Source organism: Grampus griseus (assembly GCF_964374135.1).
Source record: "Grampus griseus genome assembly, chromosome: 9".
In the NCBI taxonomy this organism is placed as follows: Eukaryota; Metazoa; Chordata; class Mammalia; order Artiodactyla; family Delphinidae; genus Grampus; species Grampus griseus.
Window position 1 is genome coordinate 68,993,465 of NC_139003.1, and position 144,179 is coordinate 69,137,643.

Sequence of the window (144,179 nt, forward strand, 5' to 3'; positions counted from 1 at the left end):
AGCTTCCTTATTTTAGAAAAAGGACGAAGGATTTCAGACCTGCTTAGCACATGCCTGGCGCATAGTAGGTAGTCTTAGAAATATGTGCTGAATGAAATTTCACCCACTTTATTGTCCACATGTGTGCAGCATGTAAGGACAAGTATAACTCAAAATTAAGAGGTTTGATTCTCCCTATTGACAATAAGGGAAGAGTTTTCCTCGCTCTCTTTTTCTTGGAGCATTTATTTTAGAAAACTTATAATTGGAAGTACTTTCTTCTGTTTTTGAAATGTACATAAATCCTTTTGAGGATGACATTGGCATTTGGTCAGCTTTGTGACCCAAGAATATGTTTCTCAAGAACCTGGGAGCCATCTCTCTGAATACGAACATCAAGGGAGATAGCACCCCTCTCTCCCAGTTTCTGGGGGATGGTAGAACACTAACTTAGGTGGGTGCTTTGTTCTAAGTTGCAAAACTACCTCCTGTCATAAAGATCTGAGAATTTTGGTTTTTTTTCTTGGTAAAGCCAGCTAGCTAATATAGATGGTTACCTAATTACCAGGTAAAGTAAAGGTGAACTACGTGTGTGTGACAAATGGTGCTGTCAAGTCCTCTTACTTGAGAACTAGTTATTAGTTATCTTTTGAACATGTATAAGGTGAGTTGTATCTGCTTGGCTATATAAAAGCATAAGATTCCTCTCTGTTCTTGCAGCCTCTTAGAGGGATTTAATGCTTATGCAATTGAAAAAAAAAAAAAAAGGTGTTTCTTTCTCTACTGTCTTTGTGGAGAGGATTTCTGGGTTGGGAGATGATTTTGTTTTTAATTCTATTTCCCCAACGATTTACACCATGATGTAGTAGCCACATTTTAACGATAACGTTCAGCTAATTGTAACTCCTTCTTACTGAAATTTTTGTTTGCTAGTGATAAATTTCAGTTAATCTTAAATTAGCCTTTTGTGTAAAGCATGGGCAGTTGGCAGGTGTCACTTGTAAAAGTATTATGTGTACTTCTTAAATATTGTGGCCTGAGACGGAGATTGCTGAGGTAGGGGATGGTCTATTGATATCTGAGGAATTTGAAAGAAGAAAAGTTAAGAAGGAAATCTTCTAAAGTCAATGGCAAAAGCTAAAAAGAGAAAAGAAGTGTGTCTGAGCTGAGCAAGTTTGAGAGATTATTTTACTCAGTGGGTGTGATGGTTAATTTTATGTGTCAAATTGACTACTCTAAGGGATGCCCAGCTAGCTGGTAAAACACCATTTCTGGGCATGTCTGTGAGGATGTAAAGAAGGTCACCCTCACCAATGTGGGTGGGCGCCATCCAATTGCTTGAGGGACTGTGTAGAGCAGAAAGGCAGAGGAAGGTCGCGTTTGCTCTCTTTGCCTGAGCGCAGACATCCTTCTGCCCTTGGACATCAGTGCCCCTGGTTCTCTGGCTTTCAGATTGAGACCTGGACTTAAATCACCGGCCCCCCTCTGATTTTCGGGTCTTTGGACTCAGACTTGCACTACTGGTTCCCCTGGTTCTCAGGCCGTCAGACTTGAATTAAATTACACAACTGTTTTCCCTGGTTCTCCAGCTTTCAGACATCAAATGATGAGGCTTCTCAGCCTCCATTGTTTTGTAAGCCAATTCCTATAAATAAATTCCCAGTGCCTCTCTCTTTTTGTCCTGTTGCTTCTGTTTCTCTGGAGAACTGTAACGCAATGGGACTCACTACAGTGTTCCTGTAGAGTTTTTCATTTTAACTCATTTAGGATCACAGACACGGGTGCTCTCATGTAAACTTAGTTTTATCCAGACTTTTGAGTGATGTTTCTTTGGTCACCTCTGCATATTTTTGAAATAATTGTGTACGTTGTAGATCTGCAGGTATTTTTGGAATTTAGATATTTAATCTGTTAAAATATCTTTGGCTGCACATAATAAATACCTGACTCAGTGGCCTTATGAAGACATATGTTAGCTCCTGTGCAAGTTTAGAGGAAGGACAGGGCTTCATGATTGGCTAAGCCCAGTGGCTCTGATTTCATTTCTCTTTTATTCTGTTGGTTGTGCCTTCTTTGTGTTATCATAATCCTTAGACTGGTTTCTCTTATCATGGCATGTGCCATGCTTTAAAACTGCCTACTATGAGAAGCAACTTTTGCCCTGGTATTTCAAGTAAGACTCCTGAGATTCTCCTTTATCAGACCACTTTGTTCGCATATATACACCTGAAGCGAAGCCTGTGGTCAAGGAAGGCCACTAAACTAGCTAAGAACCAGCCTTGTAGATAGAATGAGATTCCCCTTCCTCTGCATTACATGTGTTACTGGGAAACAGTGTATACTTTCAGCACGGGAAAAGGTAGCTGGAGTAAATGGGTACTGGGTAGGTACCAAGGCACTGTGTGTTGAATAGGCCAAGACGTGTCTGTTACATAAAATTTTACAAGGTATAACCTGCCAAGGCACCCGTGAGTTAGTGTTACTAGGTGCTAGAGAAGACTTAGGGTTCGCATGCTTTGCATAGTTTCTCACACTGTTATTATCTTATAGGAATGATTCATCACCCTGTGACACATCTCTACTGTGGTAGAGACGAATGGTGCTGACTGCAGTTCATTCTCTGGAAGACTTCACAGTCTCTTGCACCAATTACTTCAGAAAATGAGCTATATGGAGCGACTGGGACATTTAAGAACAGGTGCAAGTTTGCTTTTCTCCCTTCCTCTTCCCAGGATATGACAAGCCTAGAAGCCTTGTATTGAGAATAGTCACATCACTAGATAGGGGAGCTTCTGTCATCCTGAATCCAGTGGCAACACAAAGCAGAAGCCTCTGCTATCTCTGATGAAACAGCATAAGCAAGGAATAAACTTCAGCTGTGTTAATGCATGAGGTTTCAGGGTTAACGTGACAACATCATAACCTAGCTTATCCTGATTGACTTATTATGTCACATTATTGGATCACACCTGGCATTATTCAAGCCCTATTATAAGTTTAAGTGCTTTTTTCTCATATTTATAAAGTAATATTTATATTTGTGGGGGTTGGCCATTGCTTTATTACAACATTTTCTCTTTATGGTCCAACGTTATTATCTTTTGGAGCTATAGATTAATATATAAAACATGCCTTTCCTTACCTAGCCCTGCCACTTGGCCTATAGGCTAACAACGTAAGTATACATTACTTTTATGGGTAAAATGGTTAAAGTTTTAAGTATGAGTCTTATGGTTAAGAATTCAAGTAATTACTATAAAAGAGTCCACTTAAAAGCAGTTTCTTAAGAGCACAAATGAGCTACCTTGAAAATATTGCTTTGTTGCCGCTAAGTTGAGAACATAAAATAATGTTTTTCATTCACATACTAATTTAATGATTCCAGATTTGTTTCATATGTTTTATCTCTTTTCCTCCTCACTCTGATTAAATGAGATATTGGAAAAGTGGTATCACTTCAGGCTATAGACGAGTAAACTGTACAGTCAGACTTAGCCAAGGCCTAATCCATGGCTAAACAAGATTTATAGACTCCCAGATAAGTGGTATTTATATCATGCCACATGTCAAAACCACTTCTATGAATATAATAGTTATATTTCCTATGATTTTCTAAAAAGATGAGGCAATAATCAGTCTTACTTTTTACAGCATAAAGTAATTTACTGCATTTTTGTCTTAATACTTGATGCTTGCCAAGAAACACAAGAAATGATTTAAAACTCCCTTGTGTGCTATCTGCTATCTGGTGAGTTCTTATAACAAACTTCAAATCTCAAACTATGTATCTCTGGAAAATAGCATGGGAATATTTTATTATAAAGAAGTTAATTATAAAAAGCATTTATTTTCCAACTGAAAATCTAGGTTTACAATGAACATACTTTAGAACCTGGCAAGGCAGGTAGCATGGTGTATTAGATATTGTGCCGGGGTCCCCAAATCCACCCTGTCTCAGTGAGTCACTAGAAGGACTCTGAAAAGCTGTTAAATGCATGGTTACAAGTTATTACAGTGAAAGCACACAGATTAAGATCAGCAGAGGGAAAAGGTGCATGGGGAGAGGTCCAGGAGTAATCAGGTATAAGCTTCCAGGTGTTCCCTCCCAGTAGGGTCACATGGGGACATGCTTAATTCTCCCAGCAGTGATGTGTGACAACACATGCAAAATGTTGCAAACCGTGGAAGCTCCCATTAGCCTTGATGGTTTTTCTTGGGGATCAGTCAGGTAGGCATGCAGCCCTATGTGAGTGACCACAACTCAGACTCCAGTCCCCCCAACCGCTGCCAGAGCAAAACAGGCATTCACCACAAGAACGGCATGGCCTAAGGCCACAGGCATACAAAGCACTTATCAGGTAGAATATGCCAGGGCTCAGCTCGTCTCCCAGGAACTGGCCAAGGGCAGTTCTAAAGACTGACCTCTCTTTGCAATGTGCAGGGTTTGAGTAACTCAGGCCTGCTCAAAAAAGTGAATACTTTTGTGCCGAGATATAGAATGGGACCTGGAATTAGGAAGAAGCAATTCTGCTGTGTGACCAATAGCAAATCCCTTGTGATCCCTAAGCCTCAACTTTGTGATCTTTAAAATGATGTTAATAACATAGGAAACCATAATGATCTCATTGGAGTATAATAAAAAAAAATGAAGGAATGTATATAACGGAGTCTTACAGTTTATAATTTATTTAAGTGATTATGGAAAGTTGGGGATAGGAGCCTCATAATAAACATATGATAGTGTAAATGCATTTATTCATTCGATAAACATTCATTGAATGCCTAGAATTTGCTAGGTACTAGGAGAGAACAAAATGTTAAAGCTTACTAACATGCTTCTTGCTCTCACCGAAGTTATTATATATTAAGAATGGGTAGAGAGCACTCCCTCTTGAGAGAGCACCAGAATCACAACTTACTGCTGAACAATCATCGACAGGAAGACACTGGAACTCACCAAAAATGATACCCCACATCCAAAGACAAAGGAGAAGCCGCAATGAGACGGTAGGAGGAGCATAATCACAATAAAATCAAATCCCATAACCACTGGGTGGGTGACTTACAAACTGGAGAACACTTATTACCACAGAAGTCCATGCACTAGAGTGAAGGTTCTGAGCCCCACGTCAGGCTTCCCAACCTGGGGGTCCAGCAACGGGAGGAGGAATTCCTAGAGAATCAGGCTTTGAAGGCTAGTGGTATTTGATTGCAGGAGTTCAACAGACTCCACGCTTGGAGGGCACACACAAAGTAGTGTGTGCATTGGTACCCAGGGGAAGGAGCAATGACCCCATAGGAGACTGAACCAGACCTATCTGCTAGTGTTGGAGGGTCTCCTGTAGAGGTGGGTGGTGGCTGTGGCTCACTGTGGGGACAAGGACGCTGGCAGCAAAAGTTCTGGGAAATATTCCTTGGTGTGAGCCCTCCCAGAGTCTGCCATTAGCCCCACCAAAGAGCCCAGGTAGGCTCCAGTGCTGGGTTGCCTCAGGCCAAACAACCAACAGGGAGGGAACCCAACCCCACCCATCAGCAGACAAGTGGATTAAAGTTTTACTGAGCTCTGCCCACCAGAGCAACATGCAGCTCTACCCACTACCAGTCCCTCCCATCAGGAAGCTTGCACAAGCCTCTTAGATAGCCTCATCCACCAGGGGGCAGACAGCAGAAGCAAGAAGAGCTACAATTCTGCAGCCTGTGGAAGGAAAACCACATTCACAGAAAGATAGACACAATGAAAAGGCAGAGGACTTTGTACCAGATGAAGAAACAAGATAAAACCTAGGAAAAACAACTAAATGAGGTGGAGATAGGCAACCTTCCAGAAAAAGAATTCAGAATAATGATAGTGAAGAGGATCCAGGACCTCGGAAAAAGAATGGAGGCAAAGATCGAGAAGATGCAAGAAATGTTTAACAAAGACCTAGAAGAATTAAAGAACAAACAAGCAGAGATGAGCAATACAATAACTGAAATGAAAAATACATTAGAAGGAATCAATACCAGAATACCTGAGGCAGAAGAATGGATAAGTGACCTGGAAGACAGAATCGTGGAATTCACTGCCCCGGAAAAGAATAAAGAAAAAAGAATGAAAAGAAATGAAGACAGCCTAAGAGACCTCTGGGACAACATTAAATGCAACAAGATTCACATTATAGGGGTCCCAGAAGGAGAAGAGAGAGAGAAAGGACCCAAGAAAATATTTGAAGAGGTTATAGTCAAAAACTTCCCTAACATGGGAAAGGAAATAGTCACCCAAGTCCAGGAAGTGCAGAGAGTCCCAGGCAGGATAAACCCAAGGAGAAACACATTGAGACACATGGTAATAAAACTGACAAATATTAAAGACAAAGAAAAATTATTGAAAGCAACAAGGGAAAAACGACAAATAACATACAAGGGAACTCCCATAAGGTTAAGAGCTGATTTCTCAGCAGAAACTCTACAAGCCAGAAGGGAGTGGCATGATACATTTAAAGTGATGAAAGGGAAGAACCTACAACCAAGAGTACTCTACCCGGCAAGGATCTCATTCAGATTTGATGGAGAAATCAAAAGCTTTACAGACAAGCAAAAGCTAAGAGAATTCAGCACCACCAAACCAGCTCTACAGCAAATGCTAAAGGAACTTCTCTAAGTGGGAAACACAAGAGAAGAAAAAGACCTACAAAAACAAACCGAAAACAATTAAGAAAATGGTCATAGGAACATACATATCAATAGTTACCTTAAACGTGAATGGATTGAATGCTACAACCAAAAGACACAGGCTCACTGAATAGATAAAAAAAAACAAGACCCATATATATGCTGTCTACAAGAGACCCACTTCAGACCTAGGGACACATACAGACAGAAAGTGAGGGGATGGAAAAAGATATTCCATGCAAATGGAAATCAAAAGAAAGCTGGAGTAGCAAAACTCATATCAGATAAAACAGACTTTAAAATAAAGAATGTTACAAGAGACAAGGAAGGACACTACATAATGATCAAGGGATCAATCCAAGAAGAAGACGTAACAATTATAAATATATATGCACCCAACATAGGAGCACCTCAATACATAAGGCAACTGCTAACAGCTATAAAAGAGGAAATCAACAGTAACACAATACTAATGGGGGACTTTAACACCCCACTTATACCAATGGACAGATCAACCAAAATGAAAATAAGAAAACACAAGCTTTAAATGACATTAAACAAGATGGGCTTAATTGATATTTATAGGACATTCCATCCAAAAACAGCAGATTACACTTTCTTCTCAAGTGCACATGGAACGTTCTCCAGGATAGATCACATCTTGGGTCACAAATCAAGCCTTGGTAAATTTAAGAAAATTGAAATCATATCAAACATCTTTTCCGACCACAATGCTATGAGATTAGAAATCGATTACAAGGAAAAAACCGTAAAAAATACTAACATACAGAGGCTAAACAATACATTACTAAATAACCAAGAGATCACTGAATAAATCAAATAGGAAATCAAAAAATACCTAGAGACAAATGACAGTGAAAACATGATGACCCAAAACCTATGGGATGGGGGCTTCCCTGGTGGTGCAGTGGTTGAGAGTCCACCTGCTGATGCAGGGGACACGGGTTCGTGCCCCAGTCCAGGAAGATCCCACATGCTGCGGAGTGGCTGGGCCTGTGAGCCATGGCTGCTGAGCCTGTGCGTCCGGAGCCTGTGCTCCACAACGGTAGAGGCCACAACAGTGAAAGGCCCATGTACCGCAAAGAAAACAAAACAAAAACCTGTGGGATGCAGCAAAAGCAGTTCTAAGGGAGAATTTTATAGCAACACAAGGCTACCTCAAGAAACAAGAAAAATCTCAAACAATTTAACTTGACACCTAAAAGAACTAGAGAAAGAAGAACAAACAAAACGCAAAGTTAGTAGAAGGAAAGAAATCATAAAGATCAAATCAGAGCAGAAATAAATGAAATAGAAACAAAACAGTAGCAAAGATCAATAAAACTAAAAGCTGGTTCATTGAGAAGATAAACAAAATTGATAAACCTTTAGCTAGACTCATCAAGAGGGAGAGAACTCAAATCAATAAAATTAGAAGTGAAAAAGAAGTTACAATGGACACTGCAGAAATACAAAACATCATAAGAGACTACTACAAGCAACTCTATGCCAATAAAATGGACAACCTGGAAGAAATGGACAAATTCTTAGAAAGGTATATGCTCCCAAGACTGAACCAGGAGGAAATAGAAAATATGAACAGACCAATCACAAGTAATGAAATTGAAACTGTGATAAAAAATCTTCCAACAAACAAAAGTCCAGGACCAGATGGCTTCACAGGTGAATTCTATCAAACATTTAGAAAGAGCTAACACCCATCCTTCTCAAACTCTTCCACAAAGTTGCAGAGGAAGAAACACTCCCAAACTCATTCTACGAGGCCACCATCACCCTGTTACCAAACCCAGACAAAGATACTACAAAAAAAGAAAATTACAGACCAATATCACTGATGAATATAGATGCAAAAATCCTCAACAAAATACTAGCAAACAGAATCCAACAACACAGAAAAAGGATCGCACACCATGATCCAGTGGGATTCATCCCAGGGATGCAAGGATTCTTCAATATAGACAAATCAATCAGTGTGATCCACCATGTGAACAAATGAAGAATAAAAACCATATGATCATCTCAATAGATGCAGAGAAAGCTTTTGACAAAATTCAACACCCATTTATGATAAAAACTCTCCAGAAAGTGGGCATAGAGGGAACTTATCTCAACATAATAAAGGCCATATATGACAAACCCACAGCAAACATCATTCTCAATGGTGAAAAATTGAAAGCATTTCCTCTAAGATCAGGAACAAGACAAGGATGTCCACTCTCACCACTGTTATTCAACATAGTTTTGGAAGTCCTAGCCATGGCGATCAGAGAAGAAAAGGAAGTAAAAGGAATCCAAATTGGAGAAGAAGTAAAGCTGACACTGTTTTCAGATGACATGATACTATACATAGAGAATCCTAAAGATGCCACCAGAAAACTATTAGAGCCAATCAATGAATTTCGTAAAGTTGCAGGATACAAAATTAATTCACAGAAATCTCTTGCATTCCTATACACTAACAACAAAAGATCAGAAAGAGAAATTATGGAAACAATCCCATTCACCACTGCAACAAAAAGAATAAATTACCTAGGAATAAACTTATCTAAGGAGGTTAAAGACCTGTACTCAGAAAACTGTAAGACACTGATGAAAGAAATCAAAGACAACACAAACAGATGGAGAGACACACCATGTTCCTGGATTGGAAGAATCAATATTGTGAAAATGACTATACTACCCAAAGCAATTTACAGATTCAATGCAATCCCTATCAAATTACCAGTGGCATTTTTTACAGAACTAGAACAAAAAATCTTAAATTTGTATGGAGACATAAAAGACCCCGAATAGCAAAAGCAGTCTTGAGGGAATAAAATGGAGAGGGAGAAATCAGACTTACTTACTTCAGAGTACACTATAAAGCTACAGTAATCAAGACAATATGGTACTGGCACAGAAACAGAAATATAGGTCAATGGAACAGGATAGAAAGCCCAGAGATAAACCCACACACATATGGTCACCTTATTTTTGATAAAGAAGACAAGAATATACAAGAAAAGACAGCCTCTTCAATAAATGGTGCTGCGAAAACTGTTCAGCTATATGCAAAAAAATGAATGAAATTAGAACACTTCCTAACACCATACACAAAATAAACTCAAAATGATTTAAGACCTAAATGTAAGGCCAGACACTATCAAACTCTTAGAGGAAAACACAGGCAGAACACTCTATGACATACATCACAGCAAGATCCTTTTTGACCCCCCTCCTAGAGAAATGGAAATAAAAAGAAAAATAAATGGGACCTAATGAAACTTAAAAGCTTTTGCACAGAAAAGGAAACCATAAAAAAGATGAAAAGACAACCCTCACAATGGGAGAAAATATTTGCAAATGAAACAACTGACAAAGGATTAATCTCCAGAATTTATAAGCAGCTCATGCAGCTCAATATCAAAAACACAATCCAATCCAAAAATGGGCAAAGACCTAAATAGACATTTCTCCGAAGAAGACATACAGATGGCCAAGAAGCACATGAAAAGCTGCTCAACCTCACTAATTATTAGAGAAATGCAAATCAAAACTATAATGAGGTATCACCTCACACCAGTTAGAATGGGCATCATCAGTAAATCTACGAACAACAAATGCTGGAGAGGGTGTGGAGAAAAGGGAACCCTTTTGCACTGTTGGCGGGAATGTAAACTGATACAGCCACTATGGAGAACAGTATGGAGGTTCCTTAAAAAACTAAAAATAGAATTATCATATGACCCAGCAATCCCACTTCTGGACTTATGCCCAGAGAAAACCATAATTGAAAAAGACACATGCACCCCACTGTTCATTGTAGCATTGTTTACAATAGCCAGGTCATGGAAGCAAGCTAAATGCCCATCGACAGACGAATGGATAAAGAAGATGTGGTACATATATACAATGTAATTTTACTCAGCCATAAAAAGGAACGAAACTGGGTCATTTGTAGAGATGTGGATGGATGTAGAGACTGTCATACAGAGTTGAAGTAAGTCAGAAAGAGGAAAACAAATACTGTATATTAATGTATATATGTGGAACCTAGAAAAATGGTACAGATGAACCCGTTTGCAGGGCAGAAATAGAGACACAGATGTAGAGAACAAACGTATGGACACAAAGTGGGGGAAGTCATGGGGGTGGTGGTGGTGGTGGGATGAATTGGGAGATTAGGATTGCCATATATACACTAATATGTATAAAATAGATAACTAATGAGAACCTGCTGTACAAAAATATATATAAAATTCAAAAATTCAAAAAAAAAAAAAAAAAGAATGGGTGGAGAGATAAGTGAAAAGACCTGGGCAAAATGAGTGATAAAAATGATGATGGGGTTGGTAGAAGGTGTGATGGGAGTAGCTTAGATGGGTAATGTCACCTGGTTAGTGTTGTTCACCAATTATTCCAGCAATTCAATTTATTCTGGCCCAGGGACTGTGACCAGAAGGTGTTTGGACCCCTTATGACCGAAAGCTTTATAAGCAAGTGTGCACTCTGCAGGCCCTCACCCTGACGTGATAAGATAGAAGCTGCTTGGGTTGCTGGGTCAACGCATAAAGACAGCTGTCTTGACTTTCAGTTTTGCATGTGTGAGGAATAAACCTTTGTTAGAATTATGAAAGTTCAGGGTCCCATTTTCACTGCAGCATAATCTACCATATCTAATAGAGTACCTAACCCAGACTCAGGAATTAGGAAGGCCCAGAGTGAAAAGAATACCAGGGAATTAAAATAGTTCAGTGTGCTTGGATTAAAGAATGCTTGAAAGGCCAATGAGAATTAGCATGAAAGGTCCAGGCTTTGAAAAGCCTTGTAAACCATGTTAAGGAATTTGACAAATGTCAAAGAGCCATTGAGAATTTTAATTTAGAATGACAAACAGGTCAAATTTATGTTTTAGAGTGATTATTCTTGTTGCAGGATAGGGAGTAGATTGAAGCAGGACAAAATCTGGGGAAAGGAGGCATGTTAATAGAGCCTGTAGCAGCAAGCCAGAGGAAAGCTATCCTCAAGTGTTGGGGAGACTGGAGGTGAAGGAAAAGAGTGTAAATAAGCCTTTACAAAGGCTTTGGGAAGGCGTTCTAGCAATGTGTTCAAATAGTCCAATGTTTCTGTAAAACATGCAAACTTAAGATATTTTAACCCTAATCAGCTGACATTCTCTGCTCCAACTTCTCCTCTGTCACACTTCTCCCTCCTGTCAGGTGGCTTTGTAGAGGCTGTCCACATATTTGAATTAAGCTAGGGATATATTTAGTTTGGGTTTAGTGTGATATAGTTATGTAGCCTGAAGTCACTTCCATATAGAGATATTCCATATATATATTCCATATATAGCTTAGCTATTTTCATGTAGGAATGTCTTCCAGGAAAACTCATATTGCTACCATGTTAATCTACTCCATGAAACACAAAGGTGCAGTGCCAGAATCAGAACCTCTTATGAATTTATCCTATGGAACCCAGCACAAAAAGCACATGGAGGAGAAAGATTGTGATTTGCAGAGCCAAAAGGAAGTCTGTGGAAAATTCTTTCAATCATTAGATATGTAAAATTGTAAATGGAAGATTCTGTCTCAACTGTATGTATCTCATCGAAATGGAAGTTTTCTCATATCAGGTACAATTGCATAAAACCTATAATATGTCACTACTTATGGACATCAGTGCAAACTTACTGAGTTGTCGATTCAAGAGTATTTAAGATTATGAAATGCCTTGAAAGGAAGAGAATATATATGAAAGAAATTTGTTAGGGTGAGACCACTAACATCAAAGATACCCCCAATGCCTTCTGGTATTCATTCCCTTGTACAATCTCCTCCCTTAAGTCTGGGTTGGCCATATTGCTTGGTTTTGACCAATGTGGTAGAAGTGATGGATTCTTAGTAGGTGAATTCACCTACCAAGTAGTAGATTCACCTTAGTAGGTGAATTCTGAGGCTAAGTCCTAAGAAGTCTTGCAGCTTCTGCCTGGATCTCTTGAAACATGTACTGTAGGGGAAGCAATACATTGTATAAAAAGTCCAATTACCCTAAGATTGCCATTCTGTGAGGAAGCTCAAGCTAGTCATGTGAGAGGGCCTGCATCCCCCACCTATTTCAGCCATGACAGCTGAGGCCCCAGGCATTTGGTGAGAAGCCGTCTTTTATGTCCTGCCAATTCAAGCCTCCATGTGACTGCAATAGATTGAGAAACCTCAAGTGAGAAATGCCAGACTGAGTCCAGAAAACCCACAGAACCATGGGCGATAATACCAGATTATTGTTTTAAGCCTCTCTTTTTTGGGGGGGGGGTTGTTAGGTAGCAATAGGTAACTAAAATAGAATCACTGTGGTATAGTAAAGACACCCCCAAAAAATCTTTTCCACACTCCTATCAAGAGATTGGGTCTAATTTCCTCTCCCTTGGAATCTGGCCTGACCAGTTAATTCTCTGCCCAGAGTACAAGAAGTGATACTGTGCCAGTTCTGAGGCCTGTCTTTGAGAGGATTGTAAGCTTCCACTCTGTTCCTTAGAGCACAAAGACGTTATGTGGTAAATTCACACAGAGACCATGTGGATAGTCCCTAAGACTAAGTGGAGAGAGAGAACATCTCAGCTGAACCCCAGCAGGTGAGGATGTGAAAACAGACTCTGCAGACCAACCTGGTTGCCACCTCAATATCACCTAAGAGTCCTATCAACGTTATAGGGAGCAGAAGAATTGGCCAGCTCAGCCCTGCTCAAATTCTTGACCTATGAAATTATGAGATAGAATAAAGAGATTATTATTATTATTTTCTTTTTCGGTACACGGGCCTCTCACTGTTGTGGCCTCTCCCGTTGCGGAGCACAGGCTCCGGATGCGCAGGCCCAGTGGCCATGGCTCACGGGCCCAGCTGCTCCGTGGCATGTGGGATCCTCCTGGACCGGGGCACGAACCCGTGTCCCCTGCATCGGCAGGCAGACTCTCAACCACTGCACCACCAGGGAAGCCCCAAGAGATTATTTTTTAAGCTATTAAATTTAGGGGTAATGTAATACATTATGCAGAAATAGATAATGGAGATCAGGGGTTTCTCCAAATTTATGTAACATTACCAATAATGCATTGTGACTAAGTTGTAGAGCAAAAAAAAAGTTAAATTATTGATAATAAATAAATTTCAATTAATCATACTAGAGAGAAGATGATGACTTTTCTGTTTTCTCTGTGGAAAATATTATAAAACGTTTACCACATAAAAAAGAGATCAAAAGTAAGTAGCCAAAAAGAAAAAATGTATTATACAGTTATATAAGGCAGTAAATTAATAAAAGCTATGTTTTTTTTTTCAGGATTTTGTGAGATTTTAGGACTGATCATTTAAAAAATTTATAATTTGTTGTGTTTACCTATTCTAGACAATTACTTAATTTTGTACCAAATTTTATTTTTTGCACTGTTATTCTTTTTCTTAAAGTGTTCCTCCAAATTTTCAGAACACTGAGGTCAAAGAGAAGATTCTATAAAGAGAATAGAATCTTCAAAGAGAATAGAATAGAATAGAATCTTCAAAGAGAAGATCAAAAAAATACAAAATGTCATGAGTGAAGTATCAGGAATCATAACGGCTTTGGACTTTTCAACAACACTGCAAAAGAGAATTTAATAAAGACCTTCAAACTTCTAAGGAGAAATAATTTCCAACCTAGATCAATACACTGGGCAATTTCAATAAAATGAGAGAGACGAATAGAAATATTTTCTGACCAGTTGTATAAAGTCTCAAAAAATTTACCATGCTCCTTTATTTTAGGAAAGTGCTAAACAATGTGTTCCAGTATATTTGAACTTGTAAACAGGATATGACTTAACTCAGACACACTTTTATTTCCCAAAATTATGTCTTTGCCCTAAATAGTACCTGGTAGATTGCCAAAAATATCATGAAGACACAGTTGGCATTTTATGGCAGTAACAGCTACTATACAAAACCCCCTGAGTTGAAATGACAAAAGTCACCTTACGAACTGTACTCCTTAATAAACAGTTATTGTTTTAAAGAAAAATTTGTGCAAGAAACTAAGTTTGAAAAATACACAGGTGGTTTTACTTTTTTTTTTTTTTTTTTTTTTTTTTTTTTTTTTTTTTGCGGTACGCGGGCCTCTCACTGTTGTGGCCTCTCCCTTTGCGGAGCACAGGCTCCGGACACGCAGGCTCAGCGGCCATGGCTCACGGACCCAGCCGCTCCGCGGCATGTGGGATCCTCCTAGACCGGGGCACGAACCCGTGTCCCCTGCATCGGCAGGCAGACTCTCAACCACTGCGCCACCAGGGAAGCCCGGTTTTACTATTTTTTTTGTAGAATACCATTGTTTATATAATATAAAATATCAGATTACTGCTACTTTAGGCTGTAAGTATTTCTCTCCCCGCTCTCAACTCTTTCACAGTCTAATCCCAAAGTGATCATCCAGGAACACTGTCAGCGCCGGGGGAGTCCCCGCTCACCCTTTCCCAATCACTGTTTCCACACACACTCCCTCAAATGCACGACTACCTGATATTTATGGTTATCGATCCCTCGATTTTATTTATAGTTTTTAAGTCGTCTCTAAATACTGTCGTTAAATTTATGTTTTTGAGTTTTATATAAATGGAATTATAAAATCTACATTCTTGCATTTGGGTTTCTTTCACTCAACTCCACGTTGGTAAGACACATCCATATTGTTGAGTTAGCTGGATTTTGTTCATTTTTGGTTTGGGATAGGTTTCCACTATGTGAGTGTACCATGATTTAGTTATCCATTTCTAGTATTGATGGATATCTGAGTTGTTTCCAGCTTGGACGATTTCCAGTGCAACAGAAGCTGCATTAGACTATATCAATCTCACTTTTAGAACTCATAAACTGTTTATAGGTGAGGCAGAAAGATACATTTTTATACAAATTAAGAATATTTAGTCACCCTTATAAATGCTAGGTTTCCTTCCATTTTTCTCAAACATAATGATAGCTTATTTAAATAAGCTATAAAGCTGTTGACCGCTTTAATTGCACCTTTTCCTGTTCATTCTAATATATTTGTATTAATTAAGGCAGTATTATTCGCTTTCAAATAAAAATAATGTATTTACTGAAGTAGCCATTGGACTAAATAAATACAACACATATTGATCTACAGCACTTAAAATGAAACACATTCAGGCCTCAGAATTGAAATAGGGTAGATTTCCAGAAAGATTTTTTTAGGTGTGATGGAATATTAATAAATTGCATCAATTCCCTCTAAATTGTAATCTCACTGGTATGTTGTTAATATAGTGAATAAAGAAAAATTGGAAGGGAGAATGTGGAGACAAAAGAGGCAAAGGGCCAAGAGGATTATCCCATCACTAAAGCTGATTGTCCCATCTCTTTAAAGTCAGCTGATCAGGTTGGATTTGTCTGGCCATCAAGCTGAATTTGCCCATTAGGCCCTGGAACTGTATGTAATTTTGTAATAGCTGAATATGCCACCAAAAATAGTCACTTACAGACATTTAGAATTGAGATTTTAGTGTCATATATGAGAAGATAGTCATATATATCTATATGTTTTAGTCTTCTTGGCATCATATGGAGGGGAAAATAAAGCAAGTAAAAGCAATAAAAACTTCAAGTTTAATTTGTGGTTAGAAGAAAAACATTTTCTGAAAATGAATTATGATTTGAGGTCTTTTAGCATGAATTGTGAAACATCCTACATAGCAAAAGGGAGTCTGAATATTATTGTAGGAGGGATGAATGTGTTGCATTTAATTGCTAAAGTTTGGCAAAACATCAAAAAGGATAACAGAGAAAATAGAGCAAGAGATAGACTCCGAAGGAGACAGACAGTTATTGATCAGCTCCTTCGTCTCCTTCTTGGCCAAGAAACTCCCTTCTCAAGCTTCATTCAATGCAAAAAGCTGCAAATCATTACAAAGGAAAGTTTCTACAGTTCTTTCCTTTATTTCCCTGGAGACACAAGAGTATCAGAGGAATAGATGACAAAGAAATTTGTAATAAAAAGAAAATCGTTATAAATAATTTAACTGGATCAATTCTAGTAAAATCACTGAGAGACATTTAAAAAATTGGCGTTTAATTTATTTAAGGATATTTTATTGACTAAGGAAAATACAGTGGGGTTTAGATATAGCAAAGTGTACTATAGTTGAAGCAATTTAAAATTTGCAGTATTACTGATATTTTATTTGACTATAAATTGTGCATGAGCAATTTTATTTTATATTTTATATATTTTATATTATATTTCTGAGAAGTCTAGAAAGTCTTTTGGTAACATAGTTAAAAGTTCTGTACAATAGCTTAGAAGTAATTTTACTTAGGATTTGTTGAACACAATCAAGTCTTGGTGTTGAATTATTAAAAAAGAAATGTTGACCTTAAACTGAACTGATAGAAAAAGAAAAACAGAATTAAAAAAAATTAAGATCATGTTAAGCTAAACCTAAGCCACAAATAAAGAGTTTTTAAATGAGGATTGTTAAAACATGCAATAGATTACCCAGATGAAGTGAGAGAATTTCCTTCCATGGTAAAATGACGAAGACTGAAAAATTGAAAGATCGTTTGAAATGTGACTAGAGAAATATTTTTAGGACAGAAGGGGAATATGTAGTCACAATTATTTTTCAGGAAAACACACCTCTCAGATCTCTCGTGGGAGCATAACTGAAGCCAGCCCCAACGCTATACTCTGAAATTCATCACAGCATTTGTGCTGATGTTTCTAGCCAATTACTGTGGCAGAGATACCAAGGCAGGCTCATTACAGGAGGGTGTGCTGGATGTCTCTGACATTTGGCTTTGGCTTGAAGACTCCCTGCTTTCCTTGCCAAAGCTTTTAAAAAGTGCACTGCAGTCTAAGACTTTCCTTCCTTCCTCCCTCCCTTTTCTCCTTCCTTCCTTTCCTCCTCCTTTCCTCCTTCCCTCTATCCCTCCCTCTCTTTTATCCTTCCTTCCCTCTGTCCTTCATAGAGGTCAGACCTGAATTGTGTTCTTTTAGCTCTCCTAGCCTCCTATGGCTCCTTTCCTATTTTCCCTCACAGATGTTTCTCCTAATAAATCTCTTGTGCATCTAGTCCAGTCTTGGTGTTTGCTTCTCAGAGAATCTGGATTAATGCACGAGAATTCTGTTTGAATTAGATCAAAAACAAAACAAAACAAAACACATTTAAAACAAAGGAGAAAGAGAAAGGAGTACAGTAATCTCCTAAATTGTTAGAAACTCATCTCATATTACAGATTTATTTAAGGATTAAGAAATTATATGTAAAACTGATTAGATTTAGTTTGTCATTGTTATTCCTATTTAAAAACAGTTAAAAAAGCCGTTTTCTAGGAGACTCAATTTTTTTTTTCTTTTTTTTTTTTGCGATACGCGGGCCTCTCACTGCTGTGGCCTCTCCCGTTGCGGAGCACAGGCCCTGGACGCGCAGGCTCAGCGGCCATGGCTCACGGGCCCAGCCACTCCGCGGCACGTGGGATCTTCCCAGACCAGGGCACGAACCCGTGTCCCCTGCATCGGCAGGCGGACTCTCAACCACTGCGCCACCAGGGAAGCCCGACAAATTTCTTTTATAAAAATAAAACTTCCTCTTCCACTTAACAAAATAAACAGTCTCTTACCTTAGTCTCCAATATAATTCTCTGAGAAGAACTACAGTCCAATGTCCTATTTTTCTTCTCACTCAAAAACAGCAATTTGTCAACAAAGGTGCAACATCAAAGCATAATTTGGAAAAAGGACATTACCTATGGCAGATTTTATTTTCCAAAGATACACTACAGTACCTAGCATCCTCTGTGCTCTTCTGCAGTGTGACTTGTAACCCTCCCATCAAGAGGTGGGTCTGCTTTCCCCTCATTTTGAAACTTGTCAGGCTTGGGTTCTCCTGACTAGTAGAGAATGGTGGAGGTGATCTTCCTTGGATCTGTGCGTTGATATCTCTTACTAACTTTGGAAAATTCCTGACCATTATTTTCTCTTTACATATTTCTTCTGCCCCGTGTTCTTTCTCTTTTCCTTCTGGAACTATAGTCACACACACATTACTGGATTTTTGTCTCACAGGTATCAAATGCTCTGATCCATTTTTCCACTTTTCATCTTTGTGTTTTAGTTTTGAATTATCTTCAAGTTTACTTTTTTCTTCTGTTGTGTCCAGTCTGCTGAAATCACATTTTCAAAAATCTCTGATTATATTTTTCATTTTATTTTCATTTTCCCCTTAGTAATCTTTATCTTTCTGCTGAAATTCTCCGTGTGCTCCTGTATGTTTTCCACTAAATCCTTGAACACATTTATCATTTTGAGTTTTCAGACCTGTCTGATAATTCTAATATCTGGATCATCTCTGGTTCTGCTTCTACTGACCATTTCTTCTTTTGACCATAGATCCAATTTTTTGGATCATCCAAGTCTTTCATAATTTTTGATTGTGTGTCAGGTAGTGTGTATAAAAGAACACTGAGAGCAAAGTAAATAATATTTACCAGCAGAAATGGGTACATCCTTTATTCTGCCAGGCTGCTACTATGGGTACCTAAGTCAGTCTGCACTATAGTTGAGCTGGGTCAGGATTTGTTACAGGTTTAGTTAGGTTCAATTCAGCATTGGCTTCAAATGTTTTTAAGGACACAATCAAGATTTTCCTTTTATAGGAAGGAGACCTCATACAGATCTCTTTGTACTTTACAGTTCAGTCACCAGCATTCTCAGCCTCAGATGTGCTTTACAACTTGGCTGTTCCTTTTTTTTTTTTTTGCTGGGGAGTGTTCTTCGCTCTTCTGTCATGTCCTTGGCTTTCACTCATGTCCTTATGAGTCCTCTCCCTTTCTTGCTGTTTTAACAGCTTTGGAGGGCTTTTGCAGTGTACTGTAAAGAGATTCTTCTCTTCTGCTAATTCCTTAGCCTTTGGCAGCCACTGCTTTGGATTAGGTAAAGACCCAGATTGCTTTGTCTTTCCTGTCCTAATCTGTTTTTAGCCACTGTCATACTTGAGGATGTTTGTGCCCATTGAGATAGCTGGGGAGGGAGCTCTCTTGCCTGACCACAGCCTATAGAGCTTCAAATCCTTGTACTATGTGAAGGCCCATGGGTTAGAGTTGGCAAGTAGTTGTACACTCACTCTGTGGCTTTTGATCCTTGGATTATAAACTGCCACACTAGACCATACACCCACATTAAAAGATGGTTAAATGATCAGCTAGTTTCTCTTTATCCCTCTCTATGGCAGTCTTCTTTCTATAGCTAATCCATAAGAGATAAAAACACTGTGGGCTTTTTCTTCCTAAGAATGTCTTATTACTTCTTGGATTTTAGTTCCTTTAGATGTCTTTGGTTCCTCAGTTCCATGAGAGGTTTTTTTTTTTAGTTGAGGTGAAATTGATATATAACATTTCATACATTTCTGGTGTACAACATTATAATTCTACATCCACATACACCACAAAGTGATCATCACCAGAAGTCTCATTATCATCCATCATCATACAATTGATCCTCTTCACTCACTTTGCCTACCTCCCCACCCCTTTCCTCCCTGGTAACCACCAATCTGTTCTCTGTGTCTGTGAATTTGTTTTTTGTTTGTTCATTTGTTTTGTTTTCTGATAGGTTTTTTTTTTTTAAAAAACGATAGTTTTGTAGCTTTTCTAGCTCATTCTTGTTAGGGTGGGAGCAAATGGTCTTTTGCAAATTTCTACATCCAAATTCTAAGGTGGAATCCCACTATGTTCACTTGTTTTGTTTTCCAATTTGCAGTACTTTCTTGGTTTTCTCTCTTAAAGGCCACAACTCCTAATGCAACCCTCCTACAACTTTAGCTCTTGCCTGGTTTCCGTAACTGCTCCCTTAAATTGCCCCCCAGACTTAAGGGGAATTATAATAACTACCTGCTCTTGCTAGCTCTGAGCTGCTTCACTATCCTTTGTTGGCTTCCTTTAACCTTGTCCATATTTTTCAAAACAGTCCCTTTATTAAACTCTTCTCGGTCATTGAAATGAGCCACCTCCTTCCTGCTGGGCCCCTGACTGATAGGGCACATTCCTATGAGAAAAAGTAAGAGATTCAACCCACAGGCAGATAGTAGAGTGTATTATGAAGAAAGCAAATAGAGAATTGTCACAGTTGGTTGAGTTATGTTGAAGTGGTAGTAACGTTGGTGACATCCACGAATGAGAAGAGAAAGAATAGATTTCCCCCGTAATTCTTCTTTAATAAGCCTCTGGCTTCTCAAATGGAAAGCTGAGCCACAAAGTTTTATTTGGGTTTGAGGGTCATTTTCCAGATTAAAATTAAAAAGAAAAAAGGAACTCATTTGGGTGTATACAAAAGGTTAATGTGGAATACCAAGGCTAAAGAATTAATGTGGCTTTCTTGGTATGGGAAGGTAAAGAGAGATTAGAAGAGGAAGCAGACAATTCCAAGAAGACAAATTATTTTTATCAGCTGCAATATTTTATTTAACATATACAGTATCATTTGCTATCACATAACTTACTCAGCATGAACCCTTAGGTTTCATATAAGTACCTGAATATTTCTCTCTAAGAACCTTTTTTGGTAGAAGGCACCATGAAATAACCAAACCTTTATTGGCTTAGCTTAGTGCTTGGAACACAGCAGGTTTTCAAAAACTGTTAGATATATTAATACTAGCTGACATATATTAAGGACTAGCTGAGTCCTTACACTGTGCCAGGCGCTCTGCAAAGAGTGCTTGACATACTGTTAATATCCCAATTTATAGGTGAGGAATCTGAGGATACATGAAGCATTTCTATAATAGACACTCAAAATGATAATGAATTGACAGAGGTGGAGACTGTGTCATTAAAAAATTTTCACAGTTGTTTGTGGGAAAAAACCCCTCAGCTTATTGAAATGCAAGATTGGAAGACAAAAAACCTCTTGATTTTCTTTTGCATGTATGATAAAGTTTATCAGCATTTTTGCAAATCCCTGAAGGATACATCTGACCTGACAAGAGTCACAATTATGGGCCATATACCTTACCTATTTTCTGAGAAAAGCAGAGATTTCATCTCTCCGTTTATTCTTTCACTTGTTTCCTTCCTTTCATTTTCCCCCACTTCATTCTCTCCTTTAAATCGTTCACGTTCATTCATTTATTGCTTCATTCCTTCCTTTTTTCCTTCATTCAAACAAGGCCAGGTGCTTAATTTTAAAATCTCATTCAAAATGGTGCCACGTCACCCGCTGGGGCCAAGAACCGAGAGGTGCTGTCATCTTTCTCCCTGCCAGCGTGGATCTCCGTGGAGTCCCGCCCTCTTCTCCTCACCTGCTCCCCAGGAACCCGCGGCGAGGTCGCTGCCACGCACTCTGGCCTCAGGCACTCTCCCTCAAGGCCTTCGCCCCTTCCCCCTCTCCCAGGGGCCGCCCCGCCCCGCCCCTCCCCTTCCCTGCCCTCCCCTCCTCTCCCGGATCCCGGCTAGCTGAGCGCATTTATTTGCATATTTCTACCTTTGTTCCCCGCCGGCGGCCAATCAGCGCGCGGGGCGAGGCGGGGGTCTGGGCGGGGCTCGGGCTCCGACTCCGTCTTCAGCTGCTGCGGCCGCAGGTTCCAGAGCGGGTAGGAACCGCCGCGGGCGCGCCGCGCGCTGCAGCCCCTTCCCAAGCCCCGGGCTCCCCACCGCGTCCCAGCTGCTGCGTCGCCTCGGCCAGGCCCCGAAGGCAAGGACAAAGAGGCTGCCTGGAGGCTCCGCCGGAGCCAGACTTTACCTGCAGTTGCCGGGAACCTCAGGCTCCAAGATGGTTTGCGGGGGCTTCGCGTGTTCCAAGAACTGCCTGTGCGCGCTCAACCTACTCTACACCGTGAGTATCCCGAGCCTGTTCCTCCCCGCCTGGGGGCTTTGCACCTGCTCGGGTGCTCCGTGACTTCCCTGTCTGGCCAATGACTCTCACTTCATCCCGCACCCCCTTTCTGTCTTCCCACGCTCTGGCCTCCCCCGCCCGGCCTCGCCATCCGTCCCCGCCGGGGACCAGGAGCCGGCGACTGTCGCAGTCTCTTCCTTTCATTGTGAAGCCGCCGTCTTTCTGGCTCACTGGCCGCGTCTCTTCCCCATTGCTCTACCCCGCCCCCTCACCCACCGCCTTGTTTTTCAGTTATTTGTCCAGACCTCTCCACTTTCCCATCCTTATACCTTCTGCAACTCGCTCTTGGCTCCCAAATCCATCTGGGGCGGATTTGGAGGCGGGAGCCGCCTCGGGTTTGAGGACAGTTTTGCAAAAATAGCGTGATCTGAAACTGACAAGGCGGCATATGGATGATGTGCGTCGTGTTTAGCTGTACGTGCGCCTGTGATTTTAATTGAGGCCACCGTGTAGGTTCACAGGATATCCGCAGCTTCCGAAGTTTGTTTCGTGCTTACATAAAGGAATGTCTTTTTGCGGGGAGCGGGAGTTGGGGGGGGGAGTTTTGCTTATACCTGATGCTTTTTCCATGTATCTCCCCTCTTATCATTATCCTAAATCCATTTTAAGCTAAATTCTCCAGTAAATAAGCGAGCCTCCCCCCAGGTTGTTTCTTTTCCTGCGAACCAGCTTGGGCTTTTTAGTTTTAACCCTGCAGTGTATGTTTGTAATTTTTGAGGGGCAATTCAGGGTGAACAGGAGGATGGGAGAGTAGATTGCCGTTAACCAGTGGCCTACCACGTCCCAGATTTTACACACACTTTCCTTTTTCTGACAATCATCCGAGGCAAGGGACATTGTCTAAATTTTATACGTAAGATAATAGACCGAAAAGGGCTTTAATAACTTTACATAGTTGATAGTTGGCGAGTCAAGAAGTGGAACCCAGGCTGTGGGATCCAGATCTTTCCACAGGCTTCTTTACCATGCAGAAGAAACTTCATCTTCTGTCATCATCCCTCCATCATAGTCTTGCTCCTGTCTATAAATACACCTGGGTTTGTTTTGCAGCATCCACCCTGAAAACAAACCCAGCTCCTGTGCATTAGCAGAGAGCTAGGCCATCTGTGCAAGCTTAGGTTACATCCTTGGAGTGCGGAGTCTGCCTGTGGTCCCCAGCAGGAGGGAGAGGCTGGGTCCTTTTAGCATTACTGTTCCCTTGTATGTGAACAGGGTTGCAAAGCTTTGAAAGCAAGACATAAACCTGTAAGAAGTATGTCTTTCTGACTAGTTAGTAGGAATCTAATCAACATGTCACTAATCCTAGATTTGGGAAAAATTCTAGACCACCTGGTGATTCAGGTACTTGTAATCGGAGATCCATGTCAAGTTTCAGATGAGAATCCACCTTTGTCTCACCTGAACATGCCTATCACATTGATTATTTATTAAGTGAAAGCTGACCAATTCTCCAGGTTTTCTTTTGTTAGCATGAATGGCCTGTTTAGAACTTCACATTCCCCATTTTATGCTGACTTCTGCCCCTCCCCCTCATGATTTAGCTACCTGTTTGCCAGACATTTAACCTTATAGTATCTGCTTACACACAGTAGAATGTCTGCGTTGCATACTTATGTCACTGAGGAGGTCTATATAGATTAATATGCCGTATATATTTTTTTTCTAAAGGCAAGTTATTTTTAAGTCTGGTTCTGTTGCTTTTGAGATGTGTCATTTCTGCTTGAATCTCTTGTGTAGTAGGAAAGCAAAGAGAAAGGTAACTCTGAAGGAACATATTATATAAGACTTTTATATCTGTTCTAAATTATTGACCTTCAGAGTGTATTCTATTGATTTTAATAGCACTGTAGTAAAAATTAATTGGAAATTCACAGGACTGTAAAGATGGTTGGCCCTTTTAAATCTAAACCTTTTTATTTTTTTTTTAAATTTATTTATTTATTTATTTTTGGCTGCACGCGGGCTTTCTCTAGTTGCGGCGAGCAGGGGCTACTCTTTGTGTGGTGCGCGGGCTTCTCATTGCGGTGGCTTCTCTTGTTGCGGAGCACGGGCTCTATGCGTGCGGGCTTCAGTAGTTGTGGCTCGCGGGCTCCAGAGTGCAGGCTCAGTCGTGGCGCACGGGCTTAGTTGCTCGGGACCAGGGCTCGAACACGTGTCCCCTGCATTGGCAGACGGATTCTTAACCACTGCACCACCAGGGAAGCCCTAAGGCTTTTTAGAAAGAGGATATTTCTTAAAATGAATTACTGTCTACTGCTTATACATTGTGAACAAGTTTAGATGAGTTCAGCAGTTTAAACTGGAAATGAATGAAAGGTAAACATTGAACCAGGTCTTAAATAGATGATGAAAATGTGCCATTGCTATTATTTAGATTCTGTATCTTCCCTGGTTTCACCTCAACATTTTAAGATGGGAAATGTCAGGTGGTTGGGGGAAGGGTTAAGGCTGAAGACTTGGGAGACATTTCTTTTTAAGGCATGAATAGGAGGACCCTTTATAGGTTCCAATCCCACCTGGGTCGCTGCCTCCGAAATAAGCTCAAAGTTGTGGGATTGGATCTGAGATTATTTCTAAAAGTGTTAGTAAATCCAGGATTGCATATGGGTGTGGTAGGTGTAAAGGCCATGGTCTGCTTTGAGTCATCACTCTTGCCTTGAAGCATTTTCTTGAGGAACTTAGGGCAGCCTGACTGTCCACGTGCTCAGGTGGCCTGCTTATGACCTTGAGATTAGGGCAGAATTCGTGACCAGTCCAGAAAGCATGTCATTAAAATAGGTTGGATGGAACATCCCCCAAACTTGTCATGGATTTTTGATCACTAGCCAGAGGCGGGGCTGATTTTTGTTGTTGGTTATGGTTTGGTTGTTTTAATTAATAGAATCCCTAGTAATGAACAACTTTACGTTAGTGTAGTGAATATCAACAGTTTATAGATACGGGAGGAAAGGGAGAAGCTATGGTTTCTTTATGCACTTTCATGATGTTATACAAAAGAGAGTGACTTGCTCTAGAACTTCCTACATTTATAGAAACTGAATGTTTCTTCACTCAACAAATATTTATTGAGTGTCTACTGTGTGCAAGGCACTGTTCTGTCTGGGAATACAGCAGTGAACCAAACTGGGCTTTGAAATCAACATGCCTTATGAAGCCTCTTTTTCATTCACTATCTTCTCTACATATGATCTCAAGAGCTTTCTTCAGTCAATAAACATTTGCTTACTGTGTGCATTCTGCTGAGAACTGTGGGAAATAATAAACACATACAAAGGCAAGTACCTCCTCTGTGAAGACAGGATCTAGTGGGGATTTATGGAGTGGAAAAATTAATGTTATATAAGGGAAGGACTGACTTTAGGTGCCACAAAATTTAGGACTAGGGTAGGTCTTTGTGGGTTGGAGAAGAAGGTATGATTGAATTGAGGAAGTGTGGAAATAGCTTGGTCTTTTTGATACTGTTCAGGATATAAACACAAGTGAAAACTGCTTTGGGAAAACGGTCTATTTTATTTTTAATCGTTTATTTTAAAATAATTTTGATTGAAAGTATTTTGAAAAAAAGTGAAAAATAACTTTAATTATTCCTAGTGATTTGTGGGGAATTTTAGAAGGCATGAAATAAGTGTTGTATTAAAATATGTAACGTTTTGAATATGTCTCCTTGTGCTTCTTAAGCAGAGAAGAAAAGACTTCTAGGAATCGACTGCTGTTTATATGTATGTGTGTGTGTGTGTGTGTGTGAATAGTTTTAATTAAGAACGTAAGGAACAGAATATAACTCATGGTCTTTAAATAAGGGTCATTTCAGAAGTTTCAGTTTTGTTTCTTATTCTGTATTTATTCTTCTAAAATCTAAGTTTGCTTCTGTTGGTTTTTTGCAATATTTTTTCTATATCTTTGGTTGCTTTGGGGAAAAAAATCTCCATGCAGTCAAAAATTATACCAATTTACATTCATTTTAAGGCATATGTTTATTTGCGTTTTAGGTATCTCTGAAATTGAGGTTGTCTTAAAATAGGTAAAACATAGCAGATAAATATATATATATATATATATATATATATATATATATCTGTACAGTCTATGGAGAGAAAAACAGCTGGGTTTCGGAAGAAAACCTAAATTTGAATACCAACTGTACAGCTTGCTTGGAATTTAACCTTGGGCAAACGTCTCCATCTGAGTTTCACTTTTTTCATTTATAAACTGGTGATGATATTTTTCATTCTTCCCTTGTGGAGTTGTTAGGATAAAAGGAGAGAATGTGGATAAATGCTTTGGATGTGCTATAGAAAAAAGAGCAAGTTGTTACAGCTTCGTGGAAAAAAGTTGAATTATTTTAAATTTCTGAATTACAAACCTGTAAGTTACAATGGAAAGGTTTTTAAGCTACTGGGATTTCTAACACTTACAGGCTGGTGTTAACTCAAGCAGGCCCTACGGGGGCAAGAGTTCATACCCTCAAAGCAGTAATATTAATCTTTCAGTTGTAAGAAAAAAATGACTGAGGTATGGTGAGTATAAATTTGGAACGATTTTCCTGTACATTTTTAAAAGTCCTATTCTGGTCATTAGAGGGCTGGAAAAGTATAATTTTGTTCAGTTTCTACTCCAAAATAAATGAAAAACGCTAATACTTCAGCCAAAGAAAAAAATCTACTTTTGTAATTGCCTTCAAATTATTGTATTTGACATTTTTCAAAATTCTGATCATTATTTTTCAAATTATTCTTATTTAATATGTGGTTAGGCTTATGTTATTTCTCAGCCCTTGTTCAAACTACTGAATGAATTTAAAATATTTAAGTGGTTGCTGAATATTTACTTGGATTTTGAATTTAAAAATGATTCACTGTTTACAGAACCTGGAATTTTCACGTGATGCTGTTGAGCTGGTGTTCATAGTCGGCCTTTGTGCCAAATGTGTTTGTGAAATTTCCCAACTTTTGATTTTAAAACAGTTACCGAAATGTGCTATTTATGTCATTTCTTACTTGAAATGAGGTTATTTTCTTTCACAAAGTTTAACGACATAATGAAGAGGCTTTTAGAAAGAAAGAAAATTTATTAGGGAAATAATTGTATTTCAGCCTACGTTTGAAAAGTGAGATTTGAACATCTCAGTGGTTTAATTTGCATACAGTTTTAGGTAGTTTAAAAGTGGGCCATCATCACCTCAAACACATATGAATTACTGGTGAAGACAGGCTAGGTTTAGTTCGTCTTCCTTATCACATTTCACCTGAATTGTTCCTCCATATTATCTTATCACTGTAAAATGAATAACGCACTTGTAATAGTGGATGAAAACTCTCAGAGAATAAACCCGAATTCCTTAGCATGCCATTCAAGATCTTTCACCATCCGCTCTCTCCGTGTGCATGTCTTCATATATTTCAGCCACAGAGGGTTCTCCAGACATTTTGCCCTTTGTTGCCTGTCTTTGCTGATCCTCTGCTCTTGACCTATAATACCTTGTTCTGTCTTTGTAAAACTACTCAAATAAAGCCTCCCGTTTCTTAAGTCAGAAAGAATTGTTTCCTTAAATTTTCACTTGGGAATCAATCTTACTACCTGAGTGCCACCCCAGACTAATTCAATCAGTATTCAGAGACAGGGAGAGGCATGTGAGTTTTTGGTTAAAAAAAACCGTTTTTAAAATCTTCCTAGCTAATTCTAAATTACAGTGAGGGCTGAGAGTCTGTGTTGTAAGATTTTATTTTACTCTGTCTTTGCCATTAACCATACCAATGCTCCACACTATAGATTGCTTTGTGTTTGCTTTTTCCCCAGCTAGACTATCCACCGTTTATTGGCGGAGATCATAGCTTTCTCTTTGTTGCATCCTTTGGTTTGTAGCATTTTTTTTTTTTTTTTTTAGCACAGAGCTTATACTTTCTAAATACTTCCTGGATGGAATTTGCAGAATTGGCTGTTCCCTTTTCAACAGAGGTAAAACATACCTAATGAAAGCTTGCATAAACAGGATAATTTGATCAAAATTAAATCTAGAAGGCAGCCAAATATTTTAAGACATGAAAATTAGCGTTGGGTTAAAAATAATAAATAGGAATTGCTTTTATATGTCTACTGTAGAATCTAATGTTTCTTGAAATACTCTTTTCTCTTTTCTCTCCCATTGTTGGCCAAGCTCTCCTATGCATCTGAGGTTTTCCTGTAACCTTTCCCGTGAACAAATCAGCTTTCCGTAAAATTGTACTAGAGTCATTGTTGGATAGGATTCTTTATATTATTAGTCTAATTTATTATTATTAGTCTAACATAAATGTTAAGACGAACCCAAATAATTTTTCTTTTATTCATTCCAATAATATTAATTAAGCAACAGCAGCAGTGAGCGAAACAAACCAAAAGGTCCTGCGTTCATGGATCTTACGTTTGGGGAGGAAGGTAGATGATAAGCAAATAAGCAAATAAGTTATACATCATGTTAGAAGGTAAAATGCTATGGAGAAAAATGGAGTAAGAAGGCTGAAGCACAGTGGGGCAGTGGAGGGGGGGGTAGGGGAGGATAAGGGCATATTTTTATGTGTGGTGGTCAGGATTAGCCTTCTCGGTAAGATAGCAGTGGAACAAAAACTTGAAAGAGTTGAAGGACAGACATCTGGAAAAAGTCAGTGGAGGGAACGGCCTTTGAGAAGATCCTGAAGGAGTATTTCTGATTTATGCAAGGGACAGAGAGGACGCCTGTGGCTGGGACAGAGTGAGCAAGCGGTGGGTGGAGTGGTTGGAAATGAGTCAGAGAGTTTCTGGGACCCAGATTGAAGGAATTGAACTTTTACACCAAGGGAAATGGGGAGCCATTGGTGGCTTTGGGCCTGATTTTCATTTAAACGTTTGTCTGGCTCCTGAATTGAAAGTAGATTATAGATGGCAAAAGTAGAAACAGTGAGATCACCTGTAAGGCTACTGCAGTAATTTAAGCAAAGATGATGGAGGTTTGGACCAATATTATAGCAATGGAAGTAAGAGAAATGGTCAGCTTTTGGGTATATTTTGAGGGTGGTGCCAACATAGTTTCCTGATGGATGAGAATATGGGGTGCGACCAGTCACAGATTACTTGTGGTTTATGGCCTAAACAACTGGCTTGCTGAATCTGCTGTTAACGGGAATGGGGAGACTGGGTGGAACAGGCTTTGGAAGGAACATAAGAGGTTCAGTATTAGATGTGATGCCAATCAGATACCCAAGTGGAGATGTCAGATGGCAGGTAGTCTAATAAAGGACACTCCTTTTTTTTTTTTTTTTTTTTTTTTTTGCGGTACGCGGGCCTCTCACTGTTGTGGCCTCTCCCGTTGCGGAGCACAGGCTCCGGACGCGCAGGCTCAGTGGCCATGGCTCACGGGCCCAGCCGCTCTGCGGCATGTGGCATCTTCCCGGACAGGGGCACGAACCCGTGTCCCCTGCATCGGCAGGCGGACTCTCAACCACTGCGCCACCAGGGAAGCCCAGGACACTCTTATAATAACAGTTTTCGGAGACAAGGAGGAACCAGCCAAGGAGCCTGAGAAGCAATGGCCCGTCAGGTAGGAGGAAAACCTGGTAGAGGCGGGTGTCTTAGAAGCCAAATGCACGTCATTTTAAGGAGGCAGAGTTGAACATCTGTGTCAAATGCTGCCAAGTAAGATGAGGACTAAGTTATGATTATTAAGTTGATCAATGAAGAAGTCACTGAAAAAAGCAATTACCCTTTTATTTTGTCATATGATAGACTACATATGTCCCTCAACAGTAAGGACCGTGTCCCAATCACTCCGGCTTTCCTGAATGCCCAGCACAGCCTTGCCATATGGTTGACATTTAGTTGATTGAAAGAAGGAGGCAGTGCAGGGCTGTTTCACCCATAATTCCACTTCTTCTCTCCCAAAACTGCTCCGAAGAAGGAAGACGTAGGGTGGGGTTGAAACTTTGTTGGCAGTTGTGAGTGCTACCTCAAACCAGTTATCCTTGGAAAATGGCAAGTCAGGATGCCTTACTTTTGATTCTCTTTATATAATTTCTTCCCAGCAGATATTATATATTATGTATTCTCTGCCTTGTAAGTATAAAGTAATCTGCTGGGCACCAAGGAGAACACAGAGAAGAAAAATATGTGACAACAGCACATGAGCCTTCCTTGTATCATCTGAGGAATGAAAATGAGACGAAGAACTGCGGTCTTGGCTTCAACACTAAATGTCTGGATATTTAGCAGTATCCAGATTATTTACAGAATTTTCAAATTTCCATCCAGATGTTTGGTATCAGAGAAACACATGCTTCATAATCACTGAATTGTTCTTCAATTGTTCACATTAGGCAGAAGTTCAGAGGGAGAGTTCAGTGTCACGTGTAATTACTCTTATGACTGTTGAAGCATGGAGAGGTCTGGGGCCTTAGTTTTTAATGTCTCGGTGGATGCTGCGTTACATTTTGGTGGTATAGTCCTTTTAAATCTTATTACTGTTTTAAGTTTCTTACCCTCCACTATCATCACGTCTTCTCTCTTGCTTTAGTGCTGACAAAACATTTTTGAATGATTTAACTGCAGAATCACATCCAGTTTTTTCAAAGTTCTACGTTCCTCTTTCGTCCTCAAAGCAATTCACTTACCCTGGTAGAATTTGGATGCTCAAAAAGTGTAGCTGCTCTAGAAATGATTCAGGTCTCTCTTTGCATGTTGTTTCTGCAGCGTGGTGGATATTTGGTGAAAGAATGAAACTCTCTTTTATAGGTTATATAGAGAAAGAATAATCTGGAACACATGAGGCTGGATTTCTTCACCCCAAATATTGATTACGTTAGGGAATAAGCATTTCCCTATCCCTAAAGCATAATGAACAAGATCATGAGCTCTTTCCATCTGCAGTGTGTTTTGAGTACCTCTTCTGTAGCAGGCACTTAGCCACATTCTAGGAATATCAGGTCAACACGTGCTTTGACTGTATGGCTCTCAAAGTGTAGAGGGCTCATTAGAAGAATTCGAAGTATGACTGGAGGTGGGGAATAGTGGCTAATGAGTTACCTTGAGAGGTAAGCCAGGCCCTTCGCATTCTTGGATTTGTCAGCCTGGTATTTGGACTTTATTCTGAGATTAGAAACAAAAGATAGCCGGCATGGGAATCACCTGATCTATTGGCTTTAAGTTAAAGACCATCAAAGACTACCATATTAGGAATAGAGTCCAGCTGCTGGTAAGAGAAACGCAGCTACTGCTGCTTCGAATAGTAAGCTGTATTATTTTCATGTAGCAAGATGTCTAGAAGTAGGTAATCTAGAGAAGGTGCACAATGCAAGCATGTTATCAAGGTCCCAATTATCCTGCCCTACCATCCTTGGTATGTGACTTTCTTCTTTGTCACCCAATTACATCTGCAACTCTAGGCATTAGGATTTGTTCCCTGCTGGAAGAAGGATAACGCTGTAAAATGCTTTTCCTCATAAAGCTCTGTGTGTGTGTGTGTGTGTGTGTGTGTGTGTGTGTGTGTGTTAGAATAGTTCTATTGAGGTATTAATGACATACAATAAGCTGCACATATTTAAAGTATAAATTTGATAAAGTTGTGACACATATATACACCTGTGAAGCCATCATTGCTTTCACGACCTTGAACATATCAACCCCCAAAGTTTCCTTATCCTCCTTTGTAATCCCTCTCTCCTGGCACATAACCTTTGCTCCCAATTTGCAGGCAACCACTGACCTGCTCAGCAGTAAAATTGAGGCTGGAGTTCAATTTGGTAAGCCTGGGGAGGGTGTTTGCAGGAGGGAGGTGGCCTAGGACATTTCTCTGGCCCACTGAGTCACTTCTCGTGTGGTCCTTAGAGTAAAAAGTTTCAGGGAGGTCTTTTAGGCTAAAAGGGAGTGCTCCTGTTTTGTAAAAGCCCATTGACAAAGTGAAGGATTTAGAGTTAGTCTAGGCGGGGAAGGTGGTCACAGTGGGGAAGGTAGACCCGGTCACTGCAAGTTTGCAAGTATTAAAAATGTTATGATAAACACTTGCAAGATGAAGCTTGCCTTGACCAGAATTCTTTATAAGTTATAAATGAACTTAAAAGAATGTGTTGGCGAGATAGCACAAACTCTTAGAAGGATATAATTGGGAGATTCAATAGTTGGATCATCAAGTATGGCTGGATCAAGGGGCTCAGAAAAGGTCAGAACTCTCTTGTTCTTCTATCCACTTCTCAGCCCAGCTTGCCTCTGCGTAGATTCTTTTTGAGGCCAGAACTTTCCATGTGCAAGATGGCCACTGGCAGAATCAATTTTAATTGTCCTTATGGCTTGCTATACCAGAGGAACCCTTTTTTTCTCTTTCAATATTCCTGTATGATCATATGGGACATACTAATTAACCCTGTTGGTTTATGGACCCAACCCATGAACCAATCACTGTGTGTAGGAGGATGAGCAACCATGATTGCTGCTGGTAATGGTTAGAGGGGGCCAGTGAGACACTGTGATTATGAGTTTTATAAGAAATGTGTGTGCTGGGTTGTAAAAACACTGTATGTCCCCTACAGAGATCACTTGTCCTCTGAGTAGGAATTTGAATCTTCTATTCCTAATTCTAGAATGTTCTAGCAACTCCATCATGTGAAAGGCCTACTGTAGTGGTTTAATGCTTCAACACCTACTTAAGCTAGATTGTAAAGAACATTATGCACAACACTTTTTTTCTTTCTTCTGGAGTGGCATTGTGTGTAATTGATCCAAAAAGTGCGTAAATACATGTTTATTAGTTTTAAATAATTTTATTTGCTAGAGTGATCTCAAAAATAAAGACTGTGCATCCCGACTAGGATTTCTTGCTCCCCTCCTCCAGGCAAGGCACTGTGTGCTTGTGTATGAATGTTGGCATATGTGACAAATTTTCTAGGTCGGGTAAAAGAAAAATAAGCACAAAATGAATAAGCAAGGATTTGGTAGTTAACTAATAGCAAAGTTGTATGAGTGAGGACCTTATTGTTCGTTTATACATGACTGTGCAACCAGATCTCATAGGAAGTAAGTCAAGGAGACGCTAGTCAAACCTATATCAATGTGGCTACAAAGCAAGAACTACAGTTTCTTATGCATTATAATATTGTCTTTACTATTATATCTCGATGTTAAAAATTACTTAACTATGTTGCTAGGCACTATGATATGGTCCTACAGGAAGAAAAAAATGCACCAAACAGAAAGGTTGCCACAGTTCTGCCTCTGTCTTTGGGTATGTCATTTTGCTACTCTGATTTATCACCTATAAAATGAGGGGACTCGGTTAGGGTCACTGGCCAGATAGCTTTGTGCCGCTAGTGCCCTCCTTTATCAGAATCTATGGGATTTCCCTGGCAGTCCAGTGGTTAAGAATTCTCCTTCCTATGCAGGGGATGCGGGTTCGATCCCTGGTCAGGGAACTAAGATCCCTCATGTCACGGTGCAACTAAGCCCACGCATCGCAACTACTGAGCCCACGAGCCTCAACTAGAGAGAAGCCAGGGCACCACAATGAAAGATCCCACGCAACTAAGACCCGATGCAGCCAAAAATAAAAATAAATAAATTTTTTTTAAAAAAGAATCTATCCATGTGCGCACTAATAGTTTTGCCACCACCTCCTTTTTTAAGGATTTGCTTGGGGAAGCAATACCAGTTATAGACACTTTTATAATCTTGCCTTGGCATGGCTTTTCAGAAATTTTAGCTTTTGTACTGTCTCCTTTAAAAGCTCATTTTTTGTATGATTCACTTTTCTTTGTTTTAAAGAGAGAACAGGAAAGGTTGGCGCTTCCTGTTCATAAATAACATTGCTATCAACAAGTTAACAGATCCATAATTTGTTTTTATCAGCCTTCTGTCTCCCAAAGGAAGGAAACTATTTGTCATAGGTCTAAATTTACTTTCTATTACCATTGGTCTCATAAGGAAACTGTTGTTATTATTAAACAAAAAATTCATGCAGTTTCTTTGTCTACCAGGTTCTAGTTACAAGCAGGCTTTTTAATTATACAGTTAGAATCTTATTGGAATCCATAATTTTTATATCACTCATTTGGAAGACTTCACATAATCCCATTCTCTTCAAAATTACAAACCAGCCATAACATACAATTACCACTATTCAGAAATAAATTGCTTCATTATTACCTTTAAAAGCCTCCTTCTTAGTAAAAGTTAAAGAAACACTGATAATCAGATCTAATTAGAGGCATATCATAAAACTTTAGGTGTTGTTTCTAATTTAAAAAGTTAATTATGAGTACTTGGGGATTTTTGTTACAGTGTGTTAGAGACAGCAGTCACACCCAAAAACATTTATGTTTTCAATTTTGCTTTATTAAAAATCCAAACAGGGCTTCCCTGGTGGTGCAGTGGTTAAGAATCTGCCTGCCAATGCAGGGGACACAGGTTCGAGCCCTGGTCCGGGAAGATCCCACATGCCGCGGAGCAACTAAGCCAGTGCGCCATGACTACCGAGCCTGCATTCTAGAGCCCGCGAACCACAACTACTGAGCCCCTGTGCCACAACTACTGAAGCCCGCGCGCCTAGAGCCCGTGCTCCGCAACAAGAGAAGCCACTGCAATGAGCAGCCTGCGCACCGCAAGGAAGAGTAGCCCCCACTCACCGCAACTAGAGAAAGCCCGCAAGAAGCAATGAAGACCCAATGCAGCCATAAATAAATAAATGTTTAGAAAAACCCCAAAAAACCCAAACATATTTTGGGGGTTTATCATAAAATTGAGTCACTTAAGTAAGTTTATGTTTGGACAGTTTCTCTGTTGTGGTAATAAATGAAAAATTTGTCTTTGATTGGACAGTTAAATCATGTTCTCTTCCACGTTACAAATGAGAATGTGTATTTAGGACTCGGGTACCAGAAGGAGGTGATAGGGTGGTGTCAAGATGCACACGTGAGTCTTCCCAAGTATGACAGACCTAGAGCTTCACTTTCTGTTATAAACAAGTGGAGAGTCAATGAATTACTACCTACTGTCTTCAGGTCTCTACCACCTTCATTTGAAAGCCTTCCTTTTTCTTAAGTGGGTGCAAATTGTAGGGGAGAATGTGAGCAGTACCTGGAGATGCACAGTTGGGAATTAATGTGAAATATTTGAGAGACAAATGAGAATATCTTGATGCGAGTAGCCATGTTTGGGGAATTGTGAGGAAAAAGGTTGGATGAGGCAAGTTGGACAGATTTACAGAGGAAAGCAAAGCAGAAGAATTTAGTATTGGTGTTCCAGTAAGAAAAGGGTTGTTACATTTTCAGGCTACTTGTAACTTGGAAATGCTTTATGTGCACAGAAAGTAATATGGTGGACTCATGTGATCCCAACAGCCTGATTTCACAAATGTCAGTGTTTTGCTATGTCTCTTCCTAAGAGGTTCAAAGTTATAAAGGGCCCCTCTCTGTTCCCTTTCCATCCCCACCAAAAGTATCATACTCACTATCCTAAAATCAACATACGTCATTTCTATGCATGTTTATATATGACAATTTGATCTGGTAATCAACCACAGAGAAAATATAGTGGGTTTTTTTAAAAATAATTTATTTTTGGCTGCGTTGGGTGTTCGTTGCTGCGCATGGGCTTTCTCTGGTTGCCGAGAGCGGGGGCTACTCTTCCTTGCTGTGCTCGGGCTTCTCATTGCGGTCGCTTCTCTTGTTGCGGAGCACGGGCTCTAGGCGCGTGGGCTTCAGTAGTTGCAGCGTGTGGGCTCAGTAGTTGTGGTTCGCGGGCTTAGTTGCTCCGTGGCATGTGGGATCTTCCCGGACCAGGGCTCGAGCCCATGTCCCCTTCATTGGCAGGTGGATTCTTTTTTTTTTTTTTTCTGCGGTACGCGGGCCTCTCACTGTTGTGGCCTCTCCCGTTGCGGAGCACAGGCTCCGGACGCGCAGGCTCAGCGGGCATGGCTCACGGGCCCAGCCGCTCCGCGGCATGTGGGATCTTCCCGGACTGGGGCACGAACCCGTGTCTCCTGCATCGGCAGGCGGACTTGCAACCATTGCGCCACCAGGGAAGTCCTAAAGTGTTGTTTTTGTGTTTGCAAACTTATGTAAATGGTCTGTTTTATCAATATTTATACAACTTGTTTTATTTTTATGTTTGGAATTTATAGATTTAATAGAAATAGATTAACACTTGTATACTACTGTGTGATCACACCAGAGTTTGTGAATTCCCTAGTCATGGTGTTTGAGGTTGTTTTACATTTTTTACTATTACAACCAAGGCTGCAGTAAAATCCTAATACATGTATGTCTGGCTGGGGACATGGGCATTTTTCTTGGATATTAACCTAGAAGCAGAATTGCTGGGTTAGTAAGAGACACGTATCTGTAAGTTTTTGAGGTGCTGCCAAATTGTTCTGTAAAGTGCCTGCAACAGTTGACACTTCTACTGGAATGTGAGTTCTAGGTTCTCTGCATCCTCGTGTCATCAGGCTTAATGTTTGCCAATCTAGTGAATGTGAGATCCACTCTGAGGTTCACTAGTGAGTACCTCATTGTTCTAATTTTTGCTTTCCTGATATATAATGAGATCTAACATCTTTCATTTGTTTATTGGCCTTTTGGATTCTTCTTCAGTGAACTGCCTCTCATTACCTTTGACCACTTTTCAGTGTGCTTTTTGTCCTTTTAAATTGATTTGTAAGTGTTCTTTAATATATACTTCTGTGCTGGAAATATCTTCTAGTCCTAGGCATATCTGACATTTTTCTGTTTTTTTTATCATATAGAATTTAAAATTTTAACGTGAGGTATAGTTTGGTGGGTTAGAACATGGATTCATATCGCAGTTCTATCCCTTCCTTGCTGTGTAACCTTGAGCTAATTTCTTAACATCTCTGTGCACAACTTCCCCCATCTGGAAAATGGAGGCAATAGTACTACCTACGTCTTAGGGTTGTTGAGAAGACTGAATTAGTTAATAAATGTAAAATATTTTGAATACTTCTTGTATGTAGTAAATGACATATTTGTATTATACGTGCTTTTGGGGGGTCTTGTTTAAGAGTGTTTCTTTAACCACAAAGGCAAAATATCTTTCTGTATTTTTTTCCCCAAAAGTTAAAATTTTGCTTTTTATATTTAGGCTTTAAATCTATGGCATGAGGTAGAGATTACTACTATTATTTTTCAAAATGGGAAGGTAGTTGTGGAAGAGCTATTAATTAAAGACTGCTCTTTCCCTACTGATGTAGAATTCCATATCTCATCAAGCCCACACTGTTGGTTTGTTTAGTTACTTGATTTTAATTACCAAACCATTATAATAAATTCTGATGTTTGTTTGGATTATTTTTAACTTCTTTAGTTCTTTTAGTTTTATTTATATATTTAATTTTACTAAATAAAAAAAATAAAACACATTCAAAAGCTATAGAGTCAGGCTCAGGTTTTGAAGAGCATGGTGAAAGCAATAACAAAGACAGAATTTGGGACAGTTAAATGTGACCACTGACAAAGGTTGATTTGCCACTAGGAGCATTTCTTATGCAGGGTGCTAGTGACAGTGTAGCTGGGCTGAGAAAAAGTGCAGCAGACACAGGCCTTTCTCTTTAATCTTCTTAAAAATCTTCCTAGCTCTTTGATGACATTTATTCTTCCATGTAACTTAACGGATCATTGTATAAATTTTTACCCAAAACCATGAGACTTTGACTAGAAATACGTGAAGTTTGTAGGCTAAATTGGAGGTGAATTGATGCTCTATTATAACGAGTGTTCCCACCATGAACATGATAAATCTCTTCATTTAATTTAGGTCTTTTCCATGTTCTTCAATTCATTTCATAATTTTCTCCATGGATGTGTCGTAATACTTCTTTTAGATTTATTTATATGTACGTCATATTTTGGGGACCTATTACAAATTGCTTTTAAGGAAGTGCATGAAGAGATTTGGAGGTGCATCAGCATGCTGTTGATTTTGTATAGTGACCTTTCTGTGACCTTTTACACTGGAAATACAGCTTTCTGGAGGTCTAGACATGCAAGGGTCTTAGTTCAGCTTCCCGCTTCTGCCTGGTTTAAAACCCAAGTCCTTCCCCTTTAGGGACAGTTCTGATCTGGGAATTCCTTTGCACCCTCTCATGGCCACACAGTGCCAGTTGTATGCTTGCCGTCCGACTTTCAGTTCTCCTTTCCTTTCTGGCCTGTGGGAATTTCCCATAGTTTCTCTGCACTCAGCTATATATATATATAAATATACATATAAATAAATATATATTATTTTAAAAGTTATTTGTTTATCTTTTTTGTTAATTAATTTATTTTTGGCTGCATTGGGTCTTTGTTGCTGTGCGCGGGCTTTCTCTAGTTGCGGCAAGCAGGGGCTACTCTTCGTTGCGGTGCACGGGCTTCTCATTACGGTGGCTTCTCTTGTAGCGGAGCGTGGGCTGTAGGCGCACGGGCTTCAGTAGTCGTGGCTCGAGGGCTCTAGAGCACAACCTCAGTAGTTGTGGTGCATGGGCTTAGTTGTTGCACGGCATGTGGGATTTTCCTGGACCAGGGTTGGAACCCATGTCCCCTGCATTGGCAGGTGGATTTTTAACCACTGCACCACCAGGGAAGTCCCTCAGCTAAATATTTAAATAAAATGTTGTCTTTTTCAATATTTTAAAGTATAAGTAGCAGGAAGGACTCAGTTACGTGGGTAACTCAGTTGCCCAAGTTCTATGGTAGGATGAGTAATACTCTTCTCCCACCAAAGTTTCACATCCTCATCCTTAGAACCTGTGAATATGTGACCTTATATAGCAAAACGGGCTTTGAAGATGTGATTAAATTAAGCAGCTTGAGATAGGCGATTATTCTGGGTTACTGGGGGCCCTATATAATCACAAAGTTCTGTATAAGAGGGATGTAAGTGGCTTATACTCAGAGAAAGTGATGTGCTTAGAGAAGCAGGTTGCAGTCTGAGAAATTTGAAGATACAACACAGCTGGCTTTAAAGATGGAGAAAGGGGATATACCGGCCAAGGAGTGCAAGTGACTCCTACAAGCTAGAAAAGGCAAAGAAATGGATTCTCCCCTAGAGCTTCCAGAAGGAATGAAGTCTTACTGACACCGTTACTTTAGCTTAGTAAGACCCATGTTGGACGTCTGACCTCCAGAATTACAAGAGAATACGTTTGTGGTGTTTTAAGCCACTAAGCTTGTGCTAATTTGTTAAAATGGCAATAAGAAAGTGATACATCCTCTCAAATGTTTTTGAAGGAGAGGTGCCTAGTATCATTGACGGGGATGACTAAAACTATATTAGAGACACAGCAGAGCGAACTTGGTGAGGAATACTCTCGAGTGAGAGGTACATAGAAGGGTGTAACCTTTTTCTTCTCCTACCTAGAAAAAAAAAATCAGAGCAAAGATACTTGTGAATGTTCTAGATAATGTTTTCAATAACAGCATAAAGCCTAGTCTGGAAGCTAGAACTTCTTATAGAAGTGATAAAGTGCACTACCCCCCTTTTAGTTATAGACATTATTTTTCAAAGGGGAAAAGATTCTCATTATTAATACGCCTGTAACTTGGGTAGCTGAGAGAGCAGAGAGCAGTTTTCTCCTTTTGTTGAAATGCTGCTGTTGTCAATAAAGGATTTGGTTTGCTGGGAGGGTACTGACAAGGGATACCTGAATAATTCACTCCAGCTACATGGTAGGGATTACGTTGATGGTAAAATATCACGCAGCTTTCTGTAACATGCATTCCTGACTTGTTCATCTCCAAATGCGAGAATTGTTTTGTGTGGGCTGCTGTGACAGATTACCACAAACATGGTGGCTTCAAAACAGCAGAAAGCTATTCTAACAGTTCACGAGGCCAGAAGTTCACCATCAAGTAAGTGGTTGCACTCCCTCTGAAGGCCCTAGGGGAGAATCTGTTCCTTGCCTCCTTGCCACTTTGTCTCTTCTGTCTTCTGGTGGCTGCCAGCATCCCTTGCCTTGCGGTCACATCACCCTCTGCCTCTGTCTTGATATTGCTGTCTCCTCTCTCTGTCTCTATTCTCCCTCTGCCTCTCTCGTAAGGATACTTTTGATGACACTTAGAGGCTGCCTGATAATCCAGGATAAGCTTGTCCCTTTTAGACCCTTAATTGAGTCACATCTTTTGCCATGTGATATAGCATTCATTCTTTTGCTGTATACGGTAATATTCAGTTGGGGTCACTTTTCAGCCTACTATGTGTTCTGTTATGGTTCCTTTGCAGTCTTTGATGTGTTCTGTTTATCTGGATATTTTTGATTATTGTTCTCTACTCTGACCCACTTTGTAAAAATCTCTGACATAGCAATGATTTGTCCCATTGTAGTTTTTCATTATCTCCTACATTGAATTCTAGAATGAGAGTCAGCGAGCTGCAGCCCATGGACCACATCCATTCCATTGCCTATTATTGTATAGCCTGCCGACTAAGAGTGGTTTTACATTTTTAAATGGTTGAAAAAAAAATCAAAGGAACATATTTTGTTTCATATGAAAATTATAAGAATTTAAATTTCAGTATTTAGGGGTAGCTTGTCTCTGGCTTCCATGTGTAGTGGGCACCAGCCATTTGTTGATGAATATTTAACTCGTGATAAGAATTTCGTTAATGTTGTTAAGGATTTGGTACAATTCCCAAAGGATTCTTTAAAACGGTGGGTTAGAAGAATTTTATGTGTCATATTATGCACGCTTCTGATCTTTTTGGCCCTAAGACTCAAAGAAATATAGGGTAAATGTCCTGCCCCTGAATTTAATTAAGTTAGTAAATAGTCATCACACCCAGGACTTGAAGCTGCCAAGTGTTGGTTAATTTTATATGTCACCTTGGCTGGGCTGTGATGCCAAGATGCTTTTTCAAGCATCAGTCTAGATGTTGCTCTGAAGGTATTTTTTAGTTGTGATTAACATGTACCCTCAGTTGAGTTTAAGTAGTTATGGGCCTCATGTACGATATGAAACATGAAAGCATTAAGCACAAAGACTACGTTTCCTAAAGGAGAAGGAATTCTGTCTCAATACTGTATCACTGAAATCGTGTCAGAATTTCCAACCTGTCATCCCGTCCTACACATTCTGGACTTAGTGGACCCCACAGTTCCATCAGCCAGTTCCTTCAAATAAATCTCTCTCTCTCACTCTCTCTCAATATATATCCTATTGGTTCTGTTTCTCTGGAGAACCCTGACCGATACAGCAAGCTGCTCTGATGTGTTGAGACTGTGGACCATCTTCAGTGTTTGTTGACTATGCTAAGCATCGCTCTCTCCCCTCACTGAGGTGAGGCCCCTCTGGCATTATCTTCCTCTCCTTCCTTGACACCTCCTTCAGGCTTCTGCCTTTTACACCTCGTGAAAGGAAATGTGTTATATTCGGGTATAACAAAGTCAGAAATAAGCTCATTTGTGATGCGCACAAGGACTTTTTCTCAATCCAAGATTGTTTGAAGTTGTGAGAAGACTGTGAGTTGATAAAAATGAGACAGAAGCAAATGGATCTGCTGAGAAGAAGCATTTGAGAAAATGAGGAGGACTAATTTCTGGGTAGCAGTATTTGTGAGAAGTTTTTCCTCTTCTCTCTCTAAAAAGAAAAACTTCCTCTGTGTACTAATTCAGTGGAGAACATCAAGTCCATATAACTCCATAACTTGTTCCTATCATGCTATAGATAGTTGCTTTCATTCTCCAATTTTGCTGCTTTATAATAAATGGATAAAAATACAAATAGCTGGGCTTCCCTGGTGGTGCAGTGGTTGAGAGTCCGCCTGCCGATGCAGGGGACATGGGGTCGTGCCCCGGTCCGGGAAGACCCCACATGCCGCGGAGCGGCTGGGCCCGTGAGCCATGGCCGCTGAGCCTGCGTGTCCGGAGGCTGTGCTCCGCAACGGGAGAGGCCACAACAGTGAGAGGCCCGCGTACCGCAAAAACAAAAAACAAAAACACGGCCAAGGATTAATATAACTTGTTAAGACAATACTATCTGTGAGATCATGTGTGTATTCTAGTATTGAGTGTTAGCAATCATTTGTAAGATACTAAGTAGGTGCCTGAAAAATGTTCTTGATATTAATACATAAATTGACGCTTTTCCTCTCTTTCTTCTCTCCCCCCCCCCCCCCCATCACTGCCCTTTGTGGTTGTTTTTGCAGTTGGTTAGTCTGCTGCTCATTGGAATTGCAGCGTGGGGCATCGGCTTCGGGCTGATTTCCAGTCTCCGGGTGGTCGGTGTGGTCATCGCAGTGGGCATCTTCTTGTTCCTGATTGCTTTAGTGGGGCTGATTGGAGCCGTGAAACACCATCAGGTGTTGCTTTTTTTTGTATCCTCTTTTACAGGTGGGATTTATACCCCACTTGGGTTTGCTCTTATCTTACTGATTACTCCTGTGATAACTACAACTAACTTAAAATAACCATTAGGAAATTAATTGCCAGAGAGCAACTCCTGGCAAGCATTATGCGTATTTGTCCAACCAACATTAGGAACATTTCTTAGGGTTAAGTTATTGTATGTTTACATATTCTCTCTCCATTTCACATCATGACGAATGTATTCTGCAAGTTCAGTATCATCCTATTTATGTGTTGCAAATTCAGTTACATTGAACTGATTCAGAGACTTCTATGTCCTTTCCAAGTCATTAATATTTGGTTGAGAATTTCACAATGATTTTTTTAAGAGTTGATATTAAGAAAGCTTACATACATTTATCTCTACTTATTTCCTTTTTTATCTATGTAAGAATTTTTATTTTAATCTAAATGAAATTATAATAGATCAGCTTTTTATTTTTATTTATTTATTTTTAATAATTTATTGAAGTAATAATTTATTGAAGTAATAATTTATTGAAGTATAGTTGATTTACAATGTTGTGTTCAATTTCTGCTGTATAGCAAAGGGACTCAGTTATACATATATATTGTTTTCATATTCTTTTCCATTATGGTTTATCACAGGATATTGAATATAGTTCCCTGTGCTATACAGTAGGACCATGTTGTTTATCCATCCTATGTATAACGGTTTGCATCTGCTAATCCCAAACTCCCAATCCATCCCTCTCCACTCCCCTCCCCCTTGGCAACCACAAGTCTTTTCTCTATAATAGATCAGCATTTAAATAATTATTGTTAGTATTTTTCTATATAATTATACCTACAGTGTATTATCAAAATAAAAATTACGTGTATTCTTCTTGCACTTTCTCTAAGTGCCATTTGGTCTGTTTTCTGGGTGACTTCCTTCTAGGGAGTTGTGAAGTTGCCAGTAACTCTGTTTTATGTTATTTTAAGCATTTCCAGAGCTTTCCTTAACTTTGATTCTCAGTACATGATTATTCTCTTACTTGTATTTATTGTCCAGTTTTCCGTATCATGTGCTTGTTTAGCCCTGAACCAGGAGCAACAGGTAAGCAAAGATTTTTTTTCTTTCTACTTTATTATACCACATAGTACATGTAGGAAGAAAGGGGGAGGAATGATTGGAATATAAAATAATTTCTTCTTGTTCAGGATGCCATTTCACTCCACATAGCTGAAGTCTTTTGTTCCTCATTGCTTTAGTGGGGCTGCTTACAGCCCTAAAACACCACGTGTTGCTATTTTCTGCATCCTTGAAGTAGGATTTTGCCCTCACTGGGTAAAAAGTGCTCCTGCTAATGGATATTCACCCAGTCTTTCCCTACTTCTATGCAATGAAACATTTGCTCCAGAATGTTTGTGGTTTCATTCTGGCAATTATTCTCTTCAAACTCTAATTTGTTTGAAGAATATGGGTCTCTTTTTTGGGGCAATGGAAAATTTGTCTTGCTACACTCTGAAAACTAGTCCTTTGACCTAAGTGCTTCTTTTAAATCACGTGTGAACGTGAAGACGTTTTATTCTTGGGATAGAAATCACGCCTTCTTTTTGTTGCAGATTGAAGTGTAACCCTTTGAAAAGTTTTGATGCTCTTATAAAGAGTATTATATTAGGTGCACTCAGTTTTAAGAGTTGCAGGCTCCAGCTTTATACATTTTATGCAGGGATGACACTTTTTTTTAAGATTTTTTTTTATGTGGACCATTTTTAAAGTCTTTATTGAATTTGTTAAAATATTGCTTCTGTTTTATGTTTTGTTTTTTTGGCCACGAGGCATGTGGGATCTTAGCTCCCCGACCAAGGATTGAACCTGCACCCCCTGCCTTGGAAGGTGAAGTCTTAACCACTGGACCTTCAGAGAAGTCCCAGGATGACACATTTTAATGTATGTTTAAATGCGTTTTCTAGGGTCAGCTTTTGGAAGTTGGTTGGAACAATACAGCAAGTGCTCGAAATGACATCCAGAGAAATTTAAACTGCTGTGGGTTCCGAAGTTTTAACCCAAATGACACCTGTCTGGCTGTAAGTACAAAGTATAAAATGTTTTTTGGAGATGTATTGCATACAGATGAATAATGGTTAACATGGAAGAAGTGGACTTTCTGATGCTGAATTGTACTTTTAAAGTGTTTTTTATATACCAGCATTACATTCCGTGTACACTATTGTATCAATTATCTGTTCTCAAATATCCATCCTGAGGATACTGAATATTCCAGGGCCCAGCCAGACACGGATGCTTTTGGTTCTTTGCCCCTAATTCCTTCCCAGTCAAATCCTCCTAGAACAAGTTGTGAAAGAGAAATAACAGCAGATCAGCAAGTAAATATCTTGGTTTGGAAGCCTATCAGGGTGGTGGGAGGGGAGTGGTCTGTACTAAATTGGGCTTCTCAACCAGCTAAACATCCCCAGGGTGGAGGACACAAGGAACCACCCTCTTTCCTCTCTCCCTTCTTCCCCATCACAACTTCATGCCCTTTCTCTCTGGGAGCTGAGCTAGCGATAGATCAATTAGAGCCTTCCTGTTGCCCCAGGCCAGACCACTGACCTCCCAAGTCCAGCCCAATCCCGTATGGGGATGGACTTGGAGCTTGGAGCTTGGCTGTCCTGGGAAGTTTACATGGGTTCATATTTTGGGGAAACTCCTATTACCCCCTCGCTGAGCCCTGAGCTGGACATCCCCTCGTTGTGTCCTCTTTTGTGGGTTATTAGTTTTCTATTGCTATATAATACATTATCACAATTTTAGTGGTTAAAACAACACCCGTTTATTGTCTTAGTTTCCCTAAGTCAGGAGCCTGCATATAGCTTAGCTAGGTCCTCTGTTCATCAGGATCTCACCAGAATGAAGTCAAGGTATTGGCCAGGGCTACAATCTCGTCTCAGGTTTGGGGTCTTCTACCAAGCTATTGTTGGTTGAATTCAGCTTCTGGTAGTTGTAGGACTGAAGTCCCATTTTCTTTCTGGTGTCTCTAAGTTCCTAGATGCTGCTCAGGTCTTAACTATACAGCCATCTCACAACATGGCATCAAAGGCAGTGTGAAAATCTCTTCACTTTATTAAGACAGTGTCTTATGTAATGCCACATAAACAGGAGAGTGACAGTGCATCATTATTCACGAATCCCATCCACTCTCAAGGGGTGGTTCTTCAGGGCATGTACCCTGGGGGTGGGAGTCTTAGGAGCCACCTTACGATTTTGGATGCTACTAAAGAGCCATGGCTCCAGGTTGGATGTGATATTCCAGACAGTCATTTTTATGTGGGTGTTTTTTTTTTTAATCTGCTCATTATAAATGTACTTTGAAATAAAAGTTCTTTTTTGAAAATCGATACAGAGCTGTGTGAAGAGCAGCCACCAGTGCTCACCCTGTGCTCCAATAATAGGAAAATACGCAGGAGAAGTTTTGAGATTTGTTGGCGGCATTGGCCTCTTCTTCAGTTTTACAGAGGTATGTACAAAGAACTCGATATCTTCCATGCTTTGTCGTGAGATTCCTGTTTTATAGGGCAAGGGGGCATGGCACTTAACTTTTGGAATGTACCAATGGATGTTTTCACTGGGAGCTAGTACTGCAATAGGAGGAGCTGTGGCTTGAAATCAGGCATCACAGATTTAGCACTGTTTATACAGGGTGAAGTGCTTGATCATTAAATTATGTAAAATTAAATGAAGATATTAGACTGGGTTATCTCTTGGGTCTCTTCTATTTCTAGAGTTGCATGATAAATTATAATTTTAGATATAATTTTGGAATAGGTAGGACATTCACATTGTTTAATACATCTATTAATGTGTAATATGCATACATTTATATATAGGTATGCTTTGAAAAGTTGCCTTCCAACCCTATCCGCACTCCCCTTTGTTCCTAGCCTTCTAAAACCTGTAGGTAATCGTTGTTATTAATTTCTTACCTATATAACATATATTTGTTATATTAATATATTTACTGTATTAATACATTTATATAAATGTCTAAGCAAAACCACACACATATTATTTTGATAATTTTTGAGGAATGCTAAGTCCTCGTTGTCTTTATTAAACACTCAATAACTCTGGACATTTTTGATGCATCTGAATTGGCAATATGTATTTAAATTAAAACTTTTTTCTTTAACTCATCAATTCTACTTGCAGTGCTTTATTTCATGGAGATAATTATATAACTATGTAAAATGAATACACAAGAATGTTTATTGTTTATAACAGCAAACGTTTGGGCCAGCTCATGTTTGTCAATAATGAGCGGGTGAAACTAGAGTTTATTAGACAAGAGCAAATAGTTAAAAAATGCACTGTCTGGGTTGGAAACCTAGTTCTCCTGCTTTATTAACTGTGTGACCTTGGGCAAGTTCCTTAATCTTTCTTTGCTGCTGTTTCGGCTTTGCAAACAGGCATAATAATGGAAAGCCCCTATTTCATAGAGTTGTTTTGATGCTTAAAGGAGTTAGTATATGTAAAAACTTGTAATAGTTAGAAAAATGCCTGACATAATGGCAAGCGCTGTGTGTGTTAGCTGTCATTTTGTAGACATGAGTAAATTATTGATGTACAAATCCCCATATTAAACCCCCTTAAAAAAAGATGATGAGACCCCTGTGATGGCTGTGTTAATTGCCCATGTCACACCTGTTTTAAACAAAGAATAGCATGTGTAGAATAATGCTATTAAGTAAGATTGTGCCTATAACTGTGGAAGTATGTGGTAGGCTATTGTAAGAATGAGCATTTATCTTTAAAAGGAAATCAGAAAAATCTGAAGTATTTTGTATATTTGAAGTTTACTGTGTCATTTAATTTCTTGCACATTTGATTTCCCCATCAGTATGTCCCTATAATAAGTAATTTCATGGTCAACTTCCTTGTATATATATATTTTTAATCTATATTCCCTAGTTTTTCTTTAGAGTATACCTCCAGAAGTAAAAGATGACATTCAGTATATGGGCATTTTAAAAGAGTTTGATAAATATTGCCAAATTGCCTTTTGGGGGAGATTCTACCAACTTTTGGTTCAAGCACTAATTCTCGATATTTTTATCTTACAAAATACTTGCCAATTTGATAGGTAAAAATAGTATTACAGTTCTGTTTGCTCTTTTGGAAATGTGACTAGTGAATTTGAAAATATTCATGTATTCATGTGTTTTTGGACCACTGGTATTACTTCTTTTGTGAATTGCCCACCTACTGTCTGTCCTGATCAAGGACCTTTGGATCGCCTGTAACTCAGTCTATGCAAAAAAGGGGAATTTTTTAAAAGAATAGGAGAGTGGGCCTCAGGGGTAGAAGGTTGTTTAGAAAAGAGACCTCAAGGCTGGGGCTCACCGGGTGCTTTTAAAAACCCAGGCGCCCCAGAAAGTTGCCCACTCACCTTTTATTTCCTCCGTTCCCTTCCTGGCTCCCTCCTCCTCTCATCACTCACTCTACTTGGCTTCTTTGTCCTGCTTTCAATTTCTTTTGCATTTACTTAACTTTTTCATGGTTTTTAAATAAAATGTATAGGTTTTACTTTTTATGTGGTTCAGTTTATTGCTTTTTGCCTATATGGTTTATCCAGTTGATTTTTATGTTTAGAAGGCCTTTTCTCATTTTGATTATATATGTTAAAAATGATTAAAGAAAGCAGTTTAGGTGATACAAACAAAATTTAACACTTCATGGACAGTCTCCTTTCAGAGAACTGCAAAATAAGGCCGAAGGCGAGGAGCTTTTATAGGTTAAAGAATAAGGAAGGGAATAATAGAAAATATCTGATTGGCTGGGGCCACATAGTCAGTCTTGTTTGGGGTGAGAAGGCCCAGAGCTGGCTTGGCCTTTGGGGATTGGCTGACTGAATATATTGCACTTCCGGTCAAGAGGAGCATTTACAGGGACACAAAGGTTACCCAAGTTTCGGTTTGCTGATGTGGCACCCTGGAGAAGAGCAGCTTCATCTTGGGCCTAGAAATTTATTTCTCTCTGTATAATTAAATATAAAAATACAAAAAAATGTATTTTTTGTTTTATCAAGGTATAATTGACAAATAAAATTGTAAGATATTTAAAGTGTATATCATGATGATTTGATATACATATACATTGTGAAAGGGTTCCCCCTATCAAGTTAATTAACACATCCATCACCTCACATATATACCTTTTTTATTTTTTTTGGTGAAAACATTTAAGTTCTACTCTCTTAGCAAGAGAGTAGATTGTACAGTACAATACAGTATTTTGTACAGTATTGGATTGTACAATACACTTGTACAATACAGTGTTATCAACTGTAGTCACCACGTTACACATTAGATCTTCTCATTTTGATTGTGTGTGTGTGACATGTATTGAATTTGTGTATATAATGTATACATTACATATATATGTATAAAATGTATGATTAAGATAGCATATTATATATACGTAGATGTTTGTGTATATTGTATATTCTAATTCAGTTTCTTTTTCTCCCTTTGAGAATGAAAAAGCCGTACATGGCTGTTATTATCAAACTGGAGATAAAGACCAAGCTTAGTATTCATTTTTTTTTTTTTTTTTGGCCTCACCACATTTGCGGGATCTTAGTTCCCCGACCAGGGATTGAACCTGGGCCCCCTGCAATTCCTCCCAGGAGTTCTCATTAGTATTCACTTTTCAAAAGAAGTTTTCACTGACATCCCTTCCTACTCTAAGCATATTTTCACTTCACTTTTTCTCAGGAAGGAGCCATCTTACTTCTGGGTTGGTCATGGCATTGATTCAAGAAAATGCATATACCGTTTGAAAACAATCCTGTGCATTTTCCCTTTCTTTCTTTTAAAATAAAACATGGATTTAAAAGTTAAAAGAATTTGTCATAAAAATTTAAAAATATAGGTGGGAAAAAACCAGAATGAGCAATCTGCATACACTCCATTAGCCAGAGTCAGTAATGATCAGAATTTCGCCACATGGTTTCTTTTTTATAACTGGGATTTATTTTGAGAATTTAGTTCTTTTGAGCAGCTCCATCTTCTTCTCATCAGATCACACTGCCTTCAGCTATGCATATATTATTTTAAAAGGAGGTTATTTATTTATTTTTAGAGCAGTTTTAAGTTCACAGCCAAATTGAGAGGAAGGTCCAGAGATTTCCAGTATCTCCCTGCACCCACACAAGCATAGCCTCCGCACTGTCACCATGACTCACCGGATGGTGCATTTGTCACAGCTGATGAAACTACATTGGCACATAATAACACACAAAGTCCATAACCTACATTAGGGTTCACTTTTGGTGTTGTACAGTCTATGAGTTTGGACAAATATCTCCATCATTATGGTATCATACAGAGTATGTTCACTACCCTAAAAATGCTCTCTGTGTTCTGCCTATTCATCCCTCCCAGCCCCCGCTGTCTTCTAAAATATTAATCATTCAAGAATATAAACTCATGGGTCTTAGATTTGTAAGGTGTTCTTTCATGGAGTCCTGCTCTGAATTTATACACCATGTCCTTTTGAAACCTAGCTAGAGATTTTTTTTTTTTTTTTTTTCCGATACGCGGACCTCTCACTGTTGTGGTGGCCTCTCCCGTTGCGGAGCACAGGCTCCGGACGCGCAGGCTCAGCAGCCATGGCTCACGGGCCCAGCCGCTCCGCGGCATGTGGGATCTTCCCAGACCGGGGCACGAACCCGCATCCCCTGCATCGGCAGGCAGACTCTCAACCCCTGCGCCACCAGGGAAGCCCCCTAGCTAGCGATTTTAACAGTAATTTATCCAACCTGATATTTTTTGGATAGTGACTATTTTATAGGCTCTCTCACTTTTTAAATTTTTATTTTATTCAATATTTCACAGAATCAGTGATTCTCAGAGTTTGAAGGGATGAGACTAACTAGCTGATGATTTCCTGACGTAGATGAAATAGAAAGATTTCCTTTGAACTAATTGTAATACATGCAAATAAATTTAAACCATCAAAGAAACATTGATTTAGAATCCCCCAAAAAAGTTATAACAATTAGTACATGTGCTTTGTAGAAAATTTAGAAAATACAGACAATTATGAAGCTGAAAGAGTAAATGTATCTACTAACTAAAATTACCTCCTCAGAAATCATTAATATTTTGTCATATTACCTTCTGCCTTTCTATATTTAATAAATATAAAATAAATAACAAAGGACATGCCTTTTGCACACTGTGTAGACATTTCATAGAACTGTACTCTGGTGACCTCTTGCATCCTGGGTGTAGGTTCTAGAGTCAGCAGAGTTTATGATTGGGTCAAAGTTACCCTTGAAAATCTTTAAATCATGAGCACCTTTGTAAGCTAAAAATCCAGTAATTATCTAACTTTGATCTTTTTGCATTTTGGGCATGACCTTTTCATGCTCTCTCTGGGTGTGAGGAGATAGTGGTCCAGCAATGGAACACAAGAAGAGGTGGTTTCGTTTTATCACAGCTTAATTGGAGGAATTCTGGTAAAACGTGACTCCAGATTATGAGTATTTTATTTACCCGACAGCTTTGTTTCCCCTAAGAACTGTAACTTACACCATCGGCACGTATTCTGGGGTGATTATAAAAATATTTGACAAACTCAAAAATTCTAACCAGAAGTTCCCTGTGTGCCGGTATTTCTGAGGCAGGGTCAGGGAAAGGATGCTCGGGCAGGCTGAGAGGTGTCAGAGAAGTAGCTGCTTGATAACAGGTGTGTAAGTACTTCAGTACTATAATAACAAGCATGGCTGAAACGGTAGGTGGAATGTTGTTAGCTTGAGAATGGCCTGTAACACATCTGATTCTCATATGAAACAACATACGTAATGAAGAGCTTGGATCCAAGATTTGAATCCTGGTTCTGGCACTCGTGACCTGTGTAGCTATTATCTAGTTATTTAACCTCTGGATGCCTCAATTCCCTCACAGTTCGTATCATATAGGGTTTTTGGTCAAATTATATGAATTTGTGAAATGTAAAGAATAGAGCCAGTCACAAAGTACTCTTCATAGGTTTAAGTAAATTCCTTCCCCCTAACCCCCGTCATACAGACACCAAACCAGACTTCCCACTTCCTTAAATTAGACTTATGTTTCCTTGATTCAACACAAAGCATAGTTCCATCAGCCCTTACATGTTATAATAAACATCGCCAGTCATGAGTTTTATAGTAACTCAGAAATTATTATTGTGGTAAATGGAGAAAGTTTTAGATTTACCACAATTCTCTATACGTAGTTTCAAGAGCTAATGAGTAGTTATGAAGTCAAGTGAACAAAATTTAGATTAAAAGTTGGCACAGGTCTGAAACGGGAAATATAATTTGAAATTCATTTTGTTCCATTAAAATTTTGCATCTTATTCAGTCTAAGAATTTTTGGTTATTTTAAATAAATCAACTTTGAGGTAGCAGAACCAGAATGAACACATTTCTCAATTAAAAAAAAGGCAGGTTATATTGGTTAACTCGTTAGTGAACGTGGTGTGAGAAATGGCACGATAACTACTTATTACTTTTCTAAAAGTATACGTCCCCCTCCCTTGGAGAGGTAGGAATTATGACATTTTTTATGATCTGTGTTGGAAAATGTATTTATGGTAGGATTTTTGTTATTGCTTAAGTTTTGCCAAACTCTGTTTCTGATTTAGCAAAATCTATGATTTTTTAGCTATTAAGACATTTCAGTCTTATTAGCTAACTTGTATCACTTTACTATTGCCACTCTAACAAGTAATCACAAATGTAGTAGCTTAAAGCAACACAAATTTATCGTCTTATACTTCTGGAGGTCAGAAGCTTAAAATGGAGACTCATTCTGGAGGCTCTGGAGGAAACCTCTTTTCTTGCCTTTTCTAGCTTCTAGAGGCTGCCTGCACCCCTTGGCTCGACTTTGGCTTGACTTTTCTTCATCTTCAAAGCCAGCAGTGTTGCATCTTCTCTCTCTGAATCTGCTTCCCAGTGCTTCTGTCATGACATCACCTTTTGACTGTATCTCTGATTTTTGTCCTTTCTGCTTCCCTCTTTTAAGGACCCCTGTGATTACGTCACAGAGCCCACCCAGATAATCTCCCTGTCTCACGAGTTTTAACTCAGTCATGTCTGCAATGTCCCTGTTACCACGTGAGGTTGAATATTTGCAGATTCTGGGGATAATGGTGTGGACAACCTTGGAGGGCCATTATTCAGCCTACCACAATGTTCCTATTACTTTTTCTTAGGATCTCTAATTTGGGTTACATACTACTTTTTTTTTTTTTTTTTTTTGCGGTACGCGGGCCTCTCACTGTTGTGGCCTCTTCCGTTGCGGAGCACAGGCTCCGGACGCGCAGGCTCAGCGGCCGTGGCTCACGGGTCCAGCCGCTCCGCGGCATGTGGGATCTTCCCGGACCGGTGCTCGAACCTGTGTCCCCTGCATTAGCAGGCAGACTCTCAACCACTGCACCACCAGGGAAGCCCCATACTACATTTTAAAAAGAAATCTCTTCCTCTTTGAACAAATAATACAAAGTGCTTCAGAGGTTCCAGATTATTTTGCTGATAAACTGAATAAATACACACAACTGTTACCTTCTCTTTCTTCTTTTCTTTTTCCCGTTCCAGATCCTGGGTGTTTGGCTGACCTACAGATACAGGAACCAGAAAGATCCTCGTGCTAATCCTAGTGCATTCCTTTGATGAGAAAACAAGAAAAATCTTTCATATTCTGATCTTGTACATTTCCTCTAAGTTAAGCTAATTTGCCTGTTTAAGGAAACAGTATATGAAAAATTACATAATTGACAGTGAATGATATATTTTTATGTTTCTCTAAATGTTTTTCTTTTTCCATTGCTGAAAAAGTCTGAAACTTGTGGTCTCCTCTGAACCTCAGTGGTACCTTGTAATCTACTGTTTTTCACAGTGTCTGGCACTGTCCACTGTGGCCTTTCTTAGCGTTTTTACCTGCAGAAAAACTTTGTATGGCACTATTGTGTTGATCATATTGTGAATCTAAATGTACATCTCACTGGAATAATTAATTGTATGTGGCACTGTGCTGTGTAGATAGTTCCCACTGGAAAAAAGAGTTGAAGTTTATTAAAGCCAGAAAGTATGAGATTCTATTCTGTTAAGTTCAATAAGGGAAATCTAAATTCCCCAATTTTTTTGTCCTTTTATTAGGAAAGATGTTGTGGTGAAAATTGTTAACATAAAAGTGATAATTTAGTTCTAGTAGTCCTTCTGATTACACTAATGTACTCTAGAAATAGCTAGGTCTTTAGGAAATTGTGGTTTAGTTTTTGATTTTTACAGGTAAGTGCAAAGGAGAAATGGTTTCATGAATGTTCTAATATGTAACATTTGCCTTCAGCCTTCAAAATGAAATGAGTTTGAGAAATTCAGAAAGTATATCTGTATAATCTTGATATTCTTTTATAATAATTTGAAGTCCAAAAGACTGCCTTTTTAATCAAGTTACTATTAATGCATTGGCCCACATAGCAAAAAGGTATTTGACTATCTTACAAATTCTAAATACCTTTTCCGTGAAATTTCTCTGTATTGTCACAGCAAGTCATCAAATCCAAGCGTATTTGAATGTGATCTCCCATAATTTGGAATTTAAATAGTACCGTGGTTCTGTATATTATGTTAAAAAATTAAGTATGGAAACCTTTCTTCGTCTATGAATGTTTGAATTAAAAGAAAGTAATGGAAGGATTGATAAATGAATTAAGTGAAGTGGAATTCTTCTCTTTTTTGCTTCGGGTTCCCTTTGACTGACCTAGAGCTGAGTGTTGCTATTTCAGTGTATAATCCAGCCATGGAATTAACTTCCAGCACCAGTAGTCATCCCAAAATCTTTTCTTGAAATGTTTCAGTGTCTGATATTTTCTCCATAGGGAAAATTGTTTTTTAAAAGAGAAGTCGCTCATTTTGGGGGGAAAAATATGTAAAAGTTCTTTCCTGTTACTAAAAATTACTAATTTCCTGTCTTATATTTTATGTAGTATATGGTATTTCATTAGTAATCGTTTTGATGGCTTTTAGACCAAGAAAGAGGATAAATAGTTAATCTATAGAATTTTAGAGCATTGAGGGTGGGTCGCTTACATGGCTCTGGAAGACTGGCTTATCTTTCAAGAAAACTAAATTCCCTTGGTGCAATTCCCATGCTGTTGTAGGGGAAGAAAAATAATTTTTTCTCTGTTCTTCTGAGTTCTTGACTGAGACCCCGTGTAGCAAATGACAGATAACAAGAGAAACAACAGAAATTTATTAACATGTATACCTCATGTATACATAGGAAATATCCAGAAAAACTGATTAACTCCTCGAGATGGCTCAAGCCATCATCTTAAATACCATCTTCAGCTAAAGGCAAAAGAAAGGTGTGTGTGTATGGGAGGGGGACTGTCAGGAAGCCAGTTATGGGAGGTTACTAGGAAAGACACAGTAAATAAGGATAAGGTTTTTTTAACAGTTTTAAGCCAGTGCCATTGATAAAAGAGTTTCTTGTGATTTGGAATCATCCTTTTCTTCCTGGTACAGAGAAGGAGACACCTTCACAAATGGAGATTTAAGTGTAAATTTACCTTACAGAAGAGTAAATTTCTACTCTGTTTTCAGAGCTTCTCCTGTCTGTTCTTTCTCAAAAATAATCAACTCAAAATAATCTTAATGCCGAAGAGGCATATTGTGGGGTGGCGTATTCTGTCCTCCTTCGATTTCATATTGAGCTCTGGGCGACCGTATAAGTGTTGCCACTTGTACCATAAGATGAGATTGTAAGTGACTCATGAAAGAAGTGAGATTTTTGGACTCCGTCTTCCTTTAAGGCGTTTTGTATTTTCCCGGTTTGCTTTGTTGCATTTTGAAGTTTCCATGAAGTTCTGGAATCTCCTACTAGAACACTTTTCTTGGTGCGAATGATTTTATGTGGCAAGGGCTGTTCCAGAGAGAACCAACCCATAGCCTTGGTTTGTGCTCTAATTGCAATGGCCTTATTTAGGTCACCCTAGTTACAGACCAGGGACTGAGAAGCAAGAATCTTTAGGACTACTAAACTCTGAATACTGTCCCGAGTTCCGAATGGCTGCTGGTGAGCCTGCCGAGGTCAGGCTGATCCCAGGATGACAGGAGGGCCACTGCCTCTTGTGCGCAAAATGTTGCCACAAACACATTTTGTGTCCTCAGAGGAGGGTACGTTTCAAATCAGGGTCTGTCCTGGAGCGGTAACAAATGTCTGTAAGGCCAACTCAAGACTCCAGAGCTTCTTTCTTCTAAACCTAGCATTTATTAAAAAGCAGACAAACAAAAAACCTATTTTAAAAAATTCTTTCATTCTCTGTGGACTTATTTCGTTTAGAGAAATGTTTCTCAGAACATTTACCCAGTCAGCCTTGATGTTAAAGTTGAAATTTTAGAAAATGTAAGGCTAATACAAAGGGAAACAAAAAGTTAGGTTATAAATTCTGGAAATCCAAGCTCATATAGCTTAAATTCATTTCAGCTACTGTGTTATCTAAGCGACAGTGAGTTTGTGAAAACCAGTTATGCATGTTCAACCTAAGTAATATGCTGCTGAATGGAACCTTTCAGAAGAAAAAGAAACCAGAAGGGTGGCTTTTAGTTCTTAGTTTCTTCAGCCAAAAACCTCCTCCCACAGTTTTTCTAAATATTTGTTTAACCCTGTTTGAGTTTTTCATCCTTTTGAAAATGCACTGACTAAATATATGAAACTGTTTCACCATTTAGCTGGTACTGAGAAATTTAGAATCACGTTTTTACATAGTATTTTCTAGGGGAAAACCACTTTTGGGCATCATGATTATACCAATAGGATCATTCACATATCAGTTGTTTTATTGCAATAAGGTTTTATTGCAATCAATTGCTTTATTACAATAAGGTTAAAGACCAAGTTGTCCAGGTTTCTGGATAAGTGAAGGGATTTGTGTAAATTTGTTCTGCACTTGGTATGTTTGGGTCTCGCAGTTCACTTTTACACCAGGCTCTCTTATGCCAGATGCAATTACAAGGTGGGTTTTCAATGAATGTTTTCTAAACAATTTTAAAGGGGCAGTGCCCTTCACCCCACACCTCCACCTGACTCCAGAGGGAGAGGCAGGGAGAAAGAGAAAGAGAAAAGAGACCACAGCTTTTCATGTTGAAGTTTATCGGGAATGTCATGATCACAATTGTAGTCGTTGAAACAATGGGAAAGGGGAAGAGCAGCCCCCCCCATACCATGTGCCAGGCTGCTTCTCCGGTCCTCTCCTCTGCTGAGGAAACTCAGCTTTTGGCATTCATTTTCAAAGAAGGGCTTGAGGGAGGTCCCTGTGAGTGAAAATATATGTCAAAGAACGGACTTTGACGTCACTTGGAGGGTGAAACCATTTCTGCTTACTTTTGGGATCTTGCTTTTGACAGGTCGATGACGTCACGACTTGCCAGGTGGCCTCTTAGTAAGTTAGGCTGACTTCATCTGAATTTTGAAGTCTGCCTCACTGGTGGGGTGCTGGAAAGTTTCGTGCTTGCCTTCGAGCTCTTTCTCTTCTCCCTCCAGCTCCCATTCTCAACAGTGATTACTCAATACGAGGACCTCAGTACCTACTTAGGATTACTGAAGGCATCGAACCAGCAAAAAACCAAAGCAGAGATAGCTGGTTATAGGTGATCGTTTGAAGAAGACCACGGTTCTAAAACAGGTAATAAAGGTTTAGTCAGGTATGTTGATCATCTACGTAAATGACTTTACAGATGACTTTTGTTACTCATTTTTCAAAGTTAGTCCTCTCCCTCCTACCCTCAGATAAAACTGACAAAAAAAAAAATTAAGGTGGTAACATATACATAGAATAAAATGTATCATTTTAACTATCTTAAGTGCATAGGTAGTTCAGTGTTATTAAGTACATTCACATTGTTGCACAACTGTCACCACCATCCATTTCTAGAAGGTTTTCATCTTCCCAAACTGAAACTTTGTATCTGTTAAACAGTAACCCCCTCATTCCTCCCTCCCCTCAGCTGCTGGCAACTACCATTCCACTTTATCTGTATGAACTCGACTGCTCTAGATACCTCATCTTAGTGAAATCAGACAGTGTTTGTCCTTGTGTGACTGGTTTATTTCACTTAGCATAATGTCCTCCATGTTCATCCATATGTCAGAATTTCCTTCTTTTAAAGGCTACGGAATATTCTATTCTATGTAAAGCACATTTTGTTTACACATTCATCCATCAGTGGCTATTTGGTTTGCTTCTACCTCCCAGCTATTGTCAACAATGGTGCTGTGAATGTGAGTATACAGATATCTTTTTGGGTACCTACTCAGAAGTGGAATTATCAGATTGTATGGTAATTCTGTATTTGTTTTTTGAGGAACGGTTATATTTTTTTCATAGTGGCTGTACCATTTTACATCCCCCCTAGGTTACCAACATTTTAATTCAGCTGTTCAAAATAATACTCTAGTCTTAAGGCATTCTTCCATTTCTCTCTCAAGATATGCTCTCACTTAAATTTATTTAAACACAAAAGAAAGATTGTGAGATGACAGTAAAGGGTTTGGTAGAAAGAGCAGGCATTGTTAACATTTCCATGAGCTTAAAACAACCATTTTTATGTTTGCAACTTCTCTTTCTAACCTTTGTTAAGTACACACGTACTGTAGTTGCAATTATAGCATAGAAATTCTTAAATTCTTTTTCACTTACCCTTTTTGTTTCTCTGTGTTGTTTATAACTTATAGATGACAACGTAGTGCACTTTGTGTTAATTATGTATTCATTAGATTTGGAGGTGGCCCCTTTCTTTGGGTATGTTTAAATAATGTTGCCATTGGCATCTTCACAGAACAGTTTCTCTTGAATGATTTTCTTAGGACAAATTCTCAGAAGTAGAGGAGACTGAGTCAAAGTTGATCAGTTTTTTTTTTTTTAATGACTATTGCTCTGTCACTTTCCTAAGGGAGACTCATTTTCCTTGCAGCCTTGACATTTGACTTCTCAGAGATGTATTTATATTTTAAAAAGTATATGGGTGGCTAAAATAGCATGTCATTCAATAAATTTTAAGGATTTAATCTTATTTCACATCAGCCCAATTTAAAAAAAAAAACTATTTTGCTGTACAATAAAGGAAACCTGAAGAGCTTAGAAGTTGTCTTTCAAAATATTTGTTTATACACGTGGAAACTGTTGTTTTCCTCCAGTTAACCCTCAGAGAGCTTTCTAAATGGGATATTTTACCTTTTTAAGTACATGTAGCTTACCTACTTACAAGGAGGGCACCCAGTCCCTCTGGTGATATTTTTGCTGAGGATTTATATGTCATTAAATCAACAACATAGGTTTCTGTTGCAGAGCTCTTTGACAGTACTGTGTGAGGGAAAAGTATTTTAAAAAGTATTAACTGGAGAAAGTTAATAATGCCATTCAGAAAAGGCTGTATCCAAACAAACAAACAAACAAAGTTAATTAAGACAAGCAATAGATAACCAATAGACAAAGCATTGCACAGACTGTCGCAGCCATTCGGGGACCAAAGAAGGCAGTGGGGTTGGGGTGATAAAGGAATTTTATCTAACAATGAACGTGAGAGTAAATATGTAGTGAAGTAGTGAATACATGGTTCTAACTTTTGGCAGCAGAATAAAGAGTTAAAAGTAGTTAACTGCTCCCCTATCTGATGGTACCTCCTCTCTCACCTCTTCCAAAGATAAGTAGTAACCTCTGATCTCTACCCCATGGACATGATGTCAGTGCCCTTTGCTCTTGACCCAGCAGGTCACATTTGGGTGAAGAAGATGGGAACATATCAACTGAATTTATTCCCGGCCAGTACTCTAAAACCTTAAGAAAACAAATATATTATGAGTTTAATTTTCACAATTTCATTAGGGTGTGTTTAAGGATACAGATGTTCTTTGAATGACCTTACTTTTTTTTTTTTTTTTGTGCGGTACTCGGGCCTCTCACTGCTGTGGCCTCTCCCGTTGTGGAGCACAGGCTCCGGACGCGCAGACTCAGTGGCCATGGCTCACGGGCCCAGCAGCTCCGTGGCATGTGGGATCTTCCCAGACCGGGTCACGAACCCGTGTCCCCTGCATTAGCAGGCAGACTCTCAACCACTGCGTCACCTGGGAAGCCCTGAATGAACTTTTTTTTTACAAAATTAGTCTTCTGAAGGAGAAAGCTACCTGCCAGAGGCTTTCTCAGAGAGCAAAATCTAAACTAAAACTGGATTGCTAAATTCAAGAGTGTCCATTGGGGTTTCTGGCCAGGGTGAGGAGGGGTGGTCTTCAATTAGGTATTGATTTTCCTGGGATGCCTTTGTAGATATTCTTTCACATTAGAGCGTATTGTTTGATACTTCTGTTGTTCAAGCTCATGTCTACTTTCAGTCACCCAGTGAGAAACTGTAGCGAGATGAGATGATAACTTTGTTTTTGGGCTTTGTTGCTTGAACTAGGTTTGTATTGTCCTCTTTTGGAACATTTTGTGTGTCTGAAAATCCTATTTGGTGAATGAACCGAATACCTTTTCTGTGAAAGACCAAATTGGGGGAAAAAAGAACAGTTTGAACACCACTAAAAGGATTTATTTTTAAAAAAATCATGGCTCACTATCGTAGTATAAGATATTGTTTTCATGCATGTATACTTAAGACAAAATTTAAAAAAAGAGCTGTTGTAACATGAACCCATCATCTAATCAGTAGGTTCACCAGTGCTTCTGCCTTCTCCACAGTCTTCTAAAATCTCCTCTGGTTCCAAGTCTCAAGGCCCAACACAAAGGGAGGAGCTTGCAGATTTTGTTTCCTCTCTACAATTCAGTCTTCAGGAACTTGAGAGCTTTCCTCATGTTGTCAAGCACTAGTGTGGGAAAAAGTTAGGAGAGTCAGCACATCATCAGAGATCACATTGATAGATATAGCATGAATGTTGGGAACCTTGTACATTTTTTTCTAAAAGTATGTGAAATGGCTTTTATTATTATAATCTAATTCTCTTCCAATGTTTATTAACTGCCTTTTTTTACAAGGCACGGTGATACTACCTGTGTGGAATACCTGCCTTTAAGGAACCCAAAGTCTTATTAAGATCTATACTGTTATCTCAAGAATGGTCAATACACTTGGAATGTGCTTCCCTTGGCGCACCCAGAACCTACTGGAGACATTGATAATGGACCGGGACATTCTTTCCTGCTGCCCAGACACAACCTCATAATCCTTCCCAGCATAACGTTCTAGGTTGGTGCCACCCAACGGAAATTTCTGTGATGATGAAAAATAGTCAGTGCCTATTCACTGAGTACTTTAAATGTGGTTACCGTGTCTGAGGATTTGAATTTTAAAACCTTAATTAAAACAGCTACATGTGACTAATGGCTGACATATTGGGCAGTGCAGGTCTACATAGTCACTAGTCATTGAGTGAATTGGTTCTTATGACAAGACTCAATTTTCTTCCCAGAAGGACTAATTAGATGTCACAGCTAGGTACAGTCTCCCATTGAGGCTCTTCATCTGCCTTGAGTCTCACACTTTTTTTTTTTTTTTTCATGTTATGGCGACCCCGGGGGAAGTCAGTATCTTGGCAAATATTTGGAACCATCTTTCCTACTGATCTTTAAAATTGAACTTGAATTCAACTTTAATAAGCTGGACTAAATGATTTCACTTTTGTTACTTGGAGAAAAGCATTGAACAAAGCATTGAGATTGCTACTATTGCTATTGTAATGGTACTATTACTGTTGCGCTCAGGTCTGTGGTAGAAGGAGTTAAGTGAGCCTAAGAGAAACCTGAAAAGGAGGTAATGTGGTCCTAGGATTCTCCTAGAGGAAAAGATACCTAATCTAAATAACTCATCTTTAATTGAGTTTTTAAAAAAGTGAGATCAATGCTTGAATGTAATTTGCTGGAGGACACAAGGCCAGTTAGGGTCAGACTGGTTCTCTGGGGTCTCTGAGCACAGCTTTTTCTCCCCTCCCCATGTGAGCTCTCCTTCCAGTACAGCAGTGAAACAGATGTTCAAAGGAGGTAACACTTACATAGAGCCATATCCGAAGGTTCATAAGCATAGAGACGATTTGAGTATCTTCCAGTGATGTCGGCTCTAACTGTCAGGGATGGGTCTACAAAGAAAAAGCCAAAGGGAATGGAGGACTATGTTTCAAAATTACCCCTATTGCATGATGAAGCCTACATGTTTATCCACATCCCATAAAAAGAACACAGTGTGTCCTGCTGGATGAGATTCTACTCCATCCAGTCTGCAACCTGGCCTCTGCAGCTGGTACCCAAAGCCAAACTGGGAGCATTCAACAGCCGTGCAGTGCTATTTGTGGAAAAGGTTAAGAACCCTGCTGTCCTATCTATAGTAACCTGAAAATAGGATAATATACATTCTTGGGATGGTGTTTTGTTTTTTTGGTGAAAACATTGGCATTCTCTACTAAAGAATTATTTTAAATTTTTGAAATGATTATATTGTAATTGAAATATGTTACCAAGAGCAACCTGGATAATTAGGAACTCACATCAAATGCTAGTTTTCCAAACCAAAGTTTTTTTTTTGTTTGTTTTTTAAATGAATAAAAGAATGCAAGCCCTTAAGACCAGCCAAGGTGAAATAAGTGTGTAGTTTTTTTACTTTATTGTTAAGTAGCTGCATTTTAAAAATAGAGATTTAGGCATCTTCCCTTATACGTATATTCCTAAAGGTTTAAATCCTTTTTTGTGTGTGTGTGTTTTATATTTACTTGAAGTTATCAGTTAATGAGGAAAAAACAGGTATAAATAAGATGCATCCAGAAGGGAGGTAGTAGGATATGCAAAGGCCTAGCAACCTTGCCTTGAGATAAGTGATTGGAGGAGGCTATGGGCCGTGTCCTGAGAATTAGATGAGGAGGAAAGATGAGGCCCAGCCACATGGATGCCAAGTCTGTCACCTGAACTTGCTGGACAATCCCTGTCGTTTCAGAATGTTGGACTAGGACCAGCAGACTTAAATTACAGGACTTTCATTTGTTCAAGAAAGACTTAAGACCTACTCTACTTCTGCTCGGTGTAGAGGATACAGACACAGGGTCTCATCTTCATAATACAGTGACATCAGAAAAGCTTTTTCACCTCCCAAGCATTGGCTTACAGCCTCAGCTGCACAGTGGAGTCATCTGCAGAGCTTTCAAAGACTGCCACCTGTGTCCTAGCCACTGAGATTCTGATTTAATCGATTTGAGGTGTAACCTGGGCAGCTTGACATTTAAGATCTTCCAGGCAATTCACATGTGCAGGCCTCGTGGAGAACTACTGAGCCGGAAGGAGCAAGCTGCCTGGGACCTAGTTCTTATGACGAAAGGAATTGAACGGGGGTTAAAAAGCCCTTAGACAGGAGCACTCTGAAAAGAATTTCTGCACAGGGTGTGACTGGATGACCTATAAGGGCCCTTTCATTGAAGAGTCTAAATTTTCTAAATCGTAACAAAACCAAATCTGTAAGATTAGCTCTAGTTCAGCCTTCCTCCTTTTCTCCCTTCACTTTTTCTTGCCCCCGTTTTATAGGTTAGTGTGAACCTGGATGCCTTACAGAGGTGATGTGCTCGATCAGAGTGAGCTCTGCTATGTGACGGATTTAATTATGGATTGCCCTTTTATCAGTATCACTTCGATCAAAGCCAAACTCAATTCATTTGTTCAGTCATTTAACAAATACTTATTGCGAGCCTACCACAGGGTCACGATGAAAATATGATGGTGAGCTGAAGAAGATCTAGTCCCTGCCACATGGGGGGCAATATTTATTCAACAATCACCCAATAAATACAAAATTAAAACTGAGGAAAGAGTGACCATTGAGAGGAACATGGTGCCACAAGAGCACATCGTGGGAGTTTGAGCAGGTCAGTGAATGACAGTGATTAACCAGGTGACCTTGGGGTACCGAGGGGGGAAGCAGAAAAGCTTTCCAGCAGAGGGAACGGCACGTGAAAAGTACCAGTGGCCGGAAGGAGCATGTCTCCTTTGAGTTTTGTTTCTTTCAGCCCATATTCATAACTTGCCTAGAAATAATGATCAGAAAATGTCCACAGGAATCAAAAGTTTGCCTGATTAAATATTTACAGACCTGATACAATTCAGGGACATGATTAATACGTTTAAACAGTTAACAGGGTGCTTCTTTCTCAGGTGTACTTGTGGCAGAAGATGAGAAGTTAGAATTAGCAGATGAAGAAAACATGTCGTGTATGGAAATAGGTAGAAGCTTGCATTTCCTGATGAAAATAGGTTGTGAAGCTGGAAGTTAAACCTCCCCAGTAGAGCTTCGTCGTGGCCTTGGCCCTGGTGGAGCAGCACGTGACGGTGTGGAGGACAGAGGCAGAGATGTGGCGGCACTTGTGTAACGTTCAGGGTGTGTTTCATCTCATTGTCACTTTTACTTACCAACAAACATAATCCTGGGGACGTACTGGCCATCAGGAGAAAGGTGTTTGTCAGTTGTTTCATACTAAGATTTAAAAAAAAAGCAGCTTTCAGTTTGTTTATATTCTTCAGTTATTTTCAAACTTGTTAAAACAGTGTGTCCATTCCTGGGCTAGGCATCTTTTTTTTTTTTTTTTTTTTTTTTTTGCGGTACGCGGGCCTCTCACTGCCGTGGCCTCTCCTGTTGCGGAGCACAGGCTCTGGACGCGCAGGCTCAGCGGCTATGGCTCACGGGCCCAGCCGCTCCGCGGCATGTGGGATCTTCCCGGACTGGGACACGAACCCGTGTCCCCTGCATCGGCAGGTGGACTCTCAACCACTGCGCCACCAGGGAAGCCCTGGGCTAGGCATCTTAAGACACTATAAGGCACATCTCTAACACAGAGAGTTTATAATATAGATGGGGAGGCAAGTTACATGCATGAAATAATAAGACAGAGCAGACTGTGAGGTAGAACATGAGGTAAAAAGCTGATGCATGTGGTGAACAAAGAGCCAGAAAACTCAGTAAGGGAGAATTTGGAAGGAATACAGTGTTTGGGGAAGGAGCTTGGATGAGGTAGGAGGAGCTAGCATAATGAAAAAAAAAAAAAAAAGAAAGTCATTTTTAGAGAATCTGCAAAAACAGGATTATCTTGAGAATTCGTTTATCCATTTATCGTTTTTTAATTTTCTTTGTTTAACAGGGAGATACAGGTAGGAAAAGGAATATTTAGGATCCAGGGGGTGAAATGTTATGATGAAGGATATACAGGTGCATTGGATGCCCAGAGCAGGACATTTAGCTTTATCTGCAGGTTCCGCTAGGACTTTCTGAAGTGGGTAAAGAGGAATCTTTAAAAAGTAAATAGGAGTCAGTTATATAGAAAAGGAGGTCACTCCAGGCAGTGGAGGGGGGAAGATTATACAAAGGTAGAGGAAAGGCCTAGCACTTTATATAACCAAGTGTTTGGATGGGACTAAAGGATAGGGATACCTGAGGCGGTAGTGAGAGAAGATGCTAGAAAGCTACTTCAGGGGCTGGCTTGTGACTGGCCTTGCACACCATGCCACAGTGTTTACGTCTGCTCATAAATAAATAAGAACCACTGAGACTGTCATACAGAGTGAAGTAAGTCAGAAAGAGAAAAACAACTATCATATAGTAACGCATATATGTGGAATTTAGAAAAATGGTACAGATGAACCTATTTGCAAAGCAGAAATAGACACACAGACATAGAGAACAGATGTATGGACACCAAGTGGGGAGAGGGGGGTGGGACGGATTGGGAGATTGGGGTTGACATAAAAATGTACACTACTACGTATGAAGTAGATGGCTGGTGAGGGCCTACTATATAGCACAGGGGGAAGAAAAAAGAAGGTACAATCTGTTTGTAGGACACATATTAAGTTAACCTTAGAAATGCATTCCAGTATACATTAGGGGCAGACAAATACTGTTTGATTCCACTTATGTGAGGTACCTACAGTAGTCAAATTCATAGAGTCAGAAAGTACGTTGGTAGATGCCAGGGGACAAAGGGGGACAGTGTGGGGAGGGGGGAGGGGGGAATGGGGAGTTAGTGTTCAACGGGGACACAGCTTCAGTTTAGGAAGGTGAAAAATTCGGGAGATGGACGATGGTAAGAGTTGCACAACAATGTGAATGTACTTAGTGCCACTGAACTGTACAATTAAATATGGTTAAAATACTATGTTGTATGTTATGTGACTCTTATCACAACAAAAAGAAAAAGTATTAAGAAAAAAAGAACCACTGGAGGGGTGTTAGAGGCGCCATGATTGCAGTTTGGTTTTTAGAGTGATTACCCCCGACAATCATGTGGGATTAGATGGCATTTATTTTGTAGGCAGGGAGCCACTTAGTACTACTGCAATAAGCTAGGCTAGGTGAAAAACTCTTAGGCTAAAACAGCGGTCCTCAATTGATAGGGAAGTGACCAATAGCAGGAATATTTCAAAGTTAGAACCGCAGGGCTTCTTGACTGCCGGAGGTGAGTGGGAGGTTCACATCTAGAATAACACTCTAATGGAATAAGGAATAGAGAAAAAAGAGCTTTTTGAAAAACCTGGGCCTCGCTGATCAATTCAGTGTTGAACGTGTCGAGTTGAAGCTGATTACGAGATTTCTGGAACTAGGCTGTGTGCATAAGTTGGAAGCTGTTGCGTGTTTGGGGAAGATGTGGGAGTTATCGGTAAGCAGGCATTGATTAATGGCCGATGAAATTGTCCATAGGGAATATAAAATATAAAAAGAGAAGTAGGTCAAGTAGAGACTCATGAAGTCACTCATATTAAGGGGTAGAAAGAGGAAGCAGTGCCTTGGAAGGGAGGTGAGGAAGAACCGCTGGCGTGGATGCCCCTTGAAAAAGCCAACTTGTCAACCTGGAAAGAGGATGACAGAGAGAAGCTTCAGGGACATACAGTTAGGGAGAGTAGTTTTCTGAGTAGTTTACTGATTGTTTGCTCTCGGAAGGAAAGTGGATACCGTTTATATACCAAGCAGAAGAACTTGTAAAGGCAGAAAGCTTGACCATCAGGAGGGGTGGTGATGGTGAAGTAGGACGGGAAAGCATGAGGCCACAGCACGTGTGGAAGGATTAGATTTGGACGCCTGGAGAGCCATCTCTTCTGGGGAGAGACGGCACACGGACTAAGAATGGGTGGAGAGCAGCCAGGACTGCAGGCGAAAGGGGCACAGCAAGGAATTTTTAATGACAAAAACGTTCCACTTATTACAGCAGCAGAGAAATTCTGGACCACAGGAGAGTATTTTTCAGACAACTTAAAATTATTAATTGCTAAATAAAAATGTAGACATGCAAGAAATAAAATCTTTCCTCATTGTAATCTATGAGATGAGATATTTGGAGCACATCCCCGTTAATGCAGTATGATTAAGATGTATAGGGAAAATGAACCATCCATTTCAAATTGTAAGCCACAGAGAAATGGCAGGATGAAGAGTAAACTTACAACTAGATTGAGGAGGACAAACTGCTCTGCCAATTTCTGGATTTCTTTATTTTCAGCAAATGCCTTTTTTAAAGCTATAATGTAAAGAAAAGATTGTTAAGCATTCATTTCATCACCAGTTAAAACCATTATTCTCCGTTGGATTTGAAGTTGAACTATATTTGTAATATAATATTCAACTCCGCCCTTTCTGCAAATGGTTAGTGAAGTAATATCTAGGCCATTGACTAGCTTTGCTTCGCTACTGACCCATCCAATCATTCATTCATTCATCCCTTAATTTTTTTAACCTATATTTACTGAGTGGTTACTATGTGGCAGGACTGTTTCATGTACTGGGAATAGAGCAGTGGGGGAAAAAAAAATAATGTGCTTCCTTCATAGAGCTCAAATGCTTGTGTAGGAGACAGGTCATAAACAAGGAAATAATTTTAGGTGGAGATAACAGTACTTTGAAGAAAAATAAAGCAAAGCAAGAGGTTTAAAAGCTACAGAGTGGTTAGGGTAGACTTCTTTGAGGAGGTGACATAGAAATGAGAGGGTGCTGCATTCTAAAATGTTAGGGATATGTCACACATGGCAGAGGGGACTGCAAGAGCAATAGCCCTGAGCTGGGAATGGGTTTGGATGCTTTGAGGGAAAGCACAATGGCCAGGCTAGATGCAGTGGAGGGAAAACACGGCGAGAGTGGTAAGAAAGGAAAGGCAGCCAGGGGCCAGGTCATGTCCAGCCATTCGGGCCATGATCAGGAATCTGGATTTAATTTTACCTGTGATGAGAAGCCACTTGAGCACATGGGTGTTAGGATATGATGGCTTCCGTGTGGAGAACTGACTGTCGGGTGACCAGGTAGGTGCCTGTTACAGCTCAAGGCAAGATCTAAACTTGGTTTGGATGAGGGCAGTAGCAGTGAGGCAATCGGAGGTGGCTGGATTTGGGCAGGACCTACATAATATATGGGGCCCATTGCAAAATGAAAATACGGAGCCTCTTGTTCAAAAATGATTACGAATTTTAAGACAGCAACAACAGAGCTTTACAAGCATAGGAAGCACTGGGTCCTGTGTGACTGCACAGGTGGTGTGCCCATGAGGCAGGTGCTGGCTTTCAGATAGATGCTGAAGATAAAGCAATGGTATTTGCTGATGTATTGGATATGAGATGAAAGAGAAAACAAGAAGTCAAGGATGAATTCTAGAGCTTGTTTTTTCAAAATTTGAACCAATGGCTAATACAAACTGTGGAAATATTTGAAGTTACTTTAAAATATGTTTTTACTACATAAAATATTCTTTTAAATTCAGCTGTGCTAGGTGCTAAGGATGTAAAGATGAGTGAGCTGGACCCTGGCCCTAGAGCTAAAAGCCTATAAAGAAAATTATATTTAGAAGTATAAATTACCTTGACTGTGTGGGCATTCGTCCAAGTGATGAATAATCATCAAGGGTTTATTGCTTTAAGAGACAAAGAGAGATTGGATCATCTTTAATGAGGAGGATTTCATGTGTAGCTAAAGATCACTAGATGGTGCTCTTGAGAGCTTTGAGGGAATTCTGTAAAACTTGTCTTTACCTTGTCCTGGATTTGTGTAAAGCTTCTTCATATGTCTGAGTCCAGATGAGTTGATCGCCCCAACCTAGAACAAAATGAACCAGTATATTTAAAGTGATTATATTCTCAGGTCCAAAGCTGTTGAAAAGCACTGGTAAAGCTGGGATCAGTATATACTTGATGCTAAAGAAGAGCAAAAACCTCTAGAGAAAGCAGAAACAATGATAAACTTGTATCAATCTAGAACCAACACATAAAAAATATGCTCAGCACACAACTCTCGGCTCTGAGTGTTAAATCTTTACCAATTGAGTATAACTGGAGGCCGACAAGAAGCTGACTCCTACCTCTGGAGAGGGTCTGGGGCAGTTTGGGTTGAGAGTCCTTTGTGTCCTTCTTAGCTCCTGGTTTGACTGTGGTTTCTTTGGCCAGAGTGTAGGAGAGGGCCACAAGTAGCAAGAATGCTGACACTGAAATCTTCTCCATGGCAAATCTGATACGGAAGACAAACAGATAAGCAAAAAGTCAATAAAACAAAAGAGAATTAGCAGTGTTCGAAATCTTCAGATTGTAGCACAGCCATGGGATACAACAGGAATTGAGGCTTGGATGAGATTGAACACGTGCAATTGGAGTCAAAAACTACCTTCCACAGAATTTTCCTAAGAATACATAGTATGAATATCTATCTACCATCTATCTATCTATCTATCTATATCATCTTCTACCTCTATATGCTATAGATAAAATATGAAGATCTCCATAGAAATCGACAATATAGAAATAGATATATTTCTATAGATATATATCTATATAGAAATAGATATATTTTAAGAAAATAAGTAGATAAATGTATATATTTTATAGCTAAGGGAATTTGCTTTTAAATTTATATTTAAAAAATTGTAGTACTGGAAAACACCTTAAGGGTTATATCCTCTTTTCCCACCTCCCCATTGTCTCATTTTGGAGATGAAGAATCTGAAGTTCAGAGAAGTGAAGACTCATGAGATGGGCATAGAGCCAAGGCTTTTGGATTGTGCCGTTTTGCAATGCTGGCTCCCATCTTCCCATCCTGAAAAAATTACCCTAAACATACATACTTCTTTAACATTTTGTTAAAATGAGGACACTGCCATTGAAGAATAAGATCTGAGTAAAATGATTTATTTCATTTAGAAACTGCCAGCTTTATCTTTTAACTAAAAACTTGCACCCAGAAAACTCTCTCCCTAGTGTAATATTTACTCAAATTCTATATATTGGTTAAAATACATCAGTGCAGGTTTCTTTCAGTGAACTAATTCTTTGACTCTCAGTGCAGGCCTGTTAGGGTAGGTGGTTGTAGGCATGTACTTTAGTGCAAAAAAATTTTCTGTGGGACTCATAACACAGAGAAACCAACCCCATGGATGTCTCTTTGTTATTTTTTTTTCCTTCCCAGTATTCCAAATTTAATTCTCAGGGAATGTTACACTACTGTGAAGCAGATGCTTATGAATGGCAAAGTGAATGACGAGGTAAGATCCATGAATGAGTGAGGAAGTGAGCTAGCTAGCTAGCAAAGTGAATCGCACTAGCCAATCACTAGGGTTATCCAGGGACCATAACATGCGAAGCTGGATACTTGGGATGCCAATAAAGCCAAAGACTGAAATTTCCTAAAAAGAAACACCTAACTCTAATATTCGTGTATGTTTCAAATTAAATCAACTGAACTCTGCAAGGGAAGCAGGATGGACCATCAATGCTTAGTATTTTTAGGGAGTAAAGTTTCTCATGTTCTGATAGAGCAAGTGGGAACCTTTGTTAAGCATTAGCCAATTCTAAAAAAAGACATTGCTAAGTCACCAAATCCAGATGATGCCTTGTATTAAACTGACCAATTATTACCTGTGTTATAGTACGTAGCCACACAACATCTCACTCAAAAAAGACAAAAGCCAAAAAACAGGGATACACTTTGTTCGTTTTCTATACCCATAAAGATATGGAAATGCCAATAACAATTTTTATTATCCAGCATTTTAAAGAAACAACTAAAGTGTGCTCCAAGTCTTCCAGCCTTTTTGGTACAAAGGCTTCTTTTTTTTTTTTTTTTTTTTTTTTTTGTGGTACGAGGGCCTCTCACTGTCGTGGCCTCTCCCATTGCGGAGCACGGGCTCCGGACGCACAGGCTCAGTGGCCATGGCTCACGGGCCCAGCCGCTCCGCGGCATGTGGGATCTTCCTGGACCGGGGCACGAATCCGTGTCCCCTGCATCGGCAGGCGGACTCTCAACCACTACGCCACCAGGGAAGCCCTGGAGCTATTGATATCTTATACGTGTTTTATGGCAGAACGACTCAAGGGAGCCGAATAAAACTCCTGCTGTACAAACATCCTGCTCTGAGCTGACTTTCTGAGATTCACTGTACTGAGTTTTCATTACTGAATAGACTGTGATCTGCAAACTGCCTGCATAAACCACCTCAAAATAGAAAGCTAACCACCGAGGACATTGATAATTTGGAGACACACACACACACACACACACACACACACATCCTTCAAAACCAGAACTTCTCACTTTTCATTATATCTCTGTCTTCTTATCTTTAGCAAGGAATGCCTTGCAAGAGGTTTCAGTGTCCCTGTTCATAAATGCCTCAGGAAAGCAACCAGATCTCTCCTTGTACAGCCTATCCCATGCATTTAAAGATTGAAGAAGCAACAAGGATATCTTTATATTAGACACAGAAAGAAAACTGTTTTCTGATTTGCAATAATATTCTGAACCGTAATTCCAAGCAGCCAATCTGAGCTGAGCTTTCACAGTCCTGCGGGTCTTTGCTTTGCTAGTGGGAAAGAAACAGAGCATTAGATGGTGATCAGGGCTCAGTAACTAAGACAGGGGACCCTGGACCCTGTGCCGGGCTTGAAAACTCCTGGAGTTCGCTCACTCTTAAACCTTTCATTTCCTGACCGAGAAAGCATTACCTTCAACCAGCTCCAGAGCATAGCTCTGCCAAAGAGAGGTCCCAGTAAGCCTCTGGTGGAAATCCCATGATTCCTTCTCCAAATCCCATTTCACTGCCCATGGAACTACCCTGCACTCCTCTGCCTGTGGATTGCCTGCAACTTTACACAGGAATCAAAGGCCAAAGCTCATTCAATAAGTGCCCTTCCGACACTGCTGTCAGGAGCCTTACCTGGATTTTCCCACCCACCTGTCTGTGTGAGCCAGATGGCCTCAATGCAGTCCAAGCTTCCTAGTATGCTGGCTCAGCCCAAGCCTGTATTTATGTACCTGAGCACACCTCAATCCCACCCACTAATCCCATATTCACATGTTGCAAAGTCGGAGAGGAACTATTCTTTTCCCAAGTCTTCCCTGGGCTAAAGAGTTCCTTGTTTTTAAGAATAAGGTTGCAAAGGAATGCCTTTCAGTATGCCTGTCTTTAACTGTTTGTGAAAGTAGATTGTTAAGAGATTGAGAAAAGATGGGCAGAGTGCCAAATCCAGGTAAGCTTTAACTGAAGACATTTGATTTGCCTGAAGGCTGATTTGTCTTTTTGTGATTGGATGGAGTTTGTGGTTTGTAGAATTTTTTTTTCTCCCTCCTGGCGAGACTGCCTCTGTTTAGTTGGAAACACACAAGAGGTGATACACAATTCTAACCCCTACAGTCATATAAGCTGCTCTCCTCCATTATGGTATAAATTACTTTACACAACGTACTTCCTCTTTCTGGCAAACGAAATGTATAGTCACTATAGGTATGAAAACAATCCAAACCAAGCATTCACATCATATTTTAAAACTAAGGAACTTATTGAAAAAAGATATCCTAACACTATGAGTTTTTATTAATTACCTTGCAGCAACTTCCCTCCAAAGAATTCAAAGGTATTTCACAGCTATTCTTTTATTTAATGGCAGACTTTCCTGCTAGGCCTGCAGGAAAGTATTTACATCATTTTTCAGACCTAGAAAGTAAGGTCTGCAACTACTTTCTCATCCAGGGTTATACAATTATTCGCTCAACATTTTAAGACTGGACTTGGGTTTTCTGTAAAAAATTTTAATCCTGTGTTTTGTTCTTTTTTTTAATATAAATTTTATTTATTTATTTATTTTTGGCTGTGTTGGGTCTTCATTGCTGCACGCGGGCTTTCTCTAATTGTGGCGAGCGGGGGCTGCTCTTCTTTGCGGTGCGTGGGCTTCTCATTGCGGTGGCTTCTCTTGTTGTGGAGCACGGGCTCCAAGCACACGGGCTTCAGTAGTTGTGGCTCGCGGGCTCTAGAGCGCAGGCTCAGCAGCTGTGGCGCACGGGCTTAGTTGCTCCGTAGCATGTGGGATCTTCCCGGACCAGGGCTCAAACCCGTGTCCCCTGCATTGGCAGGTGGATTCTTAACCACTGGGCCACGAGGGAAGCCCCCTGTGTTTTGTTCTTGAAACTATGCACAATCCTTAAAAGTTCAGAGTAGAGAAATCTTTAACAACAGAAAATTAACTAATGGGATGCAAGCCCTATAAAAATAACTTTTGAAATGAGTTAAGATAATATTTCAAAACATTTTAAAGTATTTAAATTTTTGGATAGAGCCTTAATTTCTGCAGGCAAAATATGAAGTGATTCCCAAAACGGTAAATTTTCATTAGAAATGAGTTTACAGAGATCATTTCTTTAGGAGTTTGAGTGAAAACAATGATTTGAGCTCAACTTTTAAAACTGATAAGCCTTTTATATAGACTCAGTCTATTTAGTCTTTAGAATAGTCAATTCAACCCCCTCATTTTGCAGATGAAAAAAATGTTGTTAAAAAATAAATGACTGTGTGAAGATCTCACAACTTGTTAAGGGCATTGCTGAGACCAAAGCTGTGGTGTCCTCTAGTCTGTCACCTGCTAAGAATGGAAAGTAGGTAGCATGTGGGCTCCATGAGATTCTTGTCTCAGTCCTGCATCCTGTGTTCACTTGCTGGATGATCTCAGAGACATCATTTAACATATCTGAAACTACAGTTTCCTTATCTACAAAACGGGGATAAGATTACCATACATGTCTGTTTTGAGTACGTTGAGATTTTAATGAAATAAGAAATGGGAAAGTACTTGGTACATTCATTTGCTAGGCTGGTATATAGCAAAATACTATAGACTGTCTGACTTAAACAACAGCAACTTATTTTCTCACAGTCCTAGAGACTGAAAGTCTGAGATCAAGGTATCCGCGAGTTTGATTTCATCTGAGGCCTCCCTCCTTGGCTTCTAGATGCCACCTTCTTCCTATGTCTTCCCACGGTCATCCCTCTGTACCTATCTGTGTTCTAATTTCCTCTTCTTGTTAGGACACTAGTCATCTTGGATTAGTGCCCATCTTAATGACATATTTTACTTAATTACATCTTTAAAGACTATCTCCAAATATACTCATATTTTGAGGTACGGGAGTTAGGATTTCAATGTCTGAATTTTTTTTATTGTGATAAAAACAGATCATGTGAGATCTACCCTCTTAACAAATTGTTAAGTGTGCAATACAGTATTGTGAACTATAAACATAATGCTGTATATCAGATCTCTAGAACTTGTTTCTTGATGTTTAATTAAATGAAATTAAAATGAATATCAATGGATTAAATTTACCCCAATTAGGTAAATTTAATCCATTGATTACATTTCAGTATATTAAATTTAATATATTAAATAGCTGCTTGTACAAAATGCTTTAATGAAATACCCCTAAGTATCTTTACCTACATTTACAAATTTAATACCAGTACATCTAATTCTTTTAAACTTTTTTTTTTTTTTTGCTGTACGCGGGCCTCTCACTGTTGTGGCTTCTCCCGTTGCGGAGCACGGGCTCCGGATGCGCAGGCTCAGCGGCCACAGCTCACGGGCCCAGCTGCTCCGTGGCATGTGGGATCCTCCTGGACCGGGGCATGAACCCGTGTCCCCTGCATCGGCAGGCGGACTCTCAACCACTGCGCCACCAGGGAAGACACCTTTTAAACTTTTAAAATGTCCAACAGGGCAGATTTGCAAACGTAATTACCAAAACTTTTCTAAGCACTTTAGCAATTCTTGTAAATATCATAAATTAAAATTACTGATTAACAATTCAAGTTATATTAATCATGTAAATTTTGCTCACAGCCAAATATATTATGATTATCACTTTCAGAATATGGTGAAAAAAGTATGGTGCTTTGGACAATAAATTATATGGTCTAGATAATAAAATCTACCAATGTCTCTGCAAAAAAAATTTGCCTGTACACACACACACACACAATTTTACAATTATTTCGGATATCTCATTTATATACTGAACTTAATCCGAGGAGCCCTTTGTGGGATCTGTAGACCCAGGTTTTAAAAAAACTCTTGCTCAAATGTTCAAACGTCTCTGTGTAGCCATTTTCAAAGAGCCCACCGCTTTAGAATTTAGCATTTAGCGCTCTGCCCTTGTTTTATAGCACAACCTTGTATTTCTTCCCGTCTATCAGCAGTTTTATACTGTGGTCTAAGTTGGAAAGAATCCTAGTCTCACAGTCATTCAAGTCTTTTGTTGTCCCTGAATAAAGGCCCACAGTTGGAAATCCTTTTAGATTGCAGTGCAGGTGGAGATTATAAGGAAGGAGGAATAAAAAGTAATTTATAATGTATGAACATCCAAAGTGGATGAAGTGATTTCCCCACAAACTCTATCTTTCAGAAGATGGGTATTTATAAAGGGAGCACAAACATCATTCTTTGGAGTTTGAAGGGAATAATCTCATGACTCCTTAGAACTTCCCATTGAAGTGATTTGCTGCTAATGAATTTGGATAGGTGGGAAATGGGTCATTTAAACAAATATATCTGGATCTGGTAACTAGCTGTATTTGAAAGAAGGGTTTCACATGCATTAAGGAGACGTGTCCTTAGCAGTTGGAGTCTGACCCTAGAGTCAATATTGTTACATGACCTACACACTCCTTAGGGCGGAGCCGTGAACAAGCAGAGATGCTGTTGAAAGCTGTCATTCCTCCTTAAGGATGCAAGTGACTTTTTAAAATAGCCTAATCCTACCTTCTGAGGTAGGTTTACTTTGGCTTAAGCTTTATGAATTTCTTCTGATAATCTTTTTTTCACCTTTACTATTTTCCTACCCAGTGTGAGCAGATTGTCTTGTGGTCATGACAAGAGTTTTCTATCTTATTATCTAGCCATCTGTATACTGAAATTGCTGTTGTTTTGTGAGGGATAGTGGTAAGTGAATACCAATGTAATATGGAAATAAATACATTACATATGAATATCATCATGGTAAATATAACACATGGTGTACTGTTACATCATGTAATATAACACTTCAAAGTTTGTCAAGCTTTCTTGAACAAGAAAAAAGTATACATTTTCATATTTTGTATGCACAGTAGAAAACACACTTTACTGTTTAGCAAATGGGCTCAAAAAAAGTGCTTATGATTTTCTAATTTGACAAACAGTAATAAGTAACTTTCCAAGACCTCAGTTTTTTTGTGCATATAATTGAGTCTGTTTCTTGAAAGACGAAAAATAATCTGTGATCTGTGATTCCAGATTTGCTTTGATTCTGCTTGTGTGTATCTTTTATACCAATTGATTCCATTATACTGTTTCTCCAAATGAAATAATTGCTTTCAAAAAACAGTAATTTTGGGGTTTTCAAAAAACTTCTATGATTGTTATTTAAAGAAATACAATCGCTTTCAGGAATTGATCTTCTGGGGACACTTTTTACTATCCAATTGTTATGTCTTATCCTTAAAGTTAGCTACCAGTGAGAGAATAACACGTACTTGTATTCTCAGTATTCTTCTGTTTGCCTGTGTTTTCCATATGACTCGTTCTGTAATAACTATTCTCATAGTCCAGAGCAATAGGTCAGTCCTGAAAGCAAACAGAAAAGAAACTTGTCACATTTACTTTCTTCCTGATTTCTGTAAGACCTTGTCATCATTTCAAGGCTAAGCTGTGCTGTGTTCACCATATTACATTTTTTCCTAATCTGTGCTTATAGGAAAAGATACATTTGTTCATTATGAATAGGCTCTTAGACTCCGCACGATGTGGAAAAATGTGGTCCAGTTCAGTGAATATTTAAGACATAATTTTAGAAGTGTGTCAATTACAGTTACATCAGTTTTCTATTATTCCTATTTCATGTTGGGTTGCAAAATAAATGTCTCTTAACACAAGAAATTCTGCCAACAAATTACTATAAATGTTAAAGCATTTGGTGGATTTGGTAAATCTCCTGAGGCTATAAGGATGGTTTGAGGGATATTTGAATTTCCAGGACACAGAATGCAGATACTCTATAAGAAGATTTCCATATGGGATCATTCAGGTCACTTTGTGAATTAGAATTAGCACCAGGATGATTTTTGTTTTTTAAGCATCAACATAGGAATAGGATTTTTTTTCAAATGAGTACATGGACATCTTTTTATGAGTTAAAGTTTAGTCTTAGCTGTTTCATTTCACTAGCCCCACTCAGGCTCATTTTATACTGGTCTTAAATGAAAATCTTCACTTCTTCACAGTTCTTTCAAACGAGCTTTAGGTAACATGTCCAAAATGTATAGCATTTACATCTCGGATTTGTTTAGAAAACTGGGATCAATGAATTTCTGAAGATGGGGAAAGAACATAAAACAAAGCTGTGAAAATATTTAAAATGTCTAAAATCGTACATTTTAGTGTATGTCTTAAATTGTTATTAACTCTGGCTGTGATTTCTGTAGTTTTATTATAGTGCTCAATTATTAAGCACGATACCCTTAAGATATAATTGGCCACTCGTGTTCTATATCCTCTTTATTCCTTGTTGTAAATTCGTTTCTGTCGTTAAACCACTTTCCTTGTAGCACCATTTGTCAACTTTTATCATAAGTTTTTCCTGCATAATTTTGCCTAGTAGAGTCATTTAGATAGCTCAGTGCTACTGGACGATGGAGAAGTGGATAAAAGGGCCTAAAATGATTGCTTTGGGATTTCTAAACTAACACATGAATTTTAATGGAGACTTTTTTCCTACAAAATTACTCTCAAAAATTTCACAAATGAAATTTTTATTCCTGGTGGTTTTGGGTGTTACTTTTGTACCTATTTCAAACAGTATACGTTACTGAATTTTGGCAAAGCTGCCTCCCTTTGTTGACTAACTACATGTTCTGAGCTAGAATAAACCAGAGACCATGTATGAAATAACATAATATTTATTCTGTCACATGTGATCCAAGAAAGATTAAACTTCAAAAACGAATCCCCAAAGCATCTCAGAAACAAGAGTACACCTCCTGAGATCTTGTCGCTCGGAAACACTGCAGGTTTCGGTGGAACGAAAGATAGATCTAGTTCACAATTTTTTAAAATAACAGCTTTCACAAGGGAGTTTTGCACACCTTCTCGGATTCTGACTTTGTGGCCACTGGAGGCACATTTCAGGTTAGGTAATAACACCACACAGATTTATTAAGCTCAGAAGAAGGAAGTTACCAATGGGAAAGTGGAGCCCAGGAGGCCAGTTGGTGCTTGCTAATTGCTAGAGTTCTGGAGTGCTGGATAAGTACAGAGAGTTTTATATTTTATTTCCAACCACAGGTCAGCGCCAAAGATATGGCCACAAAAATGCTTGTTATCTTGTTATCTGAAATCCAAGAAAGAAGTAGTTCCAGGGTCATACTTGTACTCAGTGCTTAATGCAAGAGGAGAAGAAATGAAATAGTGCTTCCTGCACCTAATGACATGACCCGGAAGACCCTTTGCCCCTTTTTATACCTTCAGCATCTGTCTCAGCAGCTAGACTTGCTACCCTTGAAGTGCCTCTTCCCAGGATGCCTGTGTATTCACTAGGCAGAGCGCTATATTATGACAAGAAGTTGTGTAAATCAGAACTGAGTCAGGATTCTCCTATGTTGTTCTTGTGTTAGCATAATGCCACTGGGGCTTTCAAGAGAAATATTGTGTCTTCTTATTGCTAGAACTGGGGCAGGGTGCTGTCCTTTTGATATCCTGGGGAAGTTTCCCTTTTATAGAATGTAAATGCAATCATTCCAAGTCCTCCCAGAGAGCACCAGGGTGCTACTCCCCTTTCCCAACCCCATTTCATAGAACTGGGATGCTCTGATCATTATTAATGGTTTTGTTTTTCATTTCTAGAAGTTTTATTACATTCTTTCTTGATCCACCTGTTTATTTTTATAGCATTCTACCCTTATTATTTCTTTCCTTTTAACCATTTCTTTAATACTAATTTGATTGCCAGTGCTAAACAAACCTACTTGGTTTGCTTGTTGGCTCTTCTTGGGGGGGCGCATTTTGTTTGCAATGGTCTATACATTTTATTTTTGAAATCATCTCTCCTAGGGGTTATTTTTCTGTAGGAGTCCAGTGTGCTGGGTCGTATGCAAGTTTTTAGAGAGGATTTTTGAATTTGTATCCGGCAGGTGCCTGAGTGATATCTCTGATCCGGGACCATTTTTATGTTACTTGCTTTCCTCTAGAAGATTCCAGCACAATGAGGATGGTGTAAACTTCATTTCCACACCCACACATAGGACAGGTGTAGAATTTTCATTTTTTTTTTTTTACACGACCAGGTTTCTTTTCTTTGGATTTTCTGTACCAGGTCTCTGCATAAAAATTGGTTTCCTGTGTTTCTTGGCCACAGCGTGGAATTTTCTAAATCCTTTCCCCCAGGGCCCTCGTTTCAGCAGAGTTCTCTGTTTTAGCTCTCTTCCTTGCACCAAAATCACATTTCCTAAACCCATTTGGCCCTTCTGAATGCTCCTGGAACTCTCAGTTGGAGATGATAGGATATAAAGGCAGCCCCGTCTCCTGCAATCTTCAGGTCTGAGTTGATTTGTATTCATGCAAGCTCTTGTAATTCCTTTTCACTCAGTACTTGCTCCCTGGAAATGAGAATCAGCAGAAAGAGTGTTGTTTAAGCGGTGATTATTGCCATGGTGATGCGGGAGTGACTTTATTTAAGGTCCTGTTGGAGCCGGACTGGTGGAGCCAATATGGATTTTACTCATATTGATTGGTGAGAGGGAGACTAAGGAAGGGAAGTAGAGGAGGTGGGGACCTGGCAGCAAGCCTGGGGTGATTCGGGTGGTGATTAAAACTGTGCTGGCAGCAGATGGGTACCCAGACAGAGGCCTGATTAGGGGTGGGTAGAACAACAATGCCATCTAATTCTTTCCGGAGAGGTTGGAAAAGGGCTCTATTTCCTGCTTTTATGTATTTATCCTCAGAGTGAGAAGTGATAGCATTCAGAATATGTGTGCCCCTGCGTAAACATCTAAGAAAAGAAGCCGATGGGACAAGGGGGTGAGTTAGAGTACCGTGTACTTCCCAGGATGTGCCATCTTTATTCCAAGAACACTGAGTGTTTAATATTAACCATGTTCGTAATATTGTATATCTAATATACTATCCAAGTGTGTGTGTGTGCATACGTGTATACACATAAATGTATACATATATAATACGTATCTATACGTGTGTGTATATATCTACATATCTGTATCTATTTGTATATCTATATATATGCACATACGAGGTGGTTAAGTATCTTTGGTGGTAATGAAGCTTTAGTAAAGGTGAAGGAAGCTTCATTCCATCAAAAAATAATTGTGACTTGCTACCATTTCCAGGCACAGGAAATTCAGCAGTGACTAAAACAGAGAAAAATTCCTAGCCTCATGAAATTTACATTCTAGTGCAGAAAGGCAGACAATAAATAAAATAATTTAGCAAAACATAAAGCTTGTTAGATGGAGATAAGTAGGATGAAGGAAAATAAAGCCAGTGAGGGGACATGGAGTGTTGGTGGAGGGCTCCTGTAATTTAAATAGGATGCTGAGGGAAGAGAGATTGTTTGGGAGGGAAAACTTACTGGTAATTTTTAAAACATAAGGATATAGCAACTGTGAAAACTGGTCTTGTGTTGAGCTGTGGTCATCCATGCCCTGCTTAGACTGGACAGTCTGCAGCACTGCTGGACAGTATGATGCAGTGATAAGAGCATGGGCCACAAAGACAGCACCTGGCTTTGAATCTTGGTTACTAGTTGAAGGACCTTAAGTAAATTTCTTAATCTCTCTGTAGCTCTGCTTTCTTATGGGTAAACTATGGATAAAATAGTAGCTACCGCACAGGGTGTTTTAGAAGAAATGAGTTCACATTTTAACGTACTAAGAACAGCAATACAGGCCTGGGACACAACAAGGCCTCTGCAAATGTTACGTATTACCCTAAGCAACAAATTCATTCCCCTCTTCTAGCCATTCCTTCTCTCTAGCATACTATCTTTATTGACAACTTCTACTTGCTTAAACAAATAACACAACTTCCTGCACCTTAAGAACAATCTGGAGGCTGTAAGAGAGAAATATATGGGCAAAACCTCTAAACCCTGGGAAAAAAGTTAATTCCCCCAAATGTTAAGTGCTATAGAAATTTCTGGATTTCTGTAGCTTCTAGAATTTAACTTTTATGGATGTTACTTAACTGTCTTTTGGTCTGTCTTTGTTTACAGCAGATATTTTAGTAAAAAATGATTACAAGCAAGAATATGTATGTGTATATAAATAATATTCTCTGTGCCTTCAAGTCATTTGTAAATTAGAACTTAATTTTTATCTCACCTGCATCTGTAGAGGATTTTTGGAGTCTGTCTTAGAATTTGTAATATACAACATAAAAGGAAGCTAAGAATGTGTGATTGGCTCAGAAGCAATGGTACTATTGTAGACTTGTCCACTTCCACTACATCTGTAATATGAGAATCACTAAACTGTGAATAAGCTGATTCAATGCATGCTTGAGTTTGCAAAAAATGCCACCCTTTGTAGTAGTACAGCTGCTATCAAATAAAATTTGGTCCAGAGTTTGCATAATGGAGCTTATGATTGAGGGAGGACAAAACACAAAAATAGCAAAAATTGGCAGAAATTTATGGTTTCCTACAAGAAGTGTGTGTGTGTGTGTGTGTGTGTGTGTGTGTATTTCAAAGCATAGCATCAATATATGAAAATCAAGGGAGTCTAAAATATTTTGCAGGAATCTCTGAAAGATCCTGTGGTGGGAGAGAAAAAGTAGGCAGCCCCAGTCTCAATCAGAACAACTCTCATTTTGTGTGCTTACACAGTGGGCTTCCAAGTAAAAATTTCTTTAGAGCAAAATGATTTTAGGGACAAAATATTTGAAAGCCACTGGTGTAGACCAGGCTTTTCATTGCCACTCTATTTCGTCCACCACTGAATGGTCAGCACCCAGAAGAAATTCAGTAAATATGTAGTGAGTGACTGAGGGGAGATGGGAACATGCACACCAGCCATTTGTTGGGAGACTCATATGGTTCAAGCTGGGCTTTTAAGCAAGATGAATAATCTGTTATACTGTTTCGAAAGGGGAGAGAAGGTAGTGGAGAAGACGGAGGCTGTAGATGAGGCTTTAATGATGGCTTCAGTTGGGTTCAATGACACTGGGTTGTGCCAGTGGAAATGAAGAGCAGGGGACAGAGGAGGTAGAACAGACTGGGCTGGCATCCAATTTGGTGTGAAAATGGAGGAGATGGATTTTACTATCAGAGTTTCGAGCCTTAAAAAGCTAAGAGAGGGGCTTCCCTGGTGGCGCAGTGGTTGGGGGTTCGCCTGCCGATGCAGGGGACACGCGTTCGTGCCCCGGTCCGGGAAGATCCCACATGACGCGGAGCGGCTGGGCCCGTGAGCCATGGCCGCTGAGCCTGCGCGTCCAGAGCCTGTGCTCCGCAACGGGAGAGGCCACATCAGTGAGAGGCCCGCGTGCCGCAAAAAAAAAAACAAAAAAAAAAGCTAAGAGAAAGGCAGTAAATATGGGATGGGTGTATTGTGTTCAAGGAGTGGTGGAAAATAAAGACTGAAAACTGACAATGAGACCTGGCAACAAGGAAACCCTTGACTAAATCTTTGAAAGAACAGTTTCTTTTATAGGAACTTGCTTATATTTGCTCTGTGCAGTTCAAAGACTCAGACCGGGGAGCTCAGCCACATCCTGGTTTCCAGGACAAATCCTGGCCTCAAATGGGAGGGAAAAGGGAGTCTTAGCTGAGCACACTGACACTCAGAATCAAGTCACGTTGCTTTTGTTGGTCTCTAATCTTGTGTCCTCACTGATCACTGGACTTGTGCGTCATCCCTAACACATCGTTTCCGCAGGTTACCTTGATTCTGCCCTATGGATTTCTGTGTTATTTTCTATCTTTAAATCTTCATCTAGGTGCCTTTGCCTAAGGTTCACCTCCTGCCTCGATTGCCCTGGCCCCCAAAACAGGGCATCAGCCTCGCTCTTCTAGTCCCATCCTGGAACTGGCCTTCGGTACCTGGGGCTTGTCGCTCTGCTCAGCGAATCCCCTCGTGCTGGCTGTTGCAATCTCTGAACATGGCCTGTTGCTGAGTATTTGCATGCTGTGTTTATTTGTTAGGGCATCCTGGTCTTCCACGATAGAACTCTGTTCTGGAAGTGTTTGACTGAACTTAACTGCCACTTCCAGGTAATGTTTTCTGCCTGGCAGACTGGATTTTTACTAAAACTAGCATTAGAATCTGAGCCTGCAATGGTTCCTAACTCCAGCGGGTCTGTTTCCAGGATCCATGGTCCCTTACTTCATGTCCTACCTGCTGTACTGAACTGGATCATTCCTCAAAGGCACCAAGCTCTTTCTTGCTTCAGGTCTTTATAGATCTGATTGCTCTAATCTAAAGGGTCATCCTACATTCTTCATAGAACAACTGGCTATTTTTTGCCACCGTTTCAGAAAAGCCTTTCTGACCATGGTACCCAAGTAGGTAGGCTTCCCTTGCTGTCATCAGCATGCAACCTGTTCATCTCTTTTATGGCGTGCCTTGTTATTTCCAAGTAATTTTTATTTGTTTACCTGTTACTTAGCTGTCTTTCCTGCTAGATTGTAAAATCCAAGTCACCATTGTATTTCTAGCACCAAGTACAGTGCATGCTCCGAAAGTATTTGCTGAATGAATAAATGTGCCCTGTATATGACGTAAAAGTAGATCATTGAAAGAAAAAGCCAGATTTTAGGGTTTTGGTATATGATTGGTCAGAGGATAATTTGTGGAAAACCAAATACTGATAACTCAAGAAATTAGGATCAAGAGCGGGGGTTGTAATTTGAGGTAATAACAGGGCTGATGAAGGTTTACTTTAAAATGAAGGCCATCTGAGTTTGTTAGAGATAACAGGAAAAGGGTCCCAAAGGGCTAGAGGAATTGAAGGAGAAAATAGTTTTGTCTGCTTAAGTGAAGTTGGGAATTGAAAAAGGAAAATATTCATTCATTCATTCCTAAATGGTAAAAAATCCATTTCCCAAAAATCAAGGTAACTTGCAGAATCTATGTGTTGGGGAGGAAGCAGAAGTTGTGGATGGGCTAAGGCTCAACAAAGGTGTATAAAGGAACTGTCAGATAGGAAGGGCCGAGCTGAGGTCGGAGAACATGACTTTGAAGTATCCTCAGACAGCCAGGGTTTATGATATTTCTTTAGAAAAACAAATTGCTGCACTAGAGAAGTTCACAGGACAGAGGCTGTGGACTTGCAATTCACTCTCGGCGATTTTCCCATTTGCTAAGGTTTTTCGTCACCTGTGGGGTTTTTTTTTTCCCTCATTTTTGCAATTTCATATTAGTCTGAAATAAGTTGATAGCATATTTTATGGGTACGTTAGCAGATAATTGGGATAAAGGGAAAGGATATGGAAGAGAGAGGAAAAAAGCTTAGTAATTTTTTTAAGTAATATTTTTTATTGTATAGCACCACATTCATATTTTATCTGAACGCTTTTTTTTTTCTTGCTAAGCTTAAATTTTCTTTGCATGGTCGGTTATACTTAGGAGATAAAAGAAAAAAACCCCACAAAAACGGTCATTCAGCTTGAAGACTTGATCCTCGCTTTACTGTTAAGTATTGTTGGCTACCCTTAATAAAGTGCATGTGCCTTGGGACCTCAGCTTCTTCATTTCTGTACAGAATGGGGTAGTAATGAACTCCTTTGGGTTGCTAGGAGGAAAATAAACAGTCAGATCGGAAAGGATTGGCTAAATATTAAATGCTATACAAATACCTTTGGTACTGCTATTGAGGAAGGATGCATGACCTTTTAGATAAAGTTTATTAAATTTCTAAGGGAAGAAAATGAAGGAATAACAAAGCAGGCATTGCAGTTGGAAATCAGTCCCCTGATACTTTACTGATAAGTAGACTGGTTTTCAGTCATACTTTCCTTTTGAGGAAATGCAAACACTTTAGTAATATGGGCTTGCAAATAGTCCTAGACTTATGAAGCAGGGGGCCATTTTTACAAAGAAGGAAGCTTGAGCAAGGAGTATATGTGACTTGATAAGGATCAGCAATATGGCAGGAGAGAGGGGAAACTTACATCAGCACCTGCTTCTGTAGGTAATGAGTCACATACCCCACAATTCAACCAGAGTTGCACCAAGAACAGCTACTATACCTAGTAGGTGCTCAATAAAGGTTTGTTGCTTGACTGAATGTTGTTTCCAGAATGTCCTACTGAACAACCACCGGTCTGCTAATCAGTATGAAATATGCTCTGATTTCCTCTGCGGCAACAGATTTGTTCATGACTCTGGGTTTCGTGTGGGTTTTAGGACTGTAATTCTGAGGTTACATCCCACAAACACAATAAGCAGTGACCCAAGTGGAGTGGCAAACAGTCCCCTTCCTGAGTGCTACATGTTACCATTTGCCCAATACTTTTATATTCATTTTCTCTTGATTCCATGAGGTAAGGAGGGTAGGCATTTCTTCCACTTCTCTGAAGGGGAAACTGAAACCTCAGAGGTTATGCCCTGGCCTAATGTGTTATGATTAGTACTTTGCTAGAAATTAGTTTGACCAGAAATGAGGTCTCCTGGTTCATAGCCCCATGTTTTGTTTTGTTTTTTTCTTTTCTTTTTCCTAAAAAGATCCTGTGGTAAAAACAAATGAATACATAAATAAAATTTGAGGGTCAATCCTTTCATGAAACTTTGGATTAAAACACCGAGAGCTTTTGTTAAATAAAAATAAATTGTCTAGAAGAAGTCTATCATTAATACTCACAGAATATTATATCATAATAGCCAGAAAAGTAGGAATAGCAAATACTCACTCTGTGCCAGACAGTCTCAAAGTGCTTTACAGGTATTAACTAATCTAGTCCTTACAATGACTCTATGCGGTAGACACCACAAATATTCCTTACTCTCAGATCTATTTAGTTAGTGAGTATGGATAGCAAAGTTGGAAAATGAGTGATATTATACTGTCCAAATCAATTTGATTCCTGATTTTCAGACAGCAAGTAGTAGAAGTTTCAATAGCAAGGGATTTATTCAAATTTATTCAGTTCCTAAATTTAAATAACAAGGATATTTATACTATTATATCTGTTCTATACTAGAGGAAACTGAGGCCAGGGAAAATTAAGTAACCTGCCCAAGGCCACCCAGCTTGCAAACTCTGGAAGCTGAACCTAGGACTTGAATCCAGACAGTCTGGCTGCCAATTAACTTCTTATTTACTATAATACACTGTCTTTCACTAGGACGCCCAATTGTGCCCCAGAAAGTTTAGGACTCTAAGTTTTGAATAGAAAAGAGAAAGACACAGTGAAAACATGGGATGTTAGAATATGGGTGATGGGGGGTGGGAAAGAGAGCAGCTCTGGGGATACAGGTGGGGGACTTTAGGCCAAATGACATCCACTTACCTATGGTTTTACTTTAAAAACTGGGAAGCAAAAACATGACTTGTCTCTAAAATATCTGATGCCCAGAACCCTATTTATCTTAATGTGATCAGAAAAGTGATGAACCCAGCTGGAATCAGTGTTAGCTCCCCTGGCTTCTTTCTATGTGCCTTTGTGGAGTCCCAGGTCTGAGGCACATACTGAATAAGTTCTGCTTCATTCAGCAAGCTGTACACGAAAAAAAAAATTTGTTAGTGCTCTGTTTCCTAATGCTACTCGCCGGGCATTATTGCCAAGAGATGTTCTCTAGGAAAATAGTTTTAGAGTCAAATAGGCTTAGAAATCACCGCATTAAAGAGTGCCCATGGAGTATTGCATATTAGCATATTAAAGGCTTTAAGAAGTTCTGCAGGAATGAAGTCTGTTTAATTTTGCTTAACCAAGCATTTTTTCAGACTATTTGATCAAAAAATGTTTGGAAGGCATTTCATTGTTGTTGTTATTTGCATAATATCTATTAATATTCCAGGGAACAAACTTTAGAAAATCTTGATTTAAGGTAAAAAGAAAAATCTTTCACCAAGACAGATATGTTATAGAATCGGACTGCTGCTTAGTTGATATGACAATGTGCAGCCTATTTCTAGGAAGATAGAGCTACTTATTCATTTCCATGGCAACATGCTTCTGTGTACACAAAGTTCTTTTATGTACATCCCGTCGTGTGACTCTTAAAACCACTGTTAGAGAAAGTAGGGCAGCTAAACTTATCCCACTTGACATAAGAATGTGGCTCAAAACTGTAGTGTCACTCCAACTCCTCAGGCACCCGGAGCTATGCTGACGGCCGTCACTTTTTTCACAAATGTGTTGAATCACTTGGGGGTACTTGGGCTTTGAGTTTTATTTTTCATCAGGGTGAATGCTTTCTGTTGATCTATGGTCATCCTTTGTGGTGGTTGCCATTAATGGTCAAGGGGAAACATCTGGCTGATGTGGAAAGGGAAGTTTATGGCTATGGAACCGAAAATAGAAAAATAAAGTTCTATGAGAAAACAGAGGTAGTACTGTGTGTTCTAGAAAGTTGAAATAACTAAACAACACTAAAGCACTAAAAAACTATAAAGACTTGTCATTGTGAAGTTGTATTAACTTTCACAAAAATTACTGGATATGGAGTAATAACCCAGAAGCCAATGAATTTATAAATATCATGTTTTTCAAACTATCAGGACTAGAGTTTGTCTCTTGAATATTTTCAATAGGATCATGGATTTTACATTTGAGAATGATTTGAGAGATCAGTTACGCCAGATTCCTTATTTTACAAATGGGAAATAGCCTCAGAAAAGTTACGGGGCAGACCAGACACTCGCTGCTTTAGCACAAGATTGGACAAGATCCGCAGTTGTTTCACCCTTTAAGAAAAGGCTTCCTGTTATAGTGAAGGACAGTGGGGGAAATTTCCAGGGCCAGATCTGAATTGCTTTTGACATGCAAATATATTAAGAACCCTCAAGAAAATGAATAGAGACCCAGCCACTGTGTCAGAATCTGATTCACCCCTTCAGTGGTCCCCTTACATCCAGTAGCATTTAGATACTTGCTATCCTACAATTTCTAGAATTCCCATACATGACTGTTTCCTGCCTAAATAGGATTTAGGAAGTTCCTCCTTGTGTGAGAACCTATCAGGGTAGTTTGATGCCTTCCTCTCTTACTTATAGTGGCCATAAGGATTTTCCTCTTGTTCCCTGTTTATTGGGTGTTCATAGATTCAGTCTACTCTCTTGGCTACATGCCCTATTTACTTTGTGTTATCTTGGGATTATAATTCCTGTCAGCAATTATTTTCTCTCCTAAACTCAGAATTCCTCCTGGTATCTCCTCCTAATGAGAACGCTATGAAGTAGTGAAAAAACATTCTAACAATAAAATTCTCTGTTCAGTCACAGATTGAATATTGAGTAGAGACAGATTCAAGTTTATCTTTTGGCCCATACACTTGTCAATGAGATCTGTCTTCTTGGGCTTGTTTAAAGGATTAATGGTAATTTATACAAGATGCCTGATGTGTTTGAGGTGCCCAGTAAATAGAAGACACCAGTATTTTTTTTTTGAATTTTATTTTATTTATTTTTTTATACAGCAGGTTCTTATTAGTTATCCATTTTATACATATTAGTGTATATATTTCAATCCCCATCTCCCAATTCTTCGAAGACACCAGTATTGTTGTTAATATTAGCTGCAGGGCTACCTCTTTGAAAAGGCTTGCTGATACCTTATATCAAAATGCAGTACCATAAAAGCTATTCTGTTTGGGGAGGAGGGACAGGGGTACAATTCAATGCAGTCCAAGTGCCCTTATTTCTTGTGATTTTGCTTGACCTATTAACTCTCGAGGAAAAACAAGACTTTTGCCCTTCAAACAATCAGCCCTGAGTATTATTTTTCTCAACACAACTTTTAATTAATACTGAATCCAACACTGTAGTGGTTATTAGTGGGGCCCACAGTGTATAGACCCATGTGTTATAATCACTAGTCACAGGAGAGGGAGGTTGAAGCTGGGGTACAGCTTGTACTGATGAAGGAGATGATAGCTACCAGCATATTTTCCCTAAACCTAGGCAGAATAAGATCTTTTTCCTGTCTTCCTGTAGTTTACTTGACCATTTTTAGAATTCCATTTTGAATCATCTAAAGTATTTCTGAATGCATCTCTTTGTGTGTATTTTCTAGTTGTTACTTTAGGTATTATGTTTCACATACATAACTTAACACAGTTTACTGGCATCAACATTTACCAGTTTGAGTGAAGGGTAGAAACTTTACCTCCCTTTAAGTTGCGCTATCTTCCCCTTTTTTATAATAAAAGAGTTTTAAATATTTCCTTTACATATCTTGAGCACTGCATGATACATTACAATTTTTGCTTCAGGCATCAAATATAATTTGGAAAACTCAAGAGGAGAAGGCGCATGTATTGTATTTGTCCATATTCTTACTCCTTATCTTGTTTTCCCTTCCTTTTTGAGGTTCCCAGATTCCTTCTTTTAAAATTAACATTCTGTTTCAAGGATTTTCTTTAGCCATTCTTGTAGGTAATTTCCCTATACATAGGTAATATATATAGGTAATGTGTTGTTTCACTCTCTGTTTACAAGACTTTGCCTTTAGTTTTCAGATGTTTGATTATCATATGTCTCGGTGTGGATATCTGTGGGTTTATTCTATTTGGATTCTGTAGGTTTATGTCTATTGCCAAGCTTGGAATTTGTCAGCCATTGTTTTTTTCAATGACTTTCAATCCCAACATTCTTTTCCTTTCCTTCCAAGATGCCAATAGCATAAATGTTAAATCTTTTGTTATAGTCCTATGCTGAGACTGTTATAGTCCCTGAGTCTATGCTCTTTTTTCTAAAGTATGTTTATCCTCTGTTGTTCAGATTGTGATTTTTTCACTTTTGTCTTCAAGTTCATTGATTCTCTGTTCTCTCCATTCTGCTATTGAGTCCATCCATTGAGTTAAAAAATGCGCTTATTATATTTTTCCATTTAAATATTTCCATTTGGTTCTTCTTTATATCTTCAGTTTTTTGCTGAGACTTTCTATTTTTTTCATTGTCTTCAAGTACGTTTGTAATTGTTCATTGAAACATCTATATAAGGGATGTTTTAAAGTACTTGTCAGTTAGTTCCAACATTGGTGTCATCTCAGTGTTGACATCTAATGATTAACTTTTTTCATTCAAGTTGAGATTTTCTTGGTTCTTGGTATGATGAGTTTTTAACTTTTTCTAATGGGTCCTGAATATTTTTTGGCATTATGTTGAGATTCTGGATGTTGTTTAAGTCTTCTGTTTTATCACTGACACCTCTGATACCATACTGATGAGGGAACTGGGGAGCCATCTCATTACTGCACAGTGGTGATGGAAATTCAGGTTCCCCATTGAACCTCTGTTGACAGAACAGGTGGGAGTGAGTGCCTTGTTACTGCTAGATGCAGTAGGACTTCTGACTCCCCACTAGGCCTCCAATGACTCCGTCTTGCCTGGGAGAGGAAGGGGTGCCTCATTACTCCTCCCTACACAGCATTTACTAAACAACACAGGGGTGGAGAGATGGTGTCATTGCTCTCCTTAACACCATCACAACTGAGAGAGGTGTCATATTATCACCAAATGGTGGTGGAAGTCTTTGCTCTCTGCTTGGGCTTTGCTCACATGGGTGATGGTGAAGCTATAACTGAACAGAACAGGCTGGCAGAAAATATGTCTACTAATAACAAGTGAGTAAAGTATTCCCTGTTTTTACACTTGGATTGTTGCAATAAAGAATTCTAAATATATGAACATTAGGATGGGATTCAGTTCCATTTGTTTGACACATGGTTCTTTGTAGCTCATAATGGTAATACTGAATAAATATTTATTGAATGAATAATTATCATTTATTAGACCCTTGTGAATCCCTAAGCTAGGTACTTTGCTACATTATCCTTCTTCCTTACAACCGTATGTCAAGTGGGTATTATTACTACAATTCTGTACTTAAAGAAACAGGTTTTGAGACAAATTAGGTGACTTGTCTAAACTAATGTAGGTTAAAAAGATGGCTGAATTAGGATTTGAGTCCAGCACCACTCAAAGCCTGGGTGCTTCACCACAAGCCAAGGAGTGCTGAAGGGGGCCTGCCTGCTTGGGTGTGAGGATGAGTCAAACAGTGAGCAGAGGCACCCTGTTAATTGTCCTTCATTCGAGCCAAGAATCACATTATGTTGTTAATTAATACCTGCCAGTTGAGTCACTTAGGAAGGTACTTCAAGTTTGCCCTTTTAAGGGAGGGTGGTGGTTTTTCTTGATGCTGAGACCCAAAGACATTTGCCCCAAGTTTACCTTGGTTAGTTAGTTCTCTCTGGAAAGCCATAGGGTAGCCTCATGATTCCTGAGGAGAGGGAATTATTATTATATACCATTATTTCTGTCCAGCCCCTTTTTGTTCTTTTAATCCAAATCTTTGCCATTGATGAGTCTGAGTTTCTAGGTACAGCAGAGGGAAAAGAAAGTTAACTTTGGGTTCAACTTTTTTTATAATGCAACTGTATCAATGGTAAGTACCACTTTGGAACAGTGCCTTTTGTGTTGCCATAAAGTTGTACAGTCAATTATCGTTAATTGAGACTTTATGATAATGGATATCCGGCTGGTTTGACGTTAAACTTTGATATGCTTTTGGAAATGTGAGTCTGTGCCAAAAAATAGTGTAAATAAGATTTCAAGTGGGAATATTTACCTATTTAAGACAATAAACTAATTAAAAACTGAGCAGTTTAACATAAAACCTACTAAAAGTAAATTGAAATAAATGCTTCTTACGCAGTTTGTCTCATACATTTCAGACCACTTTTATCCATTCACTGACGCTTTATTAAAGGCCAGATCCAGTTACTGCCTAAACTTGAAAATAAACTACTTCTTTCTAACTAGTCTATTTTATATTGTTCACTACAGCGTGAATGAGGTATTCATTGAGGATATGGGGGGAGTTCCCCAGTTCTGTTAACCAATTTAACAATCTATCCCAATCTAGAGACTAATGGTGTTGATGGGTTTCTGTGAGGCTTGGAGAGCCCTGAAGGTAACAAACAAAACAACACCAAAAGCTGCCTGTAGTGAATAGCTTGGAAGCCTTGGGAGTATTTCTATTTATTTATTTGTTTGTGCTTGTTTTTTTTTACAGTAGGTCCTTGTTGGTTATCTGTTTTAAATATAGCAGTGTGTATATGTCAATCCCAAATTCCCAATCTATCCCTCCCTCCCACCCTTCCCCCTGGTAACCATAAGTTCATTCTCTAAGTCTGTGAGTCTGTTTCTGTTTTGTAAATAAGTTCATCTTCATCATTTTTTTAAGATTCTGCATATAGGTGATATCATATCATATTTATCTTTCTCTGTCTGACTTACTTCACTTAGTATAATAATCTCCAGGTCCATCCATGTTGCTACAAATGGCATTATTTCATTCTTTTTAAAGGCTGAGTAATATTCCATCATATATATATGCCACACCTTCTTTATCCATTCATCTGTCGATGGACATTTAAATTGCTTCCATGTCTTGGCTATTGTAAACAGTGCTGCAGTGAACACTGGGCTGCATGTGTCCTTTTGAATTATGGTTTTCTCAGGGTATATGCCCAGTAGTGGGATTGTGGGGTCATATGGTAGCCCTACTTTTAGTTTTTTAAGGAACCTCCATTCTGTTTTCCATAGTGGCTGTACCAATTTACATTCCCACCAACAGTGTAGGAGGATTCCCTTTTCTGGCTTGGGAGTATTTCTAACCCAAGAGGACTTTCCATATCCTTTAATGTATACAGTTCCTTCTGAAAAATCCTTAGCCTTCTATAAAGCTGTCCCCAGCAGATGAGGGTGGGTTTCTGCTAACTAGTTACCTTCCCCTCGGGTCCCACTTGTAGTTCCCAATCAAAGCTTGAGAAAAAGGGTCAAATTACATCCTACTCAATAATGGATTTAAATCTAGATCCTTAGATGCAAAAGAATAATGATGTTTACTTTCAAAAGAGAGTGTTTGTCCTATTTTTGAAGGTAAGTTGAAGATGGTAAAATGTAACCCTTTGAGGAGTCATCATTTATAGGAGGGTGAATGTTTATCCAATATCAGGGTCTGAAATTATCATCACTCCTTTTAGGGATGAGGTTACAGCAGCCAGTACATGTATGTAGCCAGGAAGCACTGGATTGGTCTCTGGTTTTGTTCAAGCCCATCCAGCCTGAGTCAGATAACCTAGAGATGAATGAGAGATGATCTCCTCGTAATACCTTACTAGCTGCAGAAATATTTTAAATGCAGTTTTTCTCTAAATGATAATTCTCACTCTGTGGTGAAATGGTAAGAAACACACTCTTAATGAGTTATTCTGGATTTTTAGCCTAAAGCTTAAAAAATCAGGTTTCAGATACAGAAGCTTTTGAATAGGAAAGGAATTAAACCACCAGTAACTAGATTTAGGTAATATAGAAAAACACTTAAAAAACAAACAGGAAAGATACCACTCCCTTTTCTGTTTCCTGACCCATTCCACTGTGTATGTGTGTGTGTGCATGTGTGAATTTAAAATTACTCATGTGCAATTAATAACTTGAGTGAATTTGGCATTTTATTATAAATGGTGATATGTAAACTGTTACTGGGAGAGGCCCTAACAAAGGGCTTTGTTTTTCTAAATAGTCAGAGCTAGCTTAGTATTTGTGGAAAGAATGTAGTTTAATACTCTTAATTTGCTTTTGCATTTTCTGCTAGGGCCTGCTAGGGCCGGTACATTGAGAGTTGTCCTCACTTTTTAATTTTTAAAAAAATAATTTTATTTATTTATTTAGTTTTGGCTGCGTTGGGTCTGCACTGCTGCACACGGGCTTTCTCTTGTTGCAGCGAGCGAGGGCTACTCTTTGTTGCGGTGCGTGGTCTTCTCATTAAAGTGGCTTCTCGTTGCGGAGCACGGACTCTAGGCACACGGGCTTCAGTAGCTGTGGCATGTGGACTCAGTAGTTGTGTCTCGCAGGCTTAGTTGGTCCGTGGCATGTGGGATCTTCCTGGACCAGGACTTGAACCTGTGTCCCCTGCATTGGCAGGCAGATTCCTAACCACTGCACCACCAGGGAAGTCCCACTTTTTAATTTAAGAATGAACATTTTCCCCTAACTTCTTCAGCAAGATTTTAGATAAATAGCTAACTTCATAAGAGAACTTGATGCACTACTTAGATGAAAGTATCAGTATTAGATTATCTTTTATAAAGTTCAGTTCTGTAATTTGTTTTGTGCTGTGACACATATTTGAAAAATACCCAGGATTCTTTTCACCTAAAATAATAAACCACAATAAAATGCCTCTATCGCACTATCTCGAAAGAAATATTTCTAAATAAAAAAGTTTCAATAGCTCAGTAAACTATTATCTGAGAGAAATCTGGAAAAGCATGTTAATCCAGACAGTGAGAAAAAAGCAAATTTAACAACATCCCTATGGAAAGTCCAGGTTACAGAATAAGAAGAATAAGGGAAAAAGTGGGTTTATGAGAATGAGCCTGTCATGTTGAAACTTCTGGAACAGTTTCCTGTTGATGTTTATTTTTTAATTGCAATAGTAAGCTCCAGAAATACTGATTTAACATCTATATTTATTTTTCTAGCTAATTAACACAGATCAACTCCAGATTTGTATTTCTATTACCCGTTTGTCCTTATTGATTTCTGGAACTACCTCTGAACGTTTACACTTTTTTGTTTAAAAATTTGTGTTTTGGCTCATTAAGAGATCTCCCTGAAGGTTTCTGCTTTCTGCCTGTTTGAAGTTAATTTATTTTTTTCCTCTTGTTTCATACTCTTTGCAATTATACTTAAAGTCAACTTAGGCCTTGTGTGATGGGGCCCCTGTCAAAGCATGTTGCTCTAAAAGCCCACTGGATCTTTTGCAGACTGGGGAACTTAAATGCCTTCTTCTTTAGAATTTTGCAGTCTATTCCAAATAAAAAGCTTTCTGTGGTACCTTGAACTCTATTCCCCTGTTTTCAATTCTGGCCAGCAGTGTCTGATTGGTGCTTTTAATTTAATGTCCTCAAGAAGTTAATTTTATAAACAAATCAGAAGCATTGTATAGTAGTTGAAAATGCCCAGAGTTAGGGATCAGGTAGAATAGGTCAAATTATTCAGTCTCTCTGAGACTCAGCTTTCTTACCTGTAAAAGGGGGGCAATTATACTAATCTCATAAAGTTGCAAAGTTCAGATATTAAATATTCTAGCAGAGTACTTTGTACATACATGCACTATAAAAGGCCACTATTTTTTAAATCATAAGAATTCTACAGTTTAATCTTAAAACCCAACAGAATTTTTATGAATAGAGCTGTTTTTGCTCACTCCCTTTTCTAGGTACATGCTAACTCTACTGAATTTCTCCCTTTACCTAGTTTATGATGGGTCCTGAGTATCTATATAGCTAACCACAACTTCATTTTCTCATTGTCTTTGCTCTGCTCAGGTTGAGAAGCACCTTGGACGATTTTTGTTATAGTCTGCTTTCTTTCAAAGTACATGAGCCTAATAAACTTTTTTTTTTTTTAAACCCCATATTTGTTTATTTATTTATTTTTGGCTGTGTTGGGTCTTCGTTTCTGTGCAAGGGCTTTCTCTAGTTGTGGCAAGCGGGGGCCACTCTTCATCGCGGTGCGCGGGCCTCTCACTGCTGTGGCCTCTCCCGTTGCAGAGCACAGGCTCCAGACGCGCAGGCTCAGTAGTTGTGGCTCACAGGCCTAGTTGCTCCACGGCATGTGGGATCTTCCCGGACCAGGGCTCGAACCCGTGTCCCCTGCATCGGCAGGCGGACTCTCAACCACTGCGCCACCAGGGAAGCCCCGAGCCTAATAAACTTTTGACAGTTCTCAATGAGTTTCTGTATTTAGGCAATGGCTATTTGACACTTTAAAATTAAGTGCCTCTCCAAAATGTTTTGCTGCACAGCTATGCCATAAGAGGTATTCATCCTTCAGGTTAACTTAAAAGTTTCTCTCTTTCTCTTTTACTCTCTCTCGCCCTCTCTAGAAGCTTGTATTTTCCAAACAGTATACAACATCTCCCATTCCACATGCTCTTCTTTCAATGTGACTTTGACACTCCTCCCATTAAAACGTGGGCTTTATGCTTCCTCTTTGTCCCACTGGTGGTACTGTGTAATGTTATGTGACTTCCAAAGCCAGGTCATAAAAGCAATACAAATTCTGCCTGGTCTCTGGATATGCTTGCCCTTGGAACCCAGCCACCATGCTTTGAGGGTGCCCAAACTACCCCACATTGGCAGACCACAAGGAGAATACACATACACATTTTCTGACTGACAGTCCAGCTGAGGTCCCAGCATCAACTTCTAGACACAGGAGTGAAGACACCTTAAGATGATTATTACAGCCCTTGGCTGTTGAGTTACTCTCCCCTACCTTCAAGTCTTCCCAGCCGAGGCCCCAACATCATAGATCTGTGCTCTGCATGAAGTTCTGACCCACAGAATCAGTGCAAGTAATAAAAAATAGTTCTTTTAAGATAGTAAGTTTTGAGATGCTTTATAAAATTAGCAACAGTATCTAGAACACTTTCCTTCCCTTTCCTACTCCCCCTTCCCATGGCATGTCAATAGAAGTTAATTCTGTTACTTACCTGTATATTTTGAGTAGATGTGAAATGATGATTTGCTCTGTGCTATGCAACAATGATTCCAAGCACTTTATGCATCTTATTTAAATACTATAAGAGAATACTAAAACAATACCAACTATACTATGAGAGAACCGCCATTATTGTTATCTGAATTTATAAATGAAAAACCCAAAGGTCAAACATCTATTAATTGTTGGCTCCAAACCTCTCACTTTACATCCAAAAGTGCAGAGGCAAGTGAAAGCAGTAATGTATAATTCTAGGTCAGAGAGCTCAGTTTATGTTTTAGGTACATAGATTGAAAATATTAGATTCCAAATACACTAAAAATATTCATTTAAAACTATTTCCTTTTGAACTTTAAAGAAAACATAAGAGGTTACTTTTTCTTTTAGTAACTTAATAACAAGTTGCTGGGATCTAGGGAACTGTGAATTAGTAAATCTAACCTTAGAAATCAAGATTAACATTACATTCTGTCCTTTACAAACATATTTCTTCTATTCTCAGATGCACATTTTTCAACATTTTTATAGCTCAAGAATGGGAATGCCTTTTACAGTTGATCATGTGTCATAGTTGAATTGGCAACACTTTAAATCATTTTTAGTGTTACACATAAAATAAGGATCTTACAATAGACTGTCTTGTTTTGGTAAAATGCACATATTTTACATTTTCAATCTATTAGATGGTGGAATCTGGCACTGTTGTTGCAACAATGGCATACACATACGAGGAAATGACAAATAACTCAAGAATCCTTCTGAATGATGGATGCAGCAGTGTTAAACTGAATAGTCAAAGACTGTCAAAAGTCTAGGAGGCTCTGAAATGAGACCAGCATTAGCCTCCCAGTATTGTCTTGCAAATACACGTATTTTTACCCAGAGAACTGTCATCACAGATAGACACTAGGTCGTCAGTATTTAATAGGGTCTCTGCTGGAACCAAGTTTCATAGGAACACAGCCAAAACCCAGTGAAATGTATTGGGGCACCTGATGGTGTTGCGAATTACTGCCCTTTTCTGCAAATAAAGGCATCTCTTGCATCAAAGAGCTCCAGTACCTAGTTTTATCCTGACATTTCTCTTGTAAAATTTATTTTTTATAAGTCAATTATCATAAATTTAGCTTTTCTAATCTATCACAGCAGGTTTGCAAGATTTTATATCAATTTGTAGTTTTTAAGTCATTGTGGTAGTAAACGGGCTAAATATTATTGGTTTTTGTTCCTCCACCGTATCTAATTTTCAGAGATCAGTCATGTTCCTAAAGACTTAACTTAGTGATTTTGTACACTACAATAAACCAGTCTAAGATCTTCATATTCACGGAAGGAATGATCACAATACAGTACGAGTTGGGATTCTTATAGACAGTGTTTTCAAAAGAAGGCATTTCACTGACCAGGTTGGCAAAGCAGCTGCCTGTAATCAGGACTATTGCATCTACTATGGCCATTGCAGATATGATCCCTGCCTCAATAACTCCAGATTTGTTAGTTTATATTCCTTCTTTTATTGGGGTTTTTGCTTGAAAAATAGAATTTCTTGACCGCTGAGGAAGCAAGGTTTTCAAGATTGGTTTCCTTTATGCTCCTCTGAGAATTTCTTGTTTTCAAAGGGGAAAATAGCAAATAGCTAATTATTTTTAAATTAAATGAAACCTCTATTTCAATTAATAATGTATAAATTACAGTAATTAAAGGTAAAATGAACTTTTAGGTCATTACACTCAATGTGATGAAATCCCTCAGAGATGTAGTGACATCTAAGGTCACATGGTTAGAAAGGGGGTGTGTATAACTGCCATGGTTTATTAAACAGCCCACAGCAGAAGAGGCAGTGCTCTGAGTTAAGATCAGAGGAACAAAAAGGAATAAATTGAAAAGCTGCCTGGCAAAGACTCTTTTAGGTAGGAGCAGTGAGTGCAAATAATCTGAGATGGGAAAGAGCTTCTTGGCATGAGAGAGCAATATAAGTGCCAGTGTACATGGACACAGTGATCAAGAAGAAGACTGGTATAAGACTGTTGGATAGAAGGCCGGGAGAAAGGAAATGGATCAGTGGCACCTTACAGGCCATGAACCATGGACATTATTGGTTGCCTACCTAACTTTCATTTTCCCCTTATTGTGGACTACATATTTGTATTCCCCCAAAATCCATATGTTGAAATCTTAACTCCCAAATGAGATAATATTAGGAGGTGAAGCCTCTGGAAGATAATTAGGTCATGAGGGTGGAGCCCTCATGAGTGGGTTAGTGCCCTTAAAAGAAGAGACCAAGAGAGTGCTTTGTTTGTCTGTCTGTCTGTCTGTCTCTCTCTCTAACATGTGAGAATACAAGGAAAGGACAGCTCTCTGTAGACCAAGAAGAGAGCCTTCACCAAAACCCCAAACGTGCTGGCACCCTGATCTCACACTTCTAGCCTCCAGAACTGTGAGAAATAAATGATTGTTGTTTAAGTCACTCAGCCTATGATATTCTGTTACAGCAGCCTGAACTAAGACATCCTTCTTCCGTTTTTCTGATTTTCTGAATCTTTTCTATCTTCATGCATTGCCCATATTCTTCAGTGAGAAGCTGACCCCGTCTCCAGCTCCATGTATTTCTGGATCTTCCTTATGTGAGTCAGTGAATTCCCTTTATCATTTAAGTCCATTTGAACTGGGTTTTCTTATCTGAACATGCAGAGACATAGTCCACTGGGAAACCATTAAGTGGGTTTATGCCAGGGAGTGGTTTGCCCTTGTTCCATTTTTTTAAAACGTTATTCTAGGTTAAATAATAAAGAAGATTTATTGGCTTATGAAGGAAAAACTGGAGCAAGAAGAATAAAGAAGCAACTGCAGTAGTCTATGCGAAATGTTACAGTGAATAAGTCTAGAGGGTGACATTGGAGGTAGAGGAAAGGTCATATGCAAAGAAATATATTTCGGTGGTACCATCAGAAGGACTTGAAGGGTTGGCTGTGGGGAATGAGAAATAGGAATAATCATGGGTGAGTTTTCCAAAGTCACGGGAAGGTTTTGGTTTGAACCATTAAGATGGCGCCACTTACTAACATGGAGTCTGCCGCCCAGTGCAGAAATCAGGACTGTAAGTAATATTTGTGAGTCATCAGTTTATCAGTAGGTTTTAAATACATAGAATTAGATGAGGTAACTTGTGGAGAGATTATAGGTAAAAAGTAAAGGAAGGCCTAGGATGGAGTCCTAGTGCTTTCCAAGTTTGGAGGTTGATCAGAGATTTGGGGAGGACGTTAGAGAAGATTGGCCTGGAAGGCAGGTAGAAAACCTACAGTATGGAGAGTTAAAATAACAAAAGTAGGGAAATATTTCAAGAGAGGCATCAGCCGTATGGAATCCTCCTGAGACTTTGAATAATAGGGAGAAAGGGAAATGTCTGTCTCTTTGCATGTGATGAAAATCTGAGATATTAGAAAGGTCTAAATAATCAAAGATTAATTTTATTATTTAAGACAGATATGTTCTAAAATCTATGCTTTGAAGATATTTCATGGATCATGAATCATAATTAAGCAGAATATTTGATCAAAGTAATGATTCTAACTCAAGTAACTCTCAGGTCTTATAGGTTCCATCCAACAAAAATAATTAAAAATTATTCCCATTTTTACTTGCACTTCTCAAAGAACATAAATGGATATTCATGTCATAACTCACTTCTCTTAAGTCCCTTTTTTCCCCCCTCTAATTGTCTTAAATTTGTGTGTGTGTGTGAGAGAGAGAGAGAGAGAGAGAGAGAGAGAGAGAAACTGTCTTTCCCTAATATTTTCACTAAATCTCCCCCAGATACTCGTCTGTGGTCCTAGTCCAAGCCATGTCAGGCCACTCTTGCATGACTAGAAAATTCAATTACTGCATTTCTCTGGACTTTCCTTCTGGAAGGAAATATAAGAAATCCTTTGGAAATTCTATCTCACTCAGATTGCTTTCTCCCTGTGGTGAAAATCAGATGAATCAAATTATCTTCCTTCTTAAATCTAATTTTCCAGTTACCCTGGACGAGACAGTTTATGGGTCAAACTATTTTGCTTTTTGGGGGAATAGTCATTTAAAGAAGTTTTCCTACTGTGACTCATTTTCAAAAGTCAAAATACCACATTTTAGAGGACCTAAAATATTTACTGTATTTATGAAATTAATTTTCATTCCAATGGCCAACTTGCTTTTCTTTGGTTGCTGCTTTGGAGAAGGTTATGTGTTTTCCATAATGTCACCATCCCATTGAAATCCATCTGTCTCCTTCCCCCTGCAGTGGGGCAGCTCTTTCAAGTTCAGCAGGGAAGCCAAATTAATTACCAGTCTCCCCCCTTTTCAGTAAGTATAGCAAAAACAAAAGTGAAAAAACAGGCCTAAAAGGGAGAGACAAGTATGTATACTCGTGCTCTAAAGGTGTAATGTGAAACTCATATTCTGTTAAACCTGTTGAACATTTACTTAAATTTCTTCACCAGTGTGGTTCACATTTACGATGAAAAATGACCATATCATACCGTGGAAAGAAACAACATAAATTACTAGAGAAAGAAGACTAGATAGGCCACACTTTCTGGCTCAAGTTGGGAACCTGACTTGTACCCTTTTATTAGAGCTAAAGTATGCATGTACTTACACATCAAGGGGCTCTCCAAATGGGGGAAATCTAGTAAATCCCCAACAGACCTCACTACACGTCTGCCTTCCATCCTCTTCCTTTATTGACTGAGGCAGGTTTTAAGCAGAAGAGAAAGGAACGATAGGACCCACGGTTCATTCCCCTACCTCCTACAGCAGTTTAAATGCTGAGGTGCCCTAAAACTTCGGATATACTTTGGAAACTAAGCTGAGGTATGTTTTCTTATTCATTCTGGCCCAGTGCAAATATTTGTCTATTGAGAAATATATAATACATTAGACTTGTAAACCCACCATCTGCCTAAAATGAGCCAACACCCACCTGTAAGGAGGCGGATACAGGCTGGTATCCTGTTCCTCCAGCTCCTAAGTGAAGGCTGCTGACGCTATGCAGCCCGGGTTTGTTTGAGCTGCCCCATGCCAAGATGGCCTGATCAGATTCCAAAGGGTGTGGACCTTTGTCACAGCCCATAAGGTTTGCTTTCAGGTTCTGTTAGAGAAAACTTTTTGCAGTAATGGGGTCAAACGGAGGCTAAAAACTACCGTCAGCTTTGGGCATGTGGGTGCATTTGTGAATTCTTCAGGGGAATGATCTAGTGCAGGGGATGAAATAAACCAATCAATCACCTCCTGTTCTGCCATGGTAGCAACAGGTGTGATGGTCCACATTAGCTGAGAGAGAAAGAGATCGTCATTGGTGGAGAGGATGATAGCAAGAAAAGGATACTCTGCTCACAGTGGTTTGTCTTTTTAAATGACCAGAAGTCCTATTTGGCTGACCCTTGACCTTCGAGTTCTCCCTGAAAAGGTTGCTCTCGATACTTAACAATAAGGTTATAAAATCTGGAGAATAAATTTGTAGTGGAGCGGTGTTCCTTGAAGCAGCTGCCATTGCTTTGTTTTTTAGTTTTGTTTTGTTTTTGCATACCCCTTTTTATTGAAGTGTAATTGATTTACGGTATCATGTTAGTTTCAGGTGTACAGCACAGTGCCATTGCTTTTTAAAGAAGCCCCCCAGAGAACAAGAATTTCAGGATGATCACATCACGTACAGTGTTCCCCTGAAGGGCTTGCCTCTGAGATTGCCCTTCTTTGGAAAGACTAATACACAATGGATACAGAAAGATGACTAATTATTATATTTTAGGGCTTGAAAATTTTGAAACAAACTACCACATAATTTTTACAAAGGTTTTAGAGTGGTATTAACATGGCTGACCCAAGAAACATGATTGTCTAAGACTCCTGTGTGATTTATACAAGTTATTTGCCAAATATAGGCATGAAAGCAAATCAAGCTACATAACTTGCTCTTTTGGGGTGTGTTGCTTTACTCTGCATTTTTTTCTTAGGATACCAAAAAGTTTATGGTTAGTGTAAATAAAATTCCTAAACGCCTTAGGATGAATAAAGCCAGAAGAGAGTAGCTTCAATATGGTTTCCAGGTTTTAGGTAGACAGCACAGGTGGTCTTAATGGGTCGTTGAAAGCCCATTAATTGTTAGTACCTGGAGGCACTGAAGCTTCAATAGATAGCTTCAGCTTTCCATCGTTAAGGATGGGAACACAGGTGGAAGTACTAATCACAAATATCTTACAGAGGAGGGCAAAAGTCACTGATGTAAGAATTTACGCAGGGCTCGTCCCACAAGAGGGGCTCTGCGTAGCGCATGATTTCAAGAGGGCAATATGTAACCCGAAAAGAGGTCTTTGAGAATGTGAAGAATTCTGCCAAAGGTAAGCTGTCTTCTTGGAAGTTTTCCTATGGGTACAGCGCATAGCGTGGTAAAGTAGGAACAGTGGGTCACTTAGATTCGTGATTGTCAATGAGGAGGTGTGTTTGGGATTTGAAATCACACCGTCCTGTCCCTCTTCTTTTGGTTCCCTGGATGCTCATGTTGAGAATCAGTTGCAGAGTCATCAAAAGCTGGTAGAGGCTTGTCCTTCGGTCTGTTGGGGGTGGAGGCTCGAAGCCAAGAATGGCAGGACCGTGTACAATCTTTCTATAAAATGTTAATTGGAATCAATGCGAACTGCCCTTCCTTTATAAAGGACATACTCTACATGTTTTCAGTTATTGCACACTGTCAGTTTTAATTAAATCATATATTTTTTTTACAACATACAGATCCAAAGCAGAATTATATGGTGGTGAAACATGTTGACCCTGGAGCCAAACTTGCTGGGTTTGAGCACTGGCTCTGCTAATTAGCTGTGTGATTTTTTTCCTTCTTTTTTCTCTTTTTATCAGATTATTGCACATTTTCAGGCCCCAGCTAATCATAAGTAAAATGAGGGTCATGGTATTTCACATTTGTGGTGAGGTATTAATAAGATAATCTCTGCAAGGACCTCAGCTCTGTGCCTGGAACGTAGAAAGAGTTCAGTATGTTTGCTTTAATAATAACGAAAAATACCAAATATAATAACTCTTTCTCTAGGTATGACTTTTGTTTCTGCATTAAAACCACAGTGTTAGATGTTGATATTTCATAAACCTAACTTAACTGATTATATACAGCTCTGAGTACTAAAATAACATTTAATTTGGCAGAAATTTGTTTGGAGGGTAGACTAGAACCAGACAAACTTATTGTGAAAAATGATTCTTCAGTTCTAGCAGGCCTTCTTTTTAAGTGTGTGATGAGAAGTTTTGGTGTTTCCTTACCTACCATGGGAATCATGCGAACTGGGGATGGGAGAGGGGAAAGCAGCTGGATTGGTTTTCTAGGGCTGTCTAACAAAGTACCACACACAGGCTAGCTTAAACAACAGAAATTTATTGTTTCACAGTTGTGGAGGCTGGAAGTCTGAGATCCAAGTGTTGGCAAGACTGGTTCCTTCTGATTGCTGTGAAGGACAGTCTGTTCACGCCTCTCATCTGGCTTCTTGTGGTTTGCTGGTAACTTGTGGCATTCCTTGGCTTCTGTAGCATCTCCAGATCTCTGTCTTCATCTTCACAGTATATTCTGTCTTTGTGCATATCTCTGTGTTCAAATTTCCCCTTTTTATAAAGATGCCAGTCATGTTGGATTAGGGGCCCACCCTATTCCAGTCTGACCTCATCTTAACTTAATGAATGATATCTCCAGTGACTCTATTTCCAAATGAGGTCACATTCTGAATTACTGGGGGATTTAGGACTTCAACCTATGAATTCTGGGGGAACATAATTTAACTTGTAACAGCATCTTATCCTTGCACTATAATATACTTCAGGAAGTTGCAGTAGTCAATACTCAGCAAAAATCCAGTTGCCTGATTTCAAAGCTGTGGGCAGTGGATTTATTTCTTCTTTGAAGAAAAGATGTCCATAAACTGGTATTCATAAAGTTTATCACTGCCAACATCGGGGGAGGTACACACTTAATAGCATCCTCCTGTGGGTGCCTGCCGCAATCCTGCATCCCCGCACAGCAGTCACAGCTTCTTTTGTGAGGGGGCGGTGTGTGTGTGTGTGTGAGAGAGAGAGAGAGAGAGAGAGACTGATTTTTAAATCCCAAGGGCTTTTCACTTTGCTAAAAAACAGACATTGCATAAGAAACGATTTTTAAAAACAGAAAAAATGCTTATCTTTCTCTACACAGTAAGGATGTCCATGGATACACGGATTATGTATTACGCATCACGTTAAGTGCGGTTGTGTTCTAAGGAGTGCTACTGAGGACTGTCATGCACATCTCTATCAGTCTCTATAGTATGTAATCCTATATTTTAAAGAAGTTTGTCTGAAGCTTGACACAGTATCTTAAGCCTAATCTAAAATTCTCAAAGGCGTTACTAAGAAAACCTTGTATACTTTTGTATTTTAGAGTTAAACCAATGAATGAGAATTTCTGTAGCCCCTATGATGTGCTTTATTCTGTCTCATCATGTGGATTTCCGTAATGGTGGAATACATTCTTATTCAAGGTGCATGGGTGCTGCATCCTGTGTGAAGCCCCACTAGGAGTCGGGCCATCTCTCCTCTGCTTCCACATCGTCCTATTACATTATTTCTTAAGGAATTGTTTCTCCTCAGTGATCTCTCTTACCACTAAATTATGAACTCCTCTCGGGAACAAAACAGCCTTATTTTTATCTAATTTATCTTTGGATGTATAATATCAAACACAGTGTCTGGCATAGAGTAGAAGTTAAATTAGGAGACATTAAATGCTATAAAAGAATTGAGGTTATTTTCTGGAACTCAGAAACTGAGAGATTGATTTGAAATATAAAGAAATGTTGCAAAAAAACCCCAACAAAACAAATGTTGCTATTTTAGGCAAAAATAAGGGGAAAGAGGAGAAGGAGGGGCATCTAGTGCAGTGATTCTAAACTGGGGTGGCCATTGTTAGCAAATGAAAGCACAGGTCACCCAGTTAAAAGTGAACTTCACATAAACAACAAATACATTTTTTGCATAACTGTGTTCCAGATATTGCATAGGATGTACTTATACTAAAAAAAAATGGTCGCTAATCTCTAATTTAAATTCAACTGGATGTTGTTTACTGACAGTCCTATTCTAATGTCTTTTTGAATATGTAACTCTTTTTTATGATTAATTTCTTTTATTGCGGATTTAAAAATATAATATGAATAGACTTTTCACTCTCCCTTCTCATAAAATGTCTATTTAAAACCTCTTCCAGCCAACTCCTACACTATCTTCCCAGAACTGCATAACCACATTCTCCAACCCCACCCCGCCCAGCTCTATGTGACTGCACAGAATCACAGAACACTCTTTTCTGGTGAATATCTAGAATGCCAGGGGATGCTCTCGACACACCATTTACAACCCACAGAACTCGAGCAAAGCGTCCTTTCGTTTGGCCGCATCACAGAATTTCCTGGCTTGTGATCTCCTGATCTTTTTCTAGCATGTGATTCCAGCAAACTGACCCATTATGCCTAAATTTAAGTTGCAAATATTTCTATGCCCAGAGCAAATTTCCTCTAATTGCATCTTATGTCTCATATATTTTTTTAACATCTTTATTGGAGTATAATTGCTTTACAATGGTGTGTTAGTTCCTGCTGTATAACAAAGTGAATCAGGTATACATAAACATATATCCCCATATCTCTTCCCTCTTGTGTCTCCCTCCCTCCCACCCTCCCTATCCCACCCCTCTAGGTGGTCACAAAGCACCGAGCTGATCTCCCTGTGCTATGCGGCTGCTTCCTACTAGCTATCTGTTTTACATTTGGTAGTGTATATATGTCCGTGCCACTCTCTCACTTCATCCCAGCTTCCCCTTCCCCCTCCCCGTGTCCTCAAGTCCATTCTCTACGTCTGCATCTTTATTCCTGTCCTGCCCCTAGGTTCTTCATGACCTTTTTTTTTTAGATTGCATATATATGTGTTAACATATGGTATTTGTTTTTCTCTTCCTGACTTACTTCACTCTGTATGACAGACTCTAGGTCTATCCACCTCACTACAAATAACTCAATTTCATTTCTTTTTATGGCTGAATAATATTACATTATATATATGTGCCACATCTTCTTTATCCTTTCATCTGTCAATGGACACTTAGGTTGCTTCCATGTCCTGGCTATTGTAAATAGAGCTGCAATGAACATTGTGGTACATGACTCTTTTTGAATTGTGTTTTTCTTAGGGTATATGCCCAGTAGTGGGATTGCTGGGTCATACGGTAGTTCTATTTTTAGATTTTTAAGGAACCTCCATACTGTTCTCCATAGTGGCTGTATCAATTTACATTCCCACCAGCAGTGCAAGAGGGTTCCCTTTTCTCCACACCCTCTCCAGCATTTATTGTTTGTAGATTTTTTGATGATGACCATTCTGACCGGTGTAAGGTGATACCTCATTGTAGTTTTGATTTGTATTTCTCTAATGATTAATGATGTGGAACATCCTTTTATGTGTTTGTTGGCAATCTGTATATCTTCTCTGGAGAAATGTCTGTTTAGATCTTCTGCCCATTTTTGGATTGGGTTGTTTATTTTTTTGATATTGAGCTTCCTGAGCTGCCTGTATATTTTGGAGATTAATCCTTTGTCAGTTGCTTTGTTTGAGAATATTTTCTTCCATTCTCAGGGTTGTCTTTTGGTCTTGTTTAAGGTTTACTTTGCTGTGCAAAGGCTTTTAAGTTTCATTCGGTCCCATTTGTTTATTTTTGTTTTTATTTCCATTTCTCTAGGAGGTGGGTCAAAAAGGATCTTGCTGTGATTGATGTCATAGAGTGTTCTGCCTATGTTTTCCTCTAAGAGTTTTATGGTGTCCGGTCTTACATTTCGGTCTTTAATCCATTTTGGGTTTATTTTTGTGTATGGTGTTAGGCAGTGTTCAAATTTCATTGTTTTACATGTAGCTGTCCAGTTTTCTCAGGACCATTTATTGAAAAGGCTGTCTTTTCTCCAGTGTATATTCTTGCCTCCCTTATACCATAGGCGTGTGGGTTTATCTCTGGGCTTTCTATCCTGTTCCATTGATCTATATTTCTGCCAGTACCATATTGTCTTGATTACTGTAGCTTTGTAGTATAGTCTGAAGTCAGGTAGCCTGATTCCTCCAGCTCCATTTTTCTTTCTCAACATTTCTTTGGCTATTTGGGGTCTTTTGTGTTTCCATGCAAATTGTGAAATTTTTGTTCTAGTTCTGTGAAAAATGCTACTGGTAGTTTGATAGGGGTTTCATTGAATCTGTAGATTGCTTTGGGTAGTATAGTCGTTTTCATTGATGTTGATTCTTCCAATCCAAGAACATGGTATATCTCTCCATCTGTTTGTATCATCTTTAATTTCTTTCATCAGTGTCTTATAGCTTTCTGCATTGAATATGTAACTTTTTAAACTGTTTTATCTCTTTGAAATGCAATTGAAAGTTCCCCAAACTCCTCTGTGAAAAGGCCTATACACACAGAATTGTGCATACTGTTTCAGGTAGCTGGTGTAAGTAATTTAATTCTTAATATTGGATGTGTTAGAGAAAGAATAAATACTTTTTTGGAGGTTACAAGGCTAAAAGTAATAGAAGTAAAGTTATATATACACATATGGGTTCTATGCGTAGTCCTGCATTTCAAAGCTAAGGGTAACCACAGAAGTGATGAATCTAAGCCACTAATTTTATAAAGTGAAGAAATTAGATAGAAATATCAACTAAGATATAGAATTTAATTGTTAAAGTAGAGTAGAGAAGGAAACTAAATTGGTTACAAGACTACCCAGATTAACATAACTTATTTTCAAATTATATATATATAAACTAGATGTATAGTAAATATTAGTGTATGTATAATTATATGCATAATTGAATTATATGTAATTTAAATACATATAAAAATATAAAGGCACATATATTTTCATGGTAAAGAATAATCAATTTAGTAACATTTTTACACTAATTGAAGAAAAACAAGTAAATATTCTATTTTATTAGTTCTTAAATCAGCAACCTAATTGTCAACTGGTTCCTTCTTAGTTCACTGCAATGACCACAGACATTTTCTGCTTCCGCACTGTTTATGCAACAATGAAATCAGTTATATTAGTCTTGATACATTATATTATTAGAGTATGCCAGTACACTTTGGTCTCTTAGAATGCATTAAAAAATTAACTCCAGGGCTTCCCTGGTGGCACAGTGGTTGAGAGTCCGCCTGCTGATACAGGGGACACGGGTTCGTGCCCCGGTCTGGGAGGATCCCACATGCCGTGGGGTGGCTGGGCCCGTGAGCCATGGTCCTGAGCCTGTGCGTCCGGAGCCTGTGCTCCGCAACGGGAGAGGCCACAACAGTGAGAGGCCCGCATACCGCAAAAAAAGAAAAAAAATTAACTCCAAACTTTGATCTAAAACTAAAAAATAGGATATTTAATATTCTTTTGCAGTGGGAATACATGGATATCTAGTGTTCATGGTCTTGTAAACTGTTTATATCCAAATAGATCAGTTGCAAAAAGTCTGCTTAAAATGAACTGAATAATGATCAGATAAAACTTGGAAGAAACCTTTCTTTCTCTGACTCATGAAACACTGGAATTAATCAGACATCAGTATCATAGATGTTGTATATCTGTCTCATATAAATGTGTACCTTTATATTTCAAAACTTCAAGTTATTTAAATGTAATCAAATCCTATGGATTAGGAAAAATTTTCCCATCTGAAATATTCTCTCATTTCTGAGAATTATTCCCAGCTGATTATGGGGTTTCCATTAGTAATTAGAATTACTCCAAATGATTAGGGAAATTTTTTAATAAAACATTAGGATTTTTGTGTGTGTGTTATTTAAAGGAATAGAAGACATGAATGCGATCCTACAAAAGCTTCCTCTGAAGAATTGAGTTTGTGGTTGAATGTTTAATAATTTCAGAATGGATAGATTCTTCTTCTGCTAGTTAACTGGAGGTATTCTTTAATATTCTGGAAGCAGTTACATTCTTCTTAAAATGATTAAAAGTGTTAAATATCCACCCAGTAATTAAGCAAAACATATTTAAAGTTTTAAAATATATTTTAAATTTATTGTAATTACTTTGTAAGTGTCTGCTTTAAAGTTAAAAAAAAGAAATAAATGGTTAACTCTAAAAGTTATGCTGCTAAAAGTTAATAAGTGGCTAGAGATGCATCCATTTGCTTTGGCAACATGCAGATCATTTATGACCTAAACTTGCAGGTTCGATATAATAGAGGGATCAGAATTAAGATTAGCTTACTTGGTGGAATGGATGATAGATGAGGAAATAGAAACAAGCAGTGTAGACACCTCTTATTTAGGTCTTCCTGTCTCCACTATAACTATCAGCAAGCTTTCTTTGCTACTGATGCAGGCAGAAATCAAACCACAATATTGTCATGCTCTGGTTTTGATATTTATTGAAATATCATTTTACCTTCCTAAGAATATGCAAACACATTAAAAGTCTAAATGGTAATGTTACAAAATTAATTTACCTGCCCATTAGTATTAGTCAATTAGCCAGAAGTTTTTCTTCGTGACATTTGACCTCTTAGAGGTAATACATTATAACTCGGATTGAATAAGTTTTAATGCTTTCTTCATGTTTTCTATCACTGTAATAGAAGTAAATATATATTATTCTATTAGTAAATGAGAGTACCAAATTTTTTAATTAACCCCTGAATCTAAAATTGGCCCATTAAAATTAACAGCTATAAAGATTTGGGGATTTATCTGCAACCTTAAAGAATATTATGCTAAAAGTGTACATGCAAATTTAAGGATTAGACCATTCAGAGCTGGTTAATTAACTTAATGTTAAAAAATTTTATCAAAGGGATTTTGAGGGAGTATCTATTTTGTTAACTGATTATTTTGTAGCAGTATTGCTGGATATAACAGGCATAGCTCTCTTGTTAAACATAGTTGATAGTGAATGTTGCAAAAATGAAAGTCCCAAGTCAGACTGTATTTCCTTGCTTATAGGCATTAAAGGAAGAGAAAAGATTTAATTATGATCACTTTGAGGAAATCACATATAATCTTTCATACCAGAAGAATGGACTGGCTTTCTTAAGGTTTAATTTTCATGTGTACTCTATTCTTTTTGGTGGTGTTAACATTTAGTGATCATAAGAACTATTAGAGATCCCTGTTGAAGAAAGAGATTCTGAGGTGCCCCAGAAATTCTGATCTTGATGGGAGCTAAGAGTTTGCATATTAACCGCTATCTCCACTACCAGCCCCAGGGACTGTGATGTGTGGGTAGCACTGTTTGTGGGGAAGCACCCATGTAGGGTATCATTGACCCTTCTAACAGTCAAGTGTTGCTAGTATCACTGTTCAAGATAATTTGTGAATACTTACATAGCGGTAAATCCTGAGGTTCATATGTATATAATCTGTTTGAGTATCTTCCAGTTATATCAGCTCTGACTGTTAAAGAAGGATCTGCCAAGAAAAAATAAGTACTTTACATATTATTTAAAATATGCTGAAAATCATTCTTGCCTCTTACTCTAAAACAAACGTTAAGCAAATTTATAAGCAAAATCAGTTTTCATACATGTGAATTTATTGTGAGTTAATCTGAATTCTCATTTTAGTGTGTCACAGGTCTCTGTCAACATATAATAGTTTAGAGAACAATACTGAAACTACATTGGGATATTGATTTCATAGCATCAGTTAATTTAAAACATTAAAATTTAATATTTATAAGTTACAAGTTATAGATATAATGAGTTTGATTGTTGACCTAACAAGAACTGTTAATGACTGGGTTACTAATGACTTCCCTTTAAAAGGAATAGTACTTGAACTAGCATTTAAAAGTAAATAAAAGCAAGAAGGCTACTGATTTTCTAAATCTGATGGAAAGAGATTATACAATTACCCACAAACATGATTCTAGGCACATATTGTCCATCAGGTGATAAATTCTTATCAGTGGTTTCATGCTAGCAAAAAGATGAAAAAAAAGAATGTTATTGGATTGGATTGTTTTTAACAGTTGATTTAAAAATATTTTATGTAAACAAGCCTTTCAGTAAGTTATATATTTTGGCCTCTTACAATTCTATATAACATTCTATATCCACTAATACTTTATAGCTCTTTTTGTCTTCAAAAAAAGACAAAGAAAGAGATTCAGCTTTTCCACTGAATTGAGATATTAAGAAAACATTGTAGAGGTCAGGTACCATGAGATTCAGCATGATGAAATTATTCTGAGCCATTTCTTGTATTTCTTTATTTTGGGCAAACACTTTTTTTAGTGCTGTGGGAGAAAACATAATGTCAATTAGTTTCAAGGATCAAGACGCCTTCAATATAATGTAGCAAAATTAAGCTAGTATTTTGCATTTGTTTGCATCTGTAACTTGGATGTAAATAGTTCATTGGCCCATTGCCACTTCGTCTCTAACTGAAAATCAATGAGGGACAGAGTCTATCCAAGAAGACATCAAGAGAGAATCACATTGATGAAATCACCAGTTTTACAATGTCATGTAATTCATTGACTCATTGGTTAAAATAGCATCTTCTTTCAGCCATTTTTCCTACCTTTTTGGGGGGGGAACAGGGGAGGAAGAAGGATATAAAATTCTAAAGGACATGTAATATGAATATATTCAATAGATTACTAACAATCATTGTAGTCTTTAAGCACCTTAGTAAAATGGTGGTACTCTAGCAGTTGTCCTTTTTTTTTTTTTTTTTTGGAATAGAGTTTCCTGAGTGCCTTCTTAACAATTTGTAACCAGGTCACTTTCCTACTTCATATTGGAGATACAATAAGATCTCAGGAGCAAAAATTACCTTGGCAGTATTGACAGTCCTCCAAGTGATGAATAACCATCAGTGGCTTGTTACTAAACAGAGAGAGTGTGGAATTGAGCCAAGTGATTAATCTGAGTTAAAATGTACAGTGAAATTAGATTTAAGATTCTCATACTTTCTATGAGACGTAAAGTAAACATCTCAGCCTGACAAATCACAGCGCTGTAGTGTGTAGTCCTCTTAGTCATAACATGGCCTCAGCACTGAAGCATCAGCGTCACCAGAAATGTAGCTCATTAGAAATGTAAATTCTCAGGCTCCCTCTTGGGCCCACTCAGTCAGCATCTGGGGGGGTGAGGTCCAGGAATCCTTAGCTTAACAAGCTTACCAGGTCGTTCTTATGTATACTGTAGTACAGTTAGAAAAATAAAAGTCAATTCTGTCTCCATAGATGAAAGGATATTATGAGCAAGGTAGTATTCATTTCCAATGAACATCTGGTATAAAATTTTGGAATTGTCGAAGTTTTTACTTAGGTTTTTTGTTTGTTTTTCAAAAAGTCTATTAATATTTGACCATTTTCACAACCTTTTATTCTTGTCACAACTTACAATTACCAACAGTCTCAGGGAGAGTTCCTTTCCTATATATTTTTCAGTGTCATTTTGATTTTAACTCTCTGAAGAAAAGTTTTGGTGGTAGCTCATTGACTACCCTGCTGTTTAGAATACGAGAAAAATTAGAATGTTAACTACAGTGAAGGACAAAATAATTATGATTCGGGTATATAAGATGTTTTTAAAAATGTTTCTTTAATTTTGCAAGGATGCTAGGTACAAAAAGAGATAGACGGGTGTATATGTATCAAGCATAAATCTTTTTAAAAACAACAGATGTAATCATATGAAATACTTGTTACTGAATAATCCTGTTTTTTCAAACTTTAGTCTCAAAAGTGTTAAATAACACACTTTGAAGTGTAAATAATTTCATTTAATCCTCAAACTTAGAATATAAGTTAATTTTAGGTAAGAATAAATCCTACAACTTATCTCTTAAAATTTGTAACACAGAAAGCTAACATTTGCCAACAACTTCACATTTACTGGTGAAAGAGCAGATTAGATATCCAATGAATGAAATATTATTACCTCTTTTTAATTAGTAGAAAACTGAGCCTAAGAATATTCATTGACATTTCTTTAGAGACACATAGAGAACTTAGACCTCCTAAGCACCAAGTAGTAATTCTTTTACTAGATAACTTTTTCTCTGATTGCACTTAGGTAGATAGAGGTGTCCTGCGATGGAGAGCAATTCAGGGGCATGAGTCATTCTGATTTCCTGAACTGCTACCCTTTCTTCCCAGCACAGCAGCTGGAAATAAGGATAGCTCTGTGTAAGGAAAGACATTGATGTAACTCTTGGAAAGCTAATTTCTCCATCAGATTTCTGGCCAACTGGAGTCCAAGGAAAAATGTATCAAGACCACAGAATACTCAGTCTTAATAGTTCAGCTTTGAATGGGTTGTTCAGACAGTCAAACCAAGACAGTAATCCGTTTTAGGAAAAGCTTCTGTTTCTGGCAGACACTGAATTAGGAACACCTGAAAAAGGGCTCAGAAACTTTTAAAGCAAAGAGGCAGATGGTAAGTTATTTGAGGTTTTGCAGCCCATGTGGTCTTGTTCACAGCCGCTCACCTCTGCTGTTATTGCACGAAAGCAGCCATGGACAATATGCAACAAGGTGAGAGTGGCCGTGTTATAGTAAAACTTAATTTATCACACTGGAATTTGAATTTCAAGTAACTTCCATGTTTCACAAGATATTATTCTTCTTTTGATTAAAAACATTCTTTTAATGTAAAAATCATCCTTAGCTCACAGACCAAATTATCAATAAAACAGGTGGTCCCTAGTCTTATGGTTACCAGGGGCGAAGGGGAGGGGGAGAGATAGACTGGGAGTTTGGGATTGACATGTACATACTACTATAGATAACCAACAAGGACCTGCTGTATATATAGCACAGGGAACTCAGCTCAATATTCTGTAATAACCTAAATAGGAAAAGAATTTTAAAAAGAATAAAAAAAAAAGCATTTTAAATTGTGAAAAAAAATCTTATGAAGTAGCACATCAGATTATGAGAAACTCGAGTGAAAGAAAGAGTAAAAATTTTGGGGAGCTGTACTTCTGAGATGCTCTAAAACCAGAGCCTTCCAAGCCTAGCTGCTTATCAGCATCATTTGGTGAATTATCTTTTAAAATTCTACATGTTTTTCATTGAAAATAAGTTACAAATTCAGATGGTTTAAAATTCAAAAGTTAAAAAAGTAAAAATTCTTTCTCCCATCCTGCCTTCAAGAAGTAAGCAGTGTTACCATTTTCTAAGTTTGCTTCCAGAGTTTTTCAGGTCATATAACAAAATACACATGTGCATATGCATATGCTTGTGTATATACTTATGTAAATGTATATGATTATGAATTGTGTATGTTCATATGCATGTCCATATGTATATATATTTATCCTTTCTTTTTTAAAAATACAAATACTAGCACGCTATACACATGTATTTGCATTTGGCTTTTTTAGCATAATCATATATCTTGGATGTTATTCCCTTGTGATTTTGTATAATATTCCATTATATGGATCATCTTTACTTTATTAGTCTCCTCAAAATAGATATTTAAATTCTTTTCAATCTTTTATGTTTAGATTGTTTTCAGACATTTAAAAAGATGCTTTGGTGAACATGATGTTACTTACATATAATTTTGCGCATGGGTGGGTATATTTGTAAATAAATTTCCAGAAGCGGAGTTTCTGCGTCAGAGTATGTGCATTTATAATTTTGATGCACTGTATATACTTTCCTTAGAAGCTGTACCAATTTATATTCTCTCTGATAATGTGAGAACTAAGTATTTACTCTCACTAAAACTGGTTATTGAGCTTTTAATTCTTTTATCCAGTAGATGAAAGAGGGAAGTTAATGTAGTTTTACTTTCTTATAAAAAATAGTCACCATATGATCCAGCAATTCTACTTCTGGGTATATACCCAAAGAAAATGAAATCACTATTTCACTATCTCAAAGGGATATCTGCATCCCCGTGTTCATTGCAGCATTATTTACAATAGCCAGGACATGGAAGCAACCTAAGTGACTCTCAGTACATTTGTGACAACGTGAATGAACCTTGAGCATATTATGTTAAGTAAAATAAGTCAGAGACAAATACTATATGATCTCACTTATATGTAGAATCTGGAATTTAAAAAAAAAGTAAAAACCAAACTCATAGAAACAGAGAGTAGATTGGTGGTTTCCCAGGGTGGGGGATTGGGAGGTGGGGAAAATGGGTAAAGGTGCTCAAAGGGTACACACTTCCAGTTATAAGATGAGTGAGTCCTGGGAATGTAGTGATGACCAGAGTTAACAATACTGTATGGTATACTTGAAAACTGATAAGAAAATACATCTTAAAAGTTCTCAACACACACACACACACACACACACACACACACACACACGTTAACTATGTGAGGTGATAATTAACCTTATTGTGGTCATCATTGTGCAATATATACATACATCAAATCATCACATTCTACACCTTAAATCTGCACAATGTTTATGTAAATTATATCTCAATAAAGCTGTAAAAAATAATCTTACTCATATGTTTAGGTTACTAATTTTTTTATTCTGTGTACTATCTTTCCTATCTTATGTTCATTTTTTCAAGGTCATTGCCTTGACCTTTTTCTTATTAATTTATATGAGTACTTTGTATATTAGAGAAATTCACTCTTGTAATATGAGCTATAGTTTTCTGTTAGTTTTGTATTTTTTGCCTTTTTCGTTTGCTTATGATAAATTTCTGGTTTGCAGAAATTTGCATAATCAAAAATATTAATCATTTATTTTAGGATTTCTCTTTCTTCTTTTTTTTTTCCTTTGGCCATACTCAACTCTAAAGGAGGACTAGGGTGAGGCAAGGGTAGCATCTAGGGCACAAAAATGAAGTGTTTGTTTTTGCGTCCTAGACATCCCTCATGCCTCACCCTAATTGTACCCTACTCCAAGAATTTAAAGGAATAACAGTTTTGTAATAGTGTCTTCTAGTACCTTAATGGTTTCATCCTTATAATTAATCTTTATAATTTATTTTGATGTAAAATATGAGGTATAGATACAAATTTTTTTATTTTTCACAAATGGCTATCAAATTCTAACAATTATTTTACATACTCTATCTCTCCTACTCCTGATTCAAAATGCCACTTAATCATGTAAACAATTTCTGTAGTATCCAGTTTTCTGTTCTCTCCATTCTATTCAATTCATTTACCGGTAACATACTGTATTATTAAAATGTTTCATATTGATTAAGGGCTAGTCCCCACTGATTTCTTCTCAGAATGTTCCTAACTATTTAAGTCTGTCTATGTTTCCATTTCAATTTTAAAATCACTTAAAAACTTGTACTAATATATTGTGATTGTCTTAACAAATTTTTTAGCTATAGAGAGGATTGACATTTTTACGATATTGAATCTTCCTCTCCAAGAACATGATATCCCTTCACATAGGTTTGTAATTTCTTTCCTCACTAGTACATTTAGTTCATACAGATTTTGTACATTTTCTGTCAAGTTTATCTTGGGATATTTCATCTTTTTTTATTGCTATTTTATATAAGGTATTTTATAACTGCCTTTAACTATTTTGATTATATATATATATATATATAAATGCTGTCGGTTTCTAGGTATTAATTTAGTCTCATCTAATTTAACTGAATCTTCGTAGTTCTGATACTTTGGGCTGATTCTCAAGTTTTTCACAAACACAGTCATCAGCTGCAAATGAGGATTCTTTCACTCTCTCCTTTGTAAGTTTTTCTCATCTAATTGCATTGGTTAGTATCTCCAGAACAATGTTAGTAATTGTGGTGATTAAAGAATCCATCAGTGGGATACTTTAATTGTTTTTCCTCAGTAAGCATGATGTTGACTTTTTTGCTGGGATGGATAAGTTTTTTAACTTCAAATATGGATTTGGCATTGTATTAAATGCTTTTTCTTAGCATTTGTGGAGATAGGAGATACTTGTATGATTTGTGTCCTTATAAATATTAAATTATTTTAATTAATAGATTTCTTTTTTTTTTTTTTTTTTATCTGCTGTTTTTGGATGGCATGTCCTATAAATTTCAGTTAAATCTATCTGGTCTATTGTGTCATTTAATGCTTGTGTTTCCTTATTAATTTTCTGTTTGGTTGATCTGTCCCTTGGTGTAAGTGAGGTGTTAAAGTCCCCCATTATTAGTGTGTTACTGTTGATTTCTTCTTTTATAGCTGTTAGAAGTTGCCTTATGTATTGAGGTGCTCCTAAGTTGGTTGCTTATGTATTTATAATTGTTATATATTCTTCTTGGATTGATCCCTTGATCATTATGTAGTGTCCTTCCTTGTCTCTCGTAACATTTATTTGAAAGTCTATTTTATCTGACATGAGTATTGCTACTCAAGCTTTCCTTTGATTTCCATTTTCATGGAATATCTTTTTCCATCCCCTCACTTTCAGTCTGTATGTGTCCCTAGGTCTGAAGTGGGTCTCTTGTAGACAACATATATATGGGTCTTGTTTTTGTATCCATTCAGCAAGCCTGTGTCTGTTGGTTGGAGCATTTAATCCATTCACGTTTAAGGTAATTATCCATATGTATGTTCCTATGACCATTTTCTTAATTGTTTTGGGTTTGTTTTTGTAGGTCCTTTTTTTCTCTTGTGTTTCCTACTTAGAGAAGTTCCTTTAGCATTTGTTGTAGAGCTGGTTTGGTGGTGCTGAATTCTCTTAGCTCTTGCTTGTCTGTAAAACTTTTGATTTCTCCATCGAATCTGAATGAGATCCTTGCTGGACAGAGTCATCTTGGTTGTAGGTTCATCCCTTTCATTACTTTAAGTATACCATGCCAGTCCCTTCTGGCTTGTCGAGTTTCTGCTGAGAAATCAGCTGTTAACCTTATGGGTGTTCCCTTTTATGTTATTTTTTGTTCTTCTCTTGCTGCTTTCAGTAATTTTTCTTTGTCTTTAATTTTTGCCAAGTTGATTACTATGTGTCTCGACATGTTTCTCCTTGGGTTTATCCTGTATGGGAGTCTCTGAGTTTCCTGGACTTGGGCGGCTATTTCCTTTCCCATGTTAGGGAAGTTTTCAACTGTAATCTCTTCCAGTATTTTCTCAGGGCCTTTCTCTCTCTCTTCTCCTTCTGGGACCCCTATAATGCGAATGTTGTTGTGTTTAATGTTGTCCCAGAGGTCTCTTGGCCTGTCTTCATTTCTTTTCATTCTTTTTTCTTTATTCTGTTCCACAGCAGTGAATTCCACCATTCTGTCTTCCAGGTCACCTATCCATTCTTCTGCCTCAGTTTTTCTGCTATTGATTCCTTCTAGTGTATTTTTCATTTCAGTTATTGTATTGTTCATCTCTGTTTGTTTGTTTTTTAATTCTTCTAGGTCTTTGTTAAACATTTCTTGCACCTTCTCGATCTTGGCCTCCATTCTTTTTCCGAGGTCCTGGATCATCTTCACTATCATTATTCTGAATTCTTTTTCTAGAAGGTTGCCTATCTGCACTTCATTTAGTTGTTTTTCTGGGGTTTTATCTTGTTCCTTCATCTGGTACATAGCCCTCTCCCTTTTCATCTTGTCTATCCTTCTGTGAATGTGGTTTTTGTTCCACAGGCTGCAGGACTGTAGATCTTCTTGCTTCTGCTGTCTGCCATCTCTAATAGATTTCTTAATCTTGAATCTTTTGGCTTTCCCAGACTGAATCTCACTTTATCAGGGTATATTTTTTTAGTGTTCTGCTGTCTGCTCTTTGCTAATATGTTGTTTGTTTTTTACATTTCTATTTGGAAATAAGATTATTCTGTAGACTTTTTTTTTTTGGTAATATTTGTCTGGTGTTGAGGGTGTTTTAGCCAGTTCTTATTTGGAATCTTTTCTTTTTCTTCAAAGAGTTGAATTGAACATTCTTTAGATATTTGATAAATTCTTGGGGTGCTTTTAAAAGTACAAGTTTCTCAGCTCCATCCCCAAAGATTTAGTAGATCTTTAGTAAATCACGTCACTCTTGGTCACTGAGTACCTGGCACATAGAAGTGGATACTCAGTAAGCAGTTGACCCTGAATATGGATTTTTAAAAAAGCTCTCTGAGTCGTTCTGATGATCAGACAGCCTTGAGAAGTGCTGCTATAAGTCAGGTTCCTGTTTAAGCTTGTATAATGCCCAGTGAGTGATGCTGTTTTGTTTATACAATTTATATTCAAAGTTTGCTTGGTGGATGTTAACTAGACTTATTGTGGTAATCATTTTGCATATATACAAATATCCAATCATTAAGTTGTATATCTGAAACTAATATAATGTTAAGTCAATTATTCCTCAGATAAAAAAGCTTGCTTGGATAATTAAGAAATTAATACAGAAGTGTCTAGAGCTGTTGTTTATAAAAAAATTCTAATAGCAACTCTTAGTCCAAACAGCATACAATATCAGAGCAAATTCTTATTGTATCCTCTGAAAAGCTAACATGCTAGTGTTTGGCTCTCCTGTGAGGAGGTATCTGTATCATCTGTCAAAGTTAACTGAGAGGTGTTTTACCTTTTTTGAATATGAAAGAGACCTTCCTCATAAGTCTGCATCCAAGTGATGTCATCTCCCCATCCTAAACAAAAGAGAGAAATCAATGTGTTAACTCAGGACTACCAAAGAGTTCTGAATTGGGGGTGTGATAACCAGGTATCTATCTACAGATATTTAAGCTACCAAGCAGTTGTCTGACATAAGGTATGGAGGATACATAATTATAACTAGATACAAAGAGGTTGTGTCCTTTCAGGTGATATTAGTGAGGTTTTGTGACTATGTTTTAAATCTTAAGGCCCATGGCCTTGAACCCAGTAAGTGTTCAGTAGATGCTATTATGATTAGTGGTGATTGAAAGGACATCTCTGGACCATGCAAGAGCTCTCACTTTCAGAATGTACAGGAGGAAATAACAGTTAATCTTTGCATACTTTGTAAATCTGTCGGGAATACTTTGGGCTATACGGAACAGCGTCCTTGAATCTTGAGTGTCAAGAGATGTTGACTCCTTCGAAGTCATAACACATCATTGAAAAAAAGGAATTTCAAATTTTGCTTTGAGTTTTAACGGAAAACAATTCTGGCATGGGAATTTCATGGTTGAGAGACTCAATAAAACCCTTGTTTTGGAAGCATCCAAAAGAGTGGAGGAGAGGGAAACAGAATACAACGAGTAGAGAGAGAACCCACTAGCTTTTTTTTTAAAGAATCAATTTTATTTATTTATTTATTTATTTATTTTGGTTGCATCGGGTCTTTGTTGCTGCACATGGGTTTTCTGTAGTTGTGGCGAGTGGGGGCTACTCTTCGTTGCGGTGTCCAGGGTTCTCCTTATGGTGGCCTGTCCTGTTGCGGAGCACAGGCTCCAGACGCACGGGCTTCAGTAGTTGTGGCGCACAGGCTCAGTAGTTGTGGCTCACGGGCTTAGTTGCTCTGCAGCATGTGGGATCCTCCCAGACCAGGGATCGAACCCGTGTCTCCTGCATTGGCAGGCGGATTCTTAACCACTGCGCCACTAGGGAAGTCCCCCCACTAGCCTTTAAAGAAATGATGTGAGTAGTTGGGAATGTGTATTAGAGATTGAAGAATAAGACCATTGAAGAGAAGAATGCACAAAACATCCAGAAATATTTCAAAGTATTTTCAGGAAATGTCTCAGTCTATGGATGAAAAAGGTTGAATTAATTTGAAAATAGAAATAGTTTCAGGCTATTTTGGACCCAGATTTTTTCATAAGTTTCATATGTTGTCAGACTGGAGTTCCTGGTTTTGATACCATGGCTTAAAGATGTCCAGGACTTATGAAGCAGAATTATGAAGCAGGATAAATATGATCCCATGATTTCTGCCTGCTGGGTTTCGGTTTGTTTGTTTTTTAATAACAACTTTATTCAAATATAATTCATATGCCAATACAGTTCATCCATTGAAAGTATATACATTCTTTTAATATATTTACATAGTGTGCAATCATCACCACAATCAATTTTGGAAGATCTTCATCACTTCAGAAAGAAACCCTGTACCCTTTAGTTATCACCACGCAATTCTTTCATCTCCTACAACCCTAAGAAATGGCTAATCTACTTTGTCTCTATAGATTATCTTATTCCAGACATTTCATATAAGTGGAATCATATAAGATGCGATGTATCTTATGACTGGATGCTTTCAGTTAATACAATGTTTTTAAGGTTCATCCATGTTGTGGCATGTATTAGGACTTCATTCTTGGGCTAAATATTATTCCATTTTATGGATATACCACATTTTGTTTATCCATTTATCAGTTGATGGACATTTAGGTTGTTTCTAGTTTTTGGATTTTATGAATAATACTGCTATGAACATTTGAGTGCAAACTTCAGTGTGAACATATGTTTTCATTTTTCTTGGGTATAATCCTTAGAAGTGGAATTGCTGGATCAAATGGTAACTATAACTTTAACTTTCTGACAGTTTTTCCAAGTGAGTGCATTATTTTACACTCTTACCAGAAGTGTTGTTGGTTTGTTTTTGCCTGACCTTAGAATCCTAACATTGGAAGACATCTTACATTAGCTTAGTACCCCAACCTTAGCAGGAATGCTTCCTATCTGTAATAACCCTGAAAGACTTTCTTTACAACTTTACTCAAACACATGTAGTAAGTTTATGCCACGTTTTGCATTAGATAAAAGTTATTTTGGAAACAGCCAGTGAGACTGTGTTCCTACTTAATTTCCCTATTCTGTTGCAAATATCATTCAATGCCAGAATGTCAGCAGTGGGAAGAATTACTGTTCTCTGCTCCTGTTTAACTTAGTTCCACAAATATTGAAGGAACATCTGCTATATGCCTTGCTCCACTTAGCACTGGGTGTATGCAGGTAAGACAATACAGTCTTATTGTTCTCTGTTCATTATCATGATTCCTAATTCCTAATCCATTACTGGCTATGCTTACTTATCTTCTGAGATTTTATTCATTCTCCAGTATGTATTTATTGAGTACTTACTGTATGCCAGGCACTGGACCAGGTGCTGGACGCAGAGCAGTTTTGGTTTAAAAGGAAGTTAAGATTTGGGGTTCACTTTTTTATTGAACCATTTCTTACCTTTTTCCAATTAATACTCCCTTTTCTCCCTAACACTGTGTCTGTTTAACTGGGGCTGCTCTGCCCTCTAAGAGGCTCCATATGCTACTTGGTACACTGTAGACAAATTTCCCTTTCACCCGTACCTTAAATCCTCATTCTCAGTTGTTTTCTATGTGCCAGTAGAAGATAAAGGCTTAACCAAATGCAAACCATTTCTGAATAATGGAGTTCCCAGCTGCTATCAGTCATCTCCCCTATTGACATAGTTTAACTGAAATAACAGACTCATCACGTTGTTTAAAATTTCTTGTACGTATTGAGTATATTTTTCATAAAATTCACCAGTTTTAATGGACATTTGGAAGTGAATACACAGAATATTGGTACCTTAATTATAGTTACAGCATGCTGCTTAACTCAGCCCTCGAGGGTCTTTAAGGGCAGTGACTTTGATCTTTGGCACTTTAAGGCTACTGAGTTCATTGTTTTATAACTGTTGCATGTATATATGGAGGTACATGATAAATTACACTTAGGAAAATATTTCCCTCTTTTATTTATTTTGCAAAACTTACCAATTTTTTTAGACTTACAGTTTCTGTGATTTTAAACTGAACACTGGCTGAACACTGACAGGCAATTGGCTGGTACCCAATACATCTCATCTGTTAAGGAATGAATTAACTTGGAAAGAAATATTTTAAAATTTGAAATTATGCTATAGTTGATCTCCATTTGTTTGCTCGAGTCACATTACCATTCCAAGTACCAGTCAAGTGTTTTTTGGTTTGTGTTACTAATTTAGAATTAGCTATTTGGAGACAAATGATTTTCTTTCCATTTCTGGTAGCTGGAAATGTAGGAATCAATTCTGAAAATTTTCTTTATGAATTATTTCTTTGCAGATGAAGATATAATTGTTTCTCAGGCCAAAGTAAAACAGTGGGTACAAAATAGAAATGTTTTCAATGTAGCCAATGACAAATCTAGATTATGTCCTCTAAAAATACTGCAGCTGTTTTCTGGAGTCAGCATAGCCAACACTTGGTTAACCAAAATTCTTGGAGGGTGGAGATAAAGTATAATTTTCTGGGGACCCCAGTGTAAAATCATTCCAAATTATTTTCTTGCCTGAATAAAGAGAGGACAGGGCACTGGAACAGATTTTGAGGGAATCCTGATTGCATTTAGGATATCAATATAACGTATCAATCAATAGCATTTTGCAGGACTCTGGTTACCAAAGTTATAGGCAATGAAACCAGTTCTCCACTATTTCTATAGAAGATGCAGCAAATTGTTGTTTTTCATTTCATGTGGCTCACTCTTTAAAGTTAACTGATCCTCTCTGTTGTTTTTTTTTTCTCCTATTTTAAAGTGATACACAACAAAAAATTTCAGTTAATTGAGTTGGCTTTATAACTAGACTACAGGCAAGAGATGATGAATTTTAAAACAATCCAAATGACTGAGTCCAGAAAATAAAATGAGATTCCAGTACCTCTTGAGAGTGTCTGAGGAGGTCTTTTTCCCTTTTTGATTGCCATGGCAAGGTTAGAAGAAACCGTGATGAGTAAGAGACAGACGACCAAAGCTGAGTGTAACATCATATCTTCTTAAGAATCCCTCAGAAGCAGCTGGATGGTAAAAAATAATTGTCAGAATCTGGTAGGTTACCTCAGGCTGTCATTAAGACATTTGTTAAGAGACCAAACCTATGCTGCCAGATTGCTCTGCTTGTGTGAATTGACATGGTACAACCACCTAGAACTTTCACATTTTATTTGTAAATTATTGTAAAACTACAGTCAACTCAATAGATGTCCACTTGATGAAAAGCCACATTCCTGGCATCCTGGGAGCAGTACAATGAAGTTGAAAGAGCACTGGACCAGGGCACCCAAAGCCTACTTCTGATGGTATTCTAGTGCTCACGGAACTGCATTAAAACTCAAATAAGATGATATTGATTAAAGGCCTTGCAACTGCTAAGTGCAATGGAAAGGTGACGTTTGTCATGCATAAATATTTTTGCCCTTTGATTCTTCTTGATCTGATAGGTTAAGATGACATTTTAACTCTGCCAAGACAGTAAGATTAGGCATGAACAAATACTGCTTAAATTAGAACTGAGGAAAAACAGAATATGGAGGTTCTTGTTCTTCAGTTCCTCTACAGTTGCTTATCTTTTTTATCCTTTCATCATTTACTCAGCCTTTTGCCCTTAAGTTTACAACCCTGCCCTATTTAAAATTCATTCCTCTCATTTTAGTATCTTTATCTAGCCAGCAGTACATCCCTCTCCTGGATTGAAAATGGTTAGTTTGGTCCTATTTAAATTATTTTCTTTCCTAATCTGCAAGGGACCCACTTTTAAATTATTTTGTATTGAGAAACCCTGTTAAACAATAACCATGGTGCTGATAAGGATCGCAGTTTAAGTTCCTATAACTTATTAATACTGTGAAACATTTCAGCATGCCATCTTTTACCTTATGGGTGTCATCTTGTACCATAAAGACTGAAACAAAGAAAGGGTAGATTTCAGTAGGGGATAAAGACAGCTGACTCTGGAACACAAAGTCCAACGTGGGGAAGGCAGACTCTGTCAGAGTGAAAGTTGCAGTGGAAAAATTGAAGCAACCATCTAGGGTAGGGTCTTAACTTGGGTCAGGTGAGCTTCTAGAAGGTCTATGATTGAGCTCCTGGAGTCTCAAAAATCCCTGAATTGTCTGTAAAATTTTATGTGCCTTTGTTTTCTTTTCTGGGGAAGAGAGCCCCTAATTGCCTTAAGATTCTCCGAGGGATCTCTGGAAGTAAAGAGTTAAGAAAAAGTTAATCTGGAGGAAGCATTAGGAAAAGTTCTTTATGAGAGAGACAGAGATTAGTAGGTAGAATCTACAGCAAAAGAGAGAAGTGATAACTTCACCATCTTCTTATTTTAAAGCTGCCAAATTTAGAATGAATAGGAACTGAATTTTTTTCAAATTTCAAGTTGCTATGTATTATTGTCAGATTGTTCTACTTAAAAATCAAAAATTTTTTTTTCTGTTTGACATTGATAAATTGTAAAATAGATAGTAAATATATTCTATGACAAAGCCAATCAATTTATATATTATTATCTTTGGATGAACAGTAATTTCCCTGGTAAACAGAACATGAGTTAGTTATGATCCTATAGTATCAGATGCGTGGGTAAAGCTCCTTGGGGGACACGGATGAATACGACACGGTCATGGCCCTGGAGCAGCTCACATTGCCCTCCGCAGGCAAATAGCCACACGTCTACAATTAGGTGTTAAAACCACGGATAGTTAGCATTTTCTGACACAGTATTTCACTTTTCAAAAGTAATTTAATGTAAGTCATTTACTTAAATATTATGTAAAAATTCTCTATAAAAGAAAACTGGGAGTGAGATTTTACATTCTTTTTTAATATTCTTTTCCATTATGGTTTATCACAGCATATTGAATATAGTGCCCTGTGCTATATAGTAAGATCTTGTTGCTTATCCATTCTATATATACTAGTTTGCATCTGCTAACCCCAAACTCTCACTCCATTCCTTTGTGCTCTTTCCTGTGGAAGAGGGCCCCTAAAGAATATTAAAAAAAAATGTATATATATGTATAACTGCATCACTTTGCTGTACAGCTGAAATTAACACAGCATTGTAAATCAACTATACTTCAATAAAAAAATAACAGGGAGGAACAACTGTTACTTGCAGCATAATTTTTAAAGGATCACTTTTGGTGAATGTTAGTTTATTATAATATCATTAATACACATAAAGAATAAAAGTATGAAGCCAACAAAGGAAATCTAGTTCATTAAAAGAAGAAAAATATCATTTCATTGAACTTGCCCTCTGCTTTACTGAAGACCTCACTTTTGTACAGCGATAATTTGATCCTTTAAATATAACTGAGCTTGACCACTGATTAAGTAATCTGGAAATTTTGCTTGCTTACCTGAACTTGTCAGTGCTCTTGCTGGAAGTGTATTCTGGATATTTCTGGTTAAAAATGGGTGTGGATTTATAGACACACACAGGCACACACACACCTGATCTACAGCCCCACCTGCATTGAAACAAGAGCACAGTCCACCTGCGAACTTAAAAAACAGCCTTGTCTGAAAAATCCGTGCTTCTTTCCAGTTCTCATGCTCTCACGCTAAAAAAAAAAGCGTCCTTTTTCTTTCCCTAAATTAAGATTGAGTGTCCTCATAGAATGAGGCCAAATACCACCTTTGTGCTTTTTTCTCGTCTACCTTTTGCTTCCCAAGGTAATTTAATGTTTGGCTGGAGTTCAACACCCAGAAAAAAAAAAAAAAGAAATGGTGGCAAGAGTGGGGAAGGAACGGGTATAAATGTAGGAACTGTGTGTGCACCATTGTTCTTGATGAAAGGTCAGTGAGGCTTGCAGATTAGATATAAAACAAATAGAAATTCCTCAGGTTTACTCTCTTTACAGGAGTATAATTAACAGCTAAAGAGAGCAGGTCCCCCACCCTTTTTTTTTTTTTTTTTCCTGAGAGAGAGAAAAAGGAAAAGAGAGAAATAAATAAAAATTGCTGTTTTAAAAGTTAACATTTTTATAATTTGATGATTCTTTATAGTCTCTCTGTAAAACCCCTTACCTTACCATGCCAAAAAATAGGAAAACAGGCCATTAGAGATTATATTTATCTAATAGTTAGATTTTTTAAATTGTATAATTAATCCATGATTATGGTAAAACATTTTTCAAGTGTGGAATTGTGTCAAAATAAAAAGTAAAATTCTCCTCCCCTTCACCAGCATCACCTTTCTCTGATCACTCCACCCCCAAAGACACACACATACACAGACACACACACACACACACACACACATACACACACAAGTTCTACTTCCTGGACTTAATTACTGTTAAAGTGATCTAGGGCAGGGTCATCAAATCTGGCCCACCTGTTTTCGTACAGACCAAGAGCTACTAATGATTTTTACATTTAAAAATGGCTGGGTGAAAAATAAAAAGAATCATACTCTGTGACATCTGAAAACTGTATGAAATTAAAATGTCAGTGTCTGTAAATAGAAATTACTGGATGCAGTGCAGCCATGTCCATTTCCTTATTATTGTCTATGGTTCTTCTTGCATTCTAAGTGGAGTACTGAGACAAGGACTATATGGTCTGTGAAGTCTAAAATATTTACTATCAGGTCTTTTATAGAAAAAGTTGGCTCATCTTTAATTCAGGTGCTTGTTCAACAAATTTTTCCCTTCCTTCCTCCCTTCTTCCCTCTCTTTCTCTTTTTTTTTTGCTTAATTACTCACTATATTAATAAATGTACTGCTAAAGAATGGAGGTGGTGGCTATCTTCTGACATTAAAGAGAGTATGCTTTGCTTCTAGTATTTTAACTTTGGATATAGAGCTGGTTTGATTTACCAGAAGAAGGCAGCCATTGTTCCTATACTACGTCTCTTGAAAGCAGGAATGTTGGATTTTGTTCTATAAAGATGGATAAATGTGCATAGGGTAGCAAATTGATATAGTAAATGTATTCATTTCATATAGTAGATTTATAGTTTTCCTATTGAACCTTTCTTGTGATGCCAAGAGAAACCCCATGTAGCCAGGTTGTATTATTCTTTTACGGTACTACTGATTCATGTATTCATTTAATTGTGCTTTCTTCCTTCTGCAGAATTCTTAAAGGGAATCTTCCTTGGAACATGCTATTGAAATAGAATCCTCCTGCTGAAGGTTAAGGAACTTGACCAACAATTATAATTTTATGTCCAGCACTTACGAAGCAAAGAAACAGCTATGCAGTCGTCCCTAAGTTTTCCTCTTAAAGAGAGGGGCACAGCTTTCACTTTCTTCTTGACTGGTAGTGGTTTATAGAAAAATCTTTTTCTTTTTTCTTTTTTTACCATCTATATTGGAATATAATTGCTTTACAATAGTGTGTTAGTTTCTGCTTTATAACAAAGTGAATCAGCTATACATATACATATATCCCCATATGTCCTCCCTCTTGCATCTCCCTCCCACCCCACCATCCCACCCCTCTAGGTGGTCACAAAACACCAAACTGATCTCCCTGTACCATGCAACTTCTTCCCACTAGCTATTTTACGTTTGGTAGTATATATAAGTTCATGCCAGTCTCTCACTTCATCCCAGCTTCCCCTTCCCCCTCCCAGTGTCCTCAAGTCCATTCTCCACGTCTGCATCTTTATTCCTGTCCTGCCCCTAGGTTATTCATGACCATTTTTTTTTTACATTCCATATATACGTGTTAGCATATGGTATTTTTCTCTTTCTGACTTACTTCACTCTGTATGACAGTCTCTAGGTCCATAATCCACAGTTTCGTTTCTTTTTATGGCTGAGTAATATTCCATTGTATATATGTGCCACATCTTTATCCATTCATCTGTCAATGGACACTTAGGTTGCTTCCATGTCCTGGCTATTGTAAATAGAGTTGCAGTGAACATCGTGGTACATAATTCTTTTGGAATTATGGTTTTCTCAGGGTATATGCCCAGTAGTGGGATTGCTGGGTCATATGGTAGTTCTATTTTTAGTTTTTTAAGGAACCTCCATACTGTTCTCCATAGTGGCTGTACCAATTTACATTCCCACCAAGAGTGTAAGAGGGTTCCCTTTTCTCCACACCCTCTCCGGCATTTATTGTTTCTAGATTTTTTGATGATGGCCATTCTGGCCGGTGTGAGGTGATACCTTATTGTAGTTTTTTTAATTTTCAACATCTTTATTGGAGTATAATTGCTTTACAGTGGTGTGTTAGTTTCTGCTTTATAACAAAGTGAATCAGTTATACATATACATATGTTCCCATATCTCTTCCCTCTTGCGTCTCCCTCCCTCCCACCCTCCCTATCCCACCCCTCTAGGTGGTCACAAAGCACCGAGCTGATCTCCCTGTGCTATGCGGCTGCTTCCCACTAGCTATTTTATATTCGGTAGTGTTTATATGTTGATGCTACTGTCACTTCTCCCCAGTTTCCCCCTCCCCCTATGTGTCCTCAAGTCCATTCTCTATGTCTATGTCTTTATTCCTGCCCTGCTACTAGGTTCATCAGTACCATTTTTTTTTAGAGTCCCTGTATATGTGTTAGCATACGGTATTTGTTTTTCTGACTTACTTCATGCTGTGTGACAGACTCTGTGTCCATCTACCTCACTACAAATAACTCAGTTTCATTTCTTTTTATGGCTGAGTAATATTCCATTGTATATATGTGCCACATCTTCCTTATCCATTCATCTGTCTGTGGACATTTAGGTTGGTTCCATGTCCTGGCTATTGTAAATAGTGCTGCAGTGAACATTGTGGTACATGTCTCTTTTTGAATTATGCTTTTCTCAAGGTATATGCCCAGTAGTGGGTTTGCTTGGTCATACGGTAGTTCCATTTTTAGTTTTTTAAGGAATCTCCATACTGTTTTCCATAATGGTTGTATCAATTTACATTCCCACCAACAGTGCAGGAGGGTTCCCTTTTTACCCCACCCTCTCCAGCATTTATTGTTTGTAGATTTTTTGATGATGGCCATTCTGACTGGTGTGAGGTGATACCTCATTGTAGTTTTGATTTGCATTTCTGTAATAATTAGTGTTGTGGAGCATCTTTTCATTTGACTCCTGGCCATCTGTATGTCTTCCTTGATGAAATGTTTAATTAGGTCTTCTGCCCATTTTTTATTGGATTGTTTGTTTTTTTGATATTGAGCTCCATGAGCTGTTTGTCTATTTTTGAGATGAATCCTTTGTTCATTGTTTCATTTGCATATATTTTCTCCCATTCTGAGGGTTGTCTTTTCATCTGGTTTATGGTCTCCTTTGCTGTGCAAAAGATTTTAAGTTTAGTTAAGTCCAATTTGATTATTTTTGTTTTTATTTCCATTACTTTAAGAGGTGGGTCAAAAAAGATCTTGCTGTGGTTTATGTCAAAGAGTGTTTTTCTTATGTTTTCCTCTAAGAGTTTTATAGTGTCTTGTCTTACATTTTTTAATCCATTTGGAGTTTATTTTCATGTATGGTGTTAGGAAGTGTTCTAATTTTATTCTTTTACATGTAGCTGTCCAGTTTTCCCAGCACCACTTATTGAAGAGGCTGTCTTTTCTCCACTGTATATTCTTGCCTCCTCTATCAAAGATAAGGTGACCATATGTGCGTGGGTTTATCTCTGGGCTTTCTATCCTGTTCCATTGATTTATATTTCTGTTTTTGTGGCAGTACCATACTGTCTTGATTACTGTAGCTTTGTGGTATAGTCTGAAGTCCGGGAGCCTGATTCCTCCAGCTCCATTTTTCTCTCTCAAGATTGGTTTGGCTATTCGGTGTCTTTCGTGTTTCCATACAAATTGTAAAATGTTTTGTTCTAATTCTGTGAAGAATGCCAGTGGTAGTTTGATGGGGATTGGATTGAATCTGTAGATTACTTTGGATCATATAGTTATTTTCACAATATTGATTCTTCCAATCTAAGAACACAGTATATGTCTCCATCTGTTTATGTCATCATTGATTTCTTTCATCAGTGTTTTATTGTTTTCTGAGTACAAGTTTTTTGCTTCCTTATGCAGGTTCATTCCTAGGTATTTTATTATTTTTGTTGCGATGGTAAACAGGATTGTTTCCTTAATTTCTCTTTCACATTTTTCATTGTTGGTGTATAGGAATGCCAGACATTTCTGTGCATTAATTTTGTATCCTGCAACCTTGCCGAATTCATTGATTAGTTCTAGTAGTTTTCTCGTGGCATTGCTGGATTTTTTATGTGCAGTATCATGTCATCTGCAAACAGTGACAGTTTTACTTCTTTTCCAATTTGTGTTCCTTTTATTTCTTTCTTTTCTCTGTTTGCCATGGCACAGACTTCCAAAACTATGTTGAATAAGAGTGGACGTCCTTGTCTTGTTCCTGATCTTAGTAGAAATGCTTTCAGTTTTTCACCATTGAGTATGATGTTTACTGTGGGCTTGTCACATATGGCCTTTGTTATGTTGAGGTAGGTTCCCTCTATGCCCATTTTCTAGAGAGTGTTTTTTATCATAAATAGGTGTTGCATTTTGTCAAAAGCTTTTTCTGCATCTTTTGAGATCATTATATGGTTTTTATTCCTTAACTTGTTAATGTGCTGTATCACATTGATAAATTTGTGTATATTGAAGAATCCTTGCATCCCTGGGGTAAATCCCACTTCATCATGGTGTATGATCCTTTTAATATGTTGTTGGATTCTGTTTCCTAGTATTTTGTTCAGGATTTTTGCATCTATTTTCATCAGTGATATTGGTCTATAATTTTCTTTTTTTGTGATGTGTTTTTCTGGTTTTGGTATCAGGGTGATGGTGACTTCATAGAATGAATTTGGGAGTGTTTCTCCCTCTGCAGTTTTTGGGAACAATTTGAGAGGGAGTGGTGTTAGCTCTCTCTAAATGATTAATAGAATTTGCCTTTGAAGCCATCTGGTCCTGGGCTTTTGTTTGTTGCAAGATTTTAAATTATGGTTTCAATTTCATTACTTGTGATAGGTCTGTTTATATTTTCTAATTCTTCCTGGTTCAGTCTTGGAAATTGTACCTTTCCAAGAATTTGTCCATTTCTTCATTGTTGTCCGTTTTATTGGCATATAGTTGTTCATAGTAGTCTCTTATAATCCTCTGTATTTCTGTGGTGTCAGTTGTGATTTCTCCTTTATAATTTCTAAATTTATGGATTTGCATTATCTCCCTTTTTTTCTTGATGAGTCTCGTTCAGGGTTTATCAATTTTGTTTATCTTCTCAAAGTACCAGCTTTTAGTTTTATTGATCTTTGATGTTGTTTTCTCCGTTTCTATTTCATTTACTTCTGCTCTGATCTTTATGATTTCTTTCCTTCTACTGACTTTGGGCTTTCTTTGTTCTTCTTTATCTAGTTGGTTTAGGTGTAGGTGTTTATTTCAGATTTTTCTTGTTTCTTCAGGTAAGATTGAATTGCCATAAACTTCCCTCTTAGAACTGCTTTTGCTTCACTGCATAGTTTTTGGGTCATCCTGTTTTCATTGTCATTTGTTTCTAGGTATTTTTAATTTCTGCTTTGATTTCTTCAGTGATCTCTTGGTTATTTAGTAGTGTATTGTTTAGCTTCCATGTGTGTGTGCTTTTTAGAGACTTTTTCCTGTAATTGACATCCAGCCTCATAGCGTTGTGGTTGGAAAAGACACTTGATATGATTTCAGTTTTTTTAAATTTACCAAGGCTTGATTAGTGATCCAAGATATGATCTATCCTGGAGAATGTTCCATGAGCACTACAGAAGAAAGTGTATTCTGTTGTTTTTGGTTGGAATGTCCTATAAATATCAGTGAAGTCCATCTTGTTTAATGTATCATTGAAAGCTTGTGTTTCCTTATTTACTTTCTGTTTGGATGATATGTCCGTTGGTTGTAAGTGGGGTGTTAAAGTCCCCTACTATTATTGTGTCACTGTCGATTTCTCCTTTCATGGTTGTTAGCATTCCCCTTATGTATTGAGGTGCTGCTGTGTTGGGTGCATAAATATTTACAATTGTTATATCTTCTTCTTGGATTGATCCCTTGATTATTATGTAGTGTCCCTCCTTATCTCTCGTAACAGTTTTTATTTTAAAGTCTATTTTATGTGATACGAGTATTGCTACTCCAGCTTTCTTTTCATTTCCATTTGCATGAATATCTTTTTCCATCCCCTCACTTTCAGTCTGTATGTGTCCCTAGGTCTGAAGTGGGTCTCTTGTAGACTGCATATATATGGGTCTTGTTTTTATATCCATTCAGCCAGTTTTTGTCTTTTGGTTGGAGCATTTAATCCATTTACATTCAAGGTTCTTATTGATATGTATGTTCCTATTACCATTTTCTTAATTGTTCTGGGTTTGTTTTTGTGTGTCTTTTGCTTCCTTGTGTTTCCCACCAGAGGAGTTCCTTTAGCATTTGTTGTAAAGCTGTTTTGGTGGTGCTGAATTCTCTTAGCTTTTTCTTGTCTGAAAAGCTTTTGATTTCTCCATTGAACGTGAATGAGATCCTTTCTGGGTAGAGTAATCTTGGTTTTAGGTTTTTCTCTTTTTTCACTTTAAGTATATTCTGTTACTCCCTTCTGGCCTGCAGAGTTTCTGCTGAAAAATCATCTGATAACCTTATGGGGATTCCTTTGTATGTTATTTGTTGTTTTTCCCTTTCTGCTTTTAATATTTTTTCTTTGAATTTACTTTTTGTTAGTGTGATTAATATGTGTCTTGGTGTGTTTTTCCTAGAGTTTATGCTGTATGAGACTCTCTGTGCTTCCTGTACTTGGGTGACTATTTCCTTTCCCATGTTAGGAAAGTTTTCCACCATAATCTCTTCAAATATTTTCTCAGTCCCTTTCTTTTTCTCTTCCTCTTCTGGAACCCCTATAATTTGAGTGTTGGTGCGTTTAGTGTTGTCCCAGAAGTCTCTGAGGTTGTCTTTAATTCTTTTCATTCTCTTCTCTTTTTTCTGCTCCTTAGCAGTTATTTCCATCATTTTGTCTTCCAGCTCACTTATTCGTTCTTCTGCCTCAGTTATCTATTATTGATTCCTTCTAGTGTATTTTTCATTTCAGCTACTGTGTTTTTTATCTCTGTTTGCTATTTAGTTCTTCTAGATCTTTGTTAAACATTTCTTGTATTTTTTCAATTTGTGCCTCCATTCTGTTTCTGAGATTCTGGGTCATCTTTACTCTCATTACTTTCAATTGTTTTTCTGGTAGATTGCCTATTTCCTCTTCATTTATTTGGTCTTGTAGGTTTTTACCTTGCTCCTTCATCTGTGACATATTTTTTTGCCGTCTCATTTTTCTTTCTTTTTTTTTTTTTTTTGTGGCATGCGGGCCTCTTACTATTGTGGCCTCTCCCGTTGCAGAGCACAGGCTCCGGACACGCAGGCTCAGCAGCCATGGCTCACGGGCCCAGCCGCTCCGCGGCATGTGGGATCTTCCCGGACCGGGGCACGAACCCACTTTCCCTACATCAGCAGGCGAACTCTCAACCACTGCGCCACCAGGGAAGCCCTGTTTTTTTCTGAGTGGGATTGTGTTCCTGTCTTACTGGTTGCTTGGCCTGAGGCTTCCAACACTGGAATTTGTAGGCTCTTGTGTGGACCTGGATCTTGGTTCTGAGATGAGTATATCTGTGAGATCTCACTCTGATGAATATTCCCTGGGGTCTGAGGTTCTCTGTTGGTCCAGTGGCTTGGACTCTGAGCTCCCACCACAGGAACTTTGGCCTGACCCCCAGCTCATGAACCAAGATCCCGTAAGCCACGTGGGGTGGCAAAAAAAAAGAACAATAACAAGGTAAAGCATAAAATTAGACTAGGAAGCTAACAGATATGTTAGAAAGAATATGAAAATAAAAATATAGATGAAACAACAACTGGAAGGTACAACAGTACCACAATAGTAAAAAAGAGGAGGAGGGAAAAGAAGAAAAAAGGGGGTGAAAGGACTTGGCTGTGGAGGATGGGGCCTAAGCAAGAGCGAGGTTTTGGTGGTGGATGGGGCATATGCTTAGGACCCACAGGCCTGGAAAAGGCCCTGGGGTCTTTGGAGGGGTGGGACGTATGCTCATCTGAACAGAAGGGGCCCAGATGTGCCCCCATCCCCTGTTATCAGAGGGTGGGGGACCTCACCTGGGAGCCCCAGAGCCTTCCTGGGCTCGAGCCAGTGGGGCAAATGCACTCCTCTCCTCTCCTGCTTCTCCCAGATGGCCCCATCTTCCTCTCCTGCTCTCCCCGGCCAAGGACCCATGCAGACTGGAGGGGTCTTTGGAGGGCAGGAGATCAGCCTGGGAGCTCAGCAGGCTCCCCGTGTCCAAGTGGGCAGGGCAGATGCCCTTTGTTCCTCTCCTCCCAGAGGGCCCCTCCTGCTTGCCTCTCCTGATCTCCTCAGCCTCAGGAATGCCGATCCTGTCCGGCCTCCACTTCTCCTCCTCCCTCAGTCCCCTATGTCCTACTGGTTCACTTGGGGGTTCCTCCTGTCTCCTTGGGCATCAGGGTCCCCCCACCAGTGGCTGGAAGGCGCCCTAGTTGTGGGGAGATGCTAGCTGGGCATCTTCCCACACCGCCATCTTCCAGATTATCTATTTTAATAGATAGTGAGTGAGAATAAGAAAGTCAAGTACTTAAGGTGTAGTTAAATTAGGTCTCAGTGTGTCTGCACTGATCAATATCATTGGTTTTTTTCCCAGTAGTGTGACTCTGTAATATATCTTGTAAACCAGGACAACTTTGAGAGTAAAAGAAGGTAGTAAAAGCTATTGGAATTATGTAATTTTAGATAGTATTTTGAAATATATATTTGTCAGCCAAAATTGGTTTTATTCTATAATAGATGACAAATAGCTCTATTAATGATTATTCTCTGTGTCCACCTAGAGGGGTGGGATAGGGAGGGTGGGAGGGAATTGCAAGAGGGAGGAGATAAGGGGATATATGTTTATGTATAGCTGATTCACTTTGTTATACGGCAGAAACTAACACACCATTGTAAAGCTGTTATACTCCAGTAAAGTTGTTAAAAAAAAAAGATTATTCTCAAGAATAAAAATCTTTAAAATATATTCATGTACATTTTGGCAAAAATTAAAAAAATATTCTTTGTATATATATATTAATGTTAATCAATTTCTTAACTATACTTGTCTCTTATACCAGGTGGTTGGTATTTTTCTGGTATTATTGGTTTTTATTTTTCAGTGTGATCTTATATTTATTTTTTTATAAAATTGCATGCAATCATCTTCAAAGTTGTCCTTATGGTTAATATATTTAGAATTGTCATTAGCTTCAATTGGTACTCCTCTGTAGACCATACTATTTTTAATTAAGAAAATACTCTTTCCATAGTTGCTTGGTTACCTGCTAAATTCAAGAAAATTTATTTCAATGGAGAATAATATTTTTAATCTTATAATCAATTTTAATCTTATTTAAAAGTGCTCTCAAATACTTTCTTTCTCTTTTTCTTTTTTTTTCTTTTTTTGTGGTATGTGGGCCTCTCACTGCTGTGGCCTCTCCCGTTGCGGAGCACAGGCTCCGGACGCGCAGGCTCAGCGGCCACGGCTCATGGACCCAGCCGCTCCGCGGCATGTGGGATCTTCCTGGACCGGGGCACGAACCCATGTCCCCTGCATCTGCAGGCGGACTCTCAACCACTGGGCCACCAGGGAAGCCCTCAAATACTTTCTTTTCGTTTCTGTTTAAAGTCATTTCTTCAACATTTCATTCCATTTGGGAATAGAATACAAATTTATCTAATTAAAGACTCCTTTAATAAGTCAAGGTAGTCCACACTTGTTAATTCTTTCAAGGTCAGTGACCCATATTTTTACAAGATTAATAGGTCACATAAACCATAAATTGAATTTAGGATTACCTATCCACTTTGTGTGTGTGTGTGTGTGTGTGTGTGTGTGTGTGTGTGTGTGCGCGCGCGTGTGCACGCATGCACACGTGTATTTGTCCATCTGTCTGTCTGTGTTTCAATTTGTTTCTCACTGAGAATATACAAAAAATAAACAGTACAAAAAGGTTGACAGTGGAAAGTAGGCATCCCTCTATCTCCCAGTGTGTGAGTCTCCTTCTTAGGGCAATAATGATTATCAACTTCTTGAGCTTTCTTCAGGAAATACTTTCTCTATATTCAAACAGGACACTATCCATTTATTATCTATCTATCTATCTATCATCTCTGTATATACCTACATATTATATTTTTTATTTTAAAACAAATGGCACCATTCTATCAATATTTCTAATCCTCTCTTTTTCATTTAATAATATTAAATATTGTACCACATAAGCAGAAGAATTTTTGAAACTATTAGTAAATGAAAGAGAAAGAATATACTGTAGAAAATGTTTATCCATCTTTATTTTCTAAATCCTGTAGAGGCAAATATTTATTTTAAAAATATTGATTTTTGGGAAAAAAGAGAGTCTTTGCTTTAAAGGAATAGGTATCTCCAGAATTGGTTATTGAGCCGTGTTAATTTATGTCAAACATTTAAAAGCGTAGTCTTTTTTTATAAGCGTCTCATGTTCAGGGTCTGCAACCTACAGATTCTTGCTCTGTCACGAATGGTTACATTTCCCAATGCAAAACAATAGCCCTTTCATTTGCAGTAAGTATCTTAAGTCTCTTAACTTTCAGGATACTACAAGTAAACACTTGATAAATGTGCAGTATTTTCACAACATGGATAAAAATGGGATTTATTCCTTGGTACTTGCCCTGTGGCTACATAAGATTAAATAGAATTACAAATGTCATTTTTGGACTACAGATTCGGTCCTTCATTTAGACTCTTACCTGTAGCCTTTTCCTTTTATCCGTAAAAATGTTCCTATGCCTACAAATAGGCAACACATTTTTCCTCTGATGGAGGGAGATCTGGGACCTAGACTGGCCACTCAGTTTCCCCAGATTCAGTTTGGGGAGAGTCTATTTTGGAAATTGTGGGTGACGTTCAAATGGAATGTAGAGAGCTGGGAGACAGCCATGGCAAGTCCTCAGAGGGATTTAAAAATAGTTTTCAAATGGATGAAGAACATATACAGAAAGTAGGAAGAAGAAAGCGGAGCCAGTGAGTCACAGAACCGGGGAAAGGAGAGGAGAAAGCAGTGGGTCTAAGGATAAATGGGGACAGGGCTCTCAGATGATGTTAGGACAGCTGGCTCTGTTTAAATAGGTGGAGAGAGTGTGGATATGGCCTTATTATCATGAGATTGGAGGATGAAGAATCTTAAGATGGTATCTATAATGTTCATAATGAGATAAATTTGAGTTTCAAAGCTTATGGTTTAATTTGTAAAAAAAGTAAATTATATTCATAAGCTGCAGTTGTGAAAGCACCAAGACACAGAATAAATTATGTTTCTAGGGGAATGATACGTCTTTGTATGTATCTTCAAAAGATATTAACAGAGGAGTGTTCCCTGAAAAGGATACTGCTCTTGCAGCTGATCTTCCCCTTCACACAGCCAAATGCAGTTCTTGGTCAGGGTTCTTAGGGGCTAAATATTGTACATACAGACCCACAATGAAAATTAATGTTTAAAGACAAATTCCTATCAATCAAGTAAATTGCATATTATAATTCTTCTCAATACGGACTGATACTTTGTGTGCTTAATGAGTAAACAATGTAGTAGCAGACCTCAGTCCTGTTAAAGCTCTTCATTCATCTTCCCTCTGTTTTGTTTCAGACAATACAGGATTTTAATTTCATATTTTACATTTGCTTATATCCCTTTTACAGAATTACTGAACTAAATACTACTGGTTGCTTACTGAAGACTATTTTTCTTTCATATACGTCTCTTTTCTGAAAGACACGGATTTAGTTCAGATATTCCCTTGTCTCTGTGCTGCTATATATTTAGGGGAGGTGGGCCTCATAGCTAGTCCTAAAGGGAAATCTTGATTGGTCTATTCCAGTGGTTTTCAATCAGGGGACATTTAGCAACGTCTAGAGACGTTTTTGATTGTTACAACTGGAGAGGGTATTGCTGGCATTTAGTGAGTAGAGGCCAGAGATGATTTTAAACATGCTTCAATGTACAGGACAGCTCCCACAGCAAAAAATTATACAGCCCTAAATGCCAGTAGTTCTGAGGTAGAGAACTCTTGGTTTATTTTAACCCAGTCATGGTGGCTCCATTCTAAATTAGTGTTGGTTTACGCATGAACGTGTGATATGATTCTGGCCAATGAGCTGTGAGGGGAAATCTAAGGAAAGTTTTTTTTCTCATTAATGCCATCAATAAATGTAAAGAAAATGGCTCCTTTTCCCATTGTATAGTGTCATCGCTGGATGTAATACATGCAACTGTGGCAGCCACCTTGGTACCATGAGGGTGGTTAAGGAGGACAAAGTGGATATACTTTAAAGAGCCTGATAGAGAGATGGAAAGAGTGCGTGTACCTGTGTGTGTGTTTAAATATCAGAGTCACCGTTTTAACCCGTCTTGGAACCATCATGATTTAGGGCTTGTTATACAAAAAAAAAATTTTTTTCCTATTGTTTAAGCCAGCTGAGTCAGAGTTTTCTGTCACTTTTAGTCAACAGCATCCTAATTGATAAAATTTTTTAGCATTTGCTTGTTTTGTAATTAAACTTTCAACCATTTTGGCATTTAGTTACATTGGTTTCATTTCTTATTGACATTTCTCTTTTGTCATATCTTTCTCATCAGAATTTTTTTACTTTGTGGAATTTTAGAGCAAGGGTACGTGGGTGATATTTACTGATCTGTGTAAATCTAGAATGTCTTTCACTCTCATGGGAATGAGAGTTTGGATGTTGAATTATTTGTGGTAAATTCTAGATGTAGCTGTTTAGTGTTCTGCTTGTTTAGTATACAGTATTTTCTGTTTAGTGAAGAAGAAAGATTCGAGGCCAATCTGACTCTTTACTATGTGACTTTATTTTTCTATCCAGATACTTATGGGAGTCTTTTGCTTATTCCTAAAATTAAAAAAATATTAATCAAGATATTGTAAAGTATAAATTTCTGCTCCTTAATTTTGCCTAGAACTCGATGAATTTGTTTAAAGTAAACACCCAAGTCTGCATTCAGTTCCTAGAAGTGTTTTCTCTTACTGTGTAGCTGGTTATTGATATTCATTCTGTTCACCTTTTTCTTTCTGGAAAACTTGTTTTGTATATATTGGATTTCAGACACTATTATCTGTGTGTCCTTGATAATTTTCATCTCTTTAGGCTTTTCCTCAGAGGCCTAAATTTCTCAAGATTGTTTTCTAACTAACTGATTTGATTCTTGTAGTATTGAATTTATTACTTATTGCTTCCTTTACAGTTAAAAAGTTAGCAGTCACACTTTTAAATTATAAACCTCCTTTCTGTTTTCAAATTGTTCTCTGTGTATGACTACAGGTCTTGCTGTATATGTGAGGCAAGATGCCTTTGTAGAAGTGTGTCCATCCAGATATTAAACCTTGGGAGTGACCTCACTTTCTTAGGCCAGTGTCTTTGCCAAATTTACACTGTGAGTGCCTTTGTGGCTCCCACTGTTTGAAGGCTCCAAGTTTTATTGCACTTGCTGGAAATTCCAGCAAAATTGAAATTCACTCCCACAACTTAGCCTTATTTTCAGGCCCCCCTGCAAACCTGCTGGAGGGGTCCCTTCATTTATGCCCCTGAAAGCTTTCCTTTATAAATTTTAGACCATGGCCATATCAGTCCTCTCTCACAGTGATCCTGCCTGTGCTATCTTAGAGAGATTCTTTGAATTTTCAGTTTGGCTAAGTATGGCTTTCTGTAGTTTATAAGGAGGTATAATTTTTTTCCTACTGTATTCAAAGGAGAGTTTAGAAGCATGTGGGCTTAAGTTGCCATCTTGAACTGAAAGCTACCATTTACTGCACTTTAAATTGAGCCTAAAATGGGTTCAGTGACTTGCCCAAGCTCACGATGACAGAGCCTGGTTTCATACTTAGATCTTTTGAACACAACTTTTGTGTTTTTCCCACTCAGGGAGGCATCATACATGGTGGTGAAGAGTGGGGGCCCTAGCGAAGGGGAGCAGACAGGTTCTAACAGCTGGAAGGGTGGTCCCCATGATGGGTCACCATGGAGAACTGATTCTCCAGTGCTGATTGGAGGGAAATCAAGAACTTGAAAGGGGAATTTTCTGTTTTGTTATATGCTTCACAATGGGACCACTGATTTTAATCCCATGTTTTATAATGCTTCCTCGAACATTTTCATCATTGCCTTAACAATTGTCATGACAAAACGATGTCACTTAAGGAACAATGATCACGGGACCATTTGTCCTCTCCTGCCAGCCTCTAGTTGTCCTTCTGCTCTAGGGACAGGATGTCTGAGCTCATATACTTGATTAGTAGCTGGATAAATTATTAATGTAAATAGAAATAATGTTAATGTTCATCTTACAGAGTTGTGAGAATTACATGAGAGAAAACTTGAAAAGGGACAGAAAATGAATAGTATCTTCCCAAACATGTGGCTACCAGACCTTCTTATAGTTACTGGCCATAAGACAATATAGAGAATTGCTTTCTTTTTTGGAAGAAAAAATAAATATTTTAAAATGCTGTTTGATGAATTCCCAATAAATATTAGTTCCCTTACTTATTATTATAACTATTATTCAAATGAGCCCACTAAACCCAGAAACTAAATAAGAAAATGCTTTATCAATAGGATGGACTAATGTAATATTTTAGTTATTTTCCAAAAATGTACACTTTTGTAAAGGGGAGACTTCCCTCAAGAAAAGGCCCACTTTGAAAATGTATCATTCTTATATAGTTTCAAATACTAATTCTATTTTCATTTTAAACAAGTTTAACTCAGTTTTAGTCATGTTTTTCATGGCCCAACAAATTATTCTAGTGCAGTCTGTCTTCACTAGAAGGTGAGGTTGTAATCTGAAGAGCCCCGTCAGTTGGGAAGCTTGACGGAGGTTGAGCTGATCTCTGATTCTGACGTTAGGTGTCACTACAATCAAAGAAAAACAGAGCAAACAAATGAGTGGTGAAGTGGACCTTGAACCTGGAGGGAGAAAGATACACATTTAAATTGTGGTATGAAGTACCTGGAGAAGAAACGATGTATCCACATTGCCATGGTGAAGAAGGAACATCTTAATACATGGATGGCAACAGCACCCATTTTCCTAAACGTTGATTAGAAACAACTAGTAACTACTTCGCAATTTTTGCTATTTCGTCCCCTAAAAATGCTGAAACTGATAGTGGCCTCCAAGGAGTTTTAAAGCCGAATAATCCCAATAGGTTACAAATGAGATTTTCACAGACTTGCTCGCTGAGAGTTTATTTCTTCTAATGAGCTTAAACTTTAAATATTTAAAAAAATATTTAGAACTTATCAGGTGTTTCAAAATTCCCTTTGCTTTGTAAAGATGTGAAAAATCAAGAGATTCAATGGACTTAAATTAAAAACTTGTTTCATACTTGGAAGGAAGTTATTTTTGTTTCTCCCACATTACTGACATTTCTGTGTTACCAGGTATGTTCACATTTGTTTATTTAAGCAAAATATCTACAAACAGTTGAAGACAATGGTACCCACCTAATGTTTTCTTTTATTTTAGGCAACACTGTGAACTGAAAAGTCCATCCTCCCAAGAGGTGTACTAAAATGTATTTTCCCATGTATATGAATTGGCACACACTGTTGGAATAGATTCAGAGTGTTTCACAATTGATACACTGTAGGTACTGACAAATCTAATGAATGCTAACATTAGTGCTTGGGGTTCCAAGGGCAGGGAAGGGTGCTCCATATGTGTGTGGCGGAGGGGACTTGGTGGTGAGCAGTGGTGACAGCACCTATTTATCAGCTCAGGGAAGAAGTATTTCAACAATTTAACAACTGGGATGGCTGTATGAGTACCTACTGTTGAATATCAGCCTTGTGTGTGTGTATGGAACTTGGCTTATCAAGGGCCCACAAGATCTCTGGTTTAGACTCCAAATACAAGTATCAAAATTCAGTCTTGTTTCCCTCTTGATAATGGTCTCTACTGCCAATTTTTGGTTAAGAATGACCTTAGTGGTGGGAAGTTATACCTGGGGAAAAACTGAAAAATACAGGGAAAAGCTTGGTCTGTTCATTTCTACAACATCTTCCTTCCTCAGGCTGTGATGGAGGCCTTGATTCATCTTCTGTCATGATTCTGATGGCATGATGATTAAAACATTGCTGAAGATTCAGAAAGCCACATTAATATCTGACATAACTACATTACCTTGGCGTTTGCAAGGGTACACTGATATTGGGGACAGGGGTGAGGTTCTCAGTATTGGTAACATATTCATTTGTTTTAAAGTATCTTGAACACTGATCTCTTTTCTTTGTTCTACTTGGTAGCTAATATACCAGCTTGCATTATATGCAAACTGTTGCATTCACATTGGATGGACAGGAAAGACTGAATTGTACAGGCTTAGAGGGCAGGCATTGTCATGTTCAAAGTGTTTCTGTGTCATTTGCAGTGATTAGATTATGAGTCCATAGTAGTTGTCCAACTCTTATTTGATATTTGATACTTCTGTTGATTGTCCTTGTTGAAAAGAAAGGGACATAAGACA

General features: G+C 38.4%; 3 protein-coding genes across 3 annotated transcripts; 1 reads left to right on the forward strand and 2 right to left on the reverse strand.

Moving 5' to 3' along the window:
* The first annotated feature begins 22,265 nt into the window (after positions 1 to 22,265).
* On the forward strand, positions 22,266 to 54,592 carry TSPAN13 (tetraspanin 13). The gene is made up of 6 exons (XM_082661452.1): positions 22,266 to 22,501; positions 42,692 to 42,859; positions 43,870 to 43,950; positions 44,811 to 44,924; positions 46,241 to 46,354; positions 53,480 to 54,592. The coding sequence occupies exons 1-6, from the start codon at positions 22,439 to 22,441 to the stop codon at positions 53,552 to 53,554; spliced, it is 615 nt and encodes a 204-aa protein (XP_082517578.1). The 5' UTR covers positions 22,266 to 22,438; the 3' UTR covers positions 53,555 to 54,592.
* Positions 54,593 to 60,693: 6,101 nt separating this feature from the next.
* Positions 60,694 to 69,375, reverse strand: AGR2 (anterior gradient 2, protein disulphide isomerase family member; the record flags this gene model as incomplete). The annotated part of the gene is made up of 7 exons (XM_082661794.1): positions 60,694 to 60,743; positions 61,926 to 62,009; positions 64,318 to 64,381; positions 67,339 to 67,412; positions 68,740 to 68,792; positions 68,911 to 68,974; positions 69,237 to 69,375. 7 exons carry the CDS (start codon positions 69,373 to 69,375, stop codon positions 60,694 to 60,696), a joined length of 528 nt encoding a protein of 175 aa, XP_082517920.1.
* A 41,161-nt stretch (positions 69,376 to 110,536) lies between these two features.
* Positions 110,537 to 124,613, reverse strand: AGR3 (anterior gradient 3, protein disulphide isomerase family member; the record flags this gene model as incomplete). The annotated part of the gene is made up of 7 exons (XM_082662252.1): positions 110,537 to 110,586; positions 111,341 to 111,424; positions 111,870 to 111,933; positions 112,177 to 112,253; positions 112,796 to 112,848; positions 120,440 to 120,503; positions 124,505 to 124,613. The coding sequence occupies 7 exons, from the start codon at positions 124,611 to 124,613 to the stop codon at positions 110,537 to 110,539; spliced, it is 501 nt and encodes a 166-aa protein (XP_082518378.1).
* Between the last annotated feature and the right edge of the window lie 19,566 nt (positions 124,614 to 144,179).

What these genes read in the sequence shown, in the direction of transcription:
- TSPAN13 (XM_082661452.1), top strand. Translation starts at nt 22,439, where the DNA reads ATGGTTTGCGGGGGCTTCGCGTGTTCCAAGAACTGCCTGTGCGCGCTC. An exon ending in CGCTCAACCTACTCTACACC is followed by an intron (nt 22,502 to 42,691) that starts GTGAGTATCCCG and finishes TTGTTTTTGCAG; the next exon opens with TTGGTTAGTCTGCTGCTCAT. An exon ending in CCCTGAACCAGGAGCAACAG is followed by an intron (nt 43,951 to 44,810) that starts GTAAGCAAAGAT and finishes TGCGTTTTCTAG; the next exon opens with GGTCAGCTTTTGGAAGTTGG.